The 131,565-nt window shown below is 40.7% G+C and overlaps 2 protein-coding genes across 3 annotated transcripts in view; both read left to right on the top strand.

The window, feature by feature from the left end:
• The first annotated feature begins 21,900 nt into the window (after positions 1 to 21,900).
• ILDR2 (immunoglobulin like domain containing receptor 2) lies at positions 21,901 to 90,942 on the top strand. Of its 2 annotated transcripts, XM_089512240.1 has the most exons (10): positions 21,901 to 22,045; positions 39,240 to 39,572; positions 40,865 to 40,984; positions 68,365 to 68,421; positions 71,483 to 71,629; positions 73,015 to 73,185; positions 79,382 to 79,495; positions 81,910 to 82,120; positions 87,477 to 88,146; positions 89,811 to 90,942. In XM_089512240.1, the coding sequence occupies exons 1-10, from the start codon at positions 22,000 to 22,002 to the stop codon at positions 89,844 to 89,846; spliced, it is 1,905 nt and encodes a 634-aa protein (XP_089368366.1). In that variant the 5' UTR covers positions 21,901 to 21,999; the 3' UTR covers positions 89,847 to 90,942. The 2 variants fall into 2 exon arrangements, with proteins under 2 accessions (XP_089368366.1, XP_089368367.1); XM_089512241.1 differs by lacking the exon at positions 68,365 to 68,421.
• A 29,979-nt stretch (positions 90,943 to 120,921) lies between these two features.
• The window catches only part of LOC149319717 (uncharacterized), a 19,992-nt gene continuing 9,348 nt past the window's right edge, over positions 120,922 to 131,565 (top strand). Inside the window, exons 1-3 of the mRNA XM_089508145.1 lie at positions 120,922 to 121,025; positions 122,618 to 122,893; positions 125,629 to 125,883. Coding sequence (XP_089364271.1) covers positions 120,956 to 121,025; positions 122,618 to 122,893; positions 125,629 to 125,883 — 601 coding nt within the window. The 5' untranslated portion in view covers positions 120,922 to 120,955. The remainder of the gene's footprint in view (positions 121,026 to 122,617; positions 122,894 to 125,628; positions 125,884 to 131,565) is intronic.

Raw genomic sequence — 131,565 nt, 5'->3', positions numbered from 1 at the left:
CTAAATTCGTGGTTAATGCTGCTCGCTTGAGAGATTGATTTATTATACAAAACAGGGTTTCATGTCATGGCATTTAAACATTTTTATTGTTATCTCCCACTCTTGTTTTAGCCAGTTTAATTTTAGACTATTTTATTTTGTATCGCATTTTATTAAATTTGCTTTTATTTAGTGTGCATTTGTTTTTACCCCCTATAGGAGTTTTAAGTGTGTTCTATCTCTGTATGTATGCAGATATTGTGATTTTTTTTATCTTGTGTTTTTATCTTGTATTTTATATATCATATTTTGTAACTGTATTTTTGTATTCCATTGATATGGTAAGCTGACTAATCAAGAAATTTGTTGTTGTTTACAGTCAAACCCCCTGCCATACAGGAACTCACAATCTAAGTTCTTCCTAATGCTGAGGTGAAATCTCTTTTCCTGTAGCTTGCATCCATTGCTCTGGGTCCTATTCTCTGGAGCAGCAGAACACACTTTTGCTCCCTCCTCAATATGACATCCCTTCAAATATTTAAACAGGGCTATCATATCACCTCTTAACCTTCTCTTCTCAATGCTAAACATACACAGCTCCCTGAGTCTTTCCTCATAGGGCATGGTTTCTAGACTTTCACCAATTTGGTGGCCCTCCTCTGGACATGCTCTAGCTTCTCAACATCCTTTTTGAACTGTGGTGCCCAGAACTGGACACAGCATAGCAGTGCTACGACAGTTTAGTGTGATACTGGGTAACCACATGTCCTCCTTTTCCAGGACATCTGCTACAATTATTATTAATATTTCAACCTTCTGTTCAGGAGGAATTGTAAGACGTCCTTCATTTTGAGTGTGGCTATGACCAACATTTCTCTTCAGTGTCCTACATTTTACAGTGCCTTGTTCTCCTTTGCAGTTAGGAGATCTGGTCACCCTGAGTGTGGTATTGGCCTTGGCTGGACAAAAATTCCCAGAATCCCCCAGCCACCGTGACCACTTTATCCTTTCTGTGCAACATTCACAGTCCAAAAACAACATGGCGGCTCCCACCCCCTGATGTCCTAACCACAAAGGAAGACAAAGCACTGGAAAATGTAGTTTATTCAAGAAAACAATAATGAACGTATGACCAAATAATAGCTTAAAACGTGCATAAAAATTTGTGTTTCTTAGTCATGCTCAAAATGGAGGACGTTTTGGAATTCCTCCTGGACAGAAGGCTGAAATAGAAGATAGGTCCTGCAAAAGGAGGATGTGTGGTTGCTCTGAAGACATGGCCTCCATTCAGGAGGAATTCCAAAAGGGCCTCCATTTTGAGCATGATTAAGAAGCACGAATTTACATTTCAATGAGAGTTTTTAGCTTTTATTTGGTCATGCCCTCCACTTTCCTTGAATGTCCTCCATTTTGTGTTGCCTTGTCTTCCTTTACGGTTGGGACACCCTGGATTGATAAAAGGAGTTAGAAGCCGCCATGTTGTTTTTGGACTGCGAGAGTTACACAGAAAGAATAAGGCAGTCACAATGGTTGGGGATTCTGGGAGTTCTTGTCCAGCCTAGGACAATATGACACTCAGAGTGACCAGATGTCCTAACTGCAAAGGAGGTCAAGGCACCTCAAAATGTAGGGCATTCAAGAAAAATGTAGGGCATGACCAAATAAAAAGCTAAAAACATTAACAGAAATATAAATCCATGCATCTTAATTATATTCAAAATGGAGGACACCATACAGTTCCTTATGAACAGAAGGTTGAAGTGTTGCAGATGTCCTGGAAAAGGAGGACATGTAGTCATTCTGTATCACATTGAACTGTTACAGTGCTGCTATTCCACTTTAACTGCCATGACTGCCTCCTGTGGAATCTTGGGATTTGAAGTTCAGGGAGGGGCACTTAGAATTCTCAGCCAGAGAGTTCTTAGGTCTCACTAAACTACAAACCCCAGCATTCCACAGGAGGCAGCCATAACCATTAAAGTGTATAACAGGATAGTGTGATGTGATAGAACGTCACTTTGGGAAACATGGCTTGGGAGTTATAGGGTTTTTTGAGTTTAACTTGTGTTTTAGGAATTGGGTTTTGCCGTCCTGTTTCTTACAAAGGCCCTTATCACACGAGCAAAATTTGAAGTTATTCCAGGGTCAATGTGAAGGCAATGCAGGGGCAATCATGGGGTTTCAATCAGGAGCCATCTTAAACACAATCGGAGGTCATTCCAGGGTCATTCCAGGATTAGGTAAATCTTCTTTTCTCCCAAATTTACCTAACCCTGGAATGACCCCCGATTGTGTTTAGGATGGCTCCTGATTGCGTTTTGCATCGTGTGATAAACAAACTTGAAACCCCATGATTGCCCCTGCATTGCCTTCCCATTGTCTTCACATTGACCGTGGGATAACTTCAGATTTTGCTCGTGTGATAAGGGCTATAGACTTCTGACTCTATAGTTAGCAGTAGTCAACAATAGAGGGGAAAAATAACTTGACTTCACAAGTTATTGGTAATGTGGGTGAACTTCTTCAAGTAAATGAATGGATGGTATTTTTAATGTTAGTCCACTGAAACTAGAGAGCCAGTGTGGTTTAGTAGTTTGAGCACACTGGATTGCGATTCTGGAAACCAGGCTTCTGGAAACCTACTGGGTGACCTTGGGACAGGATGACCAAATGTCACAACCCCGAACAAGAACAAGGCACTTTAAAATGTAGAACAGTGAAGAAAAATGTTTGACGTTACAGAATAAAAGCTAAAAACTCTCATATAAATATACATTCATGCTATTTACTCATGCTCAAAATGGAGGACATTTTGGAATTCCTCCTGGACAGAAGGTGGAAATGGAGGACACATCCTGGGAAAGAAGGGCATTTGGTCACCCTGCTTTGGGAAGGCAAACTCCCTCTGAACAAATCTTGCCAGGAAAATGCTGTGAGAGGGTCACCATAAGTTGGAAGCAACTTGAAGGCACATAAGAAAAACATACTGAACCCCTCCTTGCAATCTTAATCCAATTAATTTGACCTGAGCTCCCCTGGCTACAACCATCAGTTGAGAAAGAAGTCACTACTAGGAGCTTCAAATACAGAGCTTCCAGGGCACATTTAAATTGAGCTATGCCCACCCCCCAATTAAAGTACAAAAATTAACAAAATAATAATAATAATAATAATAATAATAATAATGTATCTTAATAAGATGAACTTCAGAGCAACTTTTGTTGATGTATCTGCTTTGGAGATGGTGCCACAAACATCTTTTAGGATTTCACAAGACAGTCTTTTGTTTCAACTTGTAAAATGGGTGTGCACACAGTACAAAAGGATTCCTGCAGAATATATTAATTGAATAAACCTTTTCATGTATGAATGAATACCAGCTTGGGGTCATGCTGTGCTGATAAACCCCAAAGATTTAGAATCTCTTATTAACAGCACAGATTGTTACAGCTCATGCAAATGTCCAAAGTTAGCAAGAGCTGCAAGTATGCCAGCTAAAGCAGCAATTGCTGGGCTCAATGTGGTGACACACACAGCTGTTATAGATAGGATACGATAGACAGTAGTGGAGGAGAATGAATAATTTACTTCATAATATTTTTTTACCATCATAAAGTAATGTAAAGTCACTTCTTTGGCAGATATTAAGCTGTCAAAATGCAACTAAATTGAGCTGCCCGACCAACTCAGACCATTGGACACATGGTTCCTTTTCCTGGCAGTAAATAAACAGAGGATGTCAAATGGCTGGTTGCTTGTTGTTTTTTTAATTGTTTATATCATGGAGCAAAGCCATATTGTTAACAGTGTCAAACGGCTGCATGAATGATACCCAATTTCTGATTTTAAAAGATATTTTGTACTGCTTGGGAAATTATTCAAGATTTTAGTTACTTTGGCTGCATCTGCACTGCAGAAATAATGCAGTTTGACACCGCTTTAACTACTATGGCTCCATTTTATGGAATACTGCAATTGGTAGTTTGTTATAATAAATAATAAAATACATAAATGTTATTCTTATACCCCACCTTTCTGCTGCAGCAATAAAGGCAGTTTACATGACTAGAATATATTGGAATAATATATATTCTCAATAAATAAATTGACACCCCCCTTTAAAACAAGATTAAATACAATACTGTTTCAAAATTCAACCTGTTAAAATGACAGCAATTTTCTAGTAGAGGCAATGGTTACATAAAGTAGGGAGAGTACAGAAATTAGATTGAACCATTCTGGGAAGGCCTTCCGGAAGAGATCTGTCTTGACAGCTTTTTTGAAGCTGCCTAGGTTGGTTATTTGACGGATCTCCTCCGGCAAGGCGTTCCATAGTCTGAGACAGGCAGCGAAGAACATTCTCTGGGAGGTTGCAGTTAATCTGGTTTTTATGGGTTGCAATAAATTCCTCCCAGAGGACCTGAGGGTGCAGGGCAGATTGTATGGAAGTAGGCGATCCCTTATATAGGTTGGACCCAAGCTATGTAGGGCTTTAAAGGTAATCACCACCATCTTGTACCACGCCCGGAAACCAATTGACAGTCAGTGAAGAGATTTCAGAATAGGTGTAATATGATCACTTCTAGTTTTACCAGTGATCAGCCTGGCTGCCATGTTTTGTACTAACTGTAGTTTCCAAACTAGCTACGAGGGTAGCCCTATGTAGAGTGCATTGCAGAAATCGAGTTGTGAGGATACCAGTGCATGCACTACAATTTCTAGGTCCCTTACTTCCAGGAAAGGGCACAGCTGGCATATCAGCCAGAGCTGATAACAGGCGCTCCTGACTGTTGTATTCACCTGATTTATCACGTGAAGCGTCGGGTCAAGGAACACCCCCAGACTGCGAACACAGTCCTTAAAGGAGAGTGTGATCCCGTCCAGGACTGGAGGTTGCAACCCAATACCTGATTTTGGGGCCCCTACTGTAAGTACCTCCATTTTGTCCGGATTCAGCTTGAGTTGGTTTTTCCTCATCCAGTCCATTACTGCTTCAAGATAGTGATTGAGGGGAGAAATGCCATCTGTCATCATGGCTGCTGACTGAGTCATGGAGAAATATATTTGGGTGTCATCAGCATACTGATAACAACCTGCCCCATGTTTACAGATTATTTCCCCCAGCGGCTTCATATAAATATTGAATAGCATCGGGGACAGGATGGCACTCTGAGGGATGCCACAATTAAGCTCTGTTTTTGAGGAGCAACAGTCCCTGAACATCACCCTCTGGAATCTGCCTGAAAGGAAGGAACGGAATCACTGTAATGCAATGCCTCCAATTCCTAACTCAGTCGTTCCAAGGGGAACTCATGAAAATTTATGAAAAGTTATGGCATCAGAGCTCTTTGATAGAGAAGGCTAAATGGCTCACAAAACTACAATTCCCAGAGTTCAACATCATTGAGCCATGCCCCTCAAAATACAGTGTGCCCCTGTCTTACGTGGGGATCTATTCCCTCCCCTCCCCCCACGTAAGACAAATTTCGCATAAACAGGCAGTAAACAGCGACAAATCATTTTCGGGATTTTCCTGTGAGTGATTTGTTCCTGTTTATTGCCTGTTTAATAGCATTGTGTGAAAATCTTAGTTGCGATATTACAATTTGCATGGGATAATAGCATTTTAAACCCTTGATTTTGCCTGATTTCCCTTAGTTTAGTCATCTTGGGTGCTTTACAGACCGCCCAAAAGGGCAGCCTGCCGGCGCCGGTGTTTGCTGCGCCAGGGAACTGCAGCGGACAAACCGCGCGATTCCTTGGCGCAGCAAAAAGTACCTGCAAAAAGTGGGTTCTTTTTGCAGCGCGGTAATGACGCTGCAAGGCGCCAATGGCGCACTTGCGGCGTCATTTCCACGCTGCGACATGTGGACGCTAAGCATCCGCTAAGTCAAAATGGCGGCGCCCATGTAGAATGGGCACCACCATTTTGTACATGCTCGGCATGTACTAGGGTTAGGGCGTCTGGAAAGGACACCCTTTCGTAACCCTAGTACGTGCAGAGCATGTACTATTGCCGCATCTGGAACGCGCCTTGACTTTTAGGGAGAGTTAGGCTTGATTTGCTGTAGACCAACTTATTTGTCTTTTTAATTGTCCACAGTATCCCTAGAACTCTTTTCCAGCACTGCATTTTGAATGAGTTGCTTTTCTTCCTGCTAGCTTTCTTCTCTGTCCAGCTTTCACAACCATACATAGAAATGGGAAATGTGATGGCATGAACAATTCTAAGTTTAGTGTTCAATTATATATCTTCACACTTGTCTAGTTCCTTCATAACTCCCCTGTTGAGTTACCTGCCAGTGGAACATAGGCATTCATGTAAAAATTTTTACATCAAAAGTTTTGGTCAGCCTACCAGCTCAAATTTCTTGAAAATTCTGAACTTTTAATTTGTTTTTCTGAATTAAGTGTCATGTATAAAGGCAAAATTAATAGAAAAAAGATTTAAGTCAATAAAATGATTACATGTGTGTGTGTGTGTTTGTGTGTGTGTGTGTACACATGTGATTTCGATCAAGAAGCATACCCTCCTTAATGATGTAAAATATACTATTCCTTGATTTGTAAATTAACTTATTTTAAGGACTACATTTGCACCAATCATCAAGAACTGTGTGGATTATCAGTGGCAAGTATGATTTGAAATCAAAGTTTTCTTGTGATGGTTAAAATCAATAAGCTTTGCAGTTGAAAATGCCTAATCAAGTCCCACGTATTCCTCTTCCTGCAGTGGAGGAAGACAAACTGGAGGGATGCAAGAAGAGGCACAGAAAGGATCCATATCAGTTCTGCACTTTTTAAACCTGTCTATAAATGCCTTGGAATTAGAAGTAAGCAATAAGATGACCTTTCATTTCTAATTCTACAGCATGGAAAATCCTATGGCACCAACAATCCTAACTTTAGTATTCAATGATATAGCTTTATACTTCAGGAGCCCTAGTGGTGCAGTGGTTAAATGCCAGCACTGTAGCCACAAGGTTGTAAGTTTGATCCCAGGCAAGGCTCCAAGGTCCACTCAGCCTTCCATCATTTCATAAGTTGGTAAAATGAGTACCTAGCTTGTTGGGGGCAATTGGTTTACACATTGTAAACCACGTAGGGAGTGCTAGTTCACTGATAAGTAGTATAGAAATGTACTTGCTATTGCTATATCTTGTCTGGTTCTTCATAACTGCCCTTTCTAAATCCATCTTCTGCAGTCTTATTTTGACTAATGACTGAGCCAAGGTACAAAAAACCAAACCAAACCAGAAAACAAAACAAAACAAAAATGAACCCAAACACCTTGAACTATTTCATTGTCTTCATTGTCAGCTTTAAAGTTCTGTAAATCACCTGTGGTCATTATTTTTTAAAAAACTTCAAGTGTAAAAATGCCTTTGCACTTTCTTCCTTGACTTCAGTAATTGTTCTAAGTCTTTACTATTTTCTGATAGTAGTATAGTGTCATCTGCATATCTTAAATTGTTGATATTCCTTCTTCTAATTTTCATACCTCCTTCCTCTGAGTGAAATCCCACTTTACATACGGCATGTTCAGCAATCAGTATGATAAAATGCAGCCTTGCCTGAGCCACCTTGCCAATCGGAAACTGTTCAATTTCTCTGTATTATGTCCTGACAGTAGCCTCTTGTCCTGAATGCAGATTACACATCAGGACAATGAGATATTTAAGAGTAATCCATCATTTTTCATTTCCTATACTATCAAAGGGTTTGCCATAATCTCTAAAACACAGGTTGAATTTCTTTTGAAATTCTTTGGTACATTCCATTATTCAATGTATGATTGCAAGCTTATCGCTAGTGTCTCTTCCTTTGCTGAATCCGGCTTGGACAGCTGCCATTTCTTGCTCTATATACGGGGAAAGAATTTTGAGCATTCCTTTATTTGCATGGGAGATAAATACAATGGTCCTATGGTTTCTGCAATCCCTAGTGTCTCCTTTTTTTAGAGACTGGTATGTATATTAAGCATTTCCAATCTGTGGGCCACTGTGTTATTTTCCAGATTTTCCAGATTTTAATTAGTTAGAACTAGATACTGTCTCTGAACCCCTGAAGCAACTCTATTGGTATGCCATCTGTTCCTGCTGGTTTATTTTCCCCAAGCTTTCTGAGTGCAGCTTCTGTTTCACTTTCTAAAATTGTAGGTTCAACTTCAAATTATCCTTTCTTGAATGAAACTGTCATCCTTTCATCTCTTTTATATAGTTCTTCAGTGTATTGTCCCCATAGTGTTTTGTTTCGACAGGTAATCTGTTCTCATGCTGGTTGTAGAGCATCCTAACTCTTGGTTTAAATTTCCATTGGATTTCTTGGATCTTGTGGAAGTAACCTCTTCTTCCCCCCTTTTTGTTGTAATCTTCTATTTCTCTGCATTGATGGTTATAGTAGTTCTCCTTGTTCCTGCGTGCCAGTCTCTGAACAATTGCATTCAGGGTACTGACCCTATTTCTGTTTCTTTTTCCTTTTTGTCCTTAATTGCTTGAAGAGTTTCATCTGTTATCCATTGAGGCTTCTCTTTCTTTTTGGCTGCTGATAGTGAATTTTTCCATTTCTCCCTGACAATGTCCCTAGTTTCAGTCCAGAAGGTCAGCTCAGCCCAGCCAGTCTTCTGGCTCCTGGTAAACTAGGCTTAATAGTGTAAATCTGTTATTTTTTAACACTACTTTTAAATACTACATGGATGTTCTGCAGGTTGCATATTGGTACAATGGTTGGTTTAGTTTTACTTTAATTTTTAATTTCAGCAGTTCAAGTGACAGTAAAGTTCCTCTCCTTGCCAATAATAGCAAGAACAGATTTCCCAAGATACCTCTGGAATTTTCTTGTCATCGTATTTTATGGCAACCACCCTGTATGGTGGTGGTGAACTTTCACTGTGGGACCACCTGCATCCCCCCCCCACCCCCAGGGCACAGTCTGGCAAGGATCCAGGTGTAATCTTCCATAAGCACAACATTAGTTTTTGATTGTAGAATCAGGAGGGGAACAATTCTTACATTTCATCATGTGTTCCCAAAATCTGCTCTATTGGGCAGTGGAGCTGTGATATCATGGGTTTGTAATTGAAAATATTGTTTGATTTCTGGACTCTGTATTTAAATATCAGGTAAGTAGCTGTTGTGAAGGAGAGAAGAAAATTATGTTTTGAAGTATATTTGAGCAGATTTACCTGAAACAGTTGGTGAATGACAGATGGAGTTGCAACTTGAGTGAGGAGTTTTCAGAATTTTGTCTAGGTTTTGAGAAGAGTGCAGCTAGAAACAAGTCATTGTGTTTGAGTTAGACTAGGTATGGAGTGAGAGAGGGGAGTTTGAGTAGAGTGATGTGGATAAGGATCTGATTTAGGCTGAGAGAAGGGGGAGTGGTTTTTTAAAATGTTGTATATAAATAATTTGAGGACAAATGTAAGTCTGTGATTCCAACACCATCACTTTTCTTCTCCTTTTTGATTTGTATCATCTTTTCCTGATGAAGAAGCTGGTGAAGCTTTGAAAGCAGCTTGCATGATATATTTTGTACATTTTGGTTGGCTAATAAAGGAATCATTATTTTGTGGCTTTTGGGTACTACTGTATTCTGCTTTGTTACTTTAACTTCTGTAAATAATTTTTTTTAATACTCTTTTGGCACCTGGAATCTCTATCATTCTGAGAGCTTGGTTTCAGAGACAGTGTTGGTAGTAGCAGCATTGGTGGTAGAGGGGTGATATCCAGTTGAGGATAAGAGTAGTATATATCATCATACAAACCTTGAGTATCTTTAGATTAATCCTGCAGTTGGTTTCACACAAGGGTGGGGGGAAAGGAAGTCTTTACTTGTGGCAGATTAATGAATCATGGAAAGCCCTTTCACTGAGTGTTTGTAGAGAACATAGTGATTTTTTCCCATATGGTGAATTAAGTGTAAAAATCTCCCACATTTGGCCACAGTGTTAGGATTTTCTGAGATGAATCTTCACAGTTAGTGGCAGTAGTGTGGTTGCCTGAGCGTAAAACTCCTCACTTGTATGTAGTAGCGGGATTAAAGGTAGGACCTTCACATAAAGTGAACACCCTTTGAGTAGAGTTTTGGGCACTTCGAACAGTTGGAGAGAAAGACTCATGGTGTAGACCAGGGGTAGGCAACCTGCGGCCCGCGGGCCGGATGCGGCCCGGCGAGGCCTTGGGACCGGCCCCAGCCCGGTCCTGCCGCCGATTGCCGCCGGGGCCTTTGGGGGGCAATTGTCTATAGAAGCCTCAGAAACATGCATTTATATTAACATTTTTTAAAAAATCAGCAAATTTTTTCACATGTCCTCCATTTTTTTAAAAAAAGTGTCTTCCATTTGAAAATTTTGTCCTACATTTGTCCTGGTTTATTTCTATATTTAATTTTTTAAAAAAATATTTAATTATTTATTTATTGGCTTTGGCCCCCCAGTTGTCTGAGGGACAGCAACCCGGCCCCCGGCTCAAAAAGGTTGCCTACCCCTGGTGTAGACTGTAGTGAGACATTTGATTTGAAGCTTTCCTACCCTTGTCTTCCTTGGCTCTGAATCTAGTGGGAAGGCATTCCATCTCAATACATTTAAGCACCTGGTATGTTATTTATATGGAAATGGCTCCTCATTTTTTCTTTTTAAAAAAGCAACACCCTCCATTTGAAACATTATTCAGGGCTAGATCAGAGATGGCTTTGTAATTTTGTCTTATTATATTCATTTATGTCATGCCACAGGGATGACATGGGATTCAAAGTGGCTTATAACATATGGGATCAAAAACGGGACTCAAGGTGGCTTACAATATATTTTAAAATAGTACAGATTAAAAAATTATACATAAACTTCAATAAATATACGTATAAAAGTTATTTACGAGACAGTTCAACAATTTATAAAGATGGAAAACATTAAAATTCATTAAAAGATTATAGAGACCATAAAACAACATAGCACATCATTAAAGCCCATCCCATTTAGTTTCTAAAAGTCTGGTGGAAGGAGAGCCTGGATGGAGTCATCCCAGCTCCCCAAGGAGGATGCCCCAAAGGAGCTACTGAGGAGGTACTCTTCCGAACCCTGGAGCTCCTCCCTCTTCACTCAAATGAAAACACTACTGTGCTATTAGGCTTTTAGAAATTGAATATACAGTGTCCCAGAGGACACCTTTTCTTTCAGAGCTAGAGGGACAGGAGTAGGAAAAGTTTAAGAGGTTTGTGAGGGAAACATGGGCAAAAGAACACCTGCACAGATAGAGTGGGAGAAACACAGCAGTTGGGGAAGAAAGTTATTCAACATGCAAGGATTATTTGGATTGCCATAAATTGGAAACAACATGAAGGCAAACAACAACAAGGGCTGTGTCTTCAAGGAGGAAAAGAAACATTCCTGCCCCATTCCTGCACTGTCCTGTTTAGATGGGTCCAGTCTGTATTCCAGGATGATTCGCTGGAGTAGAAAGAGAACCAGTATCTTCTGAATGAGTCTGGAAACTCCAGACTGTGGATGTGGACACTGCAGGAATTGAGGGGAGGGAGGAGTGTTGGCTGATGGGCAGAAGAAATCAGGAGGCACCCTGGAATACCTGAGCCACTGACCTCTTTGTGCCAGGAAATTCCAACTACCACCACATACTATCACTAGTTTTCACTGTTCTTCCTGCACATACTGTGTTTGAATGAGGCCAGGGCCAGGACTGGAAGGGGTAATGGGAAGACATTGTGCTAGTATTGTCCCCTTGTGGTTGCTTGTTGCGTGGACAACTTGTCCTCCTTGTGGATCTGGAAGCCCCGATGGTAAACCACATTTTCCTGCCATTGTGGACACAGCCAAGGGCTCTGGATGGCACAGAGACAATCTCAGAACAGGTGATCAACAGGAAGGAGCTGAAAAGAGGCATGTCTTGAAATGACAGCCTGAGGCTGACTGAAAAAATATGCCTGAGATGATATTGTGCATGAGAGTGTTCTAGGAGGTGGAACATAGGGCATAAGGAGAGCCAGAGGCGATTCAAAGCAAGAAGGGAACTAGGAAGGAGACAGTGTCTGGCGTGCATGCAAAAGCTGTTGAGAGAGGAGGTGATGAGCTGGGATCAGGGCTGCTGCCCTCCACCCGAAGGCACCCACTGACTTCATAACAGTCAGCCATAAGGATGGCAGACAGTCTGGCACACAGTTATAAGGGTCAGCTCATCTATACAGCCACATTCAGTTAAAAACAGGAGCAATCTGCTGCTCCTGAGCTTAGTTTTTTTCAGAAAAGTAGTATGTACAACTGACTAAAAAGGAATAAGTACTGTATGGAGTTATAGTAGGCTCCTGATTTAAGTATGAAAATGTTATGCATATTTCTTCATGGTGAAGCCTTTTCAGATATTTGTTGTTCTGGTAGCCCAGCAAATGCCCTTAGCAATGGAGAAATGATCCTCAGAGTTTAGCTTAAGATCAGCTTCTTTAAAGGGTGTGATCATTGCTTAAGTAAGAGACTTAATTCCTTTCATAGTCCTTTTTAATTTTGTTTTTTGGTTGAGCTTGGTGTCGAGGTCTTAGTGCCTACCACCAAATGTCCTTAGGTGGCAACTGCTTGTCCGCTGAAGTTGAATTGTCTAATCATGTTGAAAAGGAGTAGGGGGGGAAAGAGTTTAAATTTATATAATAATAATAATAATAATAATAATAATAATAATAATAAATTTTATTTATATACCGCTATTCCATTCGATCACAGCGGTGTACAACAATTGCAATAACGATACAATACAATATAAAAATTGCAATAGATAATTAAAACTTACAAAACAGTGCACAGTATACATAAAATCAACATTAAACCAAGCCAGCAATATACTTGAAGATGTTAATTATATGGGGGGGGGGGGCACACATATCACGGAACATCAGAGAAGGCTTGATGAAACAAAAAGGTCTTCAGTCTCTTTTTAAAGAGATCCAGGGAGGTGGCGGTGTGGAGCTCCTCGGGAAGGGTGTTCCAGATCCCAGGGGCCGAGATGGAAAGTGCCCTTTGAGAGGTTGACCTATATCTTGTAGAAGGGATCCTCAATAAACTCTTCCCAGATGACCTGAGTGTGCAGGGTGGATTATATGGGGAGAGGCAGTCCTCCAAGTACCCTGGGTCCAAGCCATTTAGGGCTTTATAGGTTATAACCTACACCTTGTATTGTGCCGGGAAGCGAACAGGCAGCCAATGGAGATCATACAAAATTGGTGTTATATGGCCAGCCCTGGAGCGTCCAGTGGCCAGCCTAGCTGCCATATTCTGTACTAACTGAAGCTTCCGGGTTTGGTACAAGGGTTGCCCCATGTAGAGCGCATTACAGAAATCTAACCGAGAGGTTACCAGGGAATATACCACTGTTTCAAGGTCCCCCCGGCCTAGGTAGAGTTGCAGCTGGCATATCAGCTGAGGCTGATAGCAGGTGCTTCTGACCGTCGCATCCACCTGAGAAGTCAGCTGGAGCGACGAGTCCAAAAGCACCCCCAGACTGCGAACTGAGTCCTTCAGGGGGAGCGTGACTGGCTTTCCTGGAGTTAAGTGTTAAAGAACAATTCCACACTTAACTGTGCCCTCTCCTGCTCTGTTCTCTGTCCATGAATTAAAGTTAAGCTCCGTACATGTTTATGCTGTGATCTGGAGATATTTGAGTAATTTATTCTTGGATTTAGAATGTCAGTTATCTTGCAGGTTAATGTGCTTAATTTTCCTATAATCTACCAGTGTATTAGTTTGATTTAGCCTAGATATGATGCCTGTATATTGTACGCAGTAGCCCATTTTAATTGTTCATAAGAATTCCTATTTACAATGGAACTGAAATCCAAATTTGCATAAGAACATATTCAAGTTCATCCTTTGCTGCTTTGCATCTTATGTATTTTGTTTTCTTATTTTTCTTTACATTACAGTTTGTTTTGTTTAGGATTAGATTATAAATTGCTGGGGTCATATTTTGTAAAGTGTCGTGTATAATGATGTACCATGTAAATATTGATAAAACAAAGCTGGATGATAAGATAATAGATAAGAATAGGATTTAAGATTGTACAAGCAGATCCTATGTATGTTTATTCAGTAGTAAGCCCAAGTGAGTTTAGTGCAACACCGCTAGTAGAAGCTGTCTTGTAACTGTGGATAGAATTCTTACCTAAAATAGAGAATCTTAAATTTAGCTCTTGTGGTGGATTTAGATATTTATTTCATTTGTATGCCACTTTTCTGCCAGAGTGGGAACCAAGGTGTGTCCCAAAGAAAGTCATTTTAAAAATAACAATAAAAGTTTAGAAACAATTACATAACCAGACATTAAATAGTATAAAATCATTTAAAAGACATACAAAAGTTAAAGAAATAATTAAACAAAACACACACCCCAGTGAGAATCTCTCCTGCTTGCCTATTAAAAGCCGGTTTCCAAAAAAAAAAAAAAAAAAAAGGGGGGGGGGGCTTTGACTGCCAGCAAAAGGAAAGCAGGGGGCCAGACAAGCCTCCTGTGGAAGGGAGTTCCAGAGGGTGGGAACAGCCACCGAGAAGGCTCCATCTCATGTCCTCACCAAGCACACCTAGCACAGTGGCAGGAATGAGAGAAAACATTCCCCTGTAGACCTTATAATTCTGGTAGGTTCGTATGGGGACATACAGTCTGGTCTTAAAGTACATGTAGTACTGTTTTAGCACAGATAATATTTTTCTCTGGCAAAGGTGTACAGTGTGATACTGTTTGGAGAACAGTCATTACAGATGGTACCAGTGCATGATGGTCAGTAATTTGTCCTTACAGAATCAACTTGATAGCATATTATCAACACGGAAAGAAGAATACATGCAGATACATGTAATGACCATGTACAACCAGATTGCCCCCACACTTTTTGACTTTGTCAAAAGGGGAAAAAAAACCTACAGAATATAAATTGACTAGATTCAGCTAGGCACAAAAATAGATGTCGAGACACAATAAGTAAGTGCTTCAGCAGCAATTTGTTGTGAAGGTACTAGAGAAGAAAAAGAGATTCCAAAATAGAGTGCTACCAGAGGAAAGCTTTTATAGCACAAGGCAATCTTCTTAAAGAAACTACTTGAACAATATGAAGTCACTGCAGATTAAATGGTACTTTTTATGACATGCTGGCCTTTAGTGAATGTAATGAAGCAATTTGGTAACGTCTGTTTGAGTACTGCCTTACATCTTGGAAGGCTGTAGAAATCACTGTTTCTATGGAGATTGCTGCAGGGTAAATTGACACTGCAGAATGAATATACAGATGAACACATGGAAGGTGAATTTCCAAATAATATAAGTGGGGATTATTAAGTAAGGGCATGTATACACTACCATTTCATTGCAGCTGAGGCCAAAAGATGTATATTGCAGACTGGGGCAATCACTTTTGCCACAATGTTCTTGGCAAAGTATGTATACATATATAAGTATAGCATTGGCGCTGCTGGTAATCTCCATATATGGCATTATTCTCCCATGTTTTGTATACCATAGCTTAGTGCAATCTTACAGCCCTTCTTTTTTTGTTTCCTTCCATGTGGGAACTTTAAGAAAAGAGGGTGACACATAAAGCGGCACAGCTTATTTGGAAGGCACAGAGTGTCATTGTAGAGGTGGCAGGTGCTAGCAGTGCGCTAAAAAGAGAAAGAAAAAGGCAACATGCCTGCAGTGGGAAGAAATGGCAGATAGTAAAGCTGGAAAATTAAGGGTAAGGGAAGAACAGCCAAGGCTAATTGCTGCTGTTATGCTCTGTAGCTCCATTGGTTTCTACAGTGTCATTATTGCTCTTCTGAACTGTTAAGACACTATTACTAAAAGCTGAAAGCTGTTTCAAAAACATTTGTAATGCCATGTACAGAAGAAAATCCAGTATTTTTGTATTATGCTCAGGATGTTTTTCTTTCACAATCCAGTCTTAGATACCCCAAACAGTTGAATCATGTTTTTACTCAGCTTGAAGTTTGTTCATCGAAAATTAATACATTATCTAATTGGAATGGAGTGTTCTATGTAATTTCAGAAAAGCCTTTATTAGCCAGTAATAAATCCTGAAGTAAGTTAATGATAGTGGAAGTTCAACTCAATGTTTTATGGCAGTGGTCCTCACACTTTTTATCTTTGTTACCCCCTTTACATCTACATGCGGATGTCATGCCCCCTCACACTTGCATATATTCATTCACACTTTCACGTATTTTCATAGTTTAATATTTTATAAGGAAGTAACATGGTTCAAATTACAACAGATTTATTTAAATACATTCTATATTTAGCTCAATGTGTAAAGTTTACACATAAAAAAAGTTTGGAAAGAGGAGGAAGGACAGGGAATCAGCCCTGCTTCCTTGAGCAACTCTTGCACCACCCTGGGGATCCTGCCTCGTAGTTTGGGAATCGTTGTTTTATTTCTTTCTTGACCCCATTTTGAATTATATTTGCATTCCAAGTAATTGGCAAGTAAGGAGTGTTTTAAAAATATTTTCTTATTTAAAAAAAATAAAGTAACATAAAACTTTAGCTTGTGATTCCTCTTGAGTTAAGAAAATATTATTTAAGCTATCTCAAATAGGCTTAAGACTGGACAAACACAAAGGCTTGGGACGATAGCTTTCCTTGTTGTCTTGTCAGGACAGCAAGATCAGCAGAATCCCCCACCCCTCATCCCCCACCCCTCTCTCTGGTTCTATAGAGTAATTGAAAGTACCTAAGAGGAACCAAAAGAAAGTAAGAATTATGCAGTATGACTTTCGTGTGACTTTGCTGATCCATTACCAAACTTTTTCAATCAATTAAAACAATAGGCACACAACTGTCGGTCTGTAAATAGGACAGAGACAAGTTAACACTTCATTTCCTGACGAAAAAGTCATGTTGCGGTGTGGTGACTATTATAATAGTGTATTTATTTCTATCCCATCTTTTTCCTGTCTGGGACTCAAAGTGTCTTTGAACACATTAAAAAAAAGTACACACTGTTGTTGTTTTTTTAAAGTGTGTTTGGGGAATGGGGAGGGGGGAAGTGAAGAAATTGTATACCAAGAAAGTGTTTGTTTTCTTCACCGACAACTGCTTATAATATCTCTGCAAGGAAGCCTGTGGAACTGTTTCTCAGGTTAACTTTTTAAGTTAATGTTAGAAAGGAGAAGGAGACCAAAGGTCTTAGATCGGATCTACAGGAGACATGAGCTACAGGAGATTTAACATTTACGCATGACATTATGCCTCTGCACTGTAAAATCAGAATATAAGGACATTTCAGAGTGAGAAGAAATCATGGTTAAACACAGAACAATGCCACTTCCTTGAATTCAGAACCTGTTTCCTCAAAAATGAGTCAGTGTTTATTTTCAGCAAATATGATCTGTGCCAAGTTTTCTTGTTTGCACAGGAGGAAAAAATGCAGAAGATATTAAACAAATACTCATTTTAGGGTCTTAATTTTATAACTGGGCAAACTTTAACAGGCCTGTTGCAAATAAGGTGTTATGAGTTTGATTTAACAGTTTGACAAATGTTGGTGATTTTTTGAAATAAAGTTCATATCATGGTAGTGTGTATACTTTCCTATGTCTAGTAAAAAAATAATGATCGTGTTTTATATATAAAACAGGATAATAGTGCTTGGGAGTAAGAAATCTGCTATACTGATTCTTGACTTGAAATGAGAGTGCTGTTGTGGTGGCATTTTTGCCTTTGCTGAAAAAATGGAGGGCCAGTTTGTGTAAAAGATAAAATTGTGGTGTAGGATGTAAGACAGTAGTAAGACTGTGTACATTAAATACAAATAGGTTAAACGTAACACACTCAAAATGTAAAATTACATGAAATCGGAAGCACAGAGTATAGACTAAACATTGCTCTAGTCATACATGTTATTTTCTATTTGTAACATGAAACATGGTAATCATAATGGAAGTGTCATTTTTATCTATTCAACTTGGATAATTGCTGAGAATTATTTGAACTCCTGTTCTTCCAGTGTAGTATAGTGGTTTGAACATTGGACCATGACTGGAGACCAGGATTCAAATCCCTGAGCAGCCATGCAAATCTACTGGGTGACCTTGGGCAAGTTACATTTTCTCACTCTTAGAGGAAGGCAAAGACACTCCCCCTGAACAAATCTTTCCAAGAAAACCCAATGATAAATTTGCCTTAAAGATACCATAAGCTGGAAATGACTTAAAGGCACACTAAAATAACAATTCTTCCTTTGTTTTAAACTGAATTGCTAAAATGGTTAACTGCTTTTTGTTTCTTTTCTTCCCACAGTATCTCTCTCTTTCTGGCTTTGCTTCGCGAATGAAGATTCAGGAAGGACTCATCCCGCGCTTTGTACAAGCGCGTTGGTGACTAAAAAGGCCAATCCGGGACAAACAGGTCTGGTTGCAGAAAGCACAGCAAGAAGTCTCCTTGAGTGATGTTTCCGGGTTGTGGTTCTTTCTGCGTTGTCGTTTCTCTTCGAGACTCGTTCGGCGTGAGCTTTCGAAAAAGGCTACAGCATCGTGGATAGTGCGTCTCCATGCCTCCTGGTGCGAGGCCAGGGCGGACCATTGTTGGTGATCAATTTGGCCAAACCTGAGATGTTGTTTCAGGGAGTCCTTGTATCTCTTCTTTGAAGCGCCCCTCTTAATAAATAATAATAAAACTTTTATTTATATACCGCCCTTCCATTGATCAGGGCGGTGAACAACATAATAAAAACAATACATACAATAAAACAAATTAAAACAATCATAAAACCCCCGGTCAGCCCTCCAACTTGCCGTCAGCAAAGAGAGAGAAGCCATCTAGGACTTCACTCGGGGAATGCAGTTCGAAATAGGAGGGTCTTTAGATCCCTCCTAAACTGAGCCAGGGAGGTGGCCGAGCGGAGCTCTGTGGGCAGCGTGTTCCAAAGGGTCGGGGCAACGATGGAATACGTCCTCATTGTAGAGGAGAGTTTGGCCCCAGGAACCCTAAGTAATTGCTGCCCAGAAGTTCTGAGGGTGCGGGGTGGAATGTATGGGGAGAGGCGGTCCTTCAGGTATCCTGGGCCCAAGCCATGTAGGGCTTTATAGGTAATCACCAACACCTTGTACTGTGCCCGGAAGCGAATAGGCAGCCAGTGCAGGTCTTTAAGCACCGGTGTAATATGGCTGGTCCTGGAAATACCAGTGACCAGCCTGGCCGCCATATTCTGTACCAACTGTAGCTTCCGAGTATGATACAAGGGTTGCCCCATGTAGAGCGCGTTGCAGAAATCCAATCTAGAGGTTACCAGAGCATGTACCACCGTTTCTAGGTCCCTCTGGGCCAGGTATGGGCACAGCTGGCGAATAAGCCGAAGCTGATAGCAGGTGTTCCTGACCATCGCATTCACCTGAGATGTAAGGTGAAGCGACGAATCAAGAAGCACCCCCAGACTGCGCACGGAGTCCTTCACAGGAAGCGTGATCCCGTTCAGGACAGGTGGAACCACCGCCATTCCTGGACCAGGGGAACCTATCATGAGTACCTCCGTTTTCTCTGGATTCAGGCTGAGTCGGTTTTTCCTCATCCAGCCCATTACTGACTCCAGGCATGCCACGAGAGGAGAGACGCCATCCTCGGTCACTGCATCAGTCGGAGACATAGAGAAGACTATTTGGGTGTCATCAGCGTACTGATAACCCCGCGCCCCATGTCTCCGGATGATCTCTCCCAGCGGTTTCATGTAAATGTTAAATAGCATGGGAGACAGAATGGCTCCTTGAGGGACCCCAGTTGTGAGGCCCCTCTTATCGGAGCTCACGTCTCCCAGCTGCACCATCTGGAACCTCCCAGAGAGGTAGGACCGGAACCACTGGAGCGCAGTGCCCCCGATTCCTACCTCAGCCAGGCGTTCCAGAAGGATACCATGGTCTATGGTATCGAAAGCCTCTTATGCTGACCCGTGGCGAGTTCACCGTAGAATACTATTTTTGGAAGGTGATGGTCCTTCATCCTAGAAACGTGTCCTGTCCAGCGCAGCTGCGTCCTCAATAGCATGGCCTCAATGCTGGTGATCCTTGCTTGCTCAAGCAATATATTCCAGTGCCTACTTGACAAACTATCAAAAATTTTGTAGAGCATCTTCATGTTGGACTTGTGTAGGTGTTGTGATTAACCATGATAATCTCTAATATATTAATTAATCTAATGTAATTTATACTCTAGTGTCATTTATGCATCCTTGCAACACTGAGACATTGATTACAGTTTGTGTACCTTTTATATATGAGGAACTATAGCTAAACTCAAGCCAAATCACTTAAAGACTTCATGACTAAGAGGAGAATTGGGGGAGAGTTGATGTCAGATGTCTTATGTTCAAAATCAGTTGGATGTGGACTGTCATTGTCTCAACGTCTGTGTCTAGGTATTGTAAACAGGTACACATCTATTTTACACAGAAATTATTTTAGGCACAAATGCTTGGCACACTGATCTCTGTTCAGCAGATAGAGGGAGAATGAAGATGGGAAAGGGCCTGATTCCTGGTCCAGAGCAGAGAAGGCAAAATGTCATGGCTCTGCAGACTCCACACATTCCTCTGCAAACGTTCAGCATATCTCTTTAGAAAAGCTCATATCTATTACTCCTTTGTTATAGACAACATATCAGAAGACTTTTCAGAATGTAATTATTAATGTTAACACTTGTCTGAGTCAGAAAAATTACCCAAATTTTTTAAGCTGATGAAACTATTGTTATTCTTGTTTTGTAGTTTGCAATGTAGCATGTCAGTTGGGATGGAATAGGTCATCTGTCACTGCGTCCACACTGCAGAAATAATCCAGTCTAACACCACTTTAACTGCTGTGGCTCAATGCTATGGAATTCTGGGATTTGTAGATTTGTGACATGTTCAGCCTTCTCTGTCAGAGAGCTCTGGTGCCACAACAAACCACAGTTCCCAGAATTCCAAAGCCTTGAGCCATGGCAGTTAAAGTGGTGTCAGACCAGGGTTATTTCTGGAGTGTGGATGCAGCCTGTGAAGTTATTGTGTGTGTCTTTACTCAAATCATTACTCATATAAATAATGGCATGTACTATCAGCCATACAGTTGTGTAAAGTATAAAATTGTTTGCACAAATAGTAATGGTAATGCACACTGGGATAAAAAGAACAAATAGCAAATTAAATTAAGAAGTACATAAAACAAATTACAGAAACTTTAGTTTTTTTACAAATGGCCCTACACTGTTTTGTTATTGTGCTTATCTGTTAAAGTCCAGTTAAAAAACTGTTCCAAGTGAGGAAGTCTTTCTTTCTTTCTTTTTGAATTTTCATGCAGCTGAAAAATGTTGCTGTTTGATTTTATACACGTCAACAAATTTATACCTTATCTGTGCGTGTATACTTTACAATAAGAATTCATTGGGTTCTCTTGATAAATCATGCATGTTGTTCTGTCCCCTTCAGCTTTACTGAGACTTTCATTTAAAATTTTCACAGGAATGTGTTCTTTTCATTCAGATACATTCTCAGATATAGCTGATCTCTTTTAATCCAGGTATTTGCTTCCAGTCAATTCACTTTATCCTGACTATTAAATGTGTCCAGTGATAAACTTTCTGCTGGTGCTGGATAGCTTCAATGGACAGGCATGTGATTTTAAAACTCTTGTAGCATTAAATGCTGGGGTGAGGGGAGGCGAGAAATTGAAACATAAGAAGCTTTAAACTTATTTTCCATCCAGGCTCTGATTTAGGAGTATAAATAGCTATCAAAGGTTTTCCCCTCTTGCCTGAGATTCAGAAGAAAGCCAGGAGAAAAGAGATTTGCCACAGAAGAGGGGTGCTTTCTTTCTTTCCCCCTGGCAGAGTGGTAGCTCCCATTCAGAACTATGTTGATTCACACAGTGAGTTGTGAGGAGGAGGATAGCCAGATAACGGGAGAGAAGACTTTAGGTGCCAGTTGATTTCTAGCAGGGAGCCTTATTTATTTCATTTTCCCACTTTCCCTCACCGTCCCTTTTTTGCTTGTCTCCTAAAGGCTACAAAAATGGACAGGGTATTCTTGGGCTGGACTGCTTTTTTGTGGGTAACAGGTAAGGATCTGTTTTTCAGTTTCATTTTAAAGTTTATAACTTTAGACTTAATCAACTTTCTAGATCTCACAGGGAAGTGCCTGTTCTCATGCTGTGTATGTGGGTTTTTTGTTTACTGATTCTGCATCAGAGCTTCAAGGTTTTTCTGCAAGAGAGAGATGTGAAGAAGAAAACATGCTGAGCAAATGAGAAACACTGTGTATGTGTGTGTGTTACCACACATATATATGTGTACACTTGTGACTTCTGCTTTATTCGCCTTTGCTGCAGACAGTAAAGCGAGAGATGTTTTCACACTACATTTATATGTAAATAGAAATTGATCTTTATCTTCCTTTTTCTCCTTTCCCAAACCTCTTCCTGCATTACTGCAACCAGAAGTAGGCAGCCATAGTATCAAGAGGTGCAGGAACTACAAAGACTGTGGAGGTGATTGTATTTTCCACAGGGCATCACTTCTGGAGTTCTTCAGAGTTGGTTGTGTATGGACAAACATCTTCTGGAAGTGTTGGGGGAAGGGAGGGGGAGAACTGGCAAGGTAGGCAAAAATCAGGATTTTTGTGGGTTGCCAGGCAAGTGTCTTCTGAAGAGTGTCCCACACATATTGCTTGATAATTAATATTGCTAACCTACACCTGTTCTCACAGTCATTAATGCACATTAAACAGAGAAAAAGACTGTGGAAGAGAAATATACATATGTGTGTAGGGAAGGGAAGTTCAGGATATCCAAACATTATCGCTTAATTGTCTATTTCTGTGTTACTCAGCAGACATGCTTGTGGAGAGGTTTTGTTCAAGTGAGGCTTCTGGGCTAGGGAGCCACTTGTCCAGTGCAGGAGAGTTTGCTGTTTCTTCCTTGCCATTGTACATGCTTGGTATTTTGAAGACTGTATGGCATCGAAATAAACTTTCCAGTATTTGGATCCCAATTTATCTATAGGCTGCTAGTTTTGCTGCTGAAAAGGGTTCTCGCTTCCCTTTCCAGGACCACTGTTGTTTTATCACCCCACAGACCTATTTCCAGGCTGCTGGAACTGCAGCATGTCAGCTGAGGCTAGACAGTCCTGCACTTGCTCCTCCTTTCTATTTGAATTTTCAGACCACAGCTGTAGCTTGTACATGGGGGAGGCTAAGGAGTGGTATATGAAACCAGACAGTGTGGGACTCACCTGAGGTGTCCTGATCACCATGGATCTTCTCAATAGCATTGCATAGTATAGTATGTCCATGAACTTGGCTGGCAGGAATCAGTGTCAAAAAAAAGAGAGAGAAGCCAAGGTAGGGTGAGCCTGTGACACAGTCTCTGTATTGTCCAGCTGCTGACACAGGCCCTTGCAGTGGCCATAAGGGTCCCTCCTCTTTATCCTCAAGGAAGTACTCACTTTTACAAAGCAGTAGTACTAGCAATTTCTGGTAATAGCTTGTGAGAGAAGTGGCGGAGAGAGACTTAAGGGTTTTCTGATGTGAAAAGGCTACAGTGTTTTGGCTCTGGAAGATTTATGATTTATTGGTTGGATTAACATTTCTGGCTGCCCCTTTGTTCATAGATAAAGTTGTGCTCCTTGTTTTCTCAGTGAAAATAATTTTTTAAATTGCATTTCTCCCTTCTATACTTAAATCATCTGGCTTTGCTGCTACCATGTCTCCTTTCATTTGTGTGTGTGTGAGCAATGGCACTGTGCAGTAATTTCCAAATATATGTGACTAGACACTGGGATACTTTTCACATACCACAGTGAAAGCAAGTGATCATAGTTGCTTTTCTGCAATTTTTCAATACCCTGTAAGAATTATGTTCTGCATGGACATGTCTTCAGATGTCTCACCACCAGAGTACAAATGGAGAATGAGATGGAATCATCTGGGATCCCATCAAATTAGTACTTCTATGAGCAGAATGTCAGTGCTTCAGTCATTTTTGTAGGGTTTTGGGGGGAGGGGTTGGGTAAGGTTTGACTTGGAGCCGAGTTTAACCAGAGAGGATTGCAGGATTCCTTGCTGCTGTAATGTTGAATGAAGTTGTATACATAGATTTAAGGGGCAAAAGTTAGAAATTTGTTTAGGGTACAATATAACGACAGATGGCAAGACTGTTCCCAGTCACTTTGCAATGCAAAATAGAAAATAGCCCTGTCTAGTTGTACCCTCGCACACAAAGGCCCATGACCCACTGTAGGAGCTCATACTTTCTTGTATCTTGGCTGGGTACCCATTGTAAAGAGAATGTGGAGGTGGTAGGCTTATGGTTTTTCTCTATGTGAACCAAACTGCTTTTTGATATTGCCTAGGTTGCTCCTCTCTTCTCATTCTGTCAAGAAATGGTCAAGTTACATGGTTGGCTCTTTCTGCATTTTTCCCCCTCAAGTTTTCTTTGTCTTTTTGGTCTTGGAGCCAAATTAGATGCAGCATTATTCATATAATAATAGTGTGAAATTTCAAAGAAGTAAAAAAATCAGGGAAGTGTGAAAGAAGGACATGAGATGGAAGCAGAAAAAGTATAGTGGGCAGAGGGGAGTGGGAGGAGAAGAAAATAAAGACAGCAATTGTGAAAATGAAGAAGAACATTTTCAGATGTAACAGTGTTAATAACATTGTTTTCAGTTTTTTACTTTTTCATAATGCGACTTCCTGTTTGATTTCAGACAAGTTACATACAATAGTTCACAATACTCACAGATGAAAACTCTGTTTGGCATATACCTTTGTAAGCCAGAATCCATGTTGCCAGATGCATGAAGTGGTCAAGGGTTAAGGATTTTTCTCTGAAGGGGGAAAAACATTTCCAAAGAACCTGGGGAGCTATCTTGTTCCCCTCCTGTATAGCAATTAGGAATGAGTTCTGAAGTCTTATATCAAGTATCCATCTTTTACCCAAGCTTGCACTTGGCAAGACTTCTAGGGTTAAAAAAAGCAAGCCATTTATAGCATGCACTGGACTTTTCTACAGAAAAAGGACAGTAAGCAGTCAGAGCTCTTGCATGCCCCAAGTGGCTACAGTAGTGACATACTTAATTAATCCAACAATGTTGTTAACCTGCCTAGTCACACATAGACCCAAGTAGAATAATAGAGTAATAGAATCATAGAGTTGGAAGAGACCCCAAGGGCCATCCAGTCCAACCTCCTGCCATGCAGAAAATCACAATCAAAGCAACCCCGAGAGATAGCCATCCAGCCTCTGTTTGAAGACGTCCAGAGAAGGTGATTCCACCACACTCCAAGGGAGTATGCTCCATTGTTGAACAGTTCTCACTGTCAGGAGGTTCCTCCTAATGTTGATGTGGAATCTCTTTTCTTATAGCTTGCATCCATTGTTCCAGGTCCTGTTCTCTGGAGTATCAGAAAACAAACTTGCTTTATCCTCAATGTGACATTCCTTCAGATATTTAAACAGAGTTATCATATCACCTCTTAATCTTCTCTTCTCCAGGCTAAACATACCCAGCTCTCTAAGTCTCTCCTCATAGGGCATAGTTTCCAAACCCTTCATGATTTTGGTCTCCAGCATCTCAATATCCTTTTTGAATTGTGGTGCCCAGAACTGGACACAGTATTCCAGGTGAGGCCTGACCAAGGAAGAATAGAGTGGCCCTGTTATTTCCCTTAATCTAGACACCATACTTCTACTGATGCAGCCTTTTTAGCTGCTACATCACACTGTTGATTCATGTTCAACTTGTGATCTACTAGGACTCCTAGATCCCTTGTATCTTCTCTCAGTGACTCTTCTTCCTGTCCACATCCACACATAATTTTATTCACATATTAAAATTATATGCTGGTTTTCATTTTAAAAGATCAGGGTTGTTACCCAAAGAATAGATAGGGGGGGCTGTGGGTCCCCGCCAGCTCCAAAAATACTTCATATGTTGGATAAATGAGATTTGTGAGAGGCTTAGGTAACCTTTGAACCATGTGCATCAATATATATCAGTACTAACTGGGAGAACCCCAGGTTCTGGGTGAATTAAAGCTTTATTTAGAAAATATGCCAAGTGCAATCACACACACAAGATAGCAATCTAAACAAACACAGCATACAGAGCTAACTGAAAAGGAAACATGGAAAGGGGATAGCAGAGTTTTTAGGGGTTTGCATAGCCTTTCCCCCGGTGGATTGCAGCCTTCCCTCTGCTCCACATTCATAGACCGACGTGTGAGGAGAGCCATTGAACACCATTTTTAACTATTTTTTTTCACCTGAGCAGCAGATGGGCTTTGCAGTACATGCCTGCTTGATCGCCCCCCAGACAGCCCAGGGAGCAATGGGGGAGGCAAAGGGATTTGGGGGAATGGAGGCTCCTTCCAGAGGAATTATGGGAAGAGACAGGAGAGCCTGGATGCCCAGGGATCTGTGGGGAGGATCGAGCCTTCTCTTCTCTCTTCCCCAAAGAGTCTCTCCCCACTGAAGCCCGTTGCCTTCTCCTCCTTGATCTGATTTGGCAAACACACACGCACGCACACTATTTAGGTAGATAGATAGATAGATAGATAGATAGATAGATAGATAGATACCTATATGTTTGTATGTGTGTGTTTATATATATATGTGTGTGTGTGTGTGAGTGTGTGTGTGTGAGAGAGAGAGTATTCATATATAAACGTGTGTGTGTGTGTGTGTGTGTGTATCTCCAGGGATCTGAGGGGGGGATCTCCTTCTCTTCTCTCTTCCCCAAAGAGTCTCTCCCCACTGAAGCCTGCTGCCTCCTTCTCCTCCTTGATCCGATTTGGCAAACACACACACACAATACACACATGTTTATATATGAATACTCACACACACATGCATACACACACACACATATAGGTATATACACACATACATATTTTTTTGTGTGTGTGTATATATATATATATATATTTCTAAAGTAAATTATAAAGTAACAACTTTTTTAATTTATGAAAAAAAACTCATCTGTAGTTCAAAACCCACTGTAGAAATAATACAGTTTGAGACCCCTTAACCTTCCCTGGCTCAGTACTAAGGAATTATGGGAACTGTTGTGTTTGTGAGACTTTTATCCTCCTCTGCCAGAGAGTGCTGGTGCCATAATAAACTACCATTCCCAGGATTCCCTAGTACTGAGTTATGGCAGTTAATATGGGGAGACACAGAAGAGCCTCGGATGCAGCCGATTTTCATTGGCTGCCCCCCCCCCCAAAAAAAAACAAACCCAAGACTTGTGACGTCTGAAGCCTAGGCGCTTGATTGACAGCTTGCGGACACAAATGGAGCAAGTTAATCCACTTTAAAATAAAGCGATTTAAAATAAATGGGAACGAAAACAGGGTTTAAATGAATCGAGGTAATTTGCCCCTTTTCGTAATGGAAATGATGGAAAAAATTCAAATTATTCCCAGAACATAATCTGAATCAGAATCACGCCAATATAATCTGTTTTATCTGCCAAGTGGGAACACCCCCACAACAGAGTCCACAATGAAAAGGAACAGGCTGCTTATCTGTAACAGTGGTTCTTCAAGTAGTCATTTGTGCCTTTGCACAAACCCACCATACATCTTCTCTTTTAAGTTCCTGTAGTTTTACCACAGACTTCAAAACTGAGGCAGCAGTAGTTTAGTGAACTAGGAGATGTGCAGAAGGCAGGAGGGTGCAAGGTATTCCCACCAAACTACTCAGCTCTAGAACTTTCTGGACGGGGTTTCTATACAGGCACAAAACTCATTTGTGTGAGGACACAGATGACCACTCAAAGAATGAATTAAAGGTAAGCAATCTGTTCTTCCACATGACAATATAGAACAGAGATTCACAGCTTTTGGTCCTCCTGATGCTTTGGTCTTCAGATCCCACATTTCCTGACTATTGGCCATGTTGGCTGGGGTTTCTGGGATCTGAAGTCTAAGCCCAATGGAGGACCAAAGATTGGGAACCAGTGATAAAGAGAACCAACATAACAAGCAAGGAAGCAAGGATTATAAGTAACATCATTATTATTACTATTAACCAGTGGAAAGTCAAGTGCCAGGTAGTCAGAAATGGCGCAGTTTGCAGCAAGAACCAGGTCGAGACAGTGACCAAGATAATGAGTTGAAGAGTTAGAGTGTGGCTGGAGGCCAAAAGAAGCTAGCAGAGAATTAAAGCGGGATGTTTTCGGGTTATTGGAATCATCAACGTGGATATTAAAGTCACCTAGGATCAAAGTGGGGACTGAATCTGAAAGAAAGAATGTCAGCCATGATTCAAAGTCTAAGAGGAACTGGGTGGCAGAACCAGGAGGGCGATAGATGACTGCAACCCGGAGCTGTATTTGGTAGAGGAGAAAAGAGTCTAATAGGGTGAAACTCAAAGGAAGAGAAATGATAGCTGGGGGGAAAAGATAGGACTTGAAACTGTAATTACCAGTAATGTGTTAGAGTATCTGATTTTTAATGTGCTACCAATCAGTAATGTAATAGTAGTAGTAAATATTTTTTTTTTTACTTGATGAGCCACAGGAACAAATTAGTTTTTAAAAAAGTATCATTTGTATGCTAGCTTTTAAAAGTAACAGTCCAAACTCTGCAACGGGCATCAAATATCCTTTCAGCATTTCACAAAGAAAAATTCTGAATATACTCCTCCTGATAGTGTCAGTACTAGACTGTTTTTTAAATTAAAAGTGATCCCATCATCATATTCAGACTGAAACTGTTAATAAGTATCAGCCTGTTGTATAAATTTATTCCTACCAAATATCTAATGTCTTGCAAAAGTATCCCCCAACTAGTCCACATTCTGTTGTGCTACAGCTTAGAATTGGCACTGTTACCACTTTATATATACACTGTACTCAACACTGTAAAGGTGCAAAATATTGTCAATGTGGCACAGACGTTAAACAAAAACAATTTGGCAGTTTTTTGTTGCATGACTATTCAACTCCCTTTGCTGTGACATGACTATAAAATGTCTAATGGAGTCCACTAACTCCATTACACGCCAGATGTGTAAAGCTGATAGAGACTTATTCAAGAAGACCAACAAGCATTAATTTGTTTCTGTTTATTTCTTTGGGTCATCTCCACAGCATTGATTATTGTGCGTATATCACATGGTAAGGGTGCTAATTCAATTTCAGTTCCAGGTTGTAACACAACAAAAGTCAAAGGGTTGTGTGATAACTTCTGCAAAACTGTGTAGTGAAAAAGCCTTCTATTTCTAATAGCTTCATCCACAGGATCAGAAACAGTCAGTCTATACTACAGTACACATTACAGATGCTGACACAGAACCATAGAACATAAGTCTTTTCCCTGATGTGTAGAAAAACACAACTAAAGCACTCCTGAAATATGCCTATCCAACCTCTGTTTTCTTCAGTTATTCCTCATAAGGCAAGATTTCCAGAACTTTGATCATTTTGGTTGCTCTTCTCTAGACATGTTTGAGCTTTGGTCATCATAAACACGTTGGATAATACGTGGGAACTCTGAAAATCAGTGTTTCTGTTGTGAAACAAACTGCTATTCCTGGGGACCTCCTAGTATACCAGAAAGAACTGTGAGACCTGAAATGCAGGCATAAATCTATGCACTCCCAAGGTCTTAAACTGGAGAACTTTCAGCTACTTCAATTTACAAACAATAATTGTGAGTTTTTCCAGTCCTGGCACTGATAGAAGGGTTTCTGGCTATGTGGAATCCATCTTCAGCCCTAAGACAAGTGTCATCATATAGCCCCCCGCATTCCTCACCTTTATGGTGCCTTGTCCTCTTTTGCAGCTATCACATCCGGTCACGCTGGTCAAACCCAATATTGTCTGTATTCTAGACTGAATTCTTATTATCTACATTGGTTCAATGCAGATTCAAACAATCATGTTTCTCATGTGCAGTGTTTTGAAATGATCCTTATGTGTTCGTTCACTTCATGAATTAATCAAATAGAGGTGGTAGCCATGAGCAGGTGAAAGATTAGCCTATGAAGGGCTCACAACCACATGAAATATTTTCCAATTTTTATGTATCGTAACAAAAACTTTATAAAAATGTGGAATGTGGTGCTGGAAGAGAGTTCTGCAGATATCCTAGTATGCCAGAAAGACCAAAAAATTGACCTGAGAGCAAATCAAGACTGAAATGTCACTAGAAGCCAAAATAACTAAACCCAAACCCAAAACCAAAACCAAAAACAAAAAAACACAAAAAACACAAAAACAAAAAACCAGGTTTGAAAGAGATTCTTGCACGTGAAGTTCATATTGGATCCGAATCCATCACAATCCATGTCGGGGCTTGCACAAGGAAATGCCCCATACACCGAGGTATCCAGATTCGGGCTAAAATCCGTCTTTTCCCAAAAGACTCGGGTTGCGTGAAATTTGAACTTGCTCTCGATCATGATCGGGGCAAATTAGGGAGGGATTAGGGTCAGGGGGCGGGCAGAGGTCGGAGCATTCCCTCCCATCATCAGAAAGGAGGAGGAGGAGGAGGAGGAGGAGGAGGAAAGAGCCGAAAAAAGGGGAATCGCTAGATGCAAAGGGTGACAGGAGGAAAGGGGGAAATCAGGGGTGACTTTTGGGCTGCAGAAGGCTGTCAGAGAGAGGTGGGGGTGGAGAAAGTGATGAAGGAGGAGCAGGAAGAAGAGGAGGAGGAGGAGGAGGAGGAGGAGGAGGAGAAAGGGGCTGTGGGAGGAAGGGAGCCATGGAGAGGATTCTAAAACGGAGCAGGAGGAGGAGGAGGATGAAAGAGCTGGGGGAAAGGGTCAATGGGCATCCCCAAGGAAGGAGAGGGTCTGAAGGGAGGAGGAGGAGGAGGAGGAGGAGGAGGAGGAGGAGGATTTCCAGGGGGAATTGGGTTGCGGGGCTACGCTGGGGCATGTAGGGAAATCAGGCTGCTTGTTCTACTTTCATCTTGCTCCTGGATTATTTTCAGAGGGAGGTGGGGGGTGGTGGAGAAAGCTCAAAGGGAGGTGAGGGTCGGAAGGAAGGAGGATTGCCCAGGGAAGTAGGGCTGTGGGTCCAAGCTGGGGCATGTAGGGAAATCAGGCTGCTTGTTCTACTTTCATTCCCTCTTGCTCCTGGATTATTGTCAGAGGGAGGTGGGGGGTGGTGGAGAAAGCTGAAAGGGAGGAGAGGGTCAGAAGGAGGATTGCCCAGGGAAGTAGGGCTGTGGGTCCAAGCTGGGGCATGTAGGGAAATCAGCCTCTTTTGACAATTTATGCGCATTATTTTTTGGGTGCTTGCTTGTTCTACTTTCCTCTTGCTCCTGGATTATTATTATTATTATTATTATTATTATTATTATTATTATTATTTGTGTTATATGAGGATGCTACAGGAATGCCTGCACTGCATTTCCATTTTATTCCCGATTGATGTCATGGGTCTACTTTAGTTGGAACTGACAGGTCACACTCTCTCAGCCTCAGTGGAAGGCAATGGCAAAGCTCCTCTAGCGGGAGGAAAAGGGTCAGGTCAGGTCAGGTCAAAGGCAGGGCACGAATGGAGCCCACATCAGGCACCCCCCCCCCTTTTCATATTTTTTTAAAATTTATTTTTGACCAAATATGCGCATGATTTGTTTTCTTGAGGCAGATTTATAGATAGATAGACCAGGGCTAGCAGCTTGTTCACTTTCCCTTTCATCTGCTCACTTCCAGCATAGGGGAAATGTTACAAATGTTGCAAAGGGCTAGACATACAATTGGAATGTTACAATTTTTGCTCTTGTCAATTAGACAAAATGATACATGCTTTTGCTACTGAATTCAGAGGCAGCCCTGAATTGCTTTTAAAAGCAAAAAAAAAAAAAAAAAAGAATGCATGGCAATTGCATCCTTTACTGGCATTTCCGAGGTGAGGAATTTATTATTATTATTATTATCATTATTATTATTTCATGTGTAAGAGGCATTCTGGGGGGCAAGGAGTGGGGGATGCATTAGCTTGCATGGGATTGAAAATGGGGACAGGGGCAGATCTGACCCAAATGCCCACATATACACACAACACACAAAAAAGAGGTTTTTAAAAAATTGACACTTGGGACATTTTGTGCATGGCTCTTTTAAAAAAAAGGAGGGGGAGGACACTTCTGATGCCCCTGCAAAATGTCACCATGACGATCGCTTGATTGACAGCAGGCACCTTTGGCAGCAGGCACAGAATGCATTTGATTTAAAATCCGAATCAGCCCAGTTCCTTCCAGATTTTTGATGCCAGTCTGAATGGGGCCTGAAGCTATTATATATTGGACATATCACAAAAATCCATGACTCATTTGAAAAGACAGTAGTGCTTGGTAAAGTGGAAGGCTGTGGAAAATGTGGGGAAAAACATTACAAGTGGATTAATTTAATAAAGGAAGCCATGGCTCTGGGCTTGGGAGATCTGAACAAGGCTGTTGATGACTAGGGTTCATGAAACTCTCTAATTCTTAGGGTTGCCATACATAGAAGCCAACTTGATGACAACACAACAAAACAAAAATGCCACCAACCCCCTCCATCTTCACTGAGGTTTCATCTTTTTTGTCTGCATCAATCTTCAGATCTTTTACTTCTTATATTTACTTTCTCCTGTACATCCCAGTACTTGATATATTGTTACATGATAATCTTATAATTAATCTTATTTTCTTTCTCTCACATCCTACCTTACAATCTCCCCAAGCAATTCCTCATCATTTCTCAACATGAGGGATCTCACCTTCCTTCAGAACTGTGAGCTTGTTCTTTGTGTTGCCTTTTTTAGATGTGTAAATATTTGAGGAACAGAGGGCTCATTTCATAAAAGTCATGAATGCATCAGTAGTACCATAGATCCATTTAAAACCACAGCTTCTATTCACCTGTGATACAGACTTGTGGGGGCTGTTGAAATGATATTCATTACATTGTCTAGAGACATTTTCTAAACTGTATGTAAAAGTAATACTGAATATCTTCCAACCCGTACTTCTCACACTTTGTCCTATGAGAAATTGTCACTACTTTTTAACTCTTATTCCTCTTTTAAAAATAGTTTTACAGGTTGAGTATCCCTTATCGAAAATGTTTGGGACCAGAAGTGTTCCATATTTCAGATTTTTGTTTTGTTTTTGGAATACTGATATTTGCATATACTTAATGAGACATAAAGAAGCTGGAGAGAAACCGAGGATCTGGGAAATGGCAGGAATCCACACCTTTTGCAGTTCACAGATCCTGTCTCTCTTGAGCCACATCTTTCTCTCTCCAGTCTTGTATATACAGTACAGGAGGTGTCTGAAAGGTTACCACAGGGATAACTGGCTTGTGGTGGCCAAGCATTCACATCGACATCTTTTTGATCCTTCACTATTGGCTCTTCCAATAATTGTGAAGCAGAATCTACCAAGTGTTGGATTAATTCATCCACTAATTTAGGTCCAAAATTATTCTCAAACTTTAAATCAGTAAGATTTGGATTTTGGAGCATTTCCAGTTTTGGAATTCTACCTAAAGAATACTCAGCCTGTATAGAGATTTTTTTCCCTTAGCCAGTTCAGGATTATTATTATTATTATTATTATTATTATTATTATTATTATTATTATGTTAGCCAGTTCAGAAATGTCTGCAATTACGATGGAGATTATAAATATTAGTGAGCAAATATGCTATAATATTCAATATCCTGTCACCTTAAATTTAAACCTAATGTATTTTTATTTATTGCATTTATTAGTTGTCTAATTGTCTAGTCTTGAAGGAAACAAAAAACAATGGAAACATAGTTTAAAACAGAAGTCAACAGTTCAGTAAAATATCATAATGAAGTGCAACACCAGTACAAAAAATAACAACACACAGAAGTAGCAACAACTCTTCTTCATTGAATTCTTCATTGAATTCTTCATTGATTCCACTGATTTCAGCAAGAATAAAATACCTTTAGTGGCTTAAGTCTTCACATCTCCCATGACAATACTGGGTCTGTCCCGAGTGGTATCTGGCCACAGTGATGCCGCTGGGTACATCCTGAATGTTGTTTTCCATAGTTTTTTGTGGGTTTTTCAGGCTATGTGGCCATGTTGTAGCAGACTTTCTTTCTGACGTTTCGCCAGCATCTGTGGCTGGCATCTTCAGAGAATGCTTTGCCTGGAAGAAATTGGGTGTATATATACTGTGTGAGCAAAGCATTCTCTGAAGATGCCATCCACAGATGCTGGCGAAACGTCAGAAAGAAACTCTGCTAGAACATGGCCACATAGCCCGAAAAACCCACAAAAAACTATGGATGCCGGCCATGAAAGCCTTTGACTTTACATTGTTTTCCATGTTGGGTGGGGTGGGGTAATGATGATCTGGGTGTGGAGCAAGAGTACTTATGTATAGTTTTATGTTCATGAATGGAAAGCTACCCACAGGAGTTTAGATTTGCTGGGGACTCAGAATCTTTGCAGAAGTGTGTGTGTGTGTGTGTGTGTGTGTGTGGGGGGGCTCAGTTAGGATGGTTGGCCTCAGGAGGCTTATGGATCTGATGACTCTTGTGGATTTTCATATTGCTTTGGCTGGAAATGCTGTCAAAGCCCTGGCTGAGCTCTGGAATGAAGAAATGGTCTGAATGGAGGACATAGTTGGGCCTGAGCACCCTGTTTCATGGAGTAGAGCCAAACTAGTCTCCTGGTTTTCCAGGCTGCTGACAGAAGTGAAACAAGTGAGAAAATTACAAGAGCAAGATTGGCAGAAAACTCAGAGTGGGACCAATAGAACACAAGCTAAGGGTCTACTCTGCAGCAATGTGGGCAAAAAACAAAAAACAAATAAACAAGCAAACAAACAAATAAACTTCTTTACCACCAGGGCTGTGGAGGTGATACACCAATCCTTTGACTCCTGGCGCCAACTCCTCTATTATTCTACTATGTGATTCTGTCTCCTTCATAAATGGCAAATGTATATTTGTTACTAAAACACATTTGTTATAGTAAAATGTAGCACAAGACTACCACTTGAATAATCAGGCTAGTTAGATGGATAGAACATAAAATATATTTATTTTATTAAAATTTCTGAACAATAAAAGTTTCCTAAATCCCCATAAAATAAATTTGCAATAAGCTAAGCTTTTAATAAATTAATGCATTTAATAAAAAGATATAAGTATAAAATAATGTTGTAATGTTGTTAGTTTTATTTTTAAGCCAGAGTTGGAGTTGGTACATTGCTACCAATGAAAATCCAGGCCACTTGACAGCCCTCTGTGACTAGCATGGCAACCTTTTTTTTTAGTTTGTGCAGCCTGAGGAGGTGAACAGAATTCTTGGAAAGTTGAGCCCCACCACATGTGTATAAGGCCTTTTCTGGCTTATTTGAAAAAGCCATAGGGGGACTGGCAGAGCAGGTAGAAAGAGTGGTCAGTGCCTCACTCAAACAAGATTCTGTCATGCCTAAAGGAGGCAGCTATAAGACCATTGCTGAAAAAGCCCTCCCTGGATCCCATCATACTGAATAGCTGCTGGCCAGCTTTCACTATTCCGTTTTTGGGCAAGGTACTGAAGTGTGTGGTGCCCATACAGCTCCAGGAGTTTCTAGGTGATATGGATTATCAGGATCCTTTTTATTCTGGTTTCAGACCTGGTTATGGCACAGAGACAGCACTGGTTGCTGTCTTTGATGGTTCTGCAGGAATTCTCAGTGGCCTTTGATACCATTTACTTTGCTATCCCTCTGTGTTGCCTCACTAGAATGGGACTTGGAAGTAATGTTTTATAGTAATCCTATTTCTTCCTGAATGGGTAAAACCAGAAAGTTGTTCTAAAAGACTCTTGTTTGATTCCTTGGCCACTGACCTGTGGGATTTTTTCCCTTCCATGCTGTTTAACACATATATGAAACGCACAGTTTATCCAGAGTTTTGGAGTCTAATGCCATCAATATATAGATAAAATCCATTTCTTTTGTTTTCCACATCCAGCCATGGAAGTTGTCTTCTAGTTCTAAACCAAGACAGCTTGTCATCTATAACAGACTGGATGAGGGAAAACAAATTGAAACTTAAACCAGACAAGGCAGAGGTGCTCCTGGTCAGTAGAAAGGCAAACCAGGGAATAAGGATTCAGACTGAGCTGGGTTGGGCTTACACTGCTCCTGAAAAAAATTGGCAAACAGCTTGGATGTATTTCTGAATTGAGCTCAGAAGCCAATATGCTCAGGTTTTGGTGACCAGGAATGCATTTGCATAGTAAGGCTTGTGTCCCAGCTGTGACCCTTCTTGAAACATCATGTCTGGCCATGGTGACAGTGCTTTAGTCACATACTGGTTGTATTATTGTAATCACTCTACATGCTGCTGCCTTTGCAGTATGCTCAGACACTTCAGCTGGTCCAAACTTCAGCTGCAGCCAGATTGTTAACTGGGGTCAACTACAGGAAGTTCACAACTCTTGTAACAGCTCCACTGGCTGCTGGTCTGTTTCCAGGCATAGTTTAAAGCACTGGTTATGGCCTACAAAGTCCTATACAACTCAGGTCCAGATTATTCAAAGGACTGTTTCTCTCTTTACAAAACTGCCCATGTTTTGAGAACTCCTGTGGAGGCCCTTCTTTCTGTCTCACCTCCCTCACTAGTACATCTGTTAGGAACATGGGAGAGGGCCTGGTCAGCAGCTGCTCCCACATTCTGGAACTCATTTCCTAAAGACATTAGACTTACATATTCCTTGCTATTCTCCCATGGACAGGTCTTTTTTTTATTTCAGCAGGCTTTTGAGTACTGGCTGCTCAGGAGGAAAGGATTTTTCATGTGCTGTGTGGTTTGTTATTCTCTTTAATGGTTATGCTTTTAACTGATTTTAATTTTATTGTTAGTTTGATAGCTTAATTATATTTTAAACTTTTGTATAATGTAATTTTTTTAGATGTGATTGTTTTAACATCTGTAAGCTGCCTTGAGTCCAGGACTGGGTAAAAAGCAGTTTGTAGTTATTATTCAACCATCTTGAAACGGTGGTACACGCTCTGGTAACCTCTCGTTTGGATTTCTGTAATGCGCTCTACATGGGGCAACCCTTGTACCATACCCGGAAGCTACAGTTGGTTCAAAATATGGCAGCTAGAGTGGTCACTGGATCTTCCAGGGCCACCCATATAACACCGGTATTAAAAGATCTCCATTGGCTGCCCATTTGCTTCCAAGCACAATACAAGGTGTTGGTTATCACCTATAAAGCCCTAAATGGCTTGGGCCCAGGGTACTTGGAGAACCGCCTCTCCCCATATAATCTGCCCCGCACACTCAGATCGGCTGGGAAGTATTTGTTGACAGTCCCAGATTCTAAATACGCCACAACATTGCGTAGAGCCTATTCCATCTTGGCTCCTTTGCTCTGGAACGCGCTTCCCAGTCAGCTCTGCTCAGCCACCTCCCTTGAGCGGTTCAGGAAGGAATTAAAAACCTTCCTGTTCCAAACAGTTTTCCCCTAACTTTCTCCCTTTGTAGCCTCCTTCCTCCCCCTCACCGTTATTATCTTTGTTGTAAACATCTTATGCTAGTTGGATATTGCTATTGTGATTTTAATGTATAATTGCTGTTATTGTGTATTGTGTTTTTACTCTGTTACTGTTATTGTTGTAACCCGCCTTGATCTACGGAAAGGCGGGCTATAAATAAATATTTTATTATTATTTATTTATTATTTATCTATGACTTGATTTTTTTTAATTTCAAAAAGCAAACCATGATTTTACCATTTAAGGCACACTATTTTACTATGTGCTATTGCTTACAAGAAAGGAGAAACTTGTAAGAGGTGGTTTAAAAAAGATTGGGTGGGCTGCATTTGGACATGGGACCTTGGCCAGTCTTGCTGTAAATCTTTCTGGGCTTTCTCCCTTAGTTCTTTTGATGCTTGAGGATATTTTTTTGTTAATCTATAATTTTCCAAGCACATCTGCTTATCCCAAAAGCTATGCAGAATCATAGTGCAAAGCTGTGGTAAAAGGCTGCTCTTTGGACCAGTGGGGATCCTGCACTGGTGTCACCCAGTGCAAGGGGTAGACTTCTGGGTCGGACTTCTGGCAGGACATCCAGGGCTGGGGAAACAGCTGAGTGGGCCAGGGGATGTGCTGCACAGGCTGGAGAAATGGCTGCCCACCCGGGTCAGAGATCCCCTGAGTCCTGTAGACCCCCCCAAGGCCTGGAGCGGCCTGGAGTGGCCCTGAGGGGCATCCACATGGGCCCAAGGAGTGTCTGTGGGGGCGGGGGCTGACAGGGTGTCACCCCCCTCTTCTGAGGTGTCACCCACCTTCTGGGGTGTCACACGGTGTGTCCCGCATCCCCCCATCTGGACCATCCAACTACTTTAAAGGAGAGTAAGGAGGAACAAGGGCTTTTCTCTTGGTCTGCCAAACCAGCCACTGTGCAACAGAGAAAGGAACAATGAAACCTTTCCATTGTCTTATTTTTATCTGTTTGTATATGTTTAAGAAATATGTTACAGTTAACCCATGAATTAGCACCCTCTCACTTAGGTTCCTTAGCAAGTGGTATTCGGAAGCATCCTGGATCTGATGATAGAACTACTATGTATTTGTCTTGACTCGTAGCCATGGATAGCTTTATCCTCTATTGTGGATTTGAAATTTTGACACAGGGTTTAAAATTGCTTATGTTTCACCTATATCAGGAAACGTACCCATATTTCCTGGTTCATTAACCAAATCTGGAGAAAATGGTAATGGAAAGCTTATTAACAGTTCTTCATGGGGTTATTTAGATGTTTTGATTAATCATGATTTAGTGTGAAATGGATAAATTCCAGGTCAATGTTACATTAGAACCTAGAGATTTGAGTAATCTGGTTGTTGAAAAAAGGCACATTCCTATACACTGGTTTCAAGTTGGCTTGTTTCTGTCAAATCAAACTTAAAACTAGTTGTTGGGTATAGAGAAGATGACAAATTGAGTTTAATAAAAAAAAAATGGAAACAAAACTTTTCATACTTATCCTCATAGCTATCACAGAGAAGGAAAGGAAAGAGAAGTAGCCAAGCATGCAGTTCTTGCTGTAATTCAGTAGCCAAACCAATTTGGTGTTGCGCTGCTATGTTTAAAAGCACCTTCCTGCTATATTCCATCAGCATACTTTTCTTAGTACTAAAACTCAGTGATATTTGTGATATTTGGGGGCAGACATCTTCCATTTATTTTATTGTCCCATTAAAATCACTGAAAAGATGCTTTATACTTTGCCAGGTCAGTAACACCCATGCTTTTGTTTTGTAGCCCTGACTGAGGCATTGCAAGTCATGGTGCCTGAAAAGAAAAAAGTAGCCATGCTTTTTCAGCCTGTTGTGCTTCGTTGCCACTTTTCAACTTCTTCCACTCAACCAGCTGTGATACAATGGAAGTTCAAATCCTATTGCCAAGACCGCATGGGAGAAGCTCTGGGAGTGGTCTCTGCAGGAATACAGGCAGTAAACAAGAGAAACTTGGAATGGGACCCCCACCTGGACTGTTTGGACAATCGGAGAACAGTCCGTCCTGTGGCTTCCAAGCAGGGCTCTATGATCACAATTGGAGAATTCTACAAAGGAAGAGATGTCACCATTGTCCATGGTAATTGTATTTTTCTTGCAGTTTGTTCATGAGTTGAGCCCTTCTTATGAATAAACTATATTCTAATTTTTCTTTATGACAATCAGTGTACTTAATTAATGCTTGATCATTATTACAGACATATCATAGCAATAGCAATAGCTATTACTTTTCCCAGAGCAGTCTTCATCAAATACATCATCTTCCCAGAGCAGTCTACATCAAAGAAATTTCAATAAAAGTATTAAAACTACAAATACCAATAAAATGAAAAGAAGCTAAGAAAGACAGAGAGAACTGAAGGCTTATAAAAATATCTAAAGACAGCATGCAAACAATCAGTAAATGTAAAAAGAAAAAAGGAAAGAAGAAGATTTAAATCCTAGAAAAAAAGATCTGTTTATGCCTGGCATAAATAAAGCCACAGCTGGACTATCTGGAGAGGTTCTGCATGTATGAGATGTCTTGCGGAATTATCAATTCAGTTAATCTGTCTTCATCAAAGAAGCATAGGTTTGAAAGGCACCAGGGCCAGCTAGTGTAAATCAACCTGTGCCACCAAGCACAGATAGACCTTTTCCTTTATTGTTTTATGTAATCTGGGCCCAGATTTTATTTGAAATGTATACCCTTTGGAATCAAAAAGTTACAGTTTATTTTTGCAGTCTCAGTATTTATTTATATACGGTATTTATACCCTGCCCTTCAGCCCTAAAGGCTCTCAGAGCAGCTTACAATTATTACTTTTAATTAGACGGTTCCCTGCCCTCAAGCTTACAATCTAAAAAGACAGGACACAAAAGGAGAAGGGAATGGTGGTGGGGAAGGGGATCAGGTCCAGCAGTTCTTCTCTCCCTTGAGGCCTGGACCAAGGCAGATGGACTGGAGGGAGGGCTCTGCTTCTTAGCTCAGGCCAGGTCCAATGGAGCTGAGCCTGCATCTCTCCTTCCATGGCAGGATGGTACCAGATGGAATGGAGGGAGAGCACAGGTTCTTAGCTCAGAACATAGCATATGTTTATATATTTTTATGTTTATATATATGATATGTTTATATATTTTTCTTGTACAATGATCAAACTAATGTGTTCTCAACAAAATAAGATTTTGAATATTGGCTTCCTGTGTTCAAATCCAGAGCAATAAAAGGAGTGCACTAGTTTTCTGGGTTGTGTTGGACCTTTACTATTAGACTGAGTTTAGTCACTCAAGAAAAACCTCTCTTGCCAGTGACAATTGGTGATGAAAGCTTGGATTTTTTTTTACCTTTATCTGTGCATCTGATTCTGCTTTTTCTCTTATGTTGTCTTTTAGATGCAGATCTCCAGATTGGAAAATTGATGTGGGGAGACAGTGGGCTCTACTACTGCCTGATTATTACACCTGATGATGTGGAGGGCAAGAATGAGGAGTCAGTGGAGCTGCTCGTTCTGGGTGAGCTGTTTGCTAAGCTTTCTCCTTCACTAAACATAGCCTGCTTCTCTGCTTCTTTCAGTGTACTTACCTATGTGTGAAGTATTAAGTGCAAAAAGGCTTGTAAAACATTCTGGGTCTTATTCTTTATTATCCTGTACTATGCATTGCTGTTTCTGCTTGAGTGAATCTAATATAAGATCCTAGCCAGTATAACTACTTTGAGCTGTCAGATTACATGTGAGAAAGGGTGTTGGGTGCTAGTTCTTTCCTAGTAAATTTCAGTGGGAAAATTTCATAGGGAGAGGAATTTTCTGAGATGTGATCTCAGTTAACCTAAGTTATTTTATTCTATCTTTTATCTTCTGTGAAACTCTTGATGACTCACATTAAAATAAATACTATATATATGTAATTTAAAATACATATACCCTAAACCTTGTATGAGCCAGTGTGGTGTATGTGGTTTGAGCGTAGGACTAGGACTCTGGAGATCAGGGTTTGATTCCCTGCTTGGCTGTGGAAACCCTCCGCATGACTTAGTGCAAATCATGCACTCCCACCCTCAGAAATCCCTGTGATAGGTTCACCTTAGCGTGGCCTCATGTCAGAAATTACTTGAAGGCACACAACAACAACAAACACAGTATTTTACAAAATGAACACTGGTAAGAATGAGGACACTCATTGCTACAAGATGTAGTGGTAGCTGTCAACTTGGATGGCTTTAGAAGGCAACTGGATACATTCATAGAGAATGGGGCTGTCAACATCTGCTAGTCATTATATGTGAACCTCTGGCATCAGAGGCAATATGTTTCAATGCAGCAGCTGCTGGAGAGCAAAAGATGTAGGATGCAGTTGCAATCATGTCTTGATGGTGGGCTTCCCATGGGCACCTGGTCATTGTTGTGAACAGAATGTTGTACTGGATAAGAGTTTGGTCAGACCCAATGTCGTTCTTCTTATATTATTATGTTCTAATGTTCTTAGTTGTGTTGTCCTTAAAATGCTTGGAAATCTGAATAAAACTGTAAGAAAAACAGGACAGAGAAATGAGATGGTGTGCAGAAAATCTTTAAAATTAAGCCAAACAGAAAAACAAGGATTCCTGTAAATTTATTTCCTTTGTAGCTTGTTCCTTTTTTCTTTCAGCTAGAATGGAAAATTACAGCATGGAAAAGAGCAGAGTGGGACTGACATACAGTGTGGTAGAATGTGAACTGTGCTAGCTCAACATTAGTTGTACCTGGTCGGTCCCCCAAGGTTATTGGTAGATAACTGGGCAAGATGATTTTTGAGTGCAACTGTTACAATCCCTTACTGTTGCCTGTGATGCCTAGATTTATTGGGAGTTATAGACCAAAAAATCTGGAGAGCTGCAGGGGTCCACATCTGAGATAGACGACAAAGGTTAGCTGCTGGTTCTGTCATCTATGCATCAAAATAAGTCAGATTGAGCTTGAAAAATGTCCTGTATATATATGGAATCATTTTGTTCTGCAATTATACTGGTTTTTTTAATCCAACTCTCTCTTGTGGATTTAATCCACAAGGTTAATAAATCCCAAAACAACTGATAAACTAACGATTAACATAGTATGTCAAAGCTCTTTTGTTTTTTGATACATATTTTACTTCTGTTTAAAATCTGTTACCAGAAGCATAATATGTACATTCTGTATATTATATTAAATTATATGTCTTTGGTGGACTTTGAGATTTAAGGCTCAAGTTACTATTCAGACATAATCTAAAGAAGTAATGTGCTGAGACAGAGATTGCCACAGTTTGTTGGAAAGGGTCCTATGGATCATCAAGTCCAACCCTCTGCTCAGAGGTGGATTTCCAGCTAGAGTATCACCAACAAGACTCTTTTTGAAGACATCCAGTTTTCCAGAGAAAAAGACTTCATCACTTCTCTAGGCAGTTGGTTCTGTTGCTGAACCGTTCTCACTGTCACGAAGTTCCTTCTAATGTTCTAAGTTCACAGAAATCTGGATCTAAATCTGTTATGAAGTTTCTTTTAACGTTTCATTTTTTAAAGACTGTTGTAGGAACCGTTACAAAGTGGCTGCTATAGTGCAAGAAAGTACCCATTCCCTTAAGGATAAACTGATGAGGTTAAAAGTCAAAGAACATTCCCATGAATGTTATATTTTCTTTTCCATCAAAACATCAATTTCATAAAAAGGTAAATCACTTTCCTTATATAGAGATCCATTGGCCAGTTTCATCATATGGGCTATCAGCTGCTGGTCCATGGTGAGTTTCCAGAAAAGAAACAGTTGTAGCCATTGGGCACAAATATGATTTGGTTCCTGACACATTAGGAAAAAGTAGGAAAAATTGCTTGTATCCATAAAAGATAGCCATGTCATATAGGCACTGCTCTATACAGTGTTACAAACTCCACCCATGTTTGGCTCTTTCGTTGTTCACTATTGCATTTGGCTTGGCTTATTAGTCAACAGCCCTTTGTAGGGAAAATATTCCCTATGCTATGTAAACCTACCTGAGACTAAGGAGTAGTCATTCCTGTTGAATAGAATGTGATCTGGTCATATGCGATTTGCAGGAGTTAAAGCTTTTTGCACCCATCCCCCCAAAAAGCTCCTTAAACTTCATGGTAAACACTTCGCAGTTTTTCCTGGAATAACTGCTGAAATCCACAGAAATCTGCATTATCGCATCTGTGCATTCAGGCTTTTTTTGGCAGAGGGAGAGTGAATAGATAGCTATGAATTTGTGTAGGGAACTGAAGACAATGACTTGCCAATGCAAATGCTCGAAGTGAACTCCAGTTGACATAGCACACTTATGTGTAGACTAGTCCATAGTCCCATCCTATTCAGGAGTACCGAGTTTTGCCTAGGATCATAATAAAAGGTTAAATTTCAGGTTTAGAAGCAATAGTCCTTTGAACACTCATAACATGTGGGATTTTTATATCACACTTTGGACTCTTTTTTTAGAAGCTTCTGACAAATCACTGTTGGAAACAGGATGCTGTGCTAAGCCAGATGCAAGATGGATTGATTTGCAGAGCACTTCTCATATTCTTACATTTGAGCTTAATGCAACATAAAAATGCATTCTCTTTTCCTACACGTTCAGTAATATTTCCTTACCAAGTTTTAGCATGTCTCCCACTCAGGATGCAATATGTAAATTGAAGTAAAAAGCAGTAGGAATTGAGAACTTATGGCGTGCATAGATCTCATCCCACTCCTGGTTGTAAATAGGATACAGTATTTAAATTATAGTAAAATTGCAAGGTTTTGTTGTTTCTTTACTGATACTCAGATGGGAGGCTAATTTCCTTAGAGGGGAATGCAAAAGTAGAACAGTAAAGGGATTAGGGGCTGTCTATAAATTATATAATACTTTGGGGCCTGCATTGTCCCTTGGATTTATTTGATGTGCAGCTTCTTATGCTGCAAGAGTAACAATTTTGACAATCACCAAATATGTTTCTTTAATAAAAAAAATATAGATAATCAAACATAGCTAAAAAAATTTAATTTCTTCTTATTTCCTTAGCTTTTGTTCATTTTATTTTAAAACTCGTCTTTATTTGTTGGGTTATGATATTTTAAAACTGTTGATTTAGAAATGGGAAAGAATATAGCATCCGAAGCTATCAATTTAGATCTTGCAGAATAAGGAAAAACTGAGAACTAACGTATGTGATAGCGTTTTTTGATCTGACCTTTTTTTAAAAATAAACTATTATATATTCATCTACAACTACAATCCAGTAAATCCACTGTATCTTCAACAGCAATCCACTGATCAAACATTATAATTTCCAATATTTACAAACATAACTTAATAAATAAATAAAACAACTGTACTTCCCACATATAACACACATCTTGTGTGGTTATTACTACACTTTACCTTGTTACCTTACATATGCATCATTTCTAAATAACTCCAGTATTTTATTGCTTTTTGGTGCTTTATTTCTCCCTATCCTTCTCATTGTTAAGTAGTTTTTATATATTTGGATTTGTCTTTATGCTGTTTCACAACTCTTTCCAACGTTTACCACAAAAAGTCTTTATGGTCTCCCATTCCTTTTCAATCTTTCTCTCATCTTTCCCATGAAGAATACTTGTTAAATGGTCCATTTCCATCATATCATGAATTTTTAGTAGCCACTCATCGATCGGTGGAATTTCGACTGATTTCCAGTATTTTGCCAATAGTAATCTTCCAGCAGTTATAAAGAATTTGGCGCCAGTGAGTAGCTTTGACTTTCCTTGGAAATTTGTTTGTCATATTTAGAAGATATATTTCAGGGATTTGTTCAAATTTTATTCCAAGGATTTTAGCTATTACAGAATGAATTCATTTTCAATATTTCTTTATCCTTGGGCATTCCCACCAATCATGGAACCAAGTTCCTTTAGCTTTTGAACACTTCCAGCATTGATTACTCTTGCCTTTGTGCATGTTCACAATTTTTGCCGGAGTCAGATGCCACCAAAACTCCATTTTTAAAAAGTCAGGCAGTGAATTTTAATGTTTTTTCCCTGGCATACTGCCAGCTTTCCAGATCCACTGCTCTACCAAGGTCTCTTGCCCATTGGATCATGGAATCCTTCACGACATCCTGTTCCACCTTTCTGAGCAACAGGACTTTATATAGTTTAGATGTAATTTTCTTTTTGCCCTTTAGTAATATGTTTTCCAATTCTGTATTTTCAGTCTCAAAGTTTGCGTCTATTTTAAATCTGTTTGTCAATTGATAATATAAAAACCAATGTTTTTTGACCTCCATGAAAGTTATATCTTCCGCCTTTTTCAAACTATAGTTGTTGTTGTCATTTTTCACTATTAAATCTTCATATCTCAGCCATTTAGAAATTTGTGATCTGTTAAAGAGAGCCTCATGAGGGGAGATCCACCCCGGGATCTTTCTACAAAAGAGTTGTTTCACCTTTAACCAAGATGTAAGGATGGCATTTCGAACAAAATGGTGTCTAAAGTCTCTATTAATTTTGTCTTTGTCGTACCACAAGTACGCGTGCCAGCCCTAAGGAATATTGAAACCCTCTAAGGCAAGTAACTTTTCATCTGTCAGGCTTATCCATTCTTTTACCCATGTTAAAGTGTTAGCTATATAATATGCCTGGAAGTCTGGTAAATTACATCTGCCGTTAAGGTTTGTATCAATCAAGGTTTTCCATTTCACCTGCGGCTTCTTTCCTGCCCATACAAACTTCCTTATCTCTTTATTCCATTATTCTATTATTTTCAGATTTGAAATTATAGGAATGTTTGTAAATAGATAATTAAGTTTCGGTAGTACTGCCATTTTAACTGCAGCGATTCTTCCTGAAAAAGACAAATTCAAATTAGACCACTTCAGAAGGTCCTGCTTAATTTTTTTCCATATAGATTTATAATTATTTTTGTAAAGTTCAGTATTTTTGCTAGCGATCCAAATGCCTAAATACTTAGTCTTCTTCACAGCTTTACAGCCCGTACAATTTTGGATTTCCTTTTCTTCAGAGAGGGATAAATTTTTCGTTATGATTACAGATTTCTGCGTATTCTCAAAATGGCATCTCAGCAGTATATGTGTCTTCAAGACATCTGTCAACTTATGTCGACACCATGAATTTCATAGGGTTTTCTTAGCAAGGAATATGTAGAGGTGGTTTTGCCAGCTTCTTGTTCTGAAATATAGCTTGCAGCACCTGTCCTGAGGCTTCCAAGATCAGATGGGATCTGGTGCCTCTAGGGTATTTAGGATGAAACTCAACAGTACTATTCACCATTTGAAATTTGCAAAGCTTGGGTCTTCTCTTCTGGGGAAAAAATGGATTGGATGGATTAGCTATTGAATTAGATAAATTTAACCCAAATACCGAAAGTAATGCTACCACATTAGTGATGCAATCACTTCTCAACATAGTGCAGTGTGGAATACTAGCCTTGCTTCTGAGAATATAGTGAACAGATATTTTTCTCAGTTCACATTTTGAAGCTTTTGGAGAAACAAGCATTGTGGCTTGTGTTTTCATGAGAAAGAATCTGTTTTAAAGAATTCTGTTTAAAAAGAAAACAAGACTACAAGAGAAGATATAAACTTTTTCATGCTTTTTATTCAGTATTGTAGGTGTAAAAGGTTACACCATGAGCATTGATGAAAAACACAAATTGTGAAAGGTCATAAGCTGTAATGTGGTGGAGTTCTATTAGGTGTTGCTACTAGACTATCACCCACACACCATTCCATCACATCTGGTATTGCTATGGATAAAGAACTCACATATTCCTAGTATTTCAGAACTGCCTTTTCATAAGTGCTAGAAATATGTACTTTCCCATTAGAAAATGTTTCAGCATGAAAAATGTCCTTTGATCCACTATAACCAGTGAGTCCTCAATGATCATAGAATTTATAAGTCAATTGAGTCCTCTTTTGGGGGGGGGGGGGCTGGGATGTAAACTGCATAAATAAGATAATAAACTTTATTTAGACATTCAGTTCTCTTCTAATCATTAAACCTACGGAGAGCCATGATGGCTCAGATCAAAGGCTGTGTGTTTAAAAAAAAACAAGTGTGGTCTTTCTGGGGCAGTGGGCGATGTACCTGTAATGAAATTTCTCCTGTTTGAAGGTCCTCCCCATTTTATTGCTCCCTCTTGATCTTGGCTGGGAAATTGGGTATAAATTTGCTCTTGAATGAATTTTCTGAATATCTCCAATGTTAGAGGCTTATATTACAGTACTTAGATTATTTCTTCATATGTGTTTTCCATTTCTGTAATGAAACTGTATTATGCAAGATGTGAGGACAATTAATGGAAGTATTAAAGTGACAATTTCAAGGCTAGACTAACTAAATGGGAAGCACTGAGCCAGACAAGATTTATGAAGAGAAAATTTTCAATTAACATTGGCAAGAACCTCAATTGTCAGTAAGTATAACACAAGGATCTTGCCTGTTGGGAAAGCTAAATAATATAGAACTATATTAAGTACTAGTGTGGAGCCTCAGTTTTAATTCCACTTTCAGCGATTTGCCAATATTTCTGCAGTGTGGAAGGGCTCAAGTGTGGAAAGAACCTGAATCAGCCTTTTTACATCAAAGCCAGACAAATGGAGCCTACATTTATTTGTTTGTTTATTTCTATGCTTTCTTTTTCCCAGAGTGGGACCCACGGTGACTCATAGCAGGACACCAGTCAAAATGATCAGTGTAATCATTAAAACAGTCAAAATTAAAACAATATAAAAGCATTTAAAAGCATATAAAATTAAAGAATTAATGAAACATGCATCTATTTTTATTTATTTCAATGTTTCAGTGAGAAATGCCTCTTTTCAAAATTCCAGCCACTCTGTTACATTCCAGCCTTCCCGTATTTTCTCATTTTGCCTGGCAGCATGCCCTAAACATGCTCAACCCTCATTGGGTGTATTGAGGGTTTCCCATCTAGTTTTTTCTTTTAAAAAAAAGAAAAGAAAAGTACTCCTGCCTACCTAAGACGGATTTATATTTTACCACAAACTTTTGTGGAAGTCAGTTTGCTCCTTCAGATGCATTGATAGAATGATATGAAAGCCACAGGTTTTTAAACATAGTTACATAGTTGTGAAAATTCTTTCAAGTGACTGGTAGTAGTGCTTAAAATAGTATGTTAATATTGATGTATAAAAATCAATAAATGTGCTTATGTGTAGCTGTGAGGACTTGTGTATTAATATGAAAGCATGAACAAATGATCTGTGTTCATATGTCTGCTAATGGAATTTGTGATATATCACAATTCAGCTATTTTTCTTTCCAGTCTTACTTTGATATTTATTTTGTTCCAGAAATGCCACTTGTAAGTCTGATAATGTATGTACAACTTTGTTGTTGTTGTATGCCTTCAAGTCATTTCTGACTTATGGTGACCCTAAGGTGAACCTATCATGGGGTTTTCTTCACAAGTTTCTTCAAACTGGGTTTGCCATTGCCATTGTCTGAGGCTGACTGTGACTTGCTCAAGGTCTACCAGTGGGTTTCCATGTACAAACTGAGATTTGAACCCTGGTCTCCAGGGTCATAGCCCAATGTTTAAACCACTACACCATGATGGCTCTCATGTACAACTATCCTGTTTTATTTTCAAGTGATTTTTGGCCATGGAGGGAGGGGTTTAAACATTGTGGGAGGGCTGGAGACTTTGGAGGTAGAGATGTTGCATTTGGCTGGTGTTGACCAAGTAATAATAATAATAATAATAATAGTAATAATAATGTATTTTAAAAGATTTGGGAAGTGTGGGTACTCGGGGGAGGGGCAGCTTCAGGAGCCACAAAACAGACTCCCAAGGCTGTGTGTGCCTGGTAAGACTGCACTTGACCCACGCCACACTTAGATGAGACACCACAGTCATATGATCTGAAATGCAGGTAATTATATGTCTTTTTGTATATATTTAATATCCTGCCTTTCTTCCACTGTGGGAGCAAAGAATCTGGCAAATGTAATGTAAGCCATCAAGTTGTATTTGGGGAAGGAGTGCTTATTCTCTTCTCTCAGGCCATTTTCATAGTTAAAACCAGTCCAGTTGCTTTCTCATATGTGTAGGAAAGATGCCCTTGTATGGGAAAACCTTCTTGTTCACTTCTGATTCCCAAAATGGCCAGAAGGAAAAGGTTTGAGCAACCCTTCTTATTCTCCTTCAGTGAGAGATACCCCTGTCCCACTGCATTTTTATAACAAGAAAAGAAGTCCTTGGGAGACTGATCACGAGTCTCTAAAGCCCTGAACAGATCGGCGATAAATCTGGCATCAGGGCAGAGTGGTAGCATGGTGGCATGCCCCAACCTGCCCCCATGCTGGCATGATGCTGCCCTCCCCATCGCATCACGGTGCTCCCTTGGCGCACCATGTACATGTGCTGAACCAAAGGAGCACCAAAAAGCTGTGGCGCCAGTGGCTATGGCACCCTTTTTCCACAGCACAAAAAGAAGCCGCTTTTTGCAGCTTCTATTTGCACCATGGACCTGCCGGGTTGGGGTGTGTGGCGTATGGTTGCTGCATCCCCAATCTGGCAGGGAAAGGGATAGCATCCTGCTGCCCTTTACGGGCTGCCTGTAAAGCCCCCAAGTCTCATTCATTTGAGCCTTGGGAGGCCAGGGCCATATCAAGAGACTCTGGTAGGTCTAGTTAGGCATTCTTTGGCAAAAACTTAGTACAGCACACAGGCTGAGAGCTGTTTGGCATGATGGACCAGGACCCAGAGCCCTGCTACAGGACTGAGTTCTGGCACTCATGAACAAGTTTGTACATGAACATTGCAAAGATACAAAGGGCTAAAAAGGCAAGCCCATTATAAAGAAAAAAAGGAGAAAGAAATAAGCAGTGTTGTCTTTCACTAGCATGTGTGGATGCTTGTTTTGGAAAGAGGGTAGTGGTGCTCAGTTGTTCTCTGCATTGTGTAGCTTTTCCACCAGCTATATGGTGGCAGTGCTTGAATCTCTATGACCAACCCTACTCCTGACTCCTTTAAGAGTGTTTAGAAAGGTGACTTGTTGCCAAAAGATTTCCACACCATTCATTCTCACTTGCCAGCCTCAGCCACATGCCACTAACAAAGGAAACCAGCACAATTCAAAGGCTTTAGTTACTAAGGTTTCTATGGTAACAGCCTGCTTGGCAGTCTTTGTTGCCTGTTAAAACTTTGATCTCTGGAATAGCGGTTGCTGTTTCGCCCTTGATTAACAAACAGAGAAAATGAGGGATGAGAAGCAAAGAAAAATTTATTTCTCTGAGAGGGATTCAATTCAGTAGTCACACTCTCCCAATAAATCTCCCAGCAGCTTTCTGGATGCCCCTCTGACTTACAAGAGTTACATTTCCTCTTCAGTGTATTTTAATGCTGTTATGGGATCACTTCTAAGTGCCAAGGCCCAAACAGTGCCAAAGCATAGTCAAAGAGATGCACACTCCCACTGCTGGAAGCACAAATGGTTCCATATTAATTTACGCCCTGGAGAATGAGTTCCTGTTGTCAGTTTCGAGAAGCAGATTACCATAATCCTAAACCTCTAAGAATAATATTATCATGAAGTCTTCTCCTAAATATGCTTCCTAGTGTTATTTTATTGTATTTTTGGTTGCAAATGTATTGTTTTCCCTCACTTTGACCATCCATGTTTATTTTCAAAATCTTTTCAATGTCCTATTTAATGGCATTACTTTCATCCTAGTATTTTAAATTCCAGAGTTCTAACAGCCTTTCCACTTTAGATTGATTTTGTCTGAGATCTGTCTTGAAAATGGCCAGCTTTTTTTTTCCACAGCTAAAACTGGGGAGCATCCAATGAAACCAACTAAAGAAACTGGAGAGACATCTAAGGAGGTCCAAAATATAGTTTTACTAGTAAAAATATCCCCATGCATTTTGGCCTGTGTGTACTTTTTAAGACCATCTTCACTCCCCATTCCTTTATATCAGATTCAACTACTGTGTCCTTGAGAGTTATCTATATCTTTTCTACCCCCTAGTTACAAGGTATTAAAAAAAACAACAACCCAACGACAACTCCTTCAGCCTTTTTCCCCACATGTTTTTACCTGTCCAGCACTCGGTTTCAGAGTTCCTACTCCAGAAATTTTTGAAGTTTGCTATGAAATAGGTATGTACAGGCCATAGGCAATGCATTAATTATTTTATTTAATGTAATATTATGTATTTACATGTTATACTTTTTATAATTTGTTATACAGTAGCACCCTGAGGGTCATGGTGACTTAGTGGTTAAGACACCAATTCTGACGATCACAAGATTGGAAGGTTGGTAGTTTGAGATCCAGGTGCCATGTAACATCCCATCACTAATCCCATCTTCTACCAACCTAGCAGTTCAAAAGCATCCAAATGCAAGTAGATAAATATGTACCACTTCACTGAGAAGGTAATAGCGTTCTGTGCAGTCGTGCTGGCCACATGACTCACAGAGTAGTCTTCAGACTTAGTTTAGTAATGGAGATGAGCACCGCTCCCTACTGTCGATATGACTAGACATTCATGTTAAGTGAAAATCTTTACTTTTACCTATTTATAGCTCCCTGAAGAAAGCTTTAAAAGGTCAGAACATATTGGGCTCCCCCCACCCAATAAAACAACCATCCTGAGATGTGTCCTCAGTTTCTTTTGCAAATTTCATTGGATGCACCACAATTTTGCAAACCAACTCCAAACAGTCTTGGATGAAACAGATTATCTAGATCCATTTCAAATAGGCTTCAGGTCAGGATACGGAGCAGAGACTGCCTTGGTCACCTTGGTTGATGATCTCCGTCCAGGCAGCACAGGGGAAGTGTGGCCCTGTTAGTGTTCTTGGACCTCTCAGCAGCCTTCAATACCATAGACCATGGTATCCTTCTGGAGCACCTGAGAGAGTTAGGATTGGAGGCTCTGCTTTGCAATGGCTCCTTTCCTACCTCTCCGGCAGGTTCCAGATGGTGATGCTGGGAGACAGCTGCTCTTCTAAAAGAGAGCTGACATCTGGCATCCCACAGGACACCATTTTGTCTCCCATGCTGTTTAACATTTACATGAAGCCGCTGGGTGAGATTATCCGGAGACATGGGGCGGGGTGTTATCAGTATGCTGATGATGACCCCCAAATCTGTTTCTCTGTGTCTCGGACTGCTTCAGTGACCAAGGAGGGCATCTCCGCTCTGAATGACTGCCTGAGGTCAGAAATGGACTGGATGAGGGAAAATAGACTTAAGCTGAATCCAAACAAAACAGAGGTATCCCTGATAGGTAACCCTAATACAGGTATGGAGATATGTTCACCAGTCCTGGATGGGGTCATACTTCCTCTAAAGGACTGTGTTCACAGTCTGGGGGTGCTCCTGGACTCGTAGCTTCAACTGTCTTCACAGATAGATGCGACGGCCAGGAATGCCTGTTATCAGCTTTGACTGATACACAAGCTGTGACCATATTTGGAGCTGCGGGACCTAGAAACAGTTGTACACACACTGGTAACCTCGTGTCTCAATTTCTGCAACACACTCTACATGGGGTTACCCTTGTGCCATGTTCAGAAGCTTCAAAATATGGCAGCCAGATTGGTTGCATGTAAATCTAGGTTCAACCATATTACACCTTTCTTGAAATCTTTGCATTGGCTGCCTATCAGTTTACGGGCATAGTACAAGGTGTTGGTTATTACCTATAAAGCCCTTTGCATTTTAGCATCTTGTCCAGTTCTTTCACAGTTGCCTTTCCTAGTCCTAGACTTCTGATTTCCTGACTGCAGTTTCCATTCTTAATCAGAGTCTGATCCAAGGTATGGGATCTTTAACTGTTTCAATTTTCTCATTGTCTAGATTGAATTTATATAGCTCCTCCATGATCATTATTTTTGTTTTCTTTGTGTTCAGAATTAATCCTGCGTTTGCACTTACTTCTTTCACCTTCCTTAGTAATTGTTCCGTGATGCTTTCTGCTAGTAGTATGGTGTCCTCTGCATAATTAGAATATTGATGTTCTTTCCTCCTATCTTTAACTTCCTTCTTCTGAGTTTAAACCTGCTCTTCTTTTGATATTTTCTGCATACTAGAATAGATAGGCAACCTATACTTTTAGAAAATCCATTCACAAAAATTTTAGCATTATGAATCGAGGAAGGCATCTTGCCCATTTATAGAACATGCCTTTCCCCCAATATCCATCATCTGCTTTTTTCTCATACTGTTTATCATCTCTTTCTGTGTAATTTTACTGTTTCTCTTCATCTTCCAGTATGCATTTGTGTGTGTATCGGTGAGGTACTTGTTTTTTCTCTCCAAGTACTGACTCAGTATATCTTTCTCTTCATTTAATTCAGGTATTGAATTTAGTTACTTCAGTATTTCTACAGCCCAAGCCAAATCAGCATGAGCTACTTCTTTGTAAATCTTGTTCTACACTTGTTACACATTGATTATTTGCATGGCTCAAGCTTCCGCATTTAGCTGAGAGGCAGCAGGTGCATTTGAGGAAATGACTGAGAGGCAGCTGTTGGATGTGCTTGCATAAAAGGTATAATCAGCAGTGCAGGAGGAATAGAGACAATGACAGCATGTCCTAGAATTTTTTTTTAAACAAGGACAAAATTGGCATTTGGATGTAACCATCTGGGACAATCCTAATAAACTGGGCCATCTAGTTACCCTAGTAGGAGGATGGCTGCTGTGAGTCATTGACACATGAGAAAAGGAGAGGTTGTAGCCCTTCTGATAAAGAGACATTTATGGAAAAGAAGTTATAAACCATGCTACTGTTACAACCCATTTTCCAAATATCTGCAGTTCCCTCTCCAGTGTGAACAAGCAATAATAAACAGGAAGCCAAGATGGATGATCTGTTAGCTGGATAACTAAATTTGCTATTTTCTCTTGCCAGCATGTTCCTACTCTGTGCTTGCCTGCTTTTGATTGTGAATTGAGTTTGGCACCTCGTTAAGTGCCAGACTGAGATGCATTCCCAGTGTACAATTATGGGAACAGGCATAATGGTAGAATGCCTGTCCTTGCTTATGCCTCTGCGGGAATGAAGGTTCATTCAGATTACATGTATCATTTTTTTTTAAAAAAAAACATTTTTATTGAAAACATCTCAGAACAAAACATTAAAAAGACAGTCTGTGAACAAACAAAGCAAATGATTAGAATATGAATATTACAAATGTACTTTTAAGATTCTGTTGAAGTCCAGTCATTTAAGGGTGTCATCAAAGATTCCAACAAAAAGACAGGTGTAATTATGTTACCAGTAGGCTCCTTCACCACAATATAAATAAGTGTGTGTGTGTGTTTTCTTGCCTTCAAGTCATTTCTGACTTATGGAGACCCTAGGGCTATCCAGGGATTTTCTTGGCAAGTTTCTTCAGAGAGAATTTGCCATTGCCATCCTTTGAGGCTGAGGGAATGTCACTTACTCAAGGTCACCCAGTGGGTTTACATGGCCAGGCCAGGATAAATAGGTCCTTCCAAAATCTCTGGTAATGTAACAGGATAATCCAAAGTCAACTCTTGTTGTTCAAACATTCAATAAATTGGAACAATTTTTTGACAAACCTGCACTCTCTAGTTTCTCCAGTATACCTTATGTTCATGACCAGTTTCCCATAAAGTACCAAATCCAAAACTCCTTGGGATCATGCTTGATTTTTCAAATCATCTGTACATTTCAAATGTTGGCTGTAGTTTTTTTTAATGCATGGCTAACAAAAGTTGTGAACTTAAGTATTTATGTAGCAATGCATTCTAATCAAGAATGAAAGAAAATAAGAATAATTAACCTGTTTTACATTTTTTTCTTTTTTAATATCTTTAGAAAGCTTAAGTAAACTATCCTAAAATGCTTTCATCTTTGGCCAATCTAGTCACATGTGAACTAACGTGCCTCACTCCCCACCCTCTCCAGCAAATTGATTGAACACCTTTCCACAATAGTTTTGTGGTATAATAATGTCACCTATATATAATTTTATAAGCATTATCCTTCATACTAATGGAAATGGAACAACATAGTGGGTTGGTCCATAATTTTACCTAAATCTCATATGAAATAAATAAATTTAGATCTGAAGTCAAAGGCTTTCAAGGCTGGCATCTATAGTTTTTTGTAGGTAGCCATCAGCTGCTACTCTTTTCATACCTTGGGTGGAAGGGGGTTGGAGGACTGTGATTATGCTGCCATTAGTCTCTGCTGTTGCCCTCCTCCTCAGATGATTATTTAACTGGAAGAAGTTGTCCCTTGATAAGAGACAATCATGTAGGGTAGGTTTAGTTCCTTTTCCTGGAGTGAGATATTTACTCTGTAGTGGTTCCTACTGAAATGCCTAGATTGGTCATACTGTTTTGTGTGAATGCATTTTCTGGAGCAGGGTGCTCTGTTAAGAACCAATGATGATGGAACATATCTGTGCCAAATTAATGGTGTCAATATGTTGGAACAAAGTAGGGATGGGCATTTTAGTTCTGAAAAATAAGTTCTTTCATGATATCAACCCCCCGAACCCCCCCTCCCCAAAACCAACAACCCTATTTGATAGTCCCCAATAAGAAGATAAGAAGATCCAAGCTCAGTCTAAAGGCCAGTCTAGTCTGGAATCTCTTTACACCCTGACCACCCAGTTGCCTTTGGGAAGCCCACAAGAACGACATGAAGATAAATACATTTTACACCTCTTGTTCTCAAGCACTGTTCAGAAAGAATAACATGATAGTGAGGCTCTGCTTCTGATACTGAGTAGTGCTCAGCAGTGGGGTAGCTCCCATGAATTGAAATTGGCATCCAAGTTGGCAGCTATGACTACAATAGTTCAATTACACACTGTGTGAAGAAGTACTTCCTTGATCAGTCCTGAATCTCTCACTGTAGTTCAGTGGCTGATCCTACCTGCTATTGCTATGAAAGAGTGAGAAAAGCTTCTTTCTGTTTGCTTTCTTGACACCTTCCATAATTGTATGCACTTCTATCGAGTTTCCATTTACCTCTCTTCTTCAATCTACACAACTCTAAATGTATAACCTTTCCTCAGAGGGTAGTCACTTCAGTATCTTAACAATTTTTCTTCCCTTTTCTAGTTTTAAGCATGTCCCTTAATCTATATATATATGGTGACTAGAAGTGTACACAGGCTTCCAGATGTGTTGCACAGTTTATATAAGAATTTATATAAGGACAGTATAATAGTGGTAGTTCTGTGTTTGTCTTCTTTATCTAATCATGCTCAACATAGAACTTGCCATTTTTACAGCTGTTGCATAATGGGTTGATGTTTTCTTCAAGCTTTCCAGCACAACTCCAAGATCCCTTTCTTGGCTGATCCCATCAAGGGTGAGCGAAGTTGAGGATATTAATTTATTGTCTCTGTATTCAACACTTTACCCCTGCTTACACTAAAACCCATTTGCCATTTTAAATGCACATATCTCCCACTTTGTAGAGATTCTTCTGGATCTTCTTGTAATCCATTATTGTTCTCACCACCTAAATAACTGAGTAGCATTAGAAAACATTGCCATCTCACCATTCCAAGTAATTTATGAGTAAATTAAAAAGTACTGATCTCACTATGTATTCCTGAGGGAACTCTACTGCTCACATCCCTGTGGTTTTTTTCTACTCATTAGTTGGTGGGGCCAATACATAAAATAATCAAATCATAGAGTTGGAAGGGACCACAAGGGCCATCTTGTCCAACTCCCTGCTATTCAAGAATACACACCTGAAGCATTCCAGAAAGATGTTGATTCAGCCTCTGTTGAATAACTTCCAGAGCTGGAGATTCCAGCACCCTCCGAGGCAATCTATTCCACTGTTGAACAACTCTTACAGTAAAAAAGTTCTTATTAATGTTAGGTGGAATCTAGTTTCTTTCAATTTGAATCAGTTGGTTCATGTTATAATCTCCGCATCAGCAAAAAACAAACTTTCTCCTTCTTTTACATGACATCCCTTCAGATATTTAAAGATAGCTATCATGTGGCTTCACTGTCTTCTCCTCTCCAAGCTAAATGTATCCAGCTGTCATTCCTCATAAGGCTTAGTTTTGAGAGCTTTGTTCATCTCGATTGTCCTTCTCTTGTTATGTTCCAGCTTGTCAATATCCTCCTTGAACTGTGGTGCCCAGGTCTGGATGCAGTATTCCAAGTGAAATCTGTCCAAGGCAGAATAGGGTGGCACTAATACTTCCCTTCATCTGGATACTATCCTCCCGTTGATCCAACCCAAAATTGCATTGAATTGCATTATTTATTTATTTTTCTTGCAGCACACTGTTGGCTCATGTTTACTTTGTGGTCTTTTAAAAGACCCTTAAATTATTTTGACATATACTACTTTCAAGATGAGTGTCACCCATCCTATAATTGGGCGTTTCATTTTTCCTGCCTAGACATAGTACAGGCGTACCATAAGAACTTTCAGCTTATGCTGAAGTGCGTACCAGAAATAGGAATGGTGCGTGTGCCACACCATGTGTATAAGCCCCATTGTTTTCAATGGGGCTCTAGCATACGTGGTATTTCCTTATGCAGGGGGGTCTGCAATGGACCTGGCATAAGGGAAGGGCTGACTGTACCTTACATTTACCCATTTGGGATTCATTTAGTTAGATTTGGCCCAGTTCTCCAATCTGTCACAGACAATTCCTTTGGAATTCTGAGTCTGTTCTCTGAGGAAGAAACAAAAGAGTGGGGCCAAAAGTTTTGACACCACATTATAGATGAGTTGTTTCAATCAAGGGTGCCATGACTGTGAGTTTGCAAGACTTGAGCAGGGCTGTTGATGACCTGGCCTCTCGGAGTTCTTTGATTCATTAGGGTTTCCATAAGTCCAAGTAGATGTGACAGCAAATAACACAGCTGAATGTAGGGGGAAACACCTGTACAGAAGCTCAGAAACATCAACCCATTATGCAACAGCTGTGGTCGTCCTTGGACCCCCAAGAAGACTGCATTTTGCCCTAGGGCATGAGGCCCTCCACCTTGGCACTATGTTTTCCGGGCCAGTGCTCCCCTTCATTGTAACTAGGATCATCTAATAACGTTTAGGTAGAAAACAACAACTGAATGATGGGTGGTGGAAGAGTATTGCAAGTTTTGTCTTGGAGACAATTGAAATGAGATGTTCTCAGGCTCTGTGCTGAAGAATTTGGCAACCTTTGTTCACCTCCTCCCGTCCTCCCAATGGAGGAATATCTTCTTTTTTTAAATACTGCCTGGTTTTTAGGAATTACTTCACTCTTCAGTCTGCAGAATGTCTCCACCTTTGTGTTAAAAGTCTCCCAGAGGTTTTCAGGCCTCGTCTTTCCCCACCCCGAATGTGTTCCTTTGTCCTTTCTTGTTCTGTATTTTTGGTTCACTTGTTGCTCATCCCTGTGGGAGGAAAGCTGGCCTTCAATTAGCGAGCGTTCATGACAAGCCGATCTGCTCCCTCCGCCTGCCGTTGCTGTGGAAACCGCTGGTATGAACAAGAGCGGCTGGGTCAGATGGAGGGTTTTTCAGCAGCCTACTTAACAGCCAATTTTAAAAAAAGGATCAGGGGGAGGATTTGTGAAGGGAGACATTTTTGTGCCAGTAGAAAAAGGGGTTATCACTGAATTAATTCAGCTTATGTGTGTGTGTGTGTGTGTGAATAAAAAGCTAAAAGCTGGTTGTGCTGTCATAATTATTTAGTATACTTGGCCCTCAGTATCCATGGATATTTTTTATCCACGAACTCAACCATCCATGACTTGAATATATATATATATATATATATATATATATATATATATATATTCCAAAAAGCAAACATTGTTTTAGCTATTTTGTATAAGGGACACCATTTCACTAAGTGATTGTATTTATGGGACTCACGCATCTACAGATTTTGGCATCCATGGGGGTCCTGGAACCAAACCCCAGTGGATACCCATGGCCCACTGCAATTGTGATTTTTATTATTCTTTTGTGAGGAGTGTGCCGACATAGTGAGGACATGTCACTGAAGATGCCAGCCACAGATGCTGGTGAAGTGTCAGGAAGAAACTCTTCTAGAACATGGCCACACAGCCTGAAAAACCCACAAAAAACTATGGATGCTGGCCATGAAAGCCTTCGACTTCACATAGTGAGGAGAGGCTGCTGGCTCATTCTAATGAATGGGTTCAGGTTTAGGCATGGCCTCTGCCCTGCCTTTTGCTGAACTGCTTACCAAGAAGAGAGCTTAGCAAATTCCCTTACAGATTAAATTCCTCTGAATAGGAAGGATGGTGAGGTGGGGCAAGAAGAATTCTCTGAGAGGGGGGAAAGAAAATACAGTGCTCAACAGGGTGTGTATTTAGATGTGAGTTCTGTTAGTGTTTATTTTGTTTATTTCTGGAATCTAGTTACTTCAGCTTTCTGTTGGAGTCACCCCTGCTGATCCAGGCTGATCTGAATGTTTTGCTAGCTATTATGTGCTGGAAAACACAGGCAGCTAGGGTCACTATCAGGTTTGCTTTTATTTTGGAGGACATATTAAATGGAGTGTTAGGATGTTCTCCTCTCTCCAGACCACTCTCCAGAACCTGAGGCATTCAGAATTAATTTTCAGGTCACTTCCCAAGGGCCAGCATGGCATAGTATTTGGAGCACTGGACTATGACTCTGGAAACCAGATTTCAACTCCCTTCTTGGTCATGGAAATTCACTGCGTGACCTTGGGTGGATCACACAATCTCAGCCCTAGAAAACCCTGTGGTAGATTCACCTTAGAGTTGCCATGAGTCAGAGATGGCTTGAAGGCACACAATAGCAACAATACTACTTCCCAAGGTCTTCACAAAGAACCACCTAGAAAACAATTTCCCATCTAGAAAACAGTTCTTTAGTGACTATTGTAATCATAAAAATTGTATGAGGGAAATATGAAGAATTGCAAAAATTAAACACCTCTGCAAAATCATTGGTATCAGACTAGATGACATGAGGTAGTTCTGTGGTCAAATGTTTTTGTCTTTCCATTTATTTAAAAGCAGTCATGGGGAATGAGTGAAGTTCAAAAATGAATCTGTTTTAAACTTTTCCATGCAGCTGTTTCTACTGAAGGTGTGTGTGTGTGGGGTGTGTGTGTGTGTGTGTGTGTGTGTGTGTGTGTGTCATGTTAGAAAGCTTGATCATGTTATCTTTTGCATATAATTTAATTTAATCCTTAGTGACTGACCCACTCGCATGATTTAGGGACGGAAAGAGTGTACAATGGGCCCACATTCACTGGGGTTAGGGATGCAGGACCCCATGAAAGTGGAAAAACCATAAATAATAAAAAAAGAAACAACCCACTTTTAACTAAAAAAAAACCTCTATGGGAATCTCTAGCTCCTCCAGTTCAGTTTTGTGGTTCAGCATCTTCTGGAGGACCTAGAAATGCAACTTCGGGTTAACGTTGGCCATGGAGTCATGCTAGACAGAACATATCCATCAAAGCCACAAATAATCAAAGCCATAGAAGTCAAAGTCACAAACATGGAGGGCCAACTGTATAAGTTTTAACAGCCAGATGTCTACCACTCTGTAAATCTACTGATATCCTAACATGTTAGTCAATGCAGTGCATGGCCAGAGGGGGAAAAAGACCCTGTACCTTTACTAGTTGTAGTTTTGTGCTAGAGAGAATTTTGAGTGGTTACACTGAAGAGCCTCATAGCCACTTCCCTTCCACACAGTTTCAAATGCTTGTGGAGGGGAACAGTGGAAAAAGATAAGGTTGGAACGATGAACCAGTGTGAGTAGAAAGAATGAAGTGCCTCTTCCTCCTCCTGTCCATTTCCCACCGAGTCCAGATCCTCTTCACGCCTTACCGTAGGAAAAAGAGTGATGCCTGTAGGTAGCCCTTGATGAATAGTTATATGAAAAGGAGTCAGTGCATAGGGACTGAAACAATTTGTGTTATAAGAAAATATGAACACATTATGTGTAGTATCAGATTTATCTTCCACTACAGTTGCAAGAGCCACTTATGATTGATGCGGTTGCAGCAATGATAAAAGGACTGCTTTGATGAATTGCAACAGGTAGCAAAACACTACTAGAATGTACAATAGTTTATTGTTACTTAAGTGCTAGACATTCATGTTTAGTTGACATGTATGGCTAGTCATCATTGAAATAATATTATTGAGACTAGAATGGGAAGACTATTTACTGTTACTGTTATTCATTTCCTGGCTGAAAAATGTGTTTCTCAGCACTTGGAAAGCCTGCTTGAAAAGAATATCAAAGTGGTGAGCAATTTTTGCAGTTTTTACCTGGTATTTGCAAATTTGGAAGTTTCTGAGGAAACTGTGTGTGTGTGTATACAAGATTGCTGCTTGTTTGTTCAAATAACAGCAGTTTTACACAGAAAGACACAAGCAGCTATCTGGAAACAGTGCTTTTGTATGAAAAGTATATTTTTTCACCTCCAAAACAAAATTTTAACACACACACACACACACACACACAATTTGTATTTTTGTGCAGAACAATTTCCTAAAAGACTTCAGGAATGGCTGGCAAGAATTTCCCAAATAGTCATTCTCCCACAGTGAGGAGAAGACTGCAGAAATTATTCATATTTGCATGTGAAGATGAATATTTATATTCCTAACTGAATCTGGCTATAATTCTTTTTTTAAAAATCACAATGGAAAAAGCCAAGATAAAGGATTCCTGATTTCAGTTACCTTTAATGGGAATAGTTGAAAAAAAGTATAGATTGGAGATTTTTTTTTCTTATAAAGACTTTTTATATGGACACAAGCATCAAAGTTAGAACTAAGGTAAATTATACCTTCACAAACAAGATTGCTATAGGTAGACATGTGAAACAGGATGGTTTTTAGCTCTACGTTTAAGAAAATTATATTAGTAATGATGTAGTTTTAACAGTTCAGAATCAGGAATTTCATATGCCAGAGTTTTGGATGGACCAGAAAATAGTCTTTTATATGCAGGTGACATATTTTTTATTTTTGACCACACAACTAGGCTTGGGTAGATTATTGAGAAAATTTTGTACTTATTGTCATTGTTTGGTAACCAACAGTACAAAATCAAAAGTTGTAGTTTTTGGAAAGAAAAGGAAATGGCATAAGTGACTTTTAAAGAAATAGAGCAGATGACTTTTTTTTCTCATGTAGGCATAGAGTTTGGTTCTACAGGGACTTCAGGCTAGTCTACATGATTAAGATTATCCTGGTAAAATGCAAGTACTATGTGATCCAGTTATTACCATAGTAGAAGGAAGGATGCGTATTATCAAACATGTGAACATCCCATTATTTGCATGGCAGCATATTTTGGCAATGGGTGGGCAGATAAGGCAGATCTCTTCATCCCCCCTTCCAAAGGTGAAAATGATAGGCATTTAAAAAGTCAATAGTCTTTGGCTAGAAGAGAAATATGAAAATGGCTCCATATCTCCTTCCTCCTACCCTACCCCAGTTATTGACTCTTTATGCCCATATTAAACCTATACTGTTTTGCCCGAGCAGCAAGGAGAAAGAAAACTTCACTTTTTATAACATACATGTGCATGCATGCACATGCGCACACTCACAAGCACACCAAGTTATGACTGGATGAATGGGGAGCAATGACCATCTACTGCCACCCCACCAGCCTGTAGCATAGAATGTATCTTGGGAAGCCTTCCTGGTAGCCATTGCTTCTTCTCCTCACCCACTGCCTGAGAGAAGAGAGAGCTAATTATATTAAAACCATCCTTGGTTCTTTGTGATTTCAAGTTGCAGGGCAAGAGATGAGTGAGAGTGAACACCAGTGAAAGCTTTACATGGTGGTTTTGTTGTTGTTGTTGTTCTGTGAGAAAAGATGAACAGCAGATTATCAAAAACATATTTAAAGCCAAGATCATATAACAGCAGCAGGAACAGGTGACAATGCAAGCAGAACTGCGGATGTTTCCAAAGAAAATACCTTTTATTGACAATTGCATGTGGCTTGCAGAATACAGATATATGCAAATAGGTAAGAATGCACTCAGAGAAGTGTCGGCAATTGAACATAGATTCCAAATTGCAAAAATCCGCACCAGTTTGCATATCACACTTAGGTGTAGACTGGTCCTTGGACTCCATTGATAAAAAGAAATAACTTGAAAACAGTTGCCTGTGACCAAACTTTAAACAGGCTTTAAATTGGCTCCTGAACAGTACTTATCCAGGCTCATTACATCCAGTCTTGAAAGCTTCTGAGATAAAAATGTTCTCTGTATTATCTGCAAAAATCTGAAGCTTCACCAACAATAAGAAAATGAGAAGGGTTCACAATTGCATCTTACTTCTGTCATTGGTAGTATGAAGAGTCTCCCCAGCTCATCTAATTAGATCTGAATTTGGAATAATAGCTGTTTATGACCAGATACATCTCAGATTATGTAATTATTGGTTGAAGACAAGCTTCCTAGAAAATGCTTAAATGAGCAAACTGAAACTTCAGAAAAACCCTGGATATTTAACTTTTCCAAAGTACTATCAATTTATGGCTTTAGTGTGGAGGCCTTGGGTATTTCCAGGTCTAACATAATTAAAAACAACAACAACAACAACAACAACACATTTATTCAGAGTTACAAGTCGGAGACTGAAAACTCTTGGATTTACAACAGTTTCTCAAGCTACAATATCCACCTGAGGTGGCAAAGAAACAATTAACACGGCAAGATTAGTACCCAGGAACAATCTACTACAGAGCAGACCAAACCCACAAAATGACAGAACATCCCTAATGGTCATCTACAGTCCCCAGCTGAGACTTCTCAAATGCATCATCAACAGGCTAAAATCAGTTTTGGAGCATAATACAGCCCTCTTAGAAGCTCTGGGAGACCATCCTATGCCAGCAATGCCCCTTTAAACTCGACATTGGATAAAGAACAGTCTGTATGCAAGAGGAGAAATGGACACAAACTGGACATTAAAGTGGCAATACCCAAAATCCAGTTGCAGAACATGTCAAACCCCCTGGACATACACTATGGGATTTAAAGTTTGCAGTCTTTGAACAAGGGAAATTGCAAAGGAAGACCAGAAAGAGAAAATACTGAACTGAATTATATTTACAACCTCCAGTACATGAACAGAGCTATAAACAAACACTATATTCATGGCACACTACATATATTAATACAAAAATTCTTGCTACTGTAATAAAAGGAATTTTCCCAACCAAGGAACTGAATTTTGATAAGCAGATTTATTGCTTTCACACATCAACACTAACTGACCACTGTAAAGATCTGAAAGACCAATATCTCTATTTAAAGCCCTTTGAAATGTTAAGGCAAGGGTCATAATTTGCATCTTTCTGGATCCTAGAGCATTTCATTCCAGCCCCAAAACTGTATATATGCTTTTGTTGCTATTGTTAACTGCCTTCATGTCAGTCTCAACTCATGGTGACCCCATGGATGAGACATCTCCAAGATTCACTAATTTCCATTATTCTGCTAAGTCTTGCAAATTCATGTTTGTGACTTTCTTAACAGAGTCCATCCAGTCTAGATGGATGGATTTTTTCTTTCTACATCCCTCCATCTTTCCTAGCATTATTGTCTTTTCCAGTGAGTTATTCCTTCTCATGATGTGACCAAAGTAGGACAACCTCAGCTTTATCATCTTGGCTTCCAGGAAGGTTTCAGGGTTGATCTGTTCTAGGCTTTATGAGCATTTATTATCACTCTGTAAGCATCCAAAGAAGTGGGTTTATAGCAACAAATTGTCATGCCAAAAAAATAAAATAAAAAAAATTCAGTTAATTTTAAGGCTGCCATTACATTCCTTTCCTCCTCCTCCCTTTCTCCTTTGTAAAACCATCAGTAAATGATTTATGAATGATATGAATCATTGGTAAAAGAGCATAGCAAAAGCAAGGGGAATATTTGGGAAAGATAGTCTGTAGAGGAAAAGCAACGTGAACTCTAAAACACAGTGAAACAATAAGATTATACTTTGGAACAATATATACATGAATGTTTTAAAATGTCCCACCTGGACATCAGTGATGTGATTGTAGCCAGCTAGTGACTTATTAATACTATTCCTGGCATATATCCATGTAGTCTCTTCCAGACCAAAATGCATTTTGGGATCAAGGTGTCAAGGTAATGCTAGTTGAATGCATAGTGCACAATACATGTATCCAGGTAGCTAGTTTGTCTGAAGTTTCTTTGAAACAAGATGGAGCCAGTGTGGCATGATGGTTTTTGTGTTGGACTATGACTCCAGAGACCAGAGTTTGATTTTCCACTTGGCTGTGAAACTCAGTGCTAGGTGTAGGCGTCATGACCAAGACCTTGGGCAAGTCACTCTTTCTCAGCCTCAATAGCAAACCTCCTCAATGGAAGGCAGTGGCAAACCTCTTCTGAACTAATCTTGGCAAGAAAACCACTTAAGATTGCTGTAAGTCAGAAACGACTTGAAGTCACACAACAACAACAACAACAACAACAACAACAACAGGGTGTGTTTTCATGCAAAAGTGAACATTTATTGGATCTCTCTCTCATTTTAACAGAATATGCACACAGGTCATACATAAAATAAACACATCAAGTAGAACTACCATGCAGTACCAATACAAATAAAAACACTGTTTGCCACACTCCCTATTACAATTACAGACATGCTAAAACTGACCCCCCCAAGTCAAATACATAAGTATATACAGCTTTCACATACCTTTTCTTATTTTCCCCTTTTCTATGTTTACGCTTCTGCCAAACCAATCAATATAGCTCAGTACTCAGATTCCACAAATATATTTATCCCTTCTTTCCTCCAGAGGAGTGCAATAAATGGGTTCCAAGCTTTCAAAAAAAATATCCTGTGTCTTATCTCTCATGAAGACAGATAACCTGTCAATTCCAGTCATTACTATAGTCCTCAGTATCCATTTGTCTTTACACTGAATCTCCAGATTTTTCCAATATTTTGCATACAGCACATTGTATGATAATTTATTATAATTTTGTTGTTGTTGTGTGCCTTCAAGTTGTTTCTGATTTATGGTGATCCTAAGCAGAACAATTGAGGCTATCAACTGACACATGTGTGATCAGTACTTTAAAAGTGAGAGCGACCAAACAACTGCAGACATTCCATCCATGATCTTGGTCATGACACCTACACCTAGCACTGAAGTTTATCTCCCTCACTCAAACAACATCTTTCCAATAAAATTTGTCATGTATGAAGCACACAACAAACAACATGAAGTTCGATAATCTCCCCTCTCCATTCTGTAGGTCTAATCGAATACTACACTTGTAGTAGGATCAACAAATTCTTCTTGGCTCCTCTACCCTTGCCTCCACAGTTTTGTGGTGATGAAAACATGATGTGTGTCTTTAGAACATACCAGCACAGCAAGCACACTTGCTTATTGTAACTACTGTAGGTTTCTAAGTCATGAAATGCATGCAGACACAGGCAAAATGTATTGTAGCAGTGTGTATTATGCATGTGATTTACAATCATATACCGTTGTGCTGTTCTATATTTAAGTTTTTTTAAAAAGATGTGTACCAAACAACTGGGTGAGGTTAGCGATAAGCACTTTTCTTCTCTCATTATTCATGTGTATTTAGAGGAATGAATACAGATCTCTCTGTGCATATCCCTAAATACACCATTACAGCAATACATATTCCATATAGGCACAGGGTAGGTATACATTGGAGGTGAAGGAAGCACTCCTATACAGAGTATATCTTGCCTGTGTTTTAGCTTCATGTTCACATACATTTCTTAATCAAAGTGTAAAGAAATCCATATTCACTTAGACTGTGTGTGTGTGTGTGTGTACACATTGCTGCTTCCTTTTGAGAACTTAAAACAGGTAGCCATAATAAATTCTGCATTGAGGCTACAGTATATAGATTACTTCCAGTTGACATTGAAACAATCTCTATTTTACAGAATGGAGACAGCGTGACAGTACTTTCTTAAAAAGTACTGTCTCTGTGTTCACATGCACATTGTTGTGGTAGTGGTAAGTTGGGCTATCCCAACCTCAATTACTCCTGGTGCTTTCAGAAATGCCTAGAATACCATCACCCTGTGGTAAGAATAACTCTTTCTGCAGATGATGGATATGCTGTAGTGTAGTAATCCAGACTCTTTTTTGCAATTAAAGTACTGATTTCAGTTAAAATGTAAAATGGGCTTGGACTGGCTTCAAAGATTACTTTTGGAAGTGAAAGACAAGGTCTAGGAAGTGGAGACCTGGCCCCCCTCCAAGGATGTCATGCACTATTCTGGTTATTCTTTTAAATGTAACAAATATCCCAAAGTTGTCTTTCATCACATTGCTAGAGTGATCTCTAGCACCATACCAGGCTGTCAGAATTATTCAAAGATACTGTACTAACTGTGCTTCACACCAGCCTCGGATCATCCTGACAGCACAGGATAATCACATGTGAGCAATCATATTTTGGGATTTCTGTCCATTTCATTGTGTAAAACATTCACAGGAGCTTTCACTGTGTACTGGATCCACTGTATAGTATTTTGCTATGGAGAGCCAATGAAACTAGCAAAGAGTCTTGTGGGAATTTAAAAACTAACAGTTTCCTTGTACCCTAAATACAATTAAATATGAAATATCCATGGAATATATGAACAGATCTTTCACTTTATTGTTTTAGATATAAATTATATCATGCTATGCCTAGATTAGAGGAAACAGTTATAGAGGAGATAGTGAACCTCCTGAAATATGTACGGTAGTTCACCTTGCAATGTATAGAGGCCCGACTTTGTAGGAAAGAGCAGACTATACACTAAGTGATGAGGAGTGATTTTCCTGCACTAACCTCTTTCCTTCTTTCTCTTCATCTGTCTTTTCTAGGCAGGACAGGGCTGTTTGCTGATCTCTTGCCCAGTTTTGCTGTGGAGATTATGCCAGGTACTCTGTCACCTAACACTTTATTTATCCATTCTTCTGTTGCTTTGTCTGTCCAGTCTTTCACAGTGTCTTGGGCATTATTTCATTCCTAGATTGTACATATGCTCTCAGTTCTTAGGCTGTTCAATAATGGCTTACAAGTGGCAACTGGAAAGTGTGGCAAGGGCTTTAGCACATCCATGCTGTTGTTATAAAGGCAATTATTATTTCAGAGAGAATTGTTGCTTGTCACAGACAGTTTTACTGCTAATTTTATCACTTCTACTTGCATAAAACAGTAGCTCATGTTGTTCTTATTTTGAGAGGTGTCTTCTTTCAGATGATCAAAATTACTGGGTGTTATATTTGTAAATGTAGGTCTTCAAATGGATATAATGTTCTTTTTTCTGGACTGATTGTAAGTAAGAGGTTCGAGCTGTTTTCTTTAAAAATGATTTCAATTGTAGACCTAACTAAGATCAAGTAAACTGGTTTTCCCCAGCCTAATGCATTCTGGATGTATTGGAGCACAATTCCAATAACCTTCTAGCCAACATAGCTGAGGATGATGGGAGTTAAAGTGCCTCAGTCAGGAAATGAAGGCTGGGGATGATGGGAATTTGACATAACTAGAAGATATGAGGTTGTTGAAATTTGGCATATGTCAGGGGTGGGAAATGGACACCCTGAGGGATGCATGTGGTTCTGTCAGGAAGGGGGTTCTATGTGGCCTTTGAGCCTCCAGCCTAACAAATCCTGAAAGTGAAAAAAAGCTAGAAAATGCTCTCTCCCTCTTTTTTTTTTTTTTTTTGGGGGGGGGGGGCTAAAATGGCTGGAAGGTGCTCCAGCCTCCAAACAGCTAAAAAGAACTTTTAAAATTGACTATCAGGGACTGAAATGTCACTTCTGGTCTCTCCCCGCCTCACAAAAAGTGGCAGTGCAGCCTGTGGAGGGCCAAGAGGAGTGGAAAATGCCCTTCTGACTCTCTGTGCATGCCCCTTGCTTACATGATTGTCTCAACAAACCAGAGGAGACACTTAGAACTTGACATGAAAGAAGAGCGAAAAACTACTTTTTCCTTTGCCTAACTTGGAATTTCCTTTGAATATACAAAGATGACACTGTGGTGCAGGATATAAATTCTCTGTATGCTGTTGGTTTGTTCTTACCAGCTAGAGGTAGAATAAGCTGTAGCAGAAATATCTTCTTTTCTCATGTACGGACAATGAAAATAAGAGAGGCGTTACAAGGTCAAGAACCATTGAAGGTCATTTGTAATCAACAAAACCAAGGCTGGGCAATATGTGAGTCCCATGCCACCAAATTCAGTGTCATTCAGTGTCAGCAGACATAACAATCTACATAACAATCTACTATTAATGTTAAAACATGGCACATGGGAAACATGTATTGTGTTTTAGAGCAGAGTTGAGGGTTTCTTTACTACATCATCAACTTTGGATGATAGTGTGTGCATTGTCATGTGCATCATCCCTTCTGCCTTTGTGAAATTCTCCATACCCTCACAATCTATTATTATATTGTTTAAAGAGGATGATAGTTTGAATTGAGGTATTATTTAACAAGATGTAACTTGATTGGTTCTTTGATAAAGATGCAGATATTCATAGGAGCATATTATAGTCATGTTATATCTATATACAAAAATAATAAGAAAATCAAACCAAATTTCCCTTACATAAAATTCAGATTTCTCTGTACAATAAAAAAACATAATCCCAACCTCTTAATATACTGTAAGCAAATGGAAAGTTGCAGCTGAACATCCTCTTTATATTTCAGACTCAACAAGATTTCCATCTGTGCATTAATTTCAGATAAATTATCCTGAACCAGAACAGGAGAAACACGTTGACTTCTCATAAAAGCTGTACATGGTTTCATCTTCTTTCTTTGAACTGACTAATGCTAATCAATGTTAACAAACTTACTGCTATTTGTATTTCAAACAGCTGTTGCTCTGGTAATGGAGGTAACTTTATGCCACCACGATTCAGGCAAAAAGCTACAAATGATATGTCAGAGTTGTATGTACCTTTCCACCCTATCTTTCAAAGTATTTAGTAATATCACCAACCTTTTGGTTCAGTAGTACTGTCACACCTGCCAGTTTTTGTTGGTTTGCTGCAGTAATCTGTATCCCATAGGGCAAGAAGATCAGCCCTGGGAATCTCAGAGCTCTGGAAATCTCCAGCACTTTCAACTACATACTTTTAGAGCCACATTTAGACAGCAATTTAGATAGAGCCTTCAGCACATGCAGGCTCTGCACATATATCCTGCATCATGCAAATATAGCCTACATGCATATTCATGTACACATACTGAGGCTCTGTACAGATGACCCAGTCAATGCATAGATTTGCAATGAAAGGGGAATTCCTCCCTGCATGGTAGATTGATTTTACGCAGAATTATTTTCTAGTTTGGATCATTCCCATAGTCCATATATCATATTGTAACTAAGGCAACATGCATATAATTGAAATAACTGCATGTTTCCCCCTGCTTGCCCATGTTTTCTACCTACCCTCTTCCTTTCTTGTTTTCCTGTATCTTAAGTTCCTTGAAGTAGAAGGTTGTGCCTGTTTTTATGTATAAAAACAAGGTAAAAAGCAAATTTCATCTAATTGATTTCCACAGTCCTAAGTCATTATAACATTGTTCTCCATCCTTACTAGATTATATGTTTTTCAGTTGTAGATGCTATTTGTTCCGTACAAAATACGTCCAGGGCAAAGAGTCTTGTGTTCTCTTTAAATTTCACCAGTTTTAATTCATGAAGGCAAATATTATTTGGAAGAGTTATGAACTAAGAGCAAAGAGGTTCTTTTTCTAAAGTGTATTTTTGTTCTGATGAATAAATACAATAGGGAATAAAAATACTGAAGGTGATCTTGCCTTATAAGTGTTACTTGTAGCTTCTCTATTAAAATATTTCAAAACTCCTTATTACTACATTTTTGTAGGATGTACATTTATTTATAAGATTAGTCAGTTAAACATTCTTAATTGGTTGATGGCCCCAACATTTTACATCTATTTCTCTCGGTCTTTGCAGAGTGGGTGTTTGTAGGCTTGGTGATCCTAGGGGTGTTCCTCTTCTTTCTCCTGGTTGGGATCTGCTGGTGCCAGTGCTGCCCTCACAGCTGTTGCTGTTACGTCCGCTGCCCTTGCTGTCCAGATACCTGCTGCTGTCCACGGGCGTGTGAGTGACTATTTATAATGTCAAAAAAACTGGTGAAGCAGTCTGTTACATGTGCAAACTCTTCACTTGTTATTTTTTAATAAAAAGAATGTTTCTTCTTCCATGTTTTTTGTGTACCTGGCAGTTCCATCTGTCAGTGATGAAATACTATTACCTGTAAAAATTGGATTGACCAATTTTCGGTTGGAAATGGAAAAGCTAAACACAGATTGATTGGCATAGGGCCTCACTACCTGAAAAGCTCCTCCTGAAGTTTGGGAGACAGTACAGTATTTGGCCTGGGGGGTTGCAGCCTATTGGGGTGGGTGAGAGAGTATAAAAACCAAGTTCCCCAGGTTGCATGAGTAGAAGTGCTTTCCACTAGCAAAAAACAACCATTGGGTACAACTTGATAGATTTTACTATTTACTTCTAAAACCACTGTTTAATTACCAACAACTTAGTTGCTGAGTAATTTGAATGATTTTTTAAATGCTTGCAAGCCAGTCAGTTTAATGGGAACAGGACAGCTATAGCAAAGTAGATGCAAATAAGAAGCTAGGAGTCCAACTGAATTCACTGTTGGCTGTATGCACAAAAGTGTTCTTCACAAATACGTGGTTGGATCAGGGCTATGGTGGCATAGAACCCATTTGTTAATTCCAACTACGTTAAGCCCTTTGAGTCAGTGGGAACTTGGTAAGCCAACATTTATGTGAGGTCCATTGATTCATTGGGTTTCTTGTAGTTGGAAGTAACAATCGGATTCAGATTTCTGTGTTGAGAAAGATCAGTCATATGAATACTTAGTACAAATGTGTGCCTACTGTTGTGAACAACAAAATCCCATTCTGATCCAACCAGAGACTCTAGCCAGCTATTAGCAAGCCTTTTATTCAAGCCTGAGATTGCCATTAGTATTAAAAGTGAACTTCCATGAAGCTAAAGGAAAAATTAAATAATGTGTATTCATGTGAGGAATAATTGGGGGGAGGGGGTTGTAATTAGACTTCTAGGCAGTTTTCCTGAAATTCCTTTTAAGATCTCAGTTTGTTAACTTAGTTGTTTGAATCTTAATTACAGCATTCTTTAAAAAAAATCCTCAAAGTACTTTGCACAAATAAGCCTACTTGATAGCCTTGTTATGACTTCAACTCAATTTTGTTTGTGGAGCAGCATATCAGCTAAGGTAGTTTGCAAATATGAAAACAATTGATATCTCCTGGTGAGATTCCTGATTCATGTAAATGTCATATGAATTAATAGCCTAGAGCAGACAGACTCATGGAAGAATAAATTGCCTCCCATATTAGCTTTTGTTAATCTCTGTCTCAAAAGGAAAGACTATCTGCTCAGTGAGAACCGAAGACCTACTTGATTATTTCTCTCTTTATTTTTTTTTCCAGTGTATGAAGCAGGAAAGGCTGCAAAGGCTGGGTACCCCCCTGCAGTCACCTCAGTCCCTGGACCTTACTATATTTCTACTGTGGGTGGTGTTCCATCTCATACTGTTCTGATGGAAAAGTCACATCTTCCTCCCTTGGCACCAAGTGAATCCAGTACAGCAGGACAAAGTGGTAATCTAGAAATTTTCTACATCATTGTTTTTATGCTTATCAGAACATCAGGAGGCAGCAGAGCCCAGCAATGAATTCATGGTAATGAACAGGACAGCTGTAACAAAGTAGATGCAAATAAGTAGTGAGAAGTCCAACTTCAATACTTGTTTGTAATGTTAGTTTTTACATGCATGCTGTTCAATGCAATTCCTTATTTAGGTTGTGCCATTCTGGATGGTAGCTTCTTGTGTTCCTTGGGAAATCAGAAGTGAGCTGGCAGTGAAGAAGATGGCATTCCCCAAAAGAGTCCTACAGTCCCACCATACAGTCTCTATGTAGGCAATGCTACCACATTAATCTCATCTGTTCAGTTTTTTTTTCTTGCATGAACTGGCACTAGGTGCCTCTGTGTAGTGTGGATGATGGGTGTTCTGATTACACCTACCTGACAGCTAAACATTCTTCTGTTTGGATTGGGTCTAGTTCATTTATTGCAAGTCACAGACACAGTGAACGGTCAACTCATATGTGTAACATAACATCTGTGAGCAAGGGATTATTATTTGAACACTTCCTCCACATCATAGATATAGCTCTGCGGTGGTATTAGTAATACTATTTTATTTCTTGGCTGCTTACATTTTCTACTATGGGACTAATCTTAAAAAGGTGTGAGTTTGCACATTTGTGCAAAGTAAAACAAGGCACTTTCCACCTCGATGGATCCATGGTACTTCTTTCTACACTTGTTTAAAATTGGTATGCTTTAGCAGTGAATATTAATTTTCTCAAACTGGTACTGTTTTTGGTGTGATGGCAGCCTTCTATTTGCTTGCAGAAATATATGTCACATAATCCTTAAAGAACTGATCTGTGATTAGAAAAAAACAATCTTGGGATGCACAAGGCCCTAGACTACAAGTGAATGCACATTATGTAGAAGTAAATTTTGTAGCATTGTGGTCTGAGTGTTGGACTACAATTCTGGAGGCCAGGGTTCAATTGCCTATTCAGCCATGAAACCCACTGGGTGACCTTGGGCAAGTCACATGCTCTCAGACAAAATACCCCATGATATTCTTGCAAACAAGCTAGTAAAATGTGGGTTAGACAATACAGTTGTTAGGAGGATTTGTAATTGGTTGACTGGCTGAATCCAAAAGGTGCTCAACAATGGCTTCTCTTCACCCTGGGGAGAAGTGACCAGTGGGGTCCCACAGGGTTCTGTCCTGGGTCCAATACTACTCAACATCTTTATCAATGACTTGGATGAAGGAATAGAGGGCATGCTGATCAAATTTGCTAATGCCACCAAATTAGGAGGAATAGCTAAGGGCAGGATCAACATTCAGAATGACCTGAATAGATTAGAAAGCTGGGCCAAAACTAACAAAATTAACTTCAACAGGGAGAAATGCAAGATACTGCACTTATGTAGAAAAAATGAAATGCATACATATACGATGGGGACATCTGGCTCAAAGAGACTACATGTGAAAGGGATCTAGGAGTCCTAGTAGACCACAAGTTGAACATGAGTCAACAGTGTGATGCGACAGCTAAAAAGGCCAATGTGATTTTAGGCTGCATCAATAGAAGTACAGTGCTACCTCGGGTTACGAAATTAATTCGTTCTGCGGCGCCGTTCGTAACCCGATACATTTCGCAACCCGAAAAGGCTTTCCGTTAGCGCTGGAAAGCCGCTAGCCGCGCTTCGCATTTAAATTTCGCGCCGAAATGAATTTCGTAACCCGAAAAATCTTTCGTTACCCGGAACAGTTTTTTCCAATCTAACTTTTTCGTACCCCGGAAATTTCGTAACGCGATCAATTCGTATCCCGGGGTACCACTGTATAGTGTCTAGAACAAGGGAAGTAATAGTGCCACTCTATTCTGCTCTGGTCAGACCCCACCTGGAATACTGTGTCCAGTTCTGGGCACCACAATTCAAAAAGGATGTTGAAAAATTGGAACGTGTTCACCGGAGGGCCACTAAAATGGTGAAGGGCCTCAAAACCATGTTTTGATGGTGGCGTAGTGGTTAAATGCCTGTACTGCAGCCATTCACTCAAAACCACAAGGTTGCGAGTTCAAGACCAGCAAAAGGGCCCAAGCTCGACTCAGGCTTGCATCCTTCCGAGGTCACTAAAATGAGTACCCAGACTGTTGGGGGCAAATTAGCTTACTTGCTAATTAGCTTACTTGCTGTTCACTGCTATGATCTTTGGAATAGCGGTATATAAATAAAACAAATTATTATTATTATTGTTGTTGTTGTTGTTATGAGGAAAGACTTAGGGAGCTGGGTATATTTAGTCTGGAAAAGAGACGGTTAAGAGGTGATACAATAGGCCTGTTTAAATATTTGAAAGGGTGTCACATTGAGGATGGAGCAAATTTGTTTTCTGCTGCTCCAAAGACTAGAAAACAGAACAATGGATGCAAGCTACAGAAAAAGAGATTCCACCTTAACATTAGGAGGAACCTCCTGACAGTAAGGGCTGTTCGACAGTGGAACACGCTCCCTCGGAGTGTAGTGGAGTCTCCTTCTTTAGAAGTCTTTAAGCATAGGCTGGATGGCCATCTGTCGGGGATGGCAGGGACTTGGACTGGATGGCCCTTGTGGTCTCTTCCAACTCTATGTTTCTATGATTTAGACTCAGGGGAAGGCAATGGCAAACCACTTCTGAACAAATCTTGCCAAGCAAACCCTATGAAAGGTTTGTCTAAGACATAAATTACTTGAAGGTACACAACAACAACAAATCTCTTTGGTTTTGCGTGTGTGTGGGGTGGTTACCTCCAAGTAAATACGCTTGAGATCAGTATGCATGCCATTTCCCCCATTTTTAATAGATAGCCTGTGGGGTTTTCAACTCATGTCCACATCTGCCAATACCAAATGTGGGGCTCTCTGCTTAACCTACTAGTGACACCAATTGAGGATTCCTCTCAAGCAGTCCTACCGTTTTGGCTAAATGTGAGGTCTTTACACTTCACCTACTAAATGCTTTATTTACAGATGTTAAACATAAGACATCACATTATTTATATATATAAATTATATAAAATTCCACACATTCTCTTCTCATGCTAAATCAGAGCCTTACCAGCCACTCAAACTGATCTCTGTCACTTCAACCCTCATCTAACTCATACTCTTTTCAAACACTTTTTCTTGTTGTACCCTTCTCAAACCCCAGGCTAAACTCATACAAATTTCCTCAGACATTCCACCAATCAGCATTTACTTCAACACCATTCTGTCCACCTTCCTAACAGCAATTAATCTCATGCACACGCACATCAAGCAACATTTTTATTTAGAAACCCATGACACCACACAGTGATAGAAGAATGTGGATTTTTTTTAAAAAAAATCAGTGGTATTGCACAATGGTGTAGGATCAAACATTTGTACCACTAGCTCTTGAAACTGCAGCTCATATTTCTGAAGACAGAATCTACCAGATATAGTCACAAACTTGACTTTTGCCACAGCACCATGTTGAAATGATATTCCTGAAAAGCAATTAATGAGTCATGAGCCTGCACTGGCAATAAGGCACTCTTGTGCTAACATACTGACCTCTTGAGGCTCCAGCCAAAAAGCTTGGCATCCGATAATCAATGTGTTGCTTTTCTCCTTCACTCAAAATAATAATAATAATAATAATAATAATAATAATAATAATAATAATGATAATTTGTTTTATTTATATACCGCTATTCCAAAGATCATAGCGGTGAACAGCAAGTAAGCTAATTAGCAAGTAAGCTAATTTGCCCCCAACAGTCTGGGTACTCATTTTAGCGACCTCGGAAGGATGCAAGCCTGAGTCGAGCTTGGGCCCTTTTGCTGGTCTTGAACTCGCAACCTTGTGGTTTTGAGTGAATGGCTGCAGTACAGGCATTTAACCACTGCGCCACCAGAATAAATGAGTGTGTAAATGCTTTTGGAGCACAGCATTTGGAGCTGAAGCAAAACCAGTAAATGTCTCAAAGCAGAATTATATCTTCGCTGTTGTGTGCCCTCAAGCTGTTTTTGACTTATGGCAACCAAAAAGCAACCCTAACACAGGCTTTTCTTTGGCAAGATTTGTTCAGAGGGGATTTGTCTTTGCCTTCCTCTGAGGCTGAGGGAGTGAGACTCACTCAAGGACACATAGAGGTTCCATGGCCAAATGAATATTTGAACCTTGGTCTCTAGAGTCCTATTTCAACACTCAAACCACTATACCATGCTGGCTCATTATATCTAACTGGGGGGAAATCAATATAGCATTTTGGATGACAGACCAATGCTTTTCTGTGTATGTGTGTATATTTTTGTTTTAAATGTCACTGCACAGCAGTTGCTGTACGTTCAGTGTGGCCATTCAAAATTCACAATTGTTTTGGAATAGCACATTTTCTATAAAAAGAAATCAGAACACTTGTCCTTATACTGAGCATGCTTCTTAAGATTGCATAAATGTGGTTATTTCAGTTTATACAGAAGAATGGGAGCAGAAGGCTGAATGAATCACAGGAACATTACTAATCACTGTAAACTGGTCTTTAAGACTACCAACCTTGAACCCACTAAGAGTGATCTGATTAAAATGCATACTACTTTACTGCAAGAGCTATTACTATATGTTCAGTTGTAACAAAAACACCCTGAAAACTGGGGATAGAGAGCAAGAAGGGAATTAACTATAATCTGGAAACTTCCTATCTCATTCTTCAGCATTCATTCAATAGAAGCAAGCAACAGTGTTTTAATTTGGATTTACTTCTAAGTAACTCTGCTTGGATTGCTTGAGTTGCAACCTAGGGTTTATAACTAACCATAGTCATGTGACTAAATATACCTGGATTTGGAGAACCAGATATTCTGACATCTATATGTTAATACAGAATACAGATGAGCTATCCTTATGAGAAAAGATTACAAAATAGGAATGGCAATTTGTGGCCCATCATATGTTCTTGTAGGTCAAATCCCATCAGTATTCAACATTGGTTCAGCTGCTGGGATTTGTAGTTTAACAACATCTGAAGGGCAACAAGCCAACAACAGAAGGCATGACTGGCAATCCTGACACCTTTGGACTTTGATTCATGTTGTTTCAGCCAGCCTGACCAATTATGAAAGGAGGTGGGAACAGCACAGATTCCCCAAACCTAATCCTTGAATGTCTCTGCATTAACTTCAACTGCATTGCTTTTAAATTTGCAAACATAATATGTACTACAGTTTTCTAAAGAATGGGTTTATATATCACAGCAAGATGTGTGGCACATACATAAAGCTTTTACTACGGTTGGGAAGTGAAACAAGAAGATAACAGTGTGTGAAGCTTTTTTACATTATTGCATCAATTGCTGATGTAATCAGAATTGTAGAAACCTGACTTTGCAGGAAGTGCATACTGCTCCTTTTGTACTTTATTGGCAAGAACTGAGACCTTTTGAAACATAGTGTATGGGATGTTCATTCATGTTACCAAACAGAGTACATCCCACACTTTAAAGTTACATAATAAGAAGGCCATTTATTTGAGGTCAAATCACAAATATGCTTATTCTTCCTCTGAAATCAGCAAGCCTTAAAATGTGTAATTTGAATTGCATCCTATGAAAAATGTTTTAAAGGGGTATGCTTATAGCTTGTAAGTCAACACACTGAAGATTTAATTCTCTCCAGCTATCAACCATTATTATTTAAACCATAAAACAGGTTTCTAAATATCTTTCAATGGCGGGTTCCAGACCACCAAAAAGTACATGCACGGCACGTACTAGGGTTAGAAAGGGGCATCCTTTCCGGGCGCCCCAACCCTAGTACATGCTGAGCATGTACAAAATGGCAGCACCCATTCTACATGGGTGCCACCATTTTGACATAGCGGACGCTTAGCGTCCACACATCGCGGCACAGAAATGACGCTGCAAGTGTGCCATTGGCACCTTGCAGTGTCATTCTGCGCCACAAAAAGAACCCGATTTTTGTGGGTTCTTTATGCTGCGTCAGGGAATTGCACGGTTTGTCCGCTGCGGTTCAGTGATGCAGCAAACACTGAGTCCGGCAGACCGCCCTTTTGGGCGGTCTGTAAAGCGCCAAAGGTAAGTAATAATGCATATGACAAGGAGATCTTAATAAGGGTATTTAAAAGTTTATTTCTTGGAAGAAGCACACTGGCCACTAATTTACTTCTTTTCTTAACAGTGCGGAAAGGCTACCGAATCCAGGCTGACAAAGACAGAGATTCTATGAAGGTGCTATACTATGTTGAGAAAGAACTGGCTCAGTTTGACCCCGCCAGGAGGATGCGAGAGAGATGTGAGAATTTGTTCAACTGTTTTTTTTAATAGCAAGACCCAACATAGCTTCATTTAAAATACAATGGAATGTTAATGCAACCCCTGCTCATCCTTAGCTTACCTTTTAAATATGGGTGCTTGCAGTAATATAATCTGCATACTACATATATAGTTGTCTAAACATGTGCCTGTATTTTGAAAAGTGGTTTGCGTAAGCTTGACAAAAAAATAAAAAATAAAAATTCAAAGTATAAATCCCAGTAAAAATACTGCTCAGATATTCACATTCAGAAGCATGTCAAATATTTGCAATGCTGAGTTCAAAAGAAATAATGCTTATCATTACTTTTGGGACAATGCTGAATTCAGCACTCTTCACTTTTCAGTACCTGGTTCTGTTAGGAATAGGAATTCCTATGACTCTTTATTACAGATTTGGGGTATTGGTACTGAGGTGTGGCAAAGAAAGGCCTAGAAAAGCAGGTGGGTGGGGTAATGTTATGATCAATTTTCATCCATTCAGTACTAGGGCAAAGTGAGTAAACACATGGAACTAGATTCTTCTGAGGTCAGTGTGGGAGATTAGTACATCTAATCAAACATGCTGAGTGCATTTTCACAGAAGGCTCACCACCTGCATGCCTGTGCACATCCATCATTTCTAGTGAAAGAAGACAGGAAATATAGACTCTGCAGACTAAGGTAATCTTAGTCACTGATTAATCTAGGAGGCATTTACACCCAGTTTTTTGTTCCAAGGAGATGAGGATAGCTGCACTGATGCATATTGAAATTGTTGTTCCCATTACGTTTTGGGTTTGTGAATCCCTCTAAGTCATTTTAACCCTTGTGTTATTTACACATGCCATTGTTTCGGGATAAAATGGCGCCACCATCATTTCCTTGAACGATACAGAGTGAACCGAATCAATTCGAAAGCGTATTCGCACTGCCAAAGATGAGATTTGATGTGGATCTTTTTTTAAAAAAAAACATTAGGGAAAAAAAAACACAGTGTCAAATATTCTGGGTTAAATGGGTGTTTTTGGTAGCCCCTCCCAAAGTGCACCAAGTGCATTTGGGATGAGTGTGATAACCAAGAAAATAACCAAGATTCATCTTGGATTACTTTCGTAGTGTGAATGGGGTCCACGTCTATTCAGATATGTAAATACAAACATATATAGATTAAGCTCATAACCATAACTGCCAGTAGGTCCTGTCAGTCACAGATAGACAAGCTGCTTCATTCAATTGATCAACAGACTCAAGGAATGACTTTAATCACGTCTCTGAGGGAAAAAAATAATGAATTACATGGTGTTCTAAAACAGTCGTCACTGAACATGCTGCCATTTCCACCCACAAGGAATACTATAATTAGGTTTATTCCAGATTGGAATGCCTAGGGTCCAGATGTCATATGGTAGGCAATAGGGGTGATGGGAGGGAAAGATCAAGTCATTTGGAAAAGCTCTGTTTGGTTAATCATACAGGCTTGGTGTGTCTCCCATTCCAGAAAGAGTGAGGCTGAAAATTCTTGATAGTCCTTGGGTTGATCCTATAAGAGAATGAATGTAGAAATGCTTAGTTCCTAATTCTAGGGTCACACTGGTTTTGCATTCCCATTGTATTAGATCAGAATGCAAAGGAATGGGCATTCCCTAAGGAATATTCCCACCCCCACCCCCCCACTCCCACCATTTGAGGAGATTCTACCTCATCATTAGGAAGAACTTGATGACAGTAAGAGCTGATCAACAGTGGAACACACTCCCTTGGAGTGTGGTGGAGTCTACTTCATTGGAAGTTTTAAAATAGAGGCTGAATGGCCATCAGTCGAGGGTGCTTTGATTCTGTGTTCCTGCATTGCAGGGGGTAGTACTGGATGGCCCTTGTGGTCTCTTTTGATTCTATGATTCCAAGAGCAAACCATATCACAAATTGCTTTTCATGCTTTCCATATTTGAAATGCAATTTGCCATCCACATGCCTGAGAGATACAAATCCAAACTTTATTTGGGCAAATAGAACAAATAGATACATGATTCTTTGGATCCAGATTTTTGTATTTTTTAATGTGTATTTCTTGATTCAGACTTGTCCATGGACTCACACTAGTAACAACTACTAGTCATAATTGAGTTAAATCTTGTCTGTATGTTTCAGCAGAAAGTTGCACTGGTTCTATCCAAATTGCTTTTAATAAACCAGCCCACTCTTCTAATAAGATCTATTCCTAATGAAAGAAAAGAGGGGTAATCTGTTATACAATCTTTGGTATTTCTTGACAAATTCCTTTTAGATTATTTAAATCTTTTCTAGTACAACAAGAAAAGTCTCCAACTCTCAAAAGATATGACTGATTTATTTTCCCAAACTCTTCTTAAACTTCCAAACTGTCCTTCATTCCAGTGCCTTCTTTTATTCCAGACAATAACACTATCTCCGAGCTCAGCTCCCTCCATGATGAAGATAGTAACTTCCGCCAACCTTATCGGCAGGTGCGCAGGAAGCCACTTCCACCTTCTGGAGATATGGATGGTGATACAGAGTATTGGGCAGGGGTGGTCAGTGGAGGTGGCACATCCAGGCCACAGACATGCTCTGACTACAGGGAGGACAGGGGCAGTTTCAAATTCAGGTGAATGCAGAACTTGGGGGATGGGGAAAACAGGAAATACTGTAACTTGACTTTTGCTTTTCTAATGTTTGTCTGACTGAATGGCAAGGAACAGGTTAAGAGGCTGGAAAGACCCCATTGTGTAACATTCCAAAGCTGAAATTTAAAGCACATATAGATGTAATAATAATAATAAATAATAACATGTTTTATTTATAGACCGCTATTCCGCGATGATCATAGCGGTGTACAGTAAAATCGTAATACAATACAAAATACAGTTAAAGGAGGGAGAAGTCTAGTCCTTCAGGCAGTCCCTGATGTTGCTGGGTCTGCCTGATGGCTCCCTCTGAGGCCGAGATGACAGTTGAGGAGGGAGGGGCCTCTTCCTTCAGGCAGTCCCTGATGTTGCTGGGTCTGCCTGATGGCTCCCTCTGAGGCCGAGATGACAGTTGAGGAGGGAGGGGCCTCTTCCTTCAGGCAGTCCCTGATGTTGCTGGGTCTGCCTGATGGCTCCCTCTGAGGCCGAGATGACAGTTGAGGAGGGAGGGGCCTCTTCCTTCAGGCAGTCCAAGATGTTGCTGGGTCTGCCTGATGGCTCCCTCTGAGGCCGAGATGACAGTTGAGGAGGGAGGGGCCTCTTCCTTCAGGCAGTCCCTGATGTTGCTGGTCTGCCTGATGGCTCCCTCTGAGGCCGAGATGACAGTTGAGGATGGAGGGGCCTCTTCCTTCAGGCAGTCCAAGATGTTGCTGGTCTGCCTGATGGCTCCCTCTGAGGCCGAGATGACAGTTGAGGAGGGAGTGGCCTCTTCCTTCAGACAGTCCCTGATGTTGCTGGGTCTGCCTGATCGCTCCCTCTGAGGCCAAGATGACAGTTGAGGAGGGAGGGGCCTCTTCCTTCAGGCAGTCCAAGATGTTGCTGGTCTGCCTGATGGCTCCCTCTGAGGCCGAGATGACAGTTGAGGAGGGAGTGGCCTCTTCCTTCAGACAGTCCCTGATGTTGCTGGGTCTGCCTGATCACTCCCTCTGAGGCCAAGATGACAGTTGAGGAGGGAGGGGCCTCTTCCTTCAGGCAGTCCAAGATGTTGCTGGTCTGCCTGATGGCTCCCTCTGAGGCCGAGATGACAGTTGAGGAGGGAGTGGCCTCTTCCTTCAGACAGTCCCTGATGTTGCTGGGTCTGCCTGATGGCTCCCTCTGAGGCCGAGATGACAGTTGAGGAGGGAGTGGCCTCTTCCTTCAGACAGTCCCTGATGTTGCTGGGTCTGCCTGATGGCTCCCTCTGAGGCCGAGATGACAGTTGAGGAGGGAGTGGCCTCTTCCTTCAGACAGTCCCTGAATGTTGCTGGGTCTGCCTGATGGCTCCCTCTGAGGCTGAGATGACAGTTGAGGAGGGAGTGGCCTCTTCCTTCAGGCAGTCCCTGATGTTGCTGGGTCTGCCTGATGGCTCCCTCTGAGGCCGAGATGACAGTTGAGGAGGGAGGGGCCTCTTCCTTCAGGCAGTCCCTGATGTTGCTGGGTCTGCCTGATGGCTCCCTCTGAGGCCGAGATGACAGTTGAGGAGGGAGGGGCCTCTTCCTTCAGGCAGTCCAAGATGTTGCTGGGTCTGCCTGATGGCTCCCTCTGAGGCCGAGATGACAGTTGAGGAGGGAGGGGCCTCTTCCTTCAGGCAGTCCAAGATGTTGCTGGGTCTGCCTGATGGCTCCCTCTGAGGCCGAGATGACAGTTGAGGAGGGAGGGGCCTCTTCCTTCAGGCAGTCCAAGATGTTGCTGGTCTGCCTGATGGCTCCCTCTGAGGCCGAGATGACAGTTGAGGAGGGAGGGGCCTCTTCCTTCAGGCAGTCCAAGATGTTGCTGGTCTGCCTGATGGCTCCCTCTGAGGCCGAGATGACAGTTGAGGAGGGAGTGGCCTCTTCCTTCAGACAGTCCCTGACGTTGCTGGGTCTGCCTGATCGCTCCCTCTGAGGCCAAGATGACAGTTGAGGAGGGAGGGGCCTCTTCCTTCAGGCAGTCCAAGATGTTGCTGGTCTGCCTGATGGCTCCCTCTGAGGCCGAGATGACAGTTGAGGAGGGAGTGGCCTCTTCCTTCAGACAGTCCCTGATGTTGCTGGGTCTGCCTGATCACTCCCTCTGAGGCCAAGATGACAGTTGAGGAGGGAGGGGCCTCTTCCTTCAGGCAGTCCAAGATGTTGCTGGGTCTGCCTGATCGCTCCCTCTGAGGCCGAGATGACAGTTGAGGAGGGAGTGGCCTCTTCCTTCAGACAGTCCCTGATGTTGCTGGGTCTGCCTGATGGCTCCCTCTGAGGCCGAGATGACAGTTGAGGAGGGAGTGGCCTCTTCCTTCAGACAGTCCCTGATGTTGCTGGGTCTGCCTGATGGCTCCCTCTGAGGCCGAGATGACAGTTGAGGTGGGAGTGGCCTCTTCCTTCAGGCAGTCCAAGATGTTGCTGGTCTGCCTGATGGCTCCCTCTGAGGCCGAGATGACAGTTGAGGAGGGAGGGGCCTCTTCCTTCAGGCAGTCCAAGATGTTTCTGGTCTGCCTGATGGCTCCCTCTGAGGCCGAGATGACAGTTGAGGAGGGAGGGGCCTCTTCCTTCAGGCAGTCCCTGATGTTGCTGGTCTGCCTGATGGCTCCCTCTGAGGCCGAGATGACAGTTGAGGAGGGAGGGGCCTCTTCCTTCAGACAGTCCCTGATGTTGCTGGTCTGCCTGATGGCTCCCTCTGAGGCCGAGATGACAGTTGAGGAGGGAGGGGCCTCTTCCTTCAGGCAGTCCCTGATGTTGCTGGGTCTGCCTGATGGCTCCCTCTGAGGCCGAGATGACAGTTGAGGAGGGAGGGGCCTCTTCCTTCAGGCAGTCCAAGATGTTGCTGGTCTGCCTGATGGCTCCCTCTGAGGCCGAGATGACAGTTGAGGAGGGAGGGGCCTCTTCCTTCAGGGAGTCCCTGATGTTGCTGGGTCTGCCTGATGGCTCCCTCTGAGGCCGAGATGACAGTTGAGGAGGGAGGGGCCTCTTCCTTCAGGCAGTCCCTGATGTTGCTGGTCTGCCTGATGGCTCCCTCTGAGGCCGAGATGACAGTTGAGGAGGGAGGGGCCTCTTCCTTCAGGCAGTCCAAGATGTTGCTGGGTCTGCCTGATGGCTCCCTCTGAGGCCGAGATGACAGTTGAGGAGGGAGGGGCCTCTTCCTTCAGGCAGTCCAAGATGTTGCTGGTCTGCCTGATGGCTCCCTCTGAGGCCGAGATGACAGTTGAGGAGGGAGGGGCCTCTTCCTTCAGGCAGTCCCTGATGTTGCTGGGTCTGCCTGATGGCTCCCTCTGAGGCCGAGATGACAGTTGAGGAGGGAGGGGCCTCTTCCTTCAGGCAGTCCCTGATGTTGCTGGTCTGCCTGATGGCTCCCTCTGAGGCCGAGATGACAGTTGAGGAGGGAGGGGCCTCTTCCTTCAGGCAGTCCCTGATGTTGCTGGGTCTGCCTGATGGCTCCCTCTGAGGCCGAGATGACAGTTGAGGAGGGAGGGGCCTCTTCCTTCAGGCAGTCCCTGATGTTGCTGGGTCTGCCTGATGGCTCCCTCTGAGGCCGAGATGACAGTTGAGGAGGGAGGGGCCTCTTCCTTCAGGCAGTCCCTGATGTTGCTGGTCTGCCTGATGGCTCCCTCTGAGGCCGAGATGACAGTTGAGGAGGGAGGGGCCTCTTCCTTCAGGCAGTCCCTGATGTTGCTGGGTCTGCCTGATGACTCCCTCTGAGGCCAAGATGACAGTTGAGGAGGGAGGGGACTCTTCCTTCAGGCAGTCCCTGATGTAGCTTCCATTGTTTAGGGTGACTGGCTACTGAAATTGGGTAAGGATCAAATTACCGTAGGTGCATACCTTGTGTCGCACTATTAAAGTAAAATGCTTAATCCAGTTGTTAGTCCCAACTAGAGAAGACCCTTTGACTCAATGAAAATTATATAAGTGTTGTTTTTCTAAGTTCTCATTGATTCAGTGGGTCTACTCTAGTTAGAACTAAGAATTGGTTACTAAGACTGAAAGTACAGTGGTACCCCGGGTTACGAAATTAATTCGTTCCGCCGCCGCTTTCGTAACCCGGAAACTTTCGCTAGCCGAAATGCCCATAGGCGCTAATAGCGAAAGCTGCGATTCCGTGTGAAATCGCGCCGAAAAGCACCAAATTTTTTTTCGTAACCCGAAATAACCTTCGTAACCCGGAAAAATGTTTTTAAATGGATTTTTTTCGTAACCCGGAAATTTCGTAAGGCGGCGCATTCGTATCCCGGGGTACCACTGTATTACCGGAAAGATTCATGGGGATTTGTTGGATTCCTCACTTTTGGATCTCAGCTAGCCCATGATACACATAAAGCAGCAAGAAGCTGGTACAAGCTTCATTCTTGTTGTTCCCATTTTGTTTTGGGTTCGCGAATCTCTTCGAGTCATTGTAACCCCTGTGTTATTCACACATGCTATCATTTTGGGATAAAATGGAGCTGCCTCCCTTCCTTTGAATGAAACAGAGTTATCCAAGTTGATTTGGAAGCTTATTCACACTACTGACAATGCAGATTGATGACGATCTTTCAGGAAAAGTCAGGAGAAAAAAACAGTATCAAATATGCCAAGTTAAGTGTTGTTGTTGTTTTTGGCCAGGCCTAGCTCAAAAGTACATTGAGTGTGTGGACAACAAGGATTCAACCCGGATTCATCCCAGATTATTTTTATAGTGTCTATGGGGCCTATGAATCAGGCACTGCTTCTGCTTAATCAAATCAGTGGCTGTGTAATTTTATAAAATATAACTACAACTTGACTATTCCATCATGTATATAGAACACTGTCCTATATTAGCCCTATACGACAGTAGCTAGGTCAGGATTGGCCTCAGGGGCAAACACACTGGGTGACCCTTACTATATTAGGGCCCACTTATGTAGAATCTATAGCTGAAGTACATACTGAAGGTCTGAAAATATCAAATGCAATCCCTTTCTTTTCGGGTTAAAGAGATCACTTGATAGAAAGTTCTATACCACTTGAAGAACCACTGTCAATGTGAAAAGACTAAACTGAACTACATTGGTGAATAGTCTGTACAGATAATAAAACACTTTTCTGTGTTCTAGAACTGGGACAGCTAATGTTGAGAATCGGCTTTCTCTCATTCCTCTGGGCTCTGTTTCCTTTGCTAAGAAAAAGAAGGAATAACCATCTGCCCTTGGTTTCCTGTTTTAGGAAAAAGAAGGAATATATGAAGCTGCTAGTGTATGTTATTCAGGTATTCACTTAGGGACTGTTGTTTATCCAGAAGCAGTGAAGTTACAGGTTACAAGACTGGCCTACTCATTTAAAACAAAAATATAAACCATTCTTTTCCTGTTTTCTATAGCCAGCAGAGATCAAAGTCTGAAATGCTTTCGAGGAAGAGTTTTTCACTGGGAGTTCCGGCAGTCTCCATGGATGAACTTGCAGCTTTTGCAGAGTCTTACAGTCAACATGTCCGTCGGACAGAGGGCAGCCAGGAACCCCGGCGCTTTGAGAGAGCAGGGTCACAGGGAGGCCGGGGAGGGCCACTGCAGCATCCAGAAAACTCAGAGGAATATTACAGTAAACGCAGAGGAGGAAACCGTGAACCGTTGGCAGATTCTGATCGGGGCTGGACATACAGCCCACCAAGAAGATGTACCCATGAAGAGAAACACTTGCCTAGACTACTGTCTCGGACACCTGGAGGGAGTCAAAAGTATGACTATTCCTACCTCACCAGTGCTCTTGAGAGGAAATCACGAAGCTATGATGAGGGTGGTGAACATAACGAGACACCTTCAAAGCTGAGCTCACAATCCAGCCACAGAGGAGGGACATATTATGCTTGGTCACCACCATCCACTTACAAACCAGGACAGCAACAGCAGCAATCTCCACAGCAAGAGGAAGGAGAAGACACTTTGCCTCCATACAGTGAGAGAGAGCTGAACCGAGGGCCTTCGTACAGAAGCAGAGAACAATCCAACCTCAATGCCTCAGAAAAGAAGAGGAAAAAAGAAACCAAGAAAACAGTGAGGCCTTGTCTCACACTGCTCATCCAAATAGGCTAAGCAGGGATCACCAAGCAGGGTGTCTGGGTTCTAGGTTCTGGTTAGCCACTTCTTAGCAACCATATTGTACAATTGGCTCTTGTTATCTGCGGGCTTGCTATCCACAGATTTGAGCTTCTGTGGATGGCAAGCCCCGCTGTTTTTACTGAAGGTGCATGCACGAGGCTACACGACCAGCCATGCAAACATCGCATTGCCATGGGAAACAACAGGACTTGAGGTCCTGCATTTTTTCTTATATGCAGGGGGATTCCAGAATGGATCCCCTGAGGATACAAAGGGATGACTATATTCTGGTTGTTATAGCTAGCCTGTAACAAGAAAGGCATTTTACCACTGGTTGTAAGCATTTTGTAGAGACAACGGAAAGTTATAGGTATCTTCAATATATGTTTGATCTTAGGTTTTGAAATTCAGAATATAGTAGAACTGCATGCTAACCACCACAGCAACAGATATTTTTGGCTAGAAAAGGACCATCAAGTTTGAAGCAGCATAATTTGAATTTAGTAAATTGTAAATTAATTTTAGGTAATCTAGATTGGTGGAAAAAGGATATACATACGTCATCCTAATGTCCAGAGAAGAAAGGTAATTCTCTTTTAGCTTGTAAAAGTGGCCAGGATCTAGGATATATCTCTTGTCTTTATAGAATTCATGTTAGACAATGAGATGTTTTTCAATTTTTCTCTTTTCTTTTAATCAATTAGAATAATATAAGAAATAAAGAGAGGGATGAATTCTTTTTTTCAACCCATTTACATTGATGTCTGGCTCGACCAATGGATTATATATTTCCTTGTTAATCATATTTTGTGTAGTAACAGTTGCACCTGCACCATCTGATATTCCAGAGTTGTGCTCCATTATTGACCAGTTTTAGACTGTGCTGTTGTTTGGCCACTAAATTGCCTGTTGAACACTAAGCAAGAGGAAGTGCTGGAAGCACATAATAAAATTATGTTAGTAGGATATTATTGATTTGTGTAAAATAGTTGGTGCATTCTTGCTCCTAAGATTGGTTAGTTGATTTTTGGTTAATGCAGATGGATTGGAAAAACATTGGAGTGATATCCTAAAGTTTAGACTCATTGTAATTTTGATAAGATGTTTCTTTTCTTTCCTTGGCTCTAGGATCAATTATTTTTTGAGAAATTAATTATGAGGGGAAACTATGCTTTTGAATGCTACAGGAAACATTCTTGGAGCATGTTGTGTGATGTCCTTTGAAATGGTGCTCTGTGTTTTGAATAAACTAATAGATGAAACAGTTATCATGGACAGGTTTGAACCTGAAATGAAAACATGATGTCACTAAACAAATTCTAAGAAGGGTTGCATGAACTGACCCTTCACTTTCTGGTTGTGGGATGGGTGGGAGGAGGGATAAAGATGAAACTAACAATAAATGCTACTATCCAGCTAGTTAGCATACAGAGAAGTGTCCAGGATCATTTGAAATAAGTTATGTAATGCTCACTTGGGCTAAAAGCACTAGCAAATGCCAAATGTCTGTTCTGTTCTGTTGCATGTTTTGGTTGCATCTTTTTTTTTTTTTTTTGCATGTTATGACTTGCAATTTTTTGTATTACAATTTTTGCCCCTCTTTTTTCTGTTATCCTCAGAATGAATTCCCAACAAGGATGTCTCTTGTGGTGTGATGCTAATACAGAAGATTTGTGTTGATGGACTGGAAAAACAGAAACAGTTGTCACCCTGACCTACACATTCTTCAAGGAACATGTGCAACCACCAAATTGACTCATGTCTGTTTCATCATAGAACCTGGTATTTTTATGGAGCAGTTAATTCCAACCAGTTGTTCTCATCCACTCAACCTCTTGGAAAGGAACAGTTTACACTGCTGGATAGTACCAATTAAACACAGAGAAGGTTCTATTTGGCAAGCTCATCTGAATTCTCTCTGCAGAGATGTTTTCTCTATATCTTGTCTGTACCTGCAGAATTAGGGGAGCTGTTTTCTTGTATCATATGTATTCTCTCTCCTATGTGATATACTTTTCACCTATGCTGCTTTGCATTCTATATTTGGCAAGGAAGGTTTCTTTGTATTCTTGTTTGGCAAAGAAGGCCCTCCCCAGTCTTGCCTTCTCTATGAATACTGAGAGAAATAAGGACTTAATGTCATACCTGGATATTGCTTCAAAATGAGTGATGTTTCCTAGAGTACTTTCAAAAGGAAACGATCATCCTTTTAGACATGACCCAAAACTGAGACCTGGGCATTCCACCAAGAAGGACAAGATAGTATTGAATGATGTTTGAAAGTCTTTCATTAAAAAAACCCACTCATTCAGTAATGGAAACTGCCAGTGAGATTAATATTTTGTTTTGAAAGTGAAACAGTAGATTTTGCTGTAATGAGAATGTGCTATGTTATTTCACTGTTGTCTGATATGATGTATTAATATTGCCTTACTGTTGAACTATAGCCATAAAAGCCTTCACCTGGGACTGCTGATTGGTCCTTTTTATAAGCAGCGCCTCAAGCTTAGGTTCTGCTGACAGTACTGTCTGGACAATGATGATTATTTTTTTAAGAGCCAAGCAGTAGAAAACAACAGAACTAGAAGGAGAAAATCAGGGTGTGGAAGACACAAACACAAGCCATTGCTTTTTACTTCTATAATAGGATCCATAAAGAAACAGTATTATTCCTTTCTTGTAACTGATTGAGGCCATTCAGTAAGGCAATCAAATAAATAAATAAATCTGAACAATAAATATTTTGGATAAAACAGCAGCTCTGAAAGTTCTTTTGTGCTTTAGTAAACATCTGTGTTCTTCTTTTCAAGAATTAGTGAGTCAAGAGTCTGCTCCAAAGGTGGCAGATTCTACATGATAGATGGTCCTCAAGTGGTTAAGATTAACAGCTTTGAAAAAATCACCCTTTTTTCAAGATTTTTAGAGTTTTCCTGTTTTGCTTGGGACTTCTGGCAAGGGATGGTTTGCACCTCATGGCAGTTGGCAGAAACGTTTTTGCCAATAGTCTGAAAAATTTGATCAAGAGGGCTTTAACTGAGTTATGTGGGGGAGGGGAACAGTATTTTGGAAGGCAGGAGTTCATAAAGGGCTGAGATAATAGTCAAAGGGTTATAAAGGGAACAAGGGCAAATAGTGTAAGGACCCAACAGTGGGAGGTAAAAAATTTTACACAGGCAGCAACTGGGGAGGACTCGTGCTCTTAGATATCTCTATACTGACACAGAGCATGGGAAATAAGCAAGATGAACTTGCTCCTAGCACAACAAAGCAAATATAATAGGGATCACCGAAACCTGGTGGGATGAGTTTCATGATTGGAATGTAGTAAGAGAGAGGTATAACCTTTTCAAGAGAAATAGGCCAAACAGGAAAGAAGGCGCAATATTATATGTCAGAGATGTTTATACCTGTGAAGAGATCCAGAATTTATATCCTGGAATCCAGGTGGAGAGCATCTGGATAAAAATGAAAGGGAAGGGAAGCAATAGGGATGTTATTATGGGAGTCTACTACAGACCCCCAAGTCAAACTGGGGAATTGGATTATGCCTTTCTAGAACAGGTGACCACACACTCAGAAAGGAGAGATGTAGTACTGATGGGTGACTTCAACTATTCTGATATTTGCTGGAAGTCAAACTCAGCCAAAACCTCAAGGTCTAGCAAATTCCTCACTTGCCTGAAAAACAATTTCATTGTCCAAAAGGTGGAAGAGGCAACAAGGGGGTCAGCAATTTTAGATGTGATCCTAACCAACAGGGATGACCTGGTAAATGTTGTGCAAGTGGTGGGATCCTTAGGTGGGAGTGATCATATTCTCCTGGAATTTGTTATACAGTGGAAAGGAGAAGCCAGGCATAGTCAGACATGTATTCTAGAAGAGCTGATTTCAGTAAACTTGGGGAAATACTGGGGATGGTCCCATGGTCAGGAATACTAAAAGAGAAGGGAGTTCAGGATGGATGGGAGTTTCTCAAAAGAGAGATATTGAAGCACAATTTCAAACAGTTCCAATGAGGAGGAAAAATGGGAGGTGTCTCAGGAAACCAGGATGGATTACTAACGAACTTTCAACTGAGCTAAATTTTAAACGAAACATGTATAAGAAATGGAAAAAGGGGAAATCACCAAAGAGGAATTCAAACAATTAGCGAGCATGTGTAGGGGTAAATTCAGAAAAGCTAAAGTGCAGAATGAACTCAGGCTTGCTAGGGAGGTTAAAAACAATAAAAAGGGCTTTTGGGGGTATGTCCATAGCAAAACAAAGAAGGAAATGGTGGTGCCACTATGTGGAGAAGATTGTAAAATGCTAACAAAGAAAGGGCAGTACTACTCAACACCTTCTTTGCCTCAGTCTTCTCAGAAAAGGAAAAGGGGGCTCAACCTGAGGAAAATGGAACACAGGACACAATAGGGAAATGCAGCACAGAATGAGTAAAGAGATCTCCAAGACCACATGAACTACATCCAAGGGTATTAAAAGAACTGGGAAACGTAATCTCAGAGCCATTGGCAATAATCTTTGAGCACTCCTGGAGAACAGGAGAAGTCCCAACAGATTGGAAGTGGGCAAATGTTGTCCCCATCTTCAAAAAGGGAAAAAAGAGGATCCCAACAAGGGAAGGGAACACTGTGGATACTGCAAATCTTGGTTTCATTAAGGTCACTCAAGACATTCTTGCAAACAAGCTAGTAAGATGCGGGTTGACAGAGCAACTGTTAAATGGATTAATAACTGGTTGACCGGCTGAACTCAACTGGTACTCAGCAATGGCTTCTCTTCATCCTGGACAAAAGTAACCAGTGGGGTGCCACAGGGTTCCGTCCTGGACGCAGTGCTATTCAACATCTTTATCAATGACTTCAGCGGCACGCATCATTACATCCGCTCACCGCTTTGACAATGTTTCTCCTTTATTATCATCCCTTTACTGGCTTCCCTTCCCCTTCCGTATTCAGTTTAAGCTTCTGTTGTTGACCTTTAAAGTCCTGAATGGGCTGGCCCCTCTTTATTTATCTGAACTTCTTTTTCTGTCCCACTTCATTCCCACTCATACCCTCCGTTCTAGTAGTCAAGGTCTGCTGTCCCAGCCTAGGATCTCCATTGCCCCATCCTGGATTCATCCCTTCTCACTTGCTGCCCCTCACTCCTGGAACCTTCTGCTCCAGAGAATAGGACTTGGAACAATAGATGTAAGCTAGTGGAAAAGAGATTTCAGCTCAACATTAAGAGGAAATTCCTGGCAGTAAAAGCTATTTGGCAGTGGAACGCTCCCTTGGAGAGTGGTGGAATCTCCTTCTTTGGAAGTCTTTAAACAGAGGCTGGATGGCTGTCTGTCAGGTATGCTTTGATTGAGAGTTCCTGCATGGCAGGGGGTTGGACTGGATGGCCCTTGTAGTCTCTTCCAGCTCTATGATTTCATGATTCTATTATATATTTACTTGTACCAAAAACAGTTTTATCATAAGCTGTGTCTTTGACGGGTATAGTATATTAATTCTGGGAAATTATTTTAAATGCTCATTACAACAGTACAAAAAAAACCACACTTCATCTTTAATTGGAGCACCTTTCTTAAAAGATTTAATAGAGATTGACAAGAAAGATACTTTACCTGTGTAAAATGTCCAGTATTGCAACAAATGCTTTAAGCATGCTAACCTTGTTCTTTGCTCCCTTTGTAGCACATGGGGATGAACAAACTCTGTGCTTTGCTTTTTCTCATACTATTATTTTTTCAAAGTCTAAAGTTCTTGCCATCATATTTATGAAGAATCTGGTACCTTTTGGAACATTCACCTCAAACCAACTCCTCAGGCCATCTGCTTTGGCCAAATTCAATAGTTATGTGTATTCCTATCTTGGAGAGGATTATGTTGCGCATGTCAGCCCTATAGCTGTTAAAGATCAAGAGTCCATCAGATTTTTTAAAAACCCACACTTGGCATCACATAATTGCATATCCAGAGATTCATCACCAGACTTTTAAGAGCTACATCCTAGACCAAAATCTGACAGCTTTCCACCCGACTACAGTTGCATTTTTAAAATCTAAAGCTCTTTCCAATGTATGGATTTTGGAAAATTGTTCACAAAAACAAATTCTTCCCATCTCTAAATCTGCACCCCTTTGTAGTATATTTTTGAGATAACAGCACCATCTTGTGGACTCTGGATGCTCCTATACTGTACTATATAATACTATATGGTACAGAATGTATAGAAAGCTGTTGGATTGCAGACCTAATTCTCTGTTCACTTGGAGGTAAATCCCGTTGAAATCAGTATTGAATACTTCTGAGTATATATCTATAGCCTGGTTCATAAGTCGGCATCTTTTATTGCTTTGAAGAGCTGGTGCTTTACAATTTTCTCCTTCTTGACATTTGTTGCTTAGAAACATGACATAGTTTTGTACTAACTGTATAGCTGTGAAGATAAGTGCTGAGAAAATTGTTACATATTTCTGGAGTGGCTTCAAAGAGGTAGCACTGGAGAATGCAATAAACACTCCATGATTAGAATGGGTCAATTACTGTCATGCATGGGACTGGAAAGATTACACAAGCAAGAAATATGACATGTTGATGACTTGTGTTTATGAGAACCCATTGTATGATGTTGACATTAACTCTAAATTTGAGGGAACAGGTTGCCTATCTTCCATTCCCTTATTTCTGCTGATTCTTGAATACTTCTAGTTGAGAACTTATTGAAACCTGTGCATAGACATAAATTCAGTACACCACACCCACTGACTCAATACTAGTATTTGATCCCCTTCATAGCTGCAATGAATTCTTGAAGGCTGGAGACAGGGCCACTATCAGTCTCCTTCCTCACATATCTAATGTAGGGAACTGGCAGGCTTTTCCCCATATCGGTGTCCATTTGCTAAAACTCTTTTTCTTTCTTTCTTTGAAACCTGCTGCAGATCAGCTCCAACTTACAGACCACCATCTCAACAGTGATGATATACATAGTTATGCTGCTATGATATACAAAGCCCTATACAGTTAAGATTCAGGCTATCTGAAAGACCATATCTGCCTATATGAGTTTAAAGAGGTAGGGCTTTCTCTTGGTCCCACAACCTTCACAGGTATGACTGGTGAGGGCCTGGGAGAGAGCCTTCTCAGTGAATGTTCCCAGGCTATGGCTATGGCACTGTCTGTCAAGGGAGACAGTTGCCCCTCTCCCTGGTCTCCTTCCACTGGTAGGCAAAAACCTTCTTGTTTAAACAGGAGTTCAATTTTTAATTTGGTAGGTGTATTGCAATGGGTAGGTTTTATGTGCTTTTAATTGGTTTAAACTAATGTTTTGTTTTTAAAGGATTGAATTTAATATTTTTTAATTTTTGTATTACAGATTTTTTTAAAAAAAAGCTGTATTGTTTTAATGTCTAGCATGGGCCTCTTTGGCTACCATATGGGAGAAACGTGGGACATAAATAAATAAATCTTTAGACTGGTTTAAGAATCCTGGCCTGTGCCAAAGGTGGTATTCATGGCCTCCTGGTTCAGATGAAATGAAAAAATGTGGTTAATCTGAGACTTTCCCATGACATCTAGGATGGTACACAGTAAAGACAGAAGAGATATGGATGCATTAGTATGTCCAGGCCTCACTCATTGCTTGACTATGCTTTGAACTATACTTGCCTGAATCTAACCATAGTCACACATATGAGCTAGAGTTGAAACCAAAGCTATTTCCTATATCATCTTTAGGGTTGCTCTCCTGTGTGGATTCTCCAGTGTTTAATAAGTTTGGAATTTCCACTTAAGTATTTTGCACACTGGTTGCCCTTATAGTGTGAGTACTTACATGAGCGATGCCCAAAGCTCTTCCTATGTTGTGCACATAGGCAGGCTCTCACTCAGTTTGTGCTGGGCAACATGGGAGTATTGACTGAATCTTTTCCTCTTTTCTGAATTGGTATTTTTCCTGTATGAATCCCTCAATGCTTGATATAAGTAGAGATGCTACTGAATATTTTCCCACACTCTGCACATGCATAGGGATTACATCCCATGTAGCCTGTTTGGTATTTGATCAGATTGGAGCTCTGACTGAAGTTTTACCTGAACCTCAGAAACAGACACAGTTACTGTTCTGCGGGCTTTCTCTGGTGTTGAATATGATGTGAACTCAGTGAGGTCCTTTGCATACCACAGTTATATTGCTTTTGTCCCGAGTGCTGGTGCTGGATGAAGTGGATATTGTGACTGAAGCTCCTGTCACATTAAGAATATGTAAGGAGTCTTGCACTTTGACTGTATACTCTTTGAGTGAGCTGAGGGAACCACACCTTTCTAAGAATTCTTAAAATCTTGATTTCTTGCGTTAGGAGCCAAAAGAATATTTGTGTTTATTGCATGCAGCTTTTTTTGGTCAAGTGTCAGCATTCAGAAGCTCCTTCCTGGACAGTTTCTTCATTTGCACAGCATTCTAGCAAAATAAAGCATCAAAATACACATGTAGACTGATAGTGGCCCTGCATACATTATGGAAAAAGTAATTTCGGACAGGCTTGTTATACAGTATTGAAAAGCAAACAGAGGGCTTAATAAGCCAACATCCACAGCATTGCCCTGAGTTCAGCCATTAACAGTGCAAGAGTTCTGCCAACAGAGCTTAGCCCTTTGCTGACCAACTCATTAATAATGAGACCAGACACAGAGAACTGGGTTATAAAATGGGCAACTTTATTTAACTCAACTTATTTAAACTTATTTCTTCGAGAACTGCAAAAAACCAGGGGGGAGAACCTTGTGTAGGAACAGGTGGCAGATGGTCTGCTCCAAGACCAATTCCCCAGCTTCCAAAGGGCAAAAACACCTGTGCCCCAAGGGCAATCCATACTTTGGGTTGCTCCCCGGCCGGCATCCGGAAGGCCAACCCAAGACTCCCCCACTTAACTCGCCAGACTTAAGTGAGGGTTTAAATCTCAAGCCAGCCCCAAGGCAAGTCTCTTTCCCTTCACGTTTACTCGCAAGACCTAAACGTGATTTCCAGAGACCTAGCTTCACCCTTCAGGAGGGTGCCGAGGTGTTCACCGAAACATCTATCTCCCCCCGCCTATGCCACAGATAAGGGGCAAGCGTTGGCTTAGCCCCTATCCCCCACAAGGCTGGCCAAACAGCCAAAACCCCTGCTTGCAGATCTCGAAGAAAGAGCTGGTTCCCCACTTCAAAAACGTGGATGCCATCCGCTCAGTAGAGCTCAGGCTTAAGCAACATGATATCATCGTGAACCAGGTAGAAACCCAGTCCTCCATTCATAGCCTTGCAGATCTTATTGTTGGCTCTTTTACAGGCCCTATTGTAAAGGCGTGGCTCACCTCCACCGCCCCAAACTCGGTGTGGCAGCATCGCCGACTCTAACAGCATAACAAAATGCCATCTCTCATGAATGCACCGCATGTCATGAATGGCTTGACAAACAAGGGCCCTGCCCTTGAACAAAACCAAATCATTGCCTCCCAAATGTATCTCCAAAACAAGAGGGAGCAGAAACTGGCCTTCGCCAAAGACAGTAGCCCGTGCCACCACAGGACATGTTTTTCTTTCCATTCAACAATGGCCTTATCTGATAGCCCCAACTGGCTTCCAAAATGGCACCTCCTGGCTTGGCAGACCACACAGAACACCATGATGTGTCCGCAGATCCACACACAGTGTCTCATCACAGGGTGTACTGCATCTGAAACAGATCATACAAAAACACCATCAATAAGTCAGAGGTCGCAAACATGACCCATAGACCTGAGATTTCATCGACCGATCCTCTGCATATCTCGATGTATGCCCAAGGCAGCCACTGTAGATGCAGCCCCTATACAAAAGGAGTATGTGGCAAATACAACTCCGTTAAGGCATAAACAATTTAATATTCTTGCTGGAACTGAACAAAACTGGAACCTGGTGATTGGTAGCCCATCCAAATAGCATAACAAAGGGTCAGGGGTATGACCTTTAACTTGTAGGAATTTGTCTAAAGCTCTAACAGGACAGAGCAATTTATCACTGAATGATAGTAGTTGCAGCACCTTGTCATTTTTTGCCTGGTCTGATTTGGAGGAATGGATAAAAAGGAAAATAGACTGCTTGGATAGAGTAACATCTTGAAATAACAGGGCCTTACTGGAGAAATCTTATCTTGAAGCTACCACTAGCTCGCTTATCCTCAGCATGCCAAAAAAGGCATTTAGTGCAGCTGCATGGAAAAGCATTGCCTTATAAGAGGAAGTGGATAGAGATGGCCAAATAACACCGAGACCCTTTAAAATATTGGGTGACAGAAGCTTGTGTGGGTCCTTAGTTATTATAGCTTCCCTGTACCATCATTCCAGTAGCTTATGTATCCTAAAATCACTTGAAGTACCATGGCTGTAGCCAAAAGGTTATAGCCGAAAGCCTGTTCTGTCTAGACAAAACTGTTAATCCTTTATCATGTAAGGACACACAAAACTGTAAGAAATGTATAACAGACACAGGGTACTGGTCAGCCAACCCTGAGCATCTTTGGACTGTCATAAATTCATTGGCCGCCCCAACACAGGTTTCCTTTGACGCAGGCGTCAATGACAATCCCGAAGCCAGAACTAATTTTCCCTGCCAAGATTCCATATGTCCGTTAGCATCGGGTGTAGAGAATCTGCCACCTCTGGTGTAGAGAATCTGCCACCTCTGGAGCTAGTTGCCTGAATCGCTCCATCTGCATACAAGAAATAGAATCAGGAATCTCATTATCAATTCCAGGGAGGCTGCGAAGAGAATGTTATGCGACAAGCAATGCAATGTGAATGCACATTTTAATCTCATGACTTTATGTGATCTAGAGGTCAGTGAACTCACTACTTGTACAAACACCATGTTGTCACACCAGAGTTGGCCAACTCACTTGTCCATAAATATACGACAACTAAAATGGGGAACAATTGCAAGAATGTTAAGTCTAAAGTAATATCTGATTCTAATTATTGCACAGGCCACCTGTGGGCATACCATCTTTTCAAAAAGTGGACTAGAAAGCCTATTGAACCTGTATTATCAGAAAATATGTAGCTGGGCATCTAGCTTCTTAACCTCTCTCCAAATGGTTATACCACTGAACTTATCTAAGAATAGATCAAATGGTGGATAGTTTGCATCAACCTTGTCCTATGGTAAGGGTGTGAAATACCACCAAAGGCATCACAGAGACATCTTAAGAAGGCCCTACCTGGGGCCACAACCCTAAAGTTGAAATTAAAGTGGCCAATGAGCTCTTGAAATTCCCTTAGTGTTGCCTTTCTAAGGGAAGCAAAGCAGTTGACCCTCTACCAGCATTGGTTAACCGTATCTATAATTTTACCTAGGAAGGTAAGCTATTGGCATGGCCCTCTGTCTTACTTTGGTGAGAAAGGAACCCCCAACTCTCCAGCTAATGTTTCAAAACACTGTAGTAATTGGAGACACCGTCCAGAGCTAGATGCCCCCATGAACAGGAAATCATCTAAATAATGTATAACCCCTTTTAAGCCCAATTTGGTCTTAAACACCCATTTCAAAAATGTGCTAAACATTTGAAAAATTGAACAAGACATTCAGCACCCCATAGGAAGTGTCAGATCCATATAAAATGTACCACCAAAACTAAAACCTAACCAATCAAATTTGCCTGGGTGAACTGGCAACAGGAGAAAAGCTGAATATCACATTTTGCCAACTCTGCTTTCAATCCGTAGTTGCTGACTTCCCTCATGGAAGTGCCAAAGAGATATATTTAACAGTAGCCAATTGGTGTGGAATGGCATCCTTAACACAGTCTCTCTTGGTAAAAGAAAGATGATGTCAAAGCTGGAATTTCCCCAGTGTCTTCTTAGGGACTATCCCAATGGAGAGACCCACAGGTCTGGAACAGGAGGTTCCTGGAAAAGTCCAATCGACCTATCTTCGGAAACTTCCTTGATTATCATTTATATACCAGGTCTCCCATTTGCCTAACTAATTTTAAGTTAGGAGCCAGAAAGGGGGACGAAATATCACAAAAAGGAGATCTTCAAACCATAAGTAAAACCTTTTAACAAGAACAATGCAGCCTCTCTGATGGGATAACGTTTCAGCCAGATAGAGAGGGTATCAGCATCTAATGAGCTAGGTCCCTTTTGTAGCAGGGGTGGCAGGGCCACCTACCTTTTCGTATCTTGGTCCTTATGTCCCATTTGTCCCCTTATCAGGGTGCAGTTATTAAAGGATTCATTCCCTCCACACAATGAGCATTCATGCTTAAACCTACAGGGCTTTCGGTTACAGACACCCTGTGAGCCAAACTCCCAGCATAACAGTTTCTGTTGTTGGCCTGTTGGTCCTGAACCATGAAAGGAAGACAAAATAGGCGTTTTCTGGACCAGATGTCCACTATGCAAGCGCTCACCTTGTGTAGGCCTAGCAGAAGGGGAAGATGGCACCCCTGTAGCCATGGAAGTCCCAGGTATGGGGTTAGGCTGTGATACAGCCTGCAACTGGCCTGGACCCCGTGGTAAAGTGACCAGTGGTGAAAGAAACTGTTGCTCAAGTTCCTCACCTGGTGAAATGTCTGAAACATTACCATCCACTGTAGTTCGCTGACCCTCTGGAAGCCTCCTGACACACTGACTGCGAAGAACCCTCATCTTGGGCTTGTAACTGCTCAAGGGGAGTAAGACGAGAGCAAACTTTGTTAAATAATCTCTTGTGTTCCAACATCACAGCTGACATATGCCCAGAAGATGCATTTGGAACATATTCCACCCTCTCAGATTCCAAAGCCTGCAACCTGGATAGCACTGAATCCCAATGAATATCTTTATCACTATCCTCCTCTTTGGGGGCAGGGCCCTTGTCCCCCTATTACTTTCTTTGGAGCTATTAGCAATTACTTCAACTGAGTAAATGATAGTTCCTATTATAAGGATGTGCTCCAAAAAACAAAGGCCATGCTGAACAGAACAAACTTGAATTGCATAATATATCATCCATCCCAACATTAATGAATGTATATGTTTGTGTCACCAGCCATCCTTGTATTTAACGGTGGACTCCCCTCCAAATATCATCCATACTGGACCCAGCTTAGCCTAAAAATTAATTTGAAAATGGCTGATTAACACTTGACATGTGGAACTGGGGTCCCCTGAAATTGTATGACACCCCTTGTAGAAGCACAGACATCCTCTCAACAAGGCTGACAATGTGACAATAATAAATGGCTGGGGAAAAATAATAATAATAAAAAATAATGGCTGCCACACTGATCAGTAATGGAGGGTAGCCAGCACAGAATGCTGTTATAAAGGGAATTAAGCACCAGCTGCCCTTGCGTTTATTTGCAGACTCCCTCCCAAAAAATGTCCAGGCCAACCTGGCTTAGCATGAAAATTTTATTCCAAAATGACTGATTACAGATTGTTATGGCAATCTGTGGCCCTCTATAGTTGTTTGACCCCCCAACTGAGCCAGAGACCTCCCCAAACAAGTCTGGGAATGCAGTTATATAAATTGGCTGCCAATACAAATTGGCTACTGAGCCTCAACCAAATCAGCAAGGGAGGGCAGCCAGCACTGAATGCTGTTATAGAATGAATTAAACACCAGCTTAGCATGAAACCTTTTATTCCCAAATGACTGATTAGAGATTGTTATGCCAAACTAGGGCCCCTGGAGATGCATAGTACCCTCACTGAGCCACAGGCCTCCCCAGAAGAAGGTTGCAAATGCAGCTATAGAAAATGGCTGCCAATAGAAAATGGCTGCCACACTTATCAGCAGCAAGGGAGGCAACCAGCACTGAATGAAACACCAGCTGCTCTTGTGTTTATGGGCATACTCCCCTACAAAAACCATCTGGGCAAACCCAGCTTAGCATGAACATTTTTAGCCTAAAATAAGACTCAGAGGTGGCATTGCCACTTCTTCCCTCTGAAATATAGCCTGCAGCACTGGCAGCCTCCCACCCAAATACTAACCAGGGCAGACTCTGCTTAGCTCCCAACATCAGACAGGATCTGAGTCCTTTAAGGTATCAGTGGAATAGGTCTGATTGAGGATTGTTATGTAAAGTTGGGGCCCTCTGCAGTGGAAGGACCCTCCTCACTGAGCCCCAGGCCTTCTTCCCACAACAAGGCTGCAAGGCAGCTATATAAAATGGCTGCCAATGCAAAATGGCTGCCAAGCCTCAAACCAAATGGCTATTGAAACTATTAACAGGGGGAGGAAGGTAGCAGGCACAGAACTTGAAGGGGATATTCTCTTATTCCCCCAGAGGCCCAACTAAGGGCTGCTGTGAAGAAGGACCCAAGCCCCCTTCCCAGCCCCATCACTTAGCCTCCAGAGATCTCTTGTCCTGCCAAGGGCTTCCCACAGTAAGGCCAGCTGGCTTCCTGCTGGATTATCCTGAATCAAGCCGGCTTTCAGGCCCCTCTTCTCCAAGGCTGGCCACAGGAGTGCTGGGCAGGAACAGGCGTCTAAGGCCTCCTTCCTGCTCCAGCGTTTGAAGCCAAGTGAGAGGAGTTTGGGCAGGGAAGCCCCAAGCAAGCTAAACCCCGCTCCCTCCTCTCCCAACAGCCAGCAGAGCATGCTGTTTTCCTTTAACATGCTGGTCTCTAATGAGAGGCCAGCAAAATCTCCTCCCCTGCCCAAATGGTCGGGGAGAAGCATAATATTCAGGGTGTTCAGTGCTAACTACTTGACTTATGTGTCCTCCATGTATTACTAAAACTGATCAATCCTTGGTTTGCACAACCCTATTTTGCTCTTCATGCTAGAAAAGTGGCTTTTAATTCCTTGCAATTGAATAATTAAGTATGAAGAATGGCACATTTGAAACAGACACACAATATCTTCACTGTTTTCCCTAGGGGATATTCAGAATTACACTTTAGCTAAATGAGATTTAGTGCCAAACCCCACTAGTTGCTATTGTAGCTACGCTTATAATACTATTAACAGAAAGCATGAATCAAACTGTTCCATGGATTATTTGCAGCAACAACTACTGTAGCAGTAGTATTGATGCTTCTGGTTAGGTGTTCTAGCTGAATGTCAAGGTGTAGCAAATGTCATATCACAGGGCATCCATGGTTAGGATTGCCATATTCCACTTCTTGAAACCTGGGTGTCTCATTTGCATATTATGCAAATACACCTTGGACAGTCCCATGTTCTCTGTTCAGCTGCTGGAAGAACAGGTTCAGCAGCAAAGAGATCCCCACAAGTACACAGCACCAACATGACTCAAAGTCTGAGTTGAAGCTTACTAAACATATCCCATGGAATCTTTTCTATACATGCAAAACCCCTTGGTCTCCCTGTGGGTAGTGCACCTTTGTGTTTGGACCTAATGATGCATCATCCATCACACATGTCTTTGAAGGACATGCTTCCAACTCTTATCAACTGTCCTTGGACATTTCCCCAGGTGCAAATGTTTATACCAGACAAGGATTCCTCCCTAATTTCCCAGGCTTGTGCTGTCCTAGTAACTAACCGTGCTTGCCAAACATATGTGAAATTTAACTCTGTAGCTTCTCAGGCATGCGTAGAGATGAAGCACACCACCTAACTCCTTATTACAATAGTCTTCCATTTCCTTTCCCATACACTCCCCTTCCTCCTTTCCCTCACTTTATGCAATACAAACATCCCTTTCTTCTCCTCCTCCTCCTCCTCCTCTGCATGCACCACACTCCCATCTCTCCTATTCCCTTGCACTACTTGCACTAGGTGCACTACTTGACTTCATGGCCTTTTGATGTAGCTCTTCTCATCACCTACTCCCTTCCTTGACTCATCTTCTAGCCTCATGGCCTACCCCTTGCACACCACTGCTCACTCTCCTGTTCCTCCTACTCCCTTCATCCCATACTTCCTATCCTCACCTTCTGCCTTTGCAGTCTGCTCCTCACTTGCTTCTTGTGTACCACCTCCTACTCCCTCCCTCTCCTCACCTTGCACCAATGCAGTATGCCACTCACTTGTTTCTTGTACACTGCTCCCCACATTGTTCAATCTCTCATCTTTCAGTAAGTGTAGCAATAATACATAAGCATGTTGGAGCTTAATCTATATGAACTTTAACTCTGACAAAGATGAGGCAACCATCTTGTGGCCAACATTAGGCAAACCAAAACAGCTGATTTAGAAGAACAGTATGAAGACTGGTATATTTATTTTATCAGACCTTCTACTTGCCTAAATTCTTCAGGTAAAATAATGAAAGTGCACAGTCTTTGAGATATTTCAACATAGCACCCCCCCCCCCCCCCGCAACAGACAAAGCCCCAGCCCCAGCAACTTTTTATTTGAAATTTCAAAAACCTTCAGGCAAGGTCTCTCATCAAAGACTCCTGAACAAAGCAGTCAGGGAATAACAGGGGAACTGCTCTTATCTATCAGTAACTCATTAAACATTAGGAATAAATGGTCTGTTCTTGCAGTGGTGGAACATAAACAATGCACCCACAGGATCTGTTTTTGGTATAGGGGCTTCTTCATAAATGATATAGTCCTAGGGCTAAGCAGCAAAAAAGGAATGGGAAGTGCTCTGAAAGGTTGTACATCTGGAGTGTAATTGGAGTGTAACGAGCCTCAAACTAGTAGACATGATTCTGTGTACGTCTAAAATTATGAACATTAGGATAAAGATTCCAACTTCACGTACACACTGAGTCTGAATGATCATAGGAACACAATTATTGTTTTCTTGCCATTTTGTAGTTGTTACGAAGCCCATTTTAAGAAAATCGAAAATTAGAAACCTGTTGTATAACACTAAAATATCCATCCAGGCTTCAGTGTCATGTAGACATGGCAGAATTGTTAACTCAAGGTCTAGTCTCCCTGCACTCCTTTTTTTCGATAGCAAGTTGATATCAAAATGATATTTTAGGCACGTAGCCAAGAAGGCATCCCCAATGCAGGAAACTAGCCATGCCATATAAGACCATCCATGACCATATAAGGAGATCTGACTGGATCAGCATGGGGGATCAGAAAAGATCAAACAAGACTGGAATCTGCACAATTCCTTCATTGATAGGAGTGATGGTGGGTGATAGATTTTATGGCTACAAATGAACAGAAACCTAAGTGTACTTTCCTCTGGAGGAAATACTCTATTGTCTACAAACATTTGCACTGATTGTTCAGTCATTTCCAACTACTCCTCTCATTCTTTTCTCTAGGAAACTTCATTTTAATCCCAAAATCTGCCCAGGGATATGTTTTGCCCTATAAATATGCCTACAAAGGCACCTCCAATTTAGTCTCATTTGAGATTCAGACATACATTCTGTCTGCATCTTACCTGACTCCTTAGCATAAGCTGGCCATCCCATGGTCCCAACGTTAACTGTTAAGCTATTTTCCATTCACTGAATTTCCCAATTGGAGCTACACTTCTGGAATCGATACAGTATTACCCCCTGTAAAGCCCTTTTAGTTTCTATCTGGTACCACCTTTATATTGTTAGTTCTTGAGTGGATGTCTCATGTGGATAGTGGTATCCTTTGACTATCAGTAAAATTGTACTGAACCTGCATTTGAGAGTACTATTTTTCAAAATCGTTGTACACAGTCTTGATTCCCACTTTAGTTGCCTCACCCCACTTGGCTGCTTTCATTTGAGCTAATACCCCCCCCCCCCACACACACACACCTAATCTGAATATTAAGCCAAAAGCCACTGTCAAAAGGAGAAGATTAAATCCACTCCTGCTGGTGGCTGTTTGGGACTGCAGTGGCAGTTTGCTTCAGGAGTGGGCCATCCAGTTACCACAGTCCCAGGCCAATTGGGGCTGGAGTGGCCTCTGGACATTCTTTTTGTCCCATCTGCTTTGCCCCATAGTTCAACTAAAGATGTTTCCTGCAGCTTCCATATGATATCTCAGTATGGGCATTGGGTCTTCTAATTAATAGTATTCTTTCATGTATTTTGTAAGAAAGATGTGCACTCTTTCTCTCTGTCTCTCTAGGCAAATCCATAACATTTAAAAAGACCCTAAAGTCCCAGATTTCATTCCTATTTTTCTGATTTTATTTAGGGTATCCGTGCTTATTTTATTTACTCCAGAATATTTTCTGAGGGAAATTCCTAGTATGATCAGATTTTTTTTATATTAGATCCTCAGTTCCATTTATTTTAACCCAGTATAATATCAGAAAGAACAGGAACAACATCTTGGACTTTTCAATCAGTATGGATGCACCCTCTCTATGGCTCGATCTAGATGGCCCTATAGTGCGCCCTCGTCATGTGCTAGGGGTTGGCAGAGGGCACACCACCCATACGTGCCTCACCCCAGCACGTGATGAGGGCATCAAAATGGCGGTGCCCTGTACACATGGGTGCCGCCATTTTTACGTGATAGATGCTTAGCGTCCACATGTCATGCCCCCATTGTGATGTCACGAGTGCACCATTGGCGCACCGTGGCATCACAATGGCACTACAGAAAGAACCCGCTTTTTGCGGTTCTTTTTGTTGTGCGAGGGAGCTGTGCAGTTTGTCCACTGTGGCTTCCTCACGCAGCAAAACAAGGTGCTGGCACACTGCCCTTTTTAGGCGGTCTGTACCCCGCCTATGTGACTACAATTAAGCTAAACTTGATGACCTTGTCACAGGGGAAACCTTTACCTTTTGAAACTCTTCAAGGTTCCATTTATTTATTACACTGTTCTGCCTTTGCCTTTATACAAATATTAAAAGATATTCTACCCACAAAATATATTTGCATTTGGCCACATCCTCCTTTCACCTCTTATATGAGCTCTATTTTTACTCTGGGTTAAAAGGTCATTTTTTGCAGCTTTCATTTTGTGAGTTCTGTTTTTGTTCTAAACATTAATTTGCCTTAAAAGGTATTTTTCTACAACTTTCTTTTTGAGTACTATCCAGCCACTGGAACTGCTGGAGTGAGGTGGACATGTTAGCTAACAATTTGCTTCTAGAGTGTTTGATACAATGATTAAAATAGCCTGTTCTGAAGAATCTACTCTTCAACCTATGCCTGTTTTTACAAATGATTTTGATCTTGGAAAGAAGAACTTAAAATCAAGATAGAATATGGTTCAAACCACTACCACACACTGTCTTCCTAGAGAAAAAGTTCTAAAGTTTGGGAGCAGCCACTGAGACATCCCTCTCCCTTGTTTCCATCAAGAAGTTTCAGAAAGCAGTAACATGGAATAAGCATTTTAGGCAAAAATGACAACTTATTTTGACACTAACAATAATGAAACTTTGTTGTTGTTGTTGTTGTTGTTGTTGTGTGCCTTTAAATTGTTTGTAATTTATGGTAATCCTAAAGTGACCCTATCATGTGGTTTTCTGGGACTCAGAGTGTGTGACTCGCCCAAGGTCACCGAGTGGGTTTCCAAGGCCAAGTGGGGAATCGAACACTGATTTCCAGAGTTGTAGTCTAACACTCAGATCACTACACCACTTACAAATGTATTAAGGCTTTGATCCTATGTTTATTTACCTTGGAGTAAGCATGACTGAATGTGTATTGAATCAGATGGTTCAACCGGTTAAGAAAAATAAATTTATGGTTATAATCTGGATGTGTTTTAAATTGTTTATATTGTGCTTCATCTTGGGATCTCAATATAAATGATTTTTTTTTATTTTAATAACTATTTTTAATGGATCCTTAGTGTGCAGTGTCATAGCTATCCCGGTGCTATACCTTGTTGTATCACTGTTGGACCATTTAGGAATCAATTCTTTTTAAACTTGAAATAATATGTTAATAACCCCCTATCCAATATGGTTTAGTAACCACTTTGGATGCAAATGGCTAGTTCCACTTTGTTGCAATATTGGGAGTATAAATGGAAGCAGTGAGGGTATAGTTTACTTGTTCTTCCCTTGAGCGACACCCAGCAAAGAAAACCCAGATTGCTTCTGTTGGGATGCCAAAATTGCCAAGAGTTCCTAAGAGAATTGCTACATTCATTTTCTGCTCTCTGGTAGGTTTTTTTTTTTTTAAAAAAATATTATTTCTATTTTTGCTTTTCTTAAAAAGGTAAGTACCACAATAGAAAAATCTGATGTAATCTTGCTAAGGATTAATGTTCAGAGAAACCATACAGAACAGAAAAAGTTTAATGTCTAATTAAATGGTTAGTATATAAAAGTTGAAATATTCAAAAGCAGAACTAGTAAGTGTTACTTTGTCAAGCAACAGTATAGCAAAAATACTTTTGGGAATAACATAGTGTGTGTTCTTCTTCCCAATCTGATCATGGAGTGTTTTTTTTCTCCATAATAACATCATTACATGCAATTGTACAATTATGTTTTCTGGTTTTGTGGGTTGTTTTTTTTAAAGACCACCAGTCATGGAGAAGAAGGTGGAGTAAACCAGATGGCATAAATGGTATTGTTGTATTTCAAATGTGAGAGGCAAAACTGGGAAGTAACACCACTGAAGCACAAAATGGAGTGATGGTGTAAAAGAGTGCACTGCTATTCCTCTGCTTTTCCACATACAGTAGGGGCAGTTTTCAAATGGAAAGACCAAAAACAACTGTCTAGTGTGATGTCAGTCTTAAACTCTAGGTGGATTTCAATGAAAGATACTGACTTTTAAGAAAGCCTGTACCCAAGTTGCACTGGGCTTTATTAGCTAGATGGTAGAACAAATATTTTGAATGCAAAAAGGCTCAGGTACCATCTCTGATATCTCACTCTTCTTCAAAGATTTGCAGTTAGCAGATATGAGACAGCTAGTGTCAGTCTTTACTGTATCTGCTGAAGCAATGGCCTGACTTGGCCTCATATAAATTTAATCTCAGTCTGAATGCTAAGGGCAATTCAGTTTGGGAATTTTAACTGGAGATGTTCCTTCTCAAAATATATTTAGTATCAGTGGAATTAGTGCAAAGAACATCAACATATGTTCCCCCAATCAAGACATCATTTCAGTTGATTTTTCACACAGGATTCTGTGTTTTATAGATGTCCTCAAGTTATCTGCTCTGCGGAGTTAATTTAACACTTATTTTATTTAGTTAATTGATGGAAATGTTAGAAGCAAGCTAGTTAATTGAAATCATTGAAATCATTTAATCAGTTGGCAGGCTAATATTAATATTTTATACAGTGCTGTATGCCTTTATAAGTACAAACAGAGCTCTTTGTGAAAGTATCAGGAGTAATTTAAAATAGGTAATTACGTTCACAATTGCAATCTAATTTTAGAGACAAAGCCAAGGAAGACAATAAACTGGCCTCAATTAAGCTTTCTTTTTTCTCAATCTTCACTGGAGTTTATGTGACAGTGATTCTTGTCACATTGAGCTCATCTATATATCATTCTGGGAGGTGGGAAAAGAGTACAGGTGATGCTAATCTTTCATCTTAAAAGTATGCAAAGAGATCTTGTAGCACCTTTGAGACTAACTGTGTGAAAGAAGTTGTAGCATGATGTTTCATGGATTCAGTCTGAAGAAGTAGACTGAAGGCTCAAACAGGACTGCTGTTGGGCTGATCCAGGGGCAGGGTATGCACACAGTGCCTGTCCCTGGATTACTCAGAGGCCATGCCAAGGCCACCGAATGCAGCCCAAACCTGGCAACAAAAGGAGGAGTTTCTTACTGCTCCTTTTCACTGCCTTTTTAGGACTGCAATAGTGACCACCCTTGGGACTGTGGCATCTTGTTGCTGTGGTCCCATAGCAATTCCATGGCGATCAGTGTGGGAGCAGCTTCTGGCCACTCCTGCTGCCCCATTGCTTCGCATCTTAGGGGCAATAAGGACCGGCACTTTGTGCCAGCCTGCGTGCACAGTAGGGTTGAAGTAGGGCGAAGCAATGCTCCAAGTCCTACTTTCTCTACTGGGGTACTATCTTGGCATGCACCCATCCAGATGGCGCACACCATGATGACGTCCCTCGAGCACAGCACCTAAATGGTGTGCAAGCATGCCTGTGGCGCCCCTTCTGGGAGGTAAAAAGAACCCGTCAGGAAGCGTGTTCTTTTTGCTCCTGCCAGAGGCTGCGGCATCTGGTTGCCACAGCCTCCATCTGGGCGTCAAAGGGGCAGTGTTGAGCCGCCCGTCTGTAGAGGCCCTGAGTCTACAAAAGTTCATGTTACTAGCAATAGCAATAGCAAGTACATTTCTATACCAGCCGTGATTGGGTAATTGGGTTCATCAACCAACAGTCAGGTTGGTTGATGCCAGATCCGGACACATGCCCTTGGCCAACAGACAATATTTCATTTCCTGTATGGAAGGTGGCCTGCCAACTCCTGTGTATACTGGAAAGTGAATATTCTGTGCCTCCATAGCAGCTCAGCCAATCAGTGTCAGAGGCTTCACTGCTGCAGGAACAATTCTGTAAAAGCAACCAGATGCTTATGTTTAAAGTCAAATGAACTGGGATCTTCCAGTCCTATTCGTTTTCTATTTATTGGTGGCTTTTACATCTTGTGCCTTTTGGGGGACATTTGCTTTTCTGTGTTCTTATTTCTCTCCCATCCCAGATCAAGTACCTTTCCCCTATTCCATCTATGGATATACTGTATGTCCTTTCTTTCTTTGCCACATTAATAGAAGTGTGTGTCTGTGGGCTGAGAATTTTTTCTTTTGAGGGCTCTGTATTTTCAAGAATTCTTCTTTGTGTTTCAATTCCAATTTGCTTTGCCCCAGAAATTATAATTAGCACTCACTTCACTATTTCTTTGGCTCTTGCCAGCAGGTAATATGATATAGAAGGACAAAGAATTTTTTGAAACAAGAGGTCAGTGGAGAGAACCACTGGGTATTTTTCATACTCACTCCCCTGTAAGATGTGGCTGCAGATATATAACAATTCTGGCTGCTGCAGCAAGCTGAACAAAAGAACAGCTCCACCCTTATCCAAGAGTATTTTTGCTTTTCCATTGTTCATAGCCATTTCCAAACATTTTTGTGCTCCTCTGGTGCTTTTGGGTATCAGAGTGAATAATGGGAGACAAAGCACAAGACCTTAATATTCTTTGCTGCTTTCATTTTGCTAGAACAAAATAGTCCCTTCCATAGATCATACAGTTTTGTATGTATCAGTTCAAGACAAATATAAAAACTGAAAGCCTTCAGAGTTTCTTTATTGTACTTTCTTTTAGGTAGTGCCTATATATCTGTATTATCTGTACTTTGTTTTTAACTGTGGGATGATTCATACATTACCTTCTACTAAGTGATTTTTATCAGATCAGTGAGCAGTATATTCAGGGGTGCACCTATGGTGATGGTGGGACAAATGAGGGCATTGCCCACCAGTAAGAATTCTACCCTCCTGTAAAAATTTCCTTCTGTCTCCAAATTTTGAGCATTGCAATAACATAAAACCTCTGCTGAGCATTTAGAAATACAGTTTGGGCATCCAAAGAAAAGGGGGAAACAAAGACAGCAAGGGAATGCAAATATACGTACACTTGTCCCTCCCTTTTTTGCGGACTTGGAATCTGTGATCTTGTTCTTTGCAGGAGGGACAAGTGGGGAGGGATAAAATGGTGGCACTCACCCGGCATTATTTTCAATAGGACTCAAACATTTGCAAGTTGCCATTTTTGCGGTGGGGTCCAGAACGGATCCTCTGAGAATTGGGACTAGTGTCATTTAGGAAGTTGGAAATCATGCAGTATTGCGCATAAATATCTGTGAGCCCGATTTCTTTTTGTTTTTGTTTTGTTAAACAACATTTCATACCAAAATCCACAACATCACAATCATCCGGTGGGCTTTCATAGTTAAGTGGGCATTTGCACCCTGGTCTTCCAGACTCCTGTCTGGTACTCATAACCACTATAAAGAGAATGAGATGGAACATAAGGTGTTAGGTATGGAGACCATGTGTAGAACTGAAAGAATCTAACCATGGATGAAATTATCAAAATAGCTTCCTTGGAACTTAAGACTGGGTGATCCTCACATCTTCTTGAAAGAATGGCCAGCATCTTGTTAGTGGTATAAACAATGGTAAGTCCATCTCAGGCTTGCATATCTAAATTTTTGTTGTTGTTGCAGAGGTTACTGTCTTTTTCCTCCCTCTACAATATTCAATGCCTGACAGGGCTTACTATTGCATTGTGATAGGACCCATGACTGTTCCATGGCTGTTTCATAGCTGATGGAGAGATGAGGGGATTGGGGAGGAATTTTCTGTGTTCCTATAGCCAGACACAGACCGAGGCCTTTGAAAGACCCCAACAGATTGTCTGGGAATGCTGCCAGCACACACGCACACATGCTGATAAGAGTAGCTCAGCCAAGGCAACAAGGCTAAACAGCCGCAAGCCAGACCAGATTCAGGGTTTCAGAGATCACAAATACCAGTTCAGTCCAAGGTCGAGGATGCCAGAGGATTTTGGTTACTGAGTCCATACTGAGGTCGTAGGTTCAAGAGTGGTCAAAGGTCCAGGATGCCAAGAGTCCAGAGACAAGATCCAGAGGAGCCAGAGCCAGCAGCGTTCACTAATGGAAGCACAATAATTTCTGACAAACACTCAGCATCTCACAGGTGGTTTATATCTCACTCCCTTGACCCAGGTGCTGCTTGGCTAATGAATGCTTCTCTGCAAGCCTCTTGGAACGATGCCCTTTCTGCTCTTCGCTAGCTAAAGGGAGGAATCTCCATGCTCTGCTGCTCTAAATTTCCCAAGTCTGGCCTTTCCACTGGGGCAAGGCTAGGCTGCTGAGCCTCAACCACAGGGGCTGGGAGAGCAGAGCTGGGAGCTGACAGAGCAGAACTGGGGCCTGGCACAACCTCAGGTTCCTCCTGCACCTGAGGAGCCAAGTCCTCCTCCTCCTCCTCCTCCTCCTCCTCCTCCTCCTCCTCATCCTCCTCTTGGCTGCCCATGACACAGATATTGGTGGAAGATTTTCTCTGCCTGCCTCTTGCTATGGGGAATATAGCCAGATGCTTCTGCAGTGGAATGGCAATGGGTAGCTGTTGCAGTACAATAGTGAACCGTTGGAGTGGTGTCAGGAGAACCATAATGGAGTTCTACTTGCAGAACTCTTATGCTACACTCAACCATATAGGTTGATGACTTTCTGCCTCTTTACCCCACCTCCTCACATTAGATCTACTATTTATATGCTGTCTTTATAACATAGTTGATATTCCCCTGTGGTTTAGTCTCCTGCCATAGCGATAATGTTGGTATATGTACTAGCATTTACAGATTCTGTATCTTTTGAGGTACTTATATCAATGTATTGTTCTTTTAAACTGTACCTGCTTGAAGTCCCAATATATAGTGGCATTTCCCAGGGTCAGCAGCTGCCCAGTGCATTCATTCTGAGTAGATCATGTGACACAGGGAGCTTATGTGTAAATTGGTATATAGAATGCTTATTGCCATTGGGGTGATTCTTAATGAACAATATATTAATACTTTAGTTTTAAAAAGTCCTTGCAATTGAAAGAAAAATTAAGGATGTATTTGTATTTAATTTTTTGTCCTGGGCAATAAACACAGTTATCACAATAGTTGTCTGTGGACATCAGGAAATTGTAGTGTGTCTGCTTTTCTAGGAAGACTGATAACACTGCCTCCCTGGACAGTCATGATGACTGTATTCTGTGACATTTTGATTGAACAAGGAAATTACAGGAACAAAGATGCATTTCAGGTCCTTACTGGACACATGGCTGATGTGATAGGACTGGAAACAATGAAAATCTGAAATCACCAGAGACCAAATTACATTTTTTTCTTACTCTCTCTATTCACAGAAGATGCCATTTATCTAGCTTCGAGAAAAACTGATTACTAAATTTTCATTTATTTCATTTATTGTCATATTGAGAGAATGTTTTACCTGTTCACTGATGAGAAAATGTAAGAAATTTTCATACATTAACTAACAAGCAAGATTAATATATTTGTAATAATTTGCTTTGCAAACTTCTTTTATATTTCTCTGATTAAAAAACAAAACAAAAATATCAATGTGGGTTTTTATCATTACAAATATACCATCTCTTCCTTATTACTAGTGTCAATGACTGTCTCCATTTTCTGGTCCTTATATTTGATGGTACATTGTTCTATTCATTCATTTTTGAGATGGCTTACTAAAACTGTTAGCTTTGTGAGTTACACTCTTCAGGTTTCAGGTCCCTCAACCCCCATCTGGAGAAGTTATTTTCTACATTTGTCATAGAACAGATATATATTTTGTCTTCAATGCTTATATAAATATAAAATTACATGGATGAATATTAAGGTTCCATGTAGTTCACAGTCCAACTCTTTTATCTTACCGACAAAGCTAATTTTCAGTGGTTGAAAACATATTGCAGGTTGATAACAGATTGTGTTTTTCTGGCATGTCTTTCAAGCAAACTATCAAACACTGCTGTGATCTTTAAAACAGTACAGAAGAGATTGTTATTGTTGTTGCTGCTGCTGGAGTGTGTGTGTGTGTGCGTGAGAGAGAGAGAGAGAGACTGCAGAGGAATGAAAAGGAGCAACTGTTAAGTTCAAACAAAAGCACTCTACACTGCAACATTTTGTTGCAGGACCCAGCCCATCAGACAGGGGAGGGCTTGAATAATTTTCTGTTTAGTGTAGGTTACCTAATTTTTGCAAAAAGGATCCGATTTGCTCTTTTCATGAACAAGACAAACTTTCTGAATCAATGCCCCAGATTTCCATTTTAGTTTGAAAGGGAAAAAAAAAGTAGTACAACTAACTGGGGACCACAGTAGTGAAAAGGGTGTTGCTTTGTTTGGCTTTGAAAAGCAAACTTACACCATATTACAAGGGTTGGTAGCTTTTGTAAGTGGTAAAAACTCATCCATATAAATGTAATATGAACTGCATTTTAGGGTGACTAAAATGGTGAAGGGTCTGGAAACCATGTCCTATGAGGAACACCTTAGGGAGCTGGGGATGTTTAGTCTGGAGAAGAGACGGTTAAGAGGTGATATGATAGCCCTATTTAAACATTTGAAGGGATGAGGAGGGAGCAAGCTTGTTTTCTGCTGCTCCAGAGAACAGGATCCGGAACAATGAATGCAAGCTACAGGAAAAGAGATTCCATCTCAACATTAGGAGGAACTTCCTGACAGTAAGAGCTGTTTGACAGTGGAACACACTCCTTCGGAGTGTAGTGGTGTCTCCTTCCTTGGAGGTCTTTAAGCAGAGGCTAGATTGCCATCTCTCGGGGTTGCTTTGATTGAGAGTTCCTGCATGGCAGGGGCTTGGACTGGATGGCCCTTGTGGTCTCTTCCAATTCTATGATTCTATGATTTATTTTAATTTAATTATTAAAAGTTCATGAAACCAGGCTGGGATGGAGTGGAGAAGCTGTTGACTTGTTCAAGTCAGTGTTTCTGTTGTTGTTGGGTACCTTCCCTGACTGATCATTTTACTTCCACTGATATGGATTACCCCGACTACCCCAAGATGTCTTGTGTAAACTTTGATGTTTTAGTGATTTTAATATAATTTTATTTTGTTGATGTTGTATGTATGTATTTTCTTATTGTAATTTTGTTGTAACCCGCCTTGATCCAGGATGGGGGACGCCTGGCTGAACGAGGCTACGTGAGAAAGGGATCTGGGAATCCAAGTAGACCACAAGTTGAACATGAGTCAACAGTGCGATGCAGCAGCTAACAAGCCCAATGCGATTTTAGGCTGCATCAATAGAAGTATAGTGTTTACATCAAGGGAAGTAATAGTACCACTCTATTCTGCTCTGGTCAGGTCCCACCTGGAATATTGTGACCAGTTCTGGACATCACAATTCAAAAAGGACATTGAGAAACTGGAGCGTGTCCAAAGGAGGGCAACTAAAATGGTGAAGGATCTGGAAACCATGCCCTATAGGGAGCTGGGGATGTTTAGCCTTGAGAAGAAAAGGTTAAGAGGTGATATGATAGCCCTTTTTAAATATTTGAAGGGATGTCACATTGAGGAGGGAGCTAACTTGTTTTCTGCTGCTGCAGAGACTAGGACCTGGAACAATGGATGCAAGCTCCAGGAAAAGACATTCCACCTTAACATTAGGAGGAATCTCCTGACAGTAAGGGCTGTTTGACAATGGAACACACTCCCTTGGAGTGTAGTGGAGTCTCCCTCCTTGGAGGTCTTTAAGCAGAAGCTGGATGGCCATCTGTCGGGGATGCTTTGACTGAGAGTTCTTGCATGGCAGGAGGTTGGACTGGGTGGCCTTTGCGGTCTCTTCCAACTCTATGATTCTATGATTGGAGAGGCAGGATAGTTATTATTATTATTATTATTATTATTATTATTATTATTATTATTTCTGACTTACGCAATTCTAAGGCAAAACTATCACGGGGTTTTCTGGGGCTGAGAGTGTGTGAGTCACCCAAGGTCACTCTGTGGGTTTCCATGGCCGAGTGGCCGAAGTCTGATCCTAGTCCAACACTCAAGCCACTACACCATGCTGGCTCTCAGGTCAATAGTTTCTGCCAAGTTTGAAGTAGATCTCTAAACTGCTGTCATTTAGTTCCCTTCCTGCCTAAGCCACAGCTAAACACACACTCCCTTGCTAAGTATTAAACCTGTATGAAGTGTTTCAAAATCATTTGCTGAAAGCAATATATAGAACTGTATTGTATCTTCTCAAGCGTGGTGACATAAAAAAGAGGAATTTGTGCTGAACAGGAATTTCAGCAGGTGTAGCTTGTCATGCTACACATCAGTCACATGTGTTATGTCCTTATTTTCATATGGTTGCTCCAATCTACTTTCATAGTGCAGCTGAACTATATTTTATTGACCTTATAAATATGTATCTTCAGTGTAGAAGCTTCCATCTTGCCTGGCTAATTTCCATCAAATCAAAAGGTTATGTTAACTGAATAAACCTTACTCCAGAGATGCCTGTTTTCCCTATACTGTCTCTGACTCCTTTGATGTATGTTAAAAATACCTTCCCTTTGAGTGACTGTCTTCACTCATCTGGGTTTTTCTGGGTCTGGCAGACTTTCTGATGTCTGAGCTGGATTAACCAGAAGCCTTGCTGAGTCATATTGGATTGCTTGTAATATGCAGAAGAAACAGAGAGCAAAAGGGAGGGAAATATTAAGCCAAAAATGAGAATTGTGTAGCCCTCTACAGGTGGCTGAATGACAATTCCCAGCAATCCTAGTCAGCCTAGTTAATAAGAGGGATTCTGGAAGCTGCAGTCCAGTCTTGTCAGAAGGACAGCATAACTCCAATCTCTGTATTAAGTGAAAAGGCCAATTGTGCCTAATCAAGAGTTAAATGAACCAGAAGAAGGGAAAGGGGGAAACCCTACTTGTGGAAAATCTGAGATTATTGATTTACAATACAAAGAAAATCGGTATGGAACAGTTGTAGTATTTTTCAGGTAATGGCTAGGAAAGAAAATGTAGTCTTAATTTGATACACTCTTAGAGAAAGTACGAGAGGCTAATGAGAGAGAATATAGTTCTTCCTTTCACTTCCTCATCTACTTCCATGGTTATTCTTGAATGCAAAATTAAGAGAATCCTGTTCCTATTCTCAGGCTTTCATTTAAGATGCAGGAAAACAAATCTGTTAACATATAGCCTGCAGTTGCATTGTACTCATCTAAAACATAAAGAACAAGGGCACCCATGGATGACTTTCTAATTGCAAATGTCTTTTTTCTCTCTCCACTGGCCTGCAGATGTCTGGAGATACAGATCACTGCCTTTCTCACAGAAGGCTATTTTTGTCACATCTTAGATCACGCTGAAGGGTGTTTTTTTTTAAGTGTGCATGCATGTGTAGAGACAAAATAGTATTATCCTGACCTTCAGCTAGTCCTATATGTTTTTAAGGTAGAGTCTGATAGATCTGGGAGATGGGGGAATCCACTAGAATGTTGATTGTCACAATTACCTTACAATTTTTTGTAAAATAGCTTTGAGGACACTTCTGTGTTGCAAGTCTACACTACCCATTGCACTGATATACAATTGAGGCATATGTGCAGTGAGTCAAGAAATGGTGGCAGCTGGTGGCTTCCATATTACTGCGATGTGAACAGACTGCAAGTTTTAGTCCAAACCTAAGGAGTTATCTTAATTTTAGACTAGTATTGCAACCTATATATCAACAGCCTTTTTCCTTGTGTCTTAAACAGAAGTGTGGGAACAGAAAATGGGATGGTGAAAGAGACCCTATCCCCAAAATAGTTTTTCTTGGGTTTTCTTGAAAACTTGGACTACCACCCAGCAGACCCTTTGCACCACTGACAAGAGAGCCACCAGTATCAGCAAAATTATTTGCAAGGATAACTGAAACCTTTGTATATGTTACTGTTTCTTTCTTTTTTAAAGTCACATCTTAAATTCTTAAGTAATTTTATTTGGTTGTTGTTATTTGCTGTATAGTTAACTTTGATTTTTGGCAACGCTCTGAATGAGACACCTCCGAAATTCCTCACCATCATCAACTGTCCTGCTCAGGTCTTGCAAACTCAGGGCTATGGCTTCCTTGGTTGAATCATTCCAACTTTTTTCATATTGCCTTCCACTTTATCAAGCATTACTGTCTTTTCCAATGAGTCACATGATTTCATGGTATGTCTAAACTGCAATAGCCCACTTTTGTCATCTTGACTTCTAGTGAGAGATCAGGCTTGATTGGCTCTTAGAGCTATTCACTTGTCTTTTTAGCAGTATTTGTGGTATCTGTGGAATTCTCTTAAAGCACCACAATTCAGATGAATTGATTTTTTTCCTTCCAGCTTTCTTCACTTTCCAGCTTTTACAACTATACATAGAAATCAGAAATACTATAATCTGAATGGTTTTAACTTTATCTTTAAATGTGAGAATATCTAGTTCCTTCATGGCTGCCTTTCCAAGTCTCAGATTTCATCTCCATTGCACAGGTAATGCAGTTTGACACCGCTTTAACTGTTATGGCTCAAAGAGATGAAGTGATCAAGGCACCAAGGGAAGAATGTTCAGGACTCATGAAAAAGAGCATAGCCTGCAGAAAGGTGATCTTAAGTGACCTTTACTGTACTACACAGTGGTAAACAACAATAATCTGAATTTAGAGCTTTAGAAATGCATTTTAAACTGTTGCAAAGAAGGGTTATCAGTGGTGCAACTGAAACATTGTAAACTATCATAGGGGAAAAATCAGAGGAATTAAAAAGTCCTGGGAAAGTTGCGTGATGGTGGTGAAGATTTTCACACACATCATTATCTGAGAGGACTTATCCTGGGAAGAACCAGGAATGCTCCAGAAACAAACCATTCCTGGGGAAATTCCATGAATAGTTTGTTGCTGGAAAATTCCTGGTTCTTCTTGGGATATGTCCTCTTAGACGGCAATGTCGTATGAAAATCTTTGCTGTGATTGCCGCTCCGAAAGTGTGGAATGACCTGCCAGAGGAGATCCATCTTATCACCACCCTTTACGCTTTCAAAAGTGATGTCAAGGCAGATCTCTTTCAGCGGGCCTTCCCAGATAGACCTCCAAGAAATAAAGTAAGGAGAAACCTTGTCTGCTGCTAATTGTCCACTTTACCTCACTTATTTTTAGCTTGTTGTTTATTTAATAATTTGTATTTGTAATTATTGTAACTTATTTGAATTTTATCATTTGTTATGGTGGAAGGGCATAGCAATTTGTAAGGACATTTGTATTTTTGTATTTTACTTGGGAGAGGTGGGAAATAATAATAATAATAATAATAATAATAATAATAATAATAAACTTTCCCAGGAAAATGCCTTTTTAATCCCCTGATTTTTCCCATGTGATAGTCTCCAATTATATTTATTCCAGTAGCAGTGAAGATCAGCCATTTTGTTCAGGTGATCTAAGCACACTGTTGAATTAACCTGAATGCTGGATATATGATGAACATAGATAATTTATGGGATAAGTTAGAAGAATAGGCCTCCAGATGTTGTGTGACTGCAACTCCCAGCAGCACTAGCCAGAATGGTGAAGACAACTGTGAAGTGCAGTTCAACAACAGCTAGAGATCTGAATAATTTATGAGTATGGGTTATCATGACGAACATTCTTCATCAGTAAGAACACCTCACATGCTTACATTTACTGTAGTAGTTTTCTTCCCAATGCTATGAAATTTCTTCAGTTCACATTAATTCTCAAAATCTATAAAATGTGTTTATATACAGTATAACATGCATATGTATTTTATACTGTGGTTGCTTGCAATTTTGCAGATTTTAGTTCCAAGCCATTGAAATTGGTCATGTATAATTTGTTCAGTTCCTTTCCTTGGTGCTGGGCTGCTGTAGATGACTTAACTTTCCTGTTTTTGCTTTCATTGGTGTTAGGTTATGCCAGTCTTTAGTTGGATAAGAGCTTTAAGTTTCCTTGCATTTTGTACTTCATATTATATCAGTCAACAGTTCCAAAATTAAACGGTTTAAATGAGCACAGGAAAATAAAATAATACCAAGATTTACTCTGGATACTTCTTAGCTCTGGCATTGGCTAGAACAGTCTTGCTTAGATTAGTTACATCTCTTCTTCACAATTTTATTCTTGCACACCTCAGTTCCTGCATGCAGGACCATAGAAATAAATCATCATGGTGATGTAGTTACAGCATGAGGTCAGTCAACCAAATACCCTTCTGCTCTATTTTCAGTCTACATTAGTCTTGTACCCCTCCAGTGTATGTTCTTCGTTTCCTTTTTTGTTCCTGCTTCTGACATCATTTCCTGAGTAGTATCTTGGTTTAACAGCAAAGCCAGATCTTCTCTCCACACGATGCAAGAGGATGCTTAAAATGGATTTCAGTCTTTCTTTTCACTTGCCACGCCTATTGGTGATTCTGACCATTATTGATGGTAAGTGGGAATTTTCTTTTTAGAATTGGCACTGCTTTGTCTAGGTAAGCAGAAACAGTCTTTTTGTTCAGGAGTCCCATCAGAGGAGTAGGACTAAGGGAAATACTGGCGTCATAACCGTCAAAGCATGAAGAGGGACAGACAGTCCAAAGTAAGACAGATTTTCTCATAAACTAATTGTAACTATGTTCTCTTGACGTACTGCATTTGAACTACAAGAGAAATAAAGAAATTTTAGAGTCTGCATGCAATATAGTGGTCAGAAAAGGAGACTGGATGACTTGATTCTGGGATATTTTCTTTTTTATCTATATGACCTTCAACAAATAATTTAATATGCTAGACAAAAATTTCCCCAAATAATTTAGTTGTCCATGGCCCATGTACACAGATTTCCAATGAGTCTTCGCCTGTTTTAGCTCTCTTGAAATGGTATTCCAGTCCTTTTGTATATCCATGATTTCAAACACAGTAACCAATGTTACTCCTCAAAATAAATCCACGCTCGCAAACACCATCCTATAACATATCATTTGAATATTATACAGCAGCTGCAAAATATTTCTATAGTGTTTTATGCCATACTATCAATATATGTCTGTGAGCCAAGCTAAGTCATTGAGCAATCCTTGCTTTTTTGATACTGATGAATCAGCCAATCATCAATTTCATATCAATACACCAGGACTTCAGTCCAGGTGATAATTTAAGGCTATTAAGGACAATACTCATTAAATGTATTTTAAAAATCCACCCTCGATTAAATGCTTTATCTGAATAAAAAGTCATGTTTTGGTGGTTTTACTTGTTTGCAGCAATGTATCACTAGCTATCAGCAATGTATCAGCAGGAGGACCTGTTGTATAAATTTGACATCTGTGAATTGAAGCTTTAATTCTTGTTTCTGCACAAAAAGGTATAGAAATGCTGCTGAAGGTATCTAATGTGAGGGACTGGCAGGCTTTTTTCCCAGTGTGCCGAGGACCTGGCAATATCTGTGCCCATAGACTAAAACTATTTCCTTCCTGGAAACTCATCATGGACTAACAGCCAATAACTTGCAGACTAGCACTGGTTCACAGTCTACAACTTTAGCTTGCTGTCCACTGACTTTAATGGAACTTACTGGAATGGAATTGGGAACAGACCTGCAGTCTTACTGTGCTATCTTACACATTCCAGACATATGTCTCACTGAGTACGGTGGGACTTACTGTCAGTCAAGTAAGTGAACACAGGACTGCACAGATATGCACTAAGAACAGCCTATGTTTACACATTAGTGTGTATGTGCACAAATAGTTTATTCTATATCTAGCTGGACTTTCACCTGAATGATATATAGTTATAGGAGAAAGAGAAAGTAGACATTCTTCAGATGTGTCCTACACACAAATATTTTTCATCTTTTTAATTTTTGGGATTACAGTTTTACCTGGTTTATCAAAATTGATCCTACTTTTTCCTGAATATTCAACTATTTCTTGAACTGTTTACCACTCTGTTGAAACATTTCTCCCTTCTGTCAGTACCAAACAAGATATGAATACTCCTCACTGCACAATGATAACTGGACTTTGTTGCTGTTACAGGCTGGACTTGTAGTGACATAATCCAGGTTGCTGGAGACATTGGCAGCACAGTTTCCATCCCTTTAAAAATTCAAAATACAAGCAGTTTCTTAGTAATGAAGCAAATGAATTGTGCTCACTCAACAAACGTAAGCATGGACTGTTGCAGTGATTGTGATGAACGAATGTGTCTGAGGAAAGGACTCCTGGAGATAAAGAATTTAACAGAAAATGATGAAGGGAAATATACTCTTGATTCTGAAAATTACAGCCAAACTTTATTATTGAGACTGTGCGGTAAGTGTACTAAGTTTGGAAGCAACATTGTCAAACTCTGAGTGTGCTGATATATCTAGTTGCTTCATGTGCCATCATGATCCTAGGTGATTTTATTCAGAAAATGTTACCATGGCCTGTTACAGACTGCCAAAATAAAGCTGCTTCGGGTCTCTTTGGAGGTATGCTAAGTCCTAAGAGTCCGGAGGTTGCGCCAAAGCCACACTCTATTCCTAAGCACTGGAGTGCAGCTTTGGTGCAGCTTCCGGATTCTTAGGATGCATGCATCATTTAAATAGCATACCTCCAAAGAGACCCGAAGCAGCTTTATTTTGGCAGTCTGTTACAGGCCCATTTTTTAAATGGGACTTACTCCCAAGTTAGCATTCAGATGTAAGTTGTGACCCACAAATTCCTGGCAAACTGGTCTTTGTCTGTGATAAGCTGAGCTATGTCTGTGATAAACTGTGATTTGACAAACTGGTGCAAATTCCTTTTTGGTGAAGTCCATAGGACTCATTTATTGCCTGTCACTGCAGTAAAATGAAGCAATGGCTCTGCATGCATTTAGATCAGATCATTAAAACATAGGAAAAGGACTTGGAAGTGAATATAAAAGGTATGACATTATGAGTCAAGTGCTGAAATACATTACTCTTGATGCCACCTGGAGGGAAAAATTAGAAATACACTTAATGTGAACTTGAAATTGGGCCTTCTGAAATTATAAAGGAAAGAACAGGAGAGGAAGTACCATTTCTTTCTTTTATCTCAAATGTTTTCTTACATTGTGACCACATTCAGTGCAATACAGCTTTTACCAGTAATATGTGCATAGAAAATTATGCAGAGAAGTATTAGCATTTTTCTAAAGGCCATCTGTATTATGTAAGTTTCCCCCCCAAAAAATCACCCCCTCTGGAACGGATGGGGAATGGATGGGGAATGGAACACAACAAGTGAGGAACTTTGTGTGCAGTAAAATGCATCTCCCACTCATTCCACACTCGTTCCTGGCCCTTTCCATTCCATTCTCATCCCTGCCTGGAGCCCATGGTGTGATAAAGTTCATAGTCCTAGGTGCCCAGCAATCTGAGTTAGGGGAGTTTATTGCATGTCATTTTAACACCAACCTGGGCACCGGAGGGGATCGGACTGGAACAGGTTAAAACTGATGTCACTGCATGCAAAATTGCTGCTGCGCTGCCACCTGACCATCACCTATCTCCCAGCAGTGCTCTGGTGGCCAATTTTGGTACTATAGAAGTTTTCTGTAGTATCAAACTTGGCCACTAGAGCACTACTGGAGGGTTGGTAATGGTTTGGCAGGAGTGCAGCAGCAATTTTGCATGTGGTAACATCAGTTTTAATCTGTTCCAGCTCGATCCTGTCCCGTGCCTAGGTTAGCATTAAAAATGCATGTGATAATTTCCATATTCTACCTTTGTAGAGTTTGTGCTTTTCTGCCAGTATGTTGCACTTGGGTGTTGACCCATGCCATATCCCCTGTTGGGTTATGGTGACATGAATGGGACAAGTGTTGGTGTTGAAGTCAGTTGTTTCAGTGAGATCAAAGCTGTGCCATTGAAAGGAGTATAGAAGTGTAGTCTCCCATTTTAGATCACATTATGTTGGAGTCCCAGAATTTTCCAGTGGTCAAGGAGTGGGAGTCCAACAGCTCCTGGGAATCCAAAGCTGGGAACTACTAGTACAAGATATGGCATAAATATGGTCCTTCCTGTGGGCTGGATTCACAATGGTTCAGTTGGTGCAATTCCAGATTCTTCACTGATGAGTGGGGACAGTGATGAATGAACAAAATAGTGAAGGAAAAAGGTATTTCTGTTCACAACCTGGAAAGAATGAACAGTCATCAGAAAGCTTAAGGGTTGGTACACAGCAATGGAGGTGGGGAGATGGGGCATACTATTGAAACAGTTGAAGGTAATAGAGCTTTGCTAAATCAGACTGGGGTGTGTCAACACAAGCTGCTTAAGCCAGGGTCAATCCAAAGCATTATACCTTGGACTTGCCATGATGCACTGGGCCAAATCTGGTATGATGCTACTTTGTTGTGTACATAGACCAGTGGGGCCAAAATGTTGGTCCTGCTGGCATAATTCCCTTGGTGCCACCACTTCAACCTTGCCAGCCAGGCAGCTCCCTGGAAGAGTCTGGCCATTATCATTGCTTCTGCCGAGGTTTGCCCTGCCATGTGATAAACAAGAAGGAAGATCACTCTACCCTCTCCTCATTAATTGCAAAGACACCTCACCCTGATCTCAGTAGAAGCAATGGTGATGGCCAGGCTTCTGCAGGGAGCTGCTTGGCTGGTGAGGCAGTGGCAGTGGAGGATTCAAAGTGGATCCATCCCCTTCCTTGTGCTTCTCAATTCAGGGTAAGGGAGATGGCTTTATGTTTGCCATCTGGAAAAACTGTACTAGGCCCGATTGGACCTGATCCAGCTGTACAGACTGCCAAAAGAACTGGAGGCACTCTGGAGTTTCCTGGAAACTCTGGAGTAAACCATGACTTCAGAGTAGGAAATACAATTTGGTGAAATGTTTTGTTCAAGAGAGATGTCCTATCAAAAGTTTTTCACATCTCTTACCAGCAGAAGCTAATTTAAAACTTATTTTATACCTCTGGCATCACAAAAAACTAGACCTGTGTAAAACTTGAGAGGCACACACGATTGTCTTGTCACATTAATTTTACCTTCCCCTCACTTTGGTTGTTCTTTTTCCACTGCCTAGAGCTGCCTCTGGTTGTTCATATTCATTGTCTATCTGATGGGAGAGCCGATCTATTTTGTGAAGCAGGTGGACAATCCAATGACAGTATTCATTGGACTCTGAATGGAAGTGGAATGAATGACATTGATGCTTGTCAGAAGGATGGTGGCAAGAGGATTATTTTAGAAAAAGGAGTTCATGGAAAACTGGCTTGCCATAGAAGAAACAGCTGCAGCAGTTCCTCCATTGAGTTGTCATGTAATGAAAGCAATGAAGGTAAGTTATATTTTAATTCCTTCTTAGGGAAGTTGAAAGTGCTGTTTTGATGTTTATCTGCAAATCTGTATCTTTCATATTCCAGAAGGTGAAAGAAGAGAGATGATTTTTAATGTAATATAATTTTGCTGACATTTCATGTAGTGTATTTCATTTCCAGTGTGATTGCAGCTCTTGTTATAAAGTATTTAAAACAATAAGAAAGAGAACCATTTCCTCCTCATCTAAGTCCTTTTCCAACTTTATTTTTCTGGCTACTCTGTAGCATTTCAGTGAATCACAGGCCTCATAAAATAGCTGGTAAGGGAATGCTCCTAGCCGGGGGTGGGGGTGGGAGTGGGAGGTGGAATGTGGCTCTCTAGATGCTACTCAACTATGATGCTCATCATTCCTTACTATTAGTCATGCTGGCTAGGGCCAATGGGAGCTGCAGTACAACAACATCTGGAGGACTTTTATTCCTAGTAATAGATGGTAGGAAAGTGGTTCTATTTATTTTTGCAGAAGATACAATTCCTTCGTTCATACAATAGTATGATTAGCACCGGTGATAATCAGAAGTATTTGTTATGGACATATTCTGTTATGTGAGATAGTTTTATAAGTGGAAAAACTCCATGTCCTTACTTGTCCAGGTTCAAAACATCACTGTATAAACGGACTCCATGACTTTGCTCTTAAGCTCCCATTTTACCACCTTGCCCCAGGATATCCATCCTTGGTTGCTTCTATCCATACTGGCTTGGATGGGAATGAAAATATATCAGAGAGGCAGGTTGGATGCCATAGTTCCTTGAGTTCCTGAATAGACCTGTACAAGTGAGCCACTTGTTGATGGACTCTAGCCCTCTGAAACAGCAAAATTCTACTCTTGAAATATAAATATCTCAGGGATAGTGCTCCTGCTTTAAACTGAAGATTCAATTTTTGATCCCTAACTTGTCCAGATAGTGACGTTGAAGGCTTTCATGGCCAGCATCCACAGGTTTTTGTGGGTTTTTCGGGCTATGTGGCTATGTTCTAGAAGAGTTTATTCCTGATGTTTTGCCAGCATCTGTGGCTGGCATCTTGAACCATATCCCAGATAGATTTGGAGAAGATCTCCTTGCTGAGCCTATAGTCACTGCCAGACTGTATAGACCAGGGGTGGGAATCATGCAGCTCTGCCGATGTTGTTGGAGTGCTATTCCCAGCATTCCTCATCATTGGTTATGATGGCTAGGGCTGCTAGCAATTGCTGTCTAACAACACATGTTTGGTTCTAAAATTCCTAACTCTGGTGAAGACAAGAATTTGACCAATAGTCCCCAAGAAACAAAGAGATGGCCTAATTCATATAGAAATTCAATGTTTATCTTCAATCTCAGCTCCTAGATAATTTTCCAATACATCTTTAATACTATTAATTTTCCACAAGACAAATCCAACAGCAGAGGATAAGGTTTGGAAACAACATCAATAAAATGTTTCTGTGTTCAGTTTTTGCTGTTGTTTTAGACACTACCAATTCCATTTTCCATGTAAAAGTTTGTCTTACTGGCAAAAAAAAATAAATGTAATTTTCATTAATAGGTATAACAAAATCAATGATTGCATCTGTTATTTTTAAGTGCTGTAAAATTTGGAATTTAGGGATCTCAAACTCGACTATGTGTTATGATGCCTTTCAATTTAGACTGCTCATCAGATTCATGCTGAAGGATGTTAATATTTGGGCTTTATTAGATTGCTAGATTTTCTGACACTGTGTTAACTTTCTTCAAAACTACTTGGTGGTTGTAGATCTTGAACTTCTGTAATTGGGAAGTTCACAAAATTGATAATCTGATGTATTTGCATCTATAAAACTTCATGAGAGTAAAGCTGCTGCCATCACTGCAACCTGACTTTGGATGTTTATTACTATAAAGGTTACACATATGATATAAGATATTGCTTTCCCAATTCTTAAACAATTTAAACTTTTCAACATCAAAATATAATTTATGATGACACGTAAAAGGTATTTGCTTGCCAATGGAAGAACACCAAAGAGGGAACCATTCTGTCCTCCCTGTGAATGGAATTATGGAGCATAGAGGCAGCCACTAGGAAAGCCCTATCTTGCATCCCTATCAACTGTACCTATGAAGGTGATGGCACTGAGACAAATACCCCTCTTGAAGATCTCAGGTGGGGGGGGCACTCTATCAGATAGCCAGGATCTAACTGATATAGAGCTTTATAGGTTATAACCAGCACTTTGAATTATGTCCCAAAACAGACTGGTAGTCAATGGAGCTGTAGTAGTAGGGTTCCTGTAACCCACTCAGCTTAACATTGCAGCTCTTTGCAATAGTTGAAGTTTTCAAACATCTTCAAAGGCAGCCAGTGCAAACCATGTACAATAGTCCAAATAGGATGTAACTATGTCATATACCACCATGGCCAGATGCAGCATCTCAAGGAACTGGCACCCAAGCTTTAAGTGTACAAAAACACTCCTGGTTGGCACAGAAACCTGGGCCTCCAGGCTTAAGGCTGAGTGGAGGAGTACATCCAAACTGTCAATCTGTGCCTTTAGAGGGGCATCTAGTACAGGTTAAACCCCAGTACAGGTTAAACCCCTGTACCTTTTTACTGATGAGAAACACCATTTATTTGTCACTATCCAATCCATTACTGATACCAGACACTGGTTTAGAACTGGATCATGTGCCTTGGAGTTAGATGGAAAGAAGAAACTGAGTTGGTATTTGTCAGCATACTGGTGGTATTGAAACCCAAATCTCTGTACAACCTCTCCTAGTGGTTTCATGTACATATTGAATAGCATGGGGGACAAGACAGATCTCTGAAGGACTGCACAGGTCAGCCAAGGAGTTGAACCAGAATTCCCCAACACAATTTTTTGTGCTTGATCCCGCAGGAAGGATGAGAACCACTGTAAAGGTGTGTCCCCAAGTCCTATGCCAGTGAGGTGGCCCAGAAGGACCCGGTAGCTGATGGTATTAAAAATACTTGAGAGGTCATGCAAAACCAACAGAGATATACTACCCCTGTCTAATTCCTGCTATAGGTGTGGTGTCTCTCCTACAGCTGGGCCTGAAACTAGACTGAAATAAATCTAGATCATCTGTTTCATCCAGAAACTCCTGGAGCTAGGAGGCTAGCCAATGCTCTAATACCTTGCCCAAAGATAGTATGTTGGACACTGGTTGATAATTATCCATTTTAAAGGGGTTCAGTGAAAGAAGGCCTTACAACTGTCTCCTTTAGGCAGCAAGTTAATCTGCCCCCCACCAGTAGTCTTTCACATCTCTTTTCAGCATACAGTGGACCCTTGTTATCTGCTGGGGTTTGGTTCCAGGAACCCTTGTAAATAACAAAATCTGTGTATGCTCTAGTCCCATTAAATACAATGGCATAGCAAAATGGTATCCCTTATATAAAATGGAAAAATCAAGGTTTCATACTTGAAATTGATACTTTTAAAAAATATTTTCAAGCTGTGGATGCTTGAATCCATGTAGTAAAAATCCATGGATAAGGAGGGCCAACTGTATAACCCTGCACTAAGAAGATCCAATAAAAATCAATTAGATTTTTCTAAATAAAAAAACCAAAAACAAGTAAACCCATATGTGTGTGTGTGTGGGTGGGTGGGTGGGTGTGCTTGTACTAGCAACAAAATTTGTTTATCTTGGCAGGTTGACATTTCCAGTTCTTGCATTTCCCCCCAATACTGAGTTTTCAACCAGTCTTTATTTGATTGTCTTTCTAGTATTAACACAGAATAAAAAGTTCTCAGTATTATGAACAAATGCTCAAGGGCTCAACTTGTAGTTCTTGCCTAGATTTTCTTTGCCAGACTATTACAAATATTAGCAATTTACAATACAATATTGGAATATTTACATTAATTGTCCTCATGTATGGTTTGATCATTTGTAATTTCAACATTTCCCCTTTTAAAGCTTATGTCCTAGATCTAGCTGATTATTACAGAATCAAACGTGTGTGTGTGTGTGTGTGTGTGTGTGTGTGTGTGTGAAAAACACCTTTGTTATCTACTGCTTCCTCAGTGTTTTGAACAAATTGCAGTCAATACTAGATTGCTTACAGGCTTGTAACTGCAAGCAGTCATGCATGGCTTTGATATTTATGGTTCAATAAGTGTGCGGTGCAATCCCCTCAGTCATAAAAAGCTATTTCTGCTCTTTCATACTTTGTAAATGAAGACAGGTGTAGCAGCAACTGCAAGAATCATGTTCAACTCATTCCAGTATTCAAATTAACAAATATTAGTTGTGCAAACTGACTTTTGTTTTTATGCATGCATTGTTACCAAAATACCTCTGCTGAAAACTATGCAGTTTAATGGCCACTAGAAAAATTTCCAGTTATGTTTGGAAAGTATTTGCTTTGCTTTTTCTTCTTGTTGTTTTGGTGTCGTCTCCCACCTACAGAATGGAACCTTTAGTTTGGGGTCGGGTGGGCAACTCTGGTGAGTGTTGGGCCATTTCATCCTTTCCCATGCTCAACAGGCAGTACAAGGCCATGTTTCAAACCTCCTTCAGTTGCTTTTTTGGCATAAAAATGGCTAATTGCGCCTTGAAGCCTTGGGGAGTTGTAACTGACCATTTAAATGCTACTCATTCCCCTATAGGGCCCTGCAAGTGGGCTAACTATCAAGGTTCTCAGAAATTTACCAGATTATTGATTGGATAACAGATCATTTTTATTGGTTGCTGAATGCATCTGAGGAGAGTCATTGGAAGAATAGAATTTTCCCCACAGCCAATCAGAGTTAGACTGGCTGCCAAGGTGGGGCCTGCCTGAGGAGTGACTATAAAGGGGGAGGAGCTGCTGAAAAGAGATAGTTGAGTGAGTCATATTCTGTCTAGGATGAAGAGCTAGTTCAGAATGCCTTATGCTGGCTCTGTTCTGAGGGAATGTTAATTGTGAATTGAGCCAGACCTTCACCGGATTCATAGTCCTGATGAAAGGGGAAGTATAATAACTTGTTTTAAGAAAAAGTAGAAAACAAGTTGAATTGAAAATAGTCAGGGAGGGAACTGGAACAACGATACAGTGGGCTCTTGGTATCTGCAGGAATCCGTTCCTGACACTCCCTCTGTGGATACCAAAATCCATGGATGCTCATCCCATTGTCCTCAATGGTGGTGCGGCCACCCAGCCGCGCCACCATTGTGGACAATGGGACTTCACCTCATGCATTCTCCATCCCTCCCTCTCTCCCTCCCTTTCACCTGAGGCAGCTGGCAGCAAGGGACCTCTGCCACCATCACCATTTCTCTTCCTCCTGCCTCTTTCTCCTTTTCTTGTCTCCTCTTCTTGTCTTCTTGTCTCTCTTCTTGTCTCCTTCGCACTCTCTCTCTTTCCTCCTCCTCCGTGGCTTCTTCCTGTTCTTCCTGTTCTTTCCTTCTCCTCCCTCTCCTGTCTCTTCCTGTTCTGTGGCCTCCTCCTCCTGCTCCTGCTCCTCCTCCTCCTGCATCTTCCTTCCTTCCTTCCTTCCTTCCTTCCTTCCTTCCTTCCTTGCTTCTCCTCCGTAACATAGCCTTGTAGTTTTCAGATGCTTAAATCTGGGGATGGCAGTCCACAGATATGGAGGGCTCACTGTAGTTTGTAACAAGTGCTGTACATAATGTAACCACACAATTTTAGAACCAACTGTGAAAA

Source organism: Sceloporus occidentalis, unplaced genomic scaffold (genome assembly GCF_023333645.1).
Source record: "Sceloporus occidentalis isolate IW3139 unplaced genomic scaffold, rSceOcc1.0.p SCAF_2, whole genome shotgun sequence".
Lineage (NCBI taxonomy): Eukaryota > Metazoa > Chordata > Lepidosauria > Squamata > Phrynosomatidae > Sceloporus > Sceloporus occidentalis.
This window is presented reverse-complemented; position numbering and strand designations above follow the sequence as displayed.

Excerpts from the sequence above, each read along its gene's own strand:
- ILDR2 (XM_089512240.1), top strand. The coding sequence starts at position 22,000 with ATGGACAGGGTATTCTTGGGCTGGACTGCTTTTTTGTGGGTAACAG. Across the intron at positions 22,046-39,239 it reads TGCTTTTTTGTGGGTAACAG|CCCTGACTGAGGCATTGCAA; the intron begins GTAAGGATCTGT and ends TTTGTTTTGTAG. Across the intron at positions 39,573-40,864 it reads AGATGTCACCATTGTCCATG|ATGCAGATCTCCAGATTGGA; the intron begins GTAATTGTATTT and ends GTTGTCTTTTAG.